At 37.3% G+C, this 144179-nt stretch overlaps 4 protein-coding genes and 1 long non-coding RNA gene across 23 annotated transcripts; 3 read left to right on the top strand and 2 right to left on the bottom strand.

The window, feature by feature from the left end:
- Positions 1-5326: 5326 nt before the first annotated feature.
- On the top strand, positions 5327-7797 carry LOC114281519 (uncharacterized). Of its 11 annotated transcripts, none has more exons than XM_028224012.2 (4): positions 5327-5586; positions 5791-5938; positions 6021-7041; positions 7465-7797. In XM_028224012.2, exon 3 carries the CDS (start codon positions 6103-6105, stop codon positions 6997-6999), a length of 897 nt encoding a protein of 298 aa, XP_028079813.2. In that variant the 5' UTR covers positions 5327-5586; positions 5791-5938; positions 6021-6102; the 3' UTR covers positions 7000-7041; positions 7465-7797. The 11 variants fall into 11 exon arrangements, with proteins under 11 accessions (XP_028079813.2, XP_082726079.1, XP_082726077.1 ...); XM_082869953.1 differs by having other exon boundaries at positions 5343-5586; positions 6021-6823; XM_082869948.1 differs by having other exon boundaries at positions 5345-5586; positions 5759-5938.
- Positions 7798-68772: 60975 nt separating this feature from the next.
- Positions 68773-103152, top strand: LOC114281517 (protein tesmin/TSO1-like CXC 2). Of its 5 annotated transcripts, XR_014330271.1 has the most exons (13): positions 68803-69049; positions 70041-70201; positions 70303-71062; positions 75387-75862; positions 75976-76050; positions 97109-97289; positions 97402-97497; positions 97589-97655; positions 98429-98576; positions 98669-99056; positions 99165-99208; positions 99498-99600; positions 102892-103152. XR_014330271.1 is itself a non-coding variant. In XM_028224005.2 (11 exons), exons 1-10 carry the CDS (start codon positions 68996-68998, stop codon positions 99024-99026), a joined length of 2376 nt encoding a protein of 791 aa, XP_028079806.2. In that variant the 5' UTR covers positions 68803-68995; the 3' UTR covers positions 99027-99056; positions 99165-99447. The 5 variants fall into 5 exon arrangements, 2 of the variants coding, with proteins under 2 accessions (XP_082726086.1, XP_028079806.2); XR_003635937.2 differs by having other exon boundaries at positions 98669-99208; XR_003635938.2 differs by lacking the exon at positions 102892-103152 and having other exon boundaries at positions 99498-99763.
- Positions 90710-95808, bottom strand: LOC145790905 (uncharacterized). Its single transcript, XR_014330272.1, has 2 exons — positions 95646-95808; positions 90710-92431 (listed from the first exon to the last, which is right to left on the bottom strand). It is a non-coding gene; the product is annotated as an uncharacterized LOC145790905 (long non-coding RNA).
- A 412-nt stretch (positions 103153-103564) lies between the features above and the next one.
- LOC114281518 (uncharacterized) lies at positions 103565-109172 on the bottom strand. The gene is made up of 9 exons (XM_028224008.2): positions 108529-109172; positions 107963-108027; positions 107390-107438; positions 105785-105879; positions 105214-105299; positions 105050-105109; positions 104821-104902; positions 104099-104212; positions 103565-103976 (listed from the first exon to the last, which is right to left on the bottom strand). Exons 1-9 carry the CDS (start codon positions 108713-108715, stop codon positions 103806-103808), a joined length of 909 nt encoding a protein of 302 aa, XP_028079809.1. The 5' UTR covers positions 108716-109172; the 3' UTR covers positions 103565-103805.
- An 8993-nt stretch (positions 109173-118165) lies between these two features.
- LOC114291924 (Pseudouridine synthase family protein) lies at positions 118166-140969 on the top strand. Of its 5 annotated transcripts, none has more exons than XM_082869961.1 (21): positions 118166-118419; positions 119784-119862; positions 119957-120154; positions 120302-120546; positions 121301-121373; positions 121704-121760; positions 122806-122885; positions 122978-123040; positions 123161-123248; positions 127488-127591; positions 127729-127831; positions 127978-128051; positions 129562-129626; positions 129787-129965; positions 131289-131356; positions 131438-131498; positions 138837-138874; positions 139001-139069; positions 139166-139517; positions 139748-139862; positions 140653-140969. In XM_082869961.1, the coding sequence occupies exons 1-20, from the start codon at positions 118337-118339 to the stop codon at positions 139775-139777; spliced, it is 2109 nt and encodes a 702-aa protein (XP_082726087.1). In that variant the 5' UTR covers positions 118166-118336; the 3' UTR covers positions 139778-139862; positions 140653-140969. The 5 variants fall into 5 exon arrangements, with proteins under 5 accessions (XP_082726087.1, XP_082726090.1, XP_082726088.1 ...); XM_082869964.1 differs by having other exon boundaries at positions 139138-139517; XM_082869962.1 differs by lacking the exon at positions 127488-127591 and having other exon boundaries at positions 127730-127831.
- The last annotated feature ends 3210 nt before the right edge of the window (positions 140970-144179 follow it).

The following is a 144179-nucleotide window of genomic DNA, read 5'->3' as shown; positions in this document are numbered from 1 at the left end:
AAAATATAGAGCGTGTGATCCACGCTCTTTCAAGTGTGCTGTGCATGTGATGATATACAGTTAGGAAATGAAAAGCAAAATAAAGCAAATTACAGTTAGGGAAAAAGAAACCAAAAACCTACCCTTTAGAATTAGAATCAAATCAAACATCATTAACAACCTTTTTTCTTTATTTATTTATTTTATGTAATTCTGTTTTTAAAAAGAGAAAAAAGAGAGTTTTAGATAGAGAAAGAGAGAGAGAGAGAGAGAGAGAGGAGGGAGGGAATGGTTGATGGGTTGGAAATGAGTTGAGGCTCTTTGGTGACTTTTGTGCAAGAATAATGTTTGGGATCACTAAAATAGCAATTTTAAAGTTATAGTAATGAGATGACATTATTGTGGGTCTCATCTTAATGTGCTAGTTTGGCTTCTTCTTTTTTTTTCTTCTTGCATTGCTAGCTCATTAAAGTTGGTATTAGTGTTCCAAAATTAGAGCACTGATTCAGTGTTGTTTGTGCAAAAAGAGAAATGTTCTCTTGTTTTGTTTTTAGATATATAACGAAGGGAGTTGATAGTAAAGGGATTGATAATAAGAATATTAATAAAATTATATTTATTTTGATTATAGTTGTTAGTGTGGAAATTGTTAAATTATTTGTTATATAAAATAATAAAATAAATAAAAAAAATTTACTTTACAAAAAATACAAAAAAATTAAACATTAATGTTCAAAAAAATACCCAGCAAGTATTAAAAAAAAAAATATGCAGTTGATCGGTTGATTGGCCAAATGTCCAACCGGATGTCCTCCCAGATGACCAGTCACCCCTAAGCCGAACGGATTGTTTTCCTAGTACCATCTCTCAGCCCAAACTCGAATCCATTCGTGTGAGGCATTTCATAGTCCGTTGAGACTATTGAGTTCGAAGACCAAAGAGGAAAACAAACATGAACTTAGTGAGGGAGAGTTCACTGTTAGTCGAGTCCGGAACCATAACTCGAAAAACAAATGGGGGCCTTAGTATCTTGTTTTTAAATTTGTTTAAAAAAAATAGAAATTTATTTGATAAAAATAAAATTTTCAAGTTTTTAAAAATATTTTTCTAAAAAAATTGTATAAAGATAATAAGTCATTCTCCTTTTTTTTTTATCAAATTAGTTTTAAATTATTATTTTTTAAGGAAAACATGTTTTAAAAATAAACCCCCTCCCCCCAAAAAAAATATATTTATTTTAACATATAACATAATTTTAAATTTGATGTCACGTAAAACACATTCAAATAAAATTTGGTAGACCTGGTCAATTGAATTTAGTAGTATGTGATATTTCCTCCATGGTATGTAGTTTGAAAACTTTATAATTGAAACAATATTAATCTACCTTTGTTTGGTAGTTGAGTAAATGATGACGTATGATGAATTATTAAATATTTTTTTGAGTACCATATGACATTTTTAATGTGTTACTTTTAATTAATAATATGTTAAAAACTTTACGAGTGACATAATGTTAATTAATTTTTGTTAAGTAGCTAAAAAATAATAAATAATTATGATGTGATTTCTCAGTTGTTTAACACACCATATCATATGATGTTACATAACTATCAAATAATTTTTTAAAGGCTCAATTAACTTATTTTACAATTTCTCATTTATCAAAAAACCACAGACTAATGTTACATAATACCTCACAATTGCCTAATAATGTTTTGGGTAAATTATACTCATCTTCTCTAAAATAAAATATATATATATATATATATATATAATTAATTTAACACTTTTAACCTAAATATATATATATATATATATATATATATTTTTATGGAAAGGGTGAAGTTTGCATTTCTTGGCCAATTAAAACGTGACATCGTGATTGCAATTTAAATGTTTCGTGGACCTACTCTCACAGTCGCTATCCTCCCTTTAATTACATGCAAAAAGAAGCCAAATCACCTTTTCTTCACCCACACACCATATGTATATGAGTTCATCACTAATGATCTAAGTTAAAAGGTTTGTTAAAATGAAAAGATAGTTAGATTTTATAAAAAATTATATTCAATGTGAGCTAAAGTTTATTGTTAAAAAATAAATTCAAATTTGTGTTAAATTTGATTTGATAAAATTATTTTTGCCACATCAAACTTTTTTTTATATACTAAAAACTCAATTGCTTTTACTATTTCGACAAACCAAAAGTCATAACTAAAAATTAAAAAAATAAAATAAAAATTATACAAATTATAAAAATTAAAAACACCTTATTCCAAAAGCTAAATTATTCAAAAAATCACAATTTATCTATTTAAAAAAAATCAAAGATCAAAAATGAAAGGGAGATTTATACCGAATAGTGGACCGAGCTAAACCAACACGGAATATGGTGTTGGGCTAAGTCGAACCAACACGAAGTATGGTGTTGGGCCGTGCCAGACCAACATGGAGTTTGGTGTTGGGATGAGCTATCTTGGCCCCAACATGGAACGCGATGTTGGCCAAGCTACATTGGCACAAACTTTGGTTTTGGGCAAGGTTATCTTTAAATGTCACGGTTGTAGAAGTTGTGTCAAGGCTATGAGATCGACCGGATTAGGTGTGGCGTAGGACGGACATGGAGAATGGGCAGTGCACTATGGCCACACTATATGGTCAAGATAACGGTCTGCGCACCATAGTTAACCAGCTTGAGAGAATGCCACCAATGTATTGAATGAGCGTGGCTCTGACTCGAAGGCCAGCATGGCTTAGCTCGGCATTGGAATGTTAAAAGTCAATACCTTTAGTGCAACCCAAGTAATAGCACGGTTAGGTATTCCATGTGGACCAATTGAGATGGATCCGCTATTGGCATGCGTCAATACCTTTTGGTGGTTTCGCCAATACTGTTTGGAAGAATTCTCATACACACGTGTGAGGAATAGAGATGGCAGTACAACCATGTGTCCAACAAAGGACAACAAAGGTAGTGTGCACACAATCTGGGGTTACATGGCCAGCCTAGAAAAAGAGACGCAAGCAAATTCATAAGGGTAAGCAACCTTTATCCACACTCTCTCTACAGTGCTCTATATTCTCTTTTCTTCTTTGGAAAAGCTAACTAGGCCGTCGGAGGGATTTTTCGGCAAACCACTCGCCGGATAGCTCACCCTTGTTTGTTTGTAGTAAGGCAAAGCTCCATTGGAGCAAAATGAGCTTGGTAGTAAAGAGTACAGAAGGCTATGAATATTTTCGACCGTACAAAAAACATAATACTCATATAAAGCAATGACAGAGAAAAAATTTAGATAATCTATAATAAAATATACAAAATTAAGTTAAATAGCAGTTATGTCAAAATTACAAGTCACGAATATAATTTTTTGCACTATAACAAAGTAAAAAAAATATTTTAACAAAATCATTTTTGACTTCAACTATTAGAGGTAAGCATGGATCGGATTAATTCTGTTTATGAGTAAATCAAAAACAAACCCAATTCCATAAAATTTGAAACCAAACCAAACCAAACTATGGAAATGTTGGAACCAAACTAGACCGAATCACTAAATCATGGTTCAATTCGATTTGGAATCACAATTTTTAAAAATATTGTTATCATTCGTAACTTGATACCAAAATAATGTACACCAACTTAATAAATTGTTTATAATTAGTTCTCCCACTATATAAGAACAAACTAAGAAATGTTACAAACTTATGTATATAAGTATTTGATACATAAAAGATTTGAGTTTTTATTGTATGTAATAAATTATATATATATATATATATATATGTATGTATATATATATCTAGACAATTCAGTTCGATTCAATTCCAATCGAATAGGGATGGCAACCGATTGAATTTTTCAAGTTTTGGCAGCAAATTCTTGTTTTAAAACTTACGCTCCGTTAGTTTGGGTAGAAAAAATTTTATGAAATATATTTTTCGTATCTTCTAATGTTTGGTACAATAAAAAATGAAAGTCAATGAAAAATATTTTTCATGGTCAATAGAAATACAAACTTATTTAGGTAAAAAATATTTTCCACTCTCAAAAGGGAGAAAACTTTTCTGGATTAAAATTTTACTAATGTCACCACCACCTCCACTACACTTCCACCAAACATTAGTAAAAAAAATTAAGAAAATTTTCAGAAATAAAAAATTTGTAAAAAATATTTTTTACCTAAATAAATGGAACATTAATTATTTTAATGATACAATTGCATACTTTAATATAAACTTGACACTTTTGACCTACTATATTTTACCATATCCAATTAATATTCTCTCAAATCATTTATATTAAAATTGAATTAGAATAAATACAATTGAGTGGAAGAATTTTGTCATCCTTATAACTGAATTTATAATTATAAAACACCGGGCCAAACAGTAAAATATGATTCACAACAAAGACCAAAAACCAAACCAATTCACACTGTTTAATCCGGATGGAATTGATTTATAATTTTTTCAATTTATTCGTTCACTCTATTAATTATTAGAATTGCTACGATAATCTATCTTAAAAAGTAAGTTGAAAGTTAATTTTTTTTAAAAATATGCGCACACAAAAAAAAGAAGGAAAAGTACTGTGATAAAAAAAGAAAAAAAAATCAAAAAGTTATCTGTATTAGGGCTGAGCAAAAAATCTGTAAAATCCGTAATTCGATTCAGTTCAGTCTAATTTGATAGGTTTGGATTGGTTTTTTGAATCTGTGGTTCAGTTCCGGGTTAAAGAATTAAAAATCCGTAGTCCACAGATTAGTTCCGGATTGAACCCCACCGGTTCCGGATTGAAACCATTCCAGACCGTATATAAATAGTCTATTTTTTATTATACATCCTCCACATAGTATCTTCTCTTATTCTATATAAAACATAAACTCAAGCCTTAACCCAGTATAATATCTTCTTTTATTACTTTTATTTGTTAATTTTTAGTTTTAATTTGTAATGGTCTAAATATTTATGGTGAAACCAATTTTCTTATGATTGTTTAAATTCTAGAATATTATGTCGCTATTATAGAAAAACATGTTGTTATTATGGAACTAATATAGTGCTATATTTATATTTTTATAAAATTAAAGTGTTATATATATATATATATATATATATTTGTTATTTAATTATGTAAATCCGTGATCTTAAACCGATCCAATTCGTATTTAAATGAATTGATTTGGATTAATTTCTAAATTTAAACGGATTAGATTAATTCTGATTTTTTAAAAACTATGAATAATAAAAATTAATTTTGATTTTATTCCAATTCAATTCAATTCCAACCATCCTCACCGCTCATCCGTATTGCCAAAATAGGCCGGGTGCTAAATTCCAAAATTTCAAATTGTTTTCTTGCAAGAAAGAGAGAGAGAGAGAGCATCTTGCCGAGAATTTTGACGTTTCTAAAAATTGGCAATGACTGCTTTGGTTGTTAGCTAGAGAAAAATACAGTACAGTATATATATACATATATATTCTTTAGTGTATAGTAGTATTCAAATCCCAGCCTTTCCAGCAATACCCAGTTGCTGATTTCTGCATTTTTTTTGGCCTTTTCCTCCATCTTCATTGGATTATTCAAGCTGTCTCCATCTTAAGGTATCTCTCTCTACTTTTTTTTTTCTTTTCTTTTCTTTTCTTTTCATGTCAAGAGGTTTATTTATATACATATATACATAGATACATGTGTATCAATATTGACAGTGAAATTAGAGTAACAAGCAGTCTCCTTTTTGTCCTGTTCTCTCTCTCTCTGATTTATTTTATACAGAGTGACATTCCCCAATTTTGTCTCTAATCTAGGGGTCCCCTCGTTCTTTCAATGAACTTAGATTTCTGGGTTCGTATCAAAATTGCATCTGAAGCTCTACCCAGATCAAACCAAGCCTTTCCAGGAGGTTTTTGGAGCATTTCTGAGATGGGTCTTTCAGCTCATCTCTGATTGATTGAGGTATGTGCCTCTTCCCTTTGGTTAACTCTCTGTGATTGTTCTGTTTTCTCCATTATCTGAGCCCCTTTTCAATTGTTTGTAGAAGTGTGCACCAACTGTTTGTGGATAAACCTGAGAGAGGAATAGAATTGGGGAATCTATAGCTCTTTCTTTTTTGTGTCAGTATGAGGGATTTTCCTTCTTGTTTTGGTGAAAATGGGGTTCAAGTTGCTGATTTCTCGTCATCAAATAGTAGCAACAAAACTGCTCAGAATTTGGTTTCTTGTGTCTATCAATGTCGAATCCGTGGACGTTCTTGCTCGATTACTGTTTCGTGGAGTAAGAATTTGATGGGTCAAGGCCTTAGTGTTGGAATTGATGATAACACCAGTCAATGCCTCTGCAAAGTTGATGTAAAACCCTGGTTGTTCTCGAAGAAGAAAGGATCAAAAACTTTGGAAGCAAATTATAGTAAAATTGATATCTATTGGGACCTTTCCTCGGCTAAATTTGGATCTGGGCCTGAGCCGTCAGAGGGATTCTACGTGGGAGTAGTCTCCAATCGACAAATGATTCTCCTTCTTGGGGACATGAGAAAAGAAGCTTTCAAGAAAACCGGTGCAACCCTTGTTCCCTCCAATGCTGTTTTCATTGGCAAGAGAGAGCACATCTTTGGTAAGAAGATATTCGGTACGAAGGCTCAATTTTGCGATAATGGCCAACTCCATGACCTCAGGATTGAATGCGACACCAGTAATGCCAATGACCCGTGCCTCACGATCCGCATAGACACTAAGACTGTGATGCAGGTGAAGCGGCTCCAGTGGAAGTTCCGGGGTAACGATTCCATCTTGGTTGATGGCCTTGCAGTAGAAGTATTTTGGGATGTTCATAACTGGCTCTTTGGTACGTCACTTGGAAATGCTGTTTTTATGTTCAAGACCAGCCTTTCAGAAGAGAAGTTGTGGGCCAGCCAACCCCTCTCAAATCCACATACATTGCCTTGGTCTTGGTCGCACAGATTCGAAGATTCTCAATCACAATGTTTCTCGCTTATTTTGTATGCTTGGAAAAATGAATAGAGAACTCATGGATTCTTCATTAAGTGCTAACAATACTTTTTAGTGAGTTGTGATTTTTGTTAATTATGTGATTGGATTATACTTTATTATAAATCAGTCAATTTGTTTTTTCTTATATATTTTCCTCTTAAGTAACTCGAGCAATTGAAGAGATTAGAGATGATTTTGTTGTTCTTAGTTGTATATCCTCTATTTAAGTCTTTTGCTACCTTAATTGCTTAATATATTTAGAATTCTATGCTAAAATTGGATTGCTCATTAGTCTAAGTCATCTGATTCTCTTTCTGGTTGCTCTTGGGCTTACTTTACACAAATGTGATGTATTAAGAATTTTAGATGCCATTACTCTCTCAGATCCCAGCTCATGTGTGGGCATGCTACCCTAACTGTCCGTTAAAGTTTGAGATGGATGCCACTGTCAATTTATTTTTGCTGAATAATCACTTGCTCTTGTTTATCTTGCAGGAGCTCAAGTTATTCAGCTGATGGAAAGCATAATGACATTGAGGTACATGCTCATCATTCACAAAGGGTGTCCAGTACCAGATACTCCTTGGGATGGACTATGTTGCATGCATACCAAATTCTCAATAAGTAAAGAACCCATTTTAAGCATGTAAAATCTATGTATTTAAGTATTAGATTCTACTTAGTTTTAATTTCATACATATCTAACTTATTAGATGTACTGAGGCCTATGAATAGTGACATGTTTACCAACTTTAAGCCATTGGCTTAGGCGCATTTGATGCCTTTCTACCATATCATCACAATATAACTCCATTCTTACGAACCCTAGATTTTGAGTTTCCCTAATTAAAGTTCTGTATTTGTTGTATGTGAACTTTTGGTTTTTTCCATTTCATAATTTAAGCCCTGGCCTGTGCACATTTGATGCACCTTGACAATGTTGTTAACGTAAATTTGCACAACAAAAAAACTCTGTTTTTGAATTCGACTTATCTAACTTCTTACCTGTGTTAGGCTGGATGGTAACCCAAATCTATTTTATGGAATGATGCATCGTTAATAATCAAGTTTGTATCATACACACTTATTTATTGAACAATACAAGCTTAGTTTATGATCACATGGAGCCATGTTGGTGACTCTAATGTGGCTGATGATGCTGCACCTTTTCCTTCTGTGTCTTAGCTAGGTTTTGGGGATTTCATTGTTTAAAAATTTTGAGGAAGAGACTAATATCTTTTGTCTTTTAAGTTCCACCATTTCTTCATTTAATAAATTACATTTTTCCTTTTTAGTTATTTAGTTTGCTCATAGACTGTGAAGGAAGAAAAGTTTGCAACATTTTGAATGTGGAAAATTGTGAGAGGAAGTAAAAGCAGTGTCTCGAAGCTAGTAGTGTAAGCTAACATCTTTGAATGATTTTGAATTTCATTTAATTTTCACAAGACATGATGTCAAGATGACACAACCGGAGTATTGTTCTCATCAGGGAAGACAGAATGAATTCTTTACCTAGTGGGATTGCTATTATTGCTTGGAAACAGGTACGAGATACAGTGACAACATGATATGAATATGCTATTAGGGTGGGCTGGTTGGCTGCTAAGCCTTGTTAAGTAGATGATTGTAATTATGATTTCAAGTCAAGTGAACTTGTTGAGGGTGGCAGAAGGGAAGTACGGGAGTGTTAGGGACCTTAGTGTTAGGTGAAAAGTAAGCAGGGTTAGCAAATTTCATGGAATTATGGATTTGTGAATTATGTTAGTGTTTTAAACGGTTGTTTGGCTGTTTAGTAGGCCTTTGCTTGGAGATGTTGGATGCATTTTGTGATTCGCTATTCCAGTCCCCGGAGGATAGAGAGGATGTTTTCTGGTGAAACACCTGGAAAGTTTGGGGTGAGAACATTTTATGAGTTGGTTTGGTGCAAAGGAAAGGACCAACTTTTATTAGAAGGGTGTCTAGATAATTAGATTGCCATTCAAGATTACTATTTGATAGGACATCAGAGAAAATATTGACCGTTGATAATATACCACGTTGAGGAAAAATGTTTTATAATTGGTTTGTAAGATGTACAAGGAGCAGATGTAACTGTTAGTCAATAGTTTGCTGCATTTTTGGTTGTTTGAGAGCTATGGATTGTCACTGTAAGGAGTGCTTATTGGGGTTGGGGATTATGCTAGTAAGAGAATTAGGATGATTTTTCTATAGCAACACCCTTTTGCCCTTCAGTTTTGTGTGAACAGAGCAAAGCAGGAAATCATTTGACATTGGAAATGTGTTTGATTAAGTCATTTAATTTGAGCGTCTGTGTCATTGGCTCCTCAGAAAATCCTCTTTTTCTTTACCATTTGTTGATTTCTTATAAAACCCGAGTCTTGAGATTTCCACTGATTTGCCTTGCACATATTTTGGGTGCACTTGGGTGGATTGATTTGATACAACCTAGGGGGGGCGAGGGGTGGAAAGACTGAGGAAATTGATAATCACTTTTTTAATTATAGTTGCTCATTTTGTCGGAAATCTTATTAAGTGAAGTTTATTGCTGGTGCAACTTTTCTCAAGTTGAAAGTTGATAGTTAGAAAGTAGAAACTAAAAAGCACCCCTCCCTCAAATTTTAAATAATCAGTTTTTTTCATCTTATTTAAATTATTCTGTCTCATAAGCTATAACCAGACGTTACACCTAAACACATTGGAGAAAAAATAGATACATTCGTGTGTGTATATATATAACAGGGAATCAAACAGCTTTGTTCACTTCTTATAGAGTTCTCCAGGATTTCTGACCAGACAATAATCCAAGTAACATACCAGACCAGTACAACTGGAGAAATCACAAAAGTTTGGTTGAAAGTTTAGGTCTGCCAAAACCATCTACTTCTAGCAGAGAAGTCAGCTTTTGGAGTTGGCCAAACACCCTTTACAGTTAAGTTGTATTCTTTTTCTTTCCTCTCTCACTCTGAATTTATGCGGCTATGTAGAAATCTAATTCGCTGTGGTTGACTATGCCTCTGTTGAGTTCCTTTAAATTTCTGCATTTGAATTATGTTGCTTAGAAAACATAAAGATAAAATAAGAACCACATAAAATGATGTCATTGATTCACTCAGCAGTGTGGAAGTACTTAGTTCATACAACAATTTGTACTGGATATGAAATGTGATAATTTTGGAACTAGGAATTGAACTGTTTAATTACACAGGTGCCATTCGCAGCTCAGTATATCCCTCTATGCTCATCATGAAATGTATTTCCCTGTTGCGTGTGTTTCAATCATTGTGGAAACCTGTGTCTTCGAGCATGGTTTGCATGGTGATTTTGAATAATTCTACCTTCTTGCAGGTTATGTGTTGGTAAAAATTAAGGTATTTGAAGAGCCTCTTCAAATACAATGGGTATGTTTGTTGTAGTTGTTGGGGTGCTTAGAAATATATATATATATATATATATATTTAATTTATTTTGCAAGTCTGTATGTGTCTTGCAGTTTTTGCTTAGTTCTTATGACTAAAAAATGACTTAATTAAGGTTGAAATTATTCAAAAGGTAAGGAAGGGTTATTTTTAGCTTTTTTCTATGAATTATTGACTTTCAACTTAATAAAAAGGTATTTGAAGAGCTTTTTTAAATGTGATAGCTATGTTTGTTGCGGATTTTGCAATACTTTTTGGGGTGTGTATCTTTGTGCCTTGCAGGTTTTGCTTATATCTTCCGACTAAAAAATGGCTTTAATAAGTTGAAATTATTTGATTGGTAAATTACATTGCTAGTCTCTCTAGTTTAAGTGAAATTTTACTTTAATACATCATCTGGCACATCCTTGCACATGGATGAAAAACATTATGTTGCAAGCAACATTGTATACCTTTTGATCCATTCTCTGGCATTAAAATCCTCTCTCATCATGTGACAGTCACCTGGTGATGAAGACTTGGGAAGTGTATACTTTCATTGAACCTTGCCCTAGTACTAAACAATTAGGTTTTTTTAAAAAGAAATTAAATGCAGTTACTAATTTATGATCTGATATGTATAGAATGAAAGCTTCATTGTGATTTTACGATAATTTTTATGAATGTCTTTTATGTGTTCTTTGTTTTTTGGCTTAATTCTTCTTTTGATGATCACAACCTCCGATCAAAAAATATATCCTCACTTCAACAAATTTAATATTTAGCATAACAGTCTTAGGGGAGTTACGGGCTGGTCCTTTAAACTCGATTTAATTTTCATGAGGTCCTGACTCAAAATAATTTAGCACATCTTTCCATTTTACCCTTGACATTCAACCCACGTGTAGAAATCACTCAATCGTTCCACACATACTCTCTCTCTCAACCGACCACCAAAGACCACTTCTGACCTTTGAAAATATTTTTTTTTTGGCCATTTTCTATTTCCACCATGTCAATACCGCCATGCTGGCAATAAGAGAAAAGGAAAAGAATAAGGATGAAGAAAATGTCAATATCACCTTGCTGGCAATAAGAGAAAAGGAAAAGAATAAGGATGAAGAAAATGAAGAGTGGGGATAATGAGTCCTTATTAGAAAATAATTCTTCACATTTGCAAATCAACATAAAGATTCAAAGACAAATCCACTAAAAAAAATTATGATTGACACATTCAATAGTAAATTTATCACCATCTGTTTGTTAAAAATTAAAAAAAGGAAATCTTGTCTTCATAATCACAAATCGACATAAGATTCAAAGACATAGTTAGTGATAAATTTATTAATGATAGACACATTCAATGATAAATTTATCACTGACTGTTTGTTAAAAAATTACAAAAAGAAAATCTCATCATCATCGTCAAAAATTAACACAAGATTCAAAAACATATTCAGTAATAAATTTAGCAGTGATAAACACATGCACTGATAAATTTCTCACTAGTTGTTTGTTAAAAAATTACAAAAAAAAAAATTAAAAAATCTCGTCATCATCGTCACAAATCAACACAAGATTCAAAGAAATATATTAGTGATACATTTATCACTGATACAACAGATTTGGTTTAAGAGAAATAAAAAGAAAGAAAGGGGGTGAGTGAGGAAGAGAGAGGTGATAAATATAACATGAACAAAAATCAGTGATAAATTTATCATTGTATTAATATCAAAATTCCAGCAGCAGCAGTCCATAACATATTAAACAAATTAGTGATAAGTGATAAATTTCATCAGATTAGTTCAACATGTTTTACAAATGTAGATTTTCACCAACACACTGCAGAAAGAGTCTCGATCTCATCAGCAACTATGTAAAGTACCAAATTAGCGCCGAAGATGGTAAATCGGCATTGAAAACAACTAGATTTGAACCCATTAGTGAAGTTCGACGTTGAAGATGGTGGATCAATGATTGAAGAAGAACAACGATGATGGCAGCTGGAGGATGGAGGAAAAGCAACGGTAATGGCAAAGAGGAAGAAAGATGACAATGTTAAGCGAGCAAGTCAAATGGTTGAGAGATTGTAAAGTATAGATCGGTGACGGTAGAGATGGTTGGTGAACAATAGTGGTGGTAGTGGCCGGCGAAGGTGGTGGCGGCCAGTGGAGGTGGCGGTGGTTAATGATGGACGATGATGATGGTTACGGGTGGATGGCCATAGCCATGGCTACAATGGTGGTATTTTTTAGAGAGAGAGAGAGATGAGAAAGAATACGAGTTTTGAAAAAATGATCAAGAGAGAAGTTAATACAAATTGAAAAAATTAATAAGTAATAAATATTGTAAACAATTAAAGATTTAAAAAGTGTTTGAAATGATTTAAATAAAGATTTTTACCAGTTGGTAACAGGGGCAAAATCAAAATAAAAAATATATATAACAAAATTTCTTAGTGCATAAAATAGAAACTTAAAACCTAATTAGTAATAAATTCAATTATTGGGACCGGCCGATAAAAATCCCTATTAATTACACCTCACTAGGGGTCATATTGAAAGTTATGATTAGCCATGTTATGGGCTGGTTTGAAGCATTCTTCGTAAGCCCATTTCACATTACAATTGAGCCTAAAACAATTGTTCGCCCATTTTATGGAAATAAATTATACTCTCAAACTCTACAAATTAGAAAGGGAATATGCCCACCCATACTTTAAATTGGGCTAGAAAAGCAAAACTCCAATCTCAAAAAGATTAAAATTAAAATGGAAAAAAAACAATTTCAAATAAAATTATAGCTCAGAAATTTAATACTTTATACTGGCAATTAATTTGTACTGATTGCACGATAACCATATAATTATTATTTTTTCATTATAATAATCAAGTTCACCATGCATATCAATCACACTAGCTTCACTCACTTCTTCAACCCCCTTCATTTTTTGTCTTTTTTTTTTTTGGTCTCTCTTCCTAAAACAATATTCCTAAAGCTAGATAAAACATCCTCTGTCAATATATTCAATTATTTGGACAATTCCAAAGTTTTTTTTTCCCCAACTTTATAATTACATGATGGATTTAAAGTTTAAATGAAATTCTCTATAAGTCAAGATTTCATGATCAGATGAATGTTTTGGAACAGGGATAGAAAATCTTTGACCACCGCATATCTTGCACAGCTATGATACAGACCCCAACACCCCCACACATTTGTGTGAAAGAGGGAGGAAAGAGAGATGAGAGAAAAAAAATACATAATATGTGGTCACAAATTAATTGGGGGTTGTGGGGGTCAAAAATTGTGGGGGGGGGTCCCAAGTATTTTTCATATCTTGCACGGCAAGACAGGTGGACTTTGAGTCAGTGGCGTAGCCAGGAATTTGATGGAGAGGGGGCACAAATTAATGATAATATCAGTGTGTTTGGTTTAAGTTTTTTGAATTAAGTTTTTTAAAAATTGAGTTTTTTGGTTTTTGTGTTTTTTTGTTTTTAGTATATATTTTTTAAATTTTAAAAATATTTTTTTTTACTTTTTTAGCTGAATTTTACTTAGATGTATTTAAAAAATTTGTGAAAAAATATTTTAAAAAATTAATAAATACATAAAAATACAAATAATGTATAGAACTTTCATATATATATATTTTTTTTGTATTTTTGGTATTTAGTGAATTTTTAAAAAGTTTTTTTCACAATTTTTTATTTTTTAGGTATATTTATGTTAGATATGTCTAAAAATTAAAAAAATTCAGTGAAAAAAAATAAAAAAAACCTGAAAAACAAGAAAGTAGAATTTTCTGAAAAGTATTTTTGAAAAATTCTAACCAAACAAATATATATATATATTTTTTATAATAAACAACAATGAGATATTACTAAACTTAAATATTAAGAGTCCATTTGGATAAATGTGAATTTTAAATTATAGGATTTGAGATTAAATTTTATATAAATATTGGGGAGTAACTATTTATAGGTAGATTGAAAAATTAAAAAAGAAGATAAGTTGAGATAGAAATAATATATTTTAGTAGAGAAATTTTATAAAACACAACATAAAAAAAAGTGTCTATTATATGTCGTAATTATGATTTTCGTGGGTTTTAATTATGACACATTATAGTGTTAGATATAATTTAGTTATAACTTCTTGTGGTTGTTATTTTGGCTATTACTATATATTAAGTAATAGTTAGTTATGACTCATTTTTATGTTAGTTATGACCTATTGTAATTTTTTACTTTTTTTTTATAATTGAAGATGTGTTATTTGATTATAATTTATATAGTGATTATTTTAGTTATGAGTGGAAAAAAACATATGGAGGACAAACTCTACATGTCAAATGTACGTAACAATCCAACAAATTTCATATATCTTCATTGAGGTCAATTATATTTGCATATCAATAATTATAGACATCACCATTATATTGAAATTTTTATAAATAATAATATAATTTATTGTAGTCTCTTTACTTTCAATCAAAATAACCATTATTGTTCTCATAATTTTAAAAATATCATTGACATTTTACTTTAAATAATATTTTTATAAATTTTTTTATTTAAAATATTTTCTTTATATTTTAAAAAAAAAAATCCAAAATCCCAGGGGGCACGTGACCCCTGGGCCTTGAGTGCCTCCGCCCCTGCTTTGAGTGCATGGATCATGCATGAATATGATCATCATTGGAGAAGAGAAAAGAGTAGTCTCTAGAGTACTTGATTCTTGCTATTTTCTCCTCCAGCTCTTCGGGGCTAAGCTTCGGCCTTGGCCGCCACAAAAACACATAACGATGTCGCTTTGTCTTCGCCTGCTTACGTACACTTCTTGATTTGGTTGGCACATATAGAACTCTCATGTTTTTATGGCGGTGATGGTGAGAACTCATCACAATGCCCATCTTTATCATGGCTTCTATCTATTCTATACAGAGAGAGAGAGAGAGAGAGAGAGAGAGAGAGAGAGAGAGAGAGAGAGAGAGAGAGAGAGAGAGAGAGAGAGAGTAGGGATTAAGGGTAACTAGGGTTTAGGGTTTTGGGGATCTAGGGTTTTGGGGATCTAGGGTTTATTTATATGGGATTTTTGGCTGAGCTATTTGACATATATATGCATGATTCACAAACTAGGCGCTTCTAATTCTAGTAGAAATAAATTTCTCTCAAAAGCTTAATTCTATTAGGACTTGTATTATATATAGATACCATAAACACTTCTTAAAAGAGACTTACCATATGTATCTTTAGTTATGTTATTTTTTTCTTTAGTTATAATTAATTTTTTTTAATTATGATAATATTTTAATTATGACTCATGAGATCTTTGATTATGACTTATGTGGCATTTGATTATGACGTTTTTTTTAATTTATTTTAGTTATGACTCAGAAAATATAGAGTTGTGCTATTTTCTTCATTAGTTATATAATATAAGTAAAAATGTTGTGATATCTTTGAGGTTGTAAATCTCAATCTAATTTTCTCATATATTTTGAATTTTTTAACATTGAAAATACACGTCATTTTGTGATTAATATAAAATCTAATTTATATAAATTAAGTTAATTTTTAAATCCTCTTAATCATATTCAGTGTGTTTGATTTCAATTTTCTGTATTCAATTTCCTGAAAACTGAGTTTTTCTATTTATTTTTATTTTTAGTGAATATTTTTAAAATTTTAAGCAATTTTTTACTTTTTTAGATGCACCTTACTTAGATATATTTAAAAAGTAAAACATTTATAAAAAAATATTTTAAAAAATCAATAAATATACAAGAATATGAAAAATGTATTAAATTCTCAAAAAAAAAAAAAGGGTATTGAGTGAGTTTTTTTAAAGACTTTTTCCACAAATATTATACTTTTGAAGTTTATTTATATTAGGTGTATCTAAAAATTAAAAAAAAATTACTTAGAATATTAAAAAAAAAATTAGTGAAATCAAAAAAATATGAAAAAAAAAAATCTGAAAAGTGAATCCGGAAAATCCAAACAAAACAAACTAGTATTATTTCCTTAAATTTTGTGATTTCAAAACATGCAATGATATGATTACTATTTTTAATTTCAATGGTTATGTTATGAAATCTATATTTACATCTATACTTCTATCTATATTATTATATAAAAATATTATTGTGTCAACAAATTTAAAACTTCTAATACAAAAATACACATGTCATAAATTCATTGTTTATTTCAATTAATTATAATTATTGATATTTTTAATTATTATGGTAATATATTTCAAATTTCATAATTATCATCTTTCAAATTGTTAACTGTATGGTTCTTTTATGATATTAATATGAAAAATAAATCAAAATTTTAAATTACAATAACAATGGAACACTACTTTGCCAAATTGGTTATGGTATAATAGTAAACATGAATCTGTACAATACATATTAATCATGACTTATCAATGTTAATTTTTAAATTTTATTATGCAGAGTTCTTTTTCTTTGTTTTTTTTTGTTCAACTTTTACATTTATTTTTTTAAAAAAAAATTCTTACAAATGTTTTTTTTTCTTAAAATTTTAAAAGCTAAGAAATATATTTAACAATTATCGGTGCATCAAGCTATATATCTAATTTTAAATTTTTTAAATGGAAAATCCAAAACAAAATTTTGTTCATAATTGAGTCACATATCATTTGAAAATTGAAAATATTTAAAATTTAAAATTTGAAATTTAGAAATACTATGGTGATCATATTTAGTAGTATCTGATGTAACGCCATAAAGACAATTTGCTTGGTTCCATTTTTCTAAAAACAGTTTTTAGGAAATTATACTTTTTTATTTTCCTTATTTTTTTTGTTTTTACTGATTTTTTTTAATATTTTATGCAAATTTTTTACTTTTTAGACACACCTAACATAAATACACCTAAAAAGTAAAAAAATTGTAAAAAAAAATCTTTTAAAAATTCACTAAATGCAAAAAATACAAGAATTCTGTACATTTTTTGTATTTTTATGTATTTCTTAATTTTGTAAAATATTTTTTTAATATTTTTTTACTTTTTAGATACATCTAAGTAAGGTGTATCTAAAAAAGTAAAAAAAAAAATTTAAAATTTTAAAAATATTCACTAAAAACAAAAAATACGAAAACAAAAAAACTCAGTTTTCAAAAAACTTAATCCAGAAAACTCAAACCAAACACACTAATTAGAAAAACTACACCACAATGATGTCAGCCAAAGTTAATTATATATAAATGAAATATATTATAAATATTAATAACTAAAAATATAAACTTTAACATGAATTTGTAATAATTTTTGCTGTCCGCATTGACTAGTGATTTCCTCATAATTATGTGTCATGTGACGTCCATCGAATGATATGAAGTGTTACGATATGATGTCAAAATCCGATATTAAAATATGGTCACATAATATTACTCATTTTAAAAATTTACGTATCAAGTGTGAAAACTATCTTTTAAGTAAATCATAATATACTCCATCATCTAATGTTATCCACAATTGAATAACCTATGCAGTCTAAGCCTTCGTTTGAGAAGTGGGTTGACTTTTTAACTTTTTTGACTATTTTAGCCTGGGCTAAAAAGTTTAGTTTGGGAAGAACTTTTTGATTTTTTTGATTTTTTTTGTGAGAGAAGAATGTAATGATTATGGGTTGGATGTGATGTTTTATTTGTTATGACTAAAATAACCTATTTTATTTTTTGTAGCTATTTTAGTCCCAAAATCACTTGCCAAACACCACCTTTGGTCCTAAAAAAAAAAAAAAACAAAAACAAAAATTTAAACTAGAGTTTTTATCAATAGGCTAGGTTTTAAACACTAAAATGGTTCAATTATAAAAGGCAAAAAAGTAAGTTAGTGGGCTAACTCATTTGTATTATTTTATATATAAATATGTTTTATTTATTTATTTAATATATTAATTTTAAAAGGGTCATTTATTTATAAATTTCACTTCACCTATTTATGTTTTATTTAGTCTAAATTATTTTTTTATGTTCTAATAAGTTCTATGAATGACATGATTATCAAAATACTCCTAATAATAATATTGTGAACATTCACGTTGTCAATATAAATGTTCACATTATTAAGTTGCTAAATTCAAAAAATATTTGTAAGGCTAAAACTATCTATAAAATATCTTAAATACGATAATTATGATTTGATAGATTAAAATATCCAAATAATATAACTTATTGGAATATAAAAATGTGTTATGAATTAATTGGGATACAAGTACTTAAAAAATAATTTCTTAATAAATCCCAATTAATGTGACATATAATTGTTTTAGTGGGTCTACATCAAGAAAAGGTTATTTTATGGGATAAGTTGATAATATAAAAACGGGATATTATGGGTGGGCGCGGGTCGGTTGCAGCCACGAAATTTTCAATCCGCCATCCGTCCGCTAGATTGGCAGATTGAAAAAAATCAATCCGCATCCGTCCGCCAATTCAGCGGGTGTGGATTGAGCGGATTGGCGGTTTGGCGGATGGATACGAATCGGTTTAGCGGTTTGGAATTTTATAAATTTTTAACATAGTTCAACTTGTGCACTTCCTCAAAAAAAAAAAAAAGAGAAAATATTACAGTTAATGACTTAAAAAAGTATTACAATTATTGCATGCCTCATCTAACGAAAGAAAGTTTGAAACTTTAAAATATCACAATCATTGCATGCCTCATTCATATATTACAATCACAGCATGCCTCATCCACATAAAATATTACAATCTGTGGTTCTTAAAATATAAAAACAATTCAAACCACCAAAACCATGAATAGAGCAATAGTAGAGATTATGTCTCTGTATTGTTATATTTATATATGTTTTTGAAAATAAAAACCAATCAACATATATCATATTTTCTATTTATTACTTTTAGAGTTAGATTTAAAAACCAAAAAATATAGATAAATAATACGTTTATTTTTTTCAATTCAAAAAATATATTCAAGTTAAAAAAAAAATTTCAATAGAATATTTGAACTCTTTTACAATTGAAAACACAAACAAAATATTTAAACAAATTGAAAACGCAAAGTTTTATAAATTACCAAGGGTGCTCGCAGTTTGGCGGTTCGGTTGTAGCCAAAGGAACCTTAAATCCGCCATTCGTCTGCCAAATTGGTGGATTGAAGAAAATCAATCCGCAACCATCCACTCGTTATCACGCATCCGTCCAAACTGCAGCGGATCGGTTCGGTTCGGTCGATTTTGGCGAATCGATATATCCGCTGCTCACCCTACTGGATATATATACACATTAATTTTAATTTAAGAAAATATTGGTCTTACCGATGGAATTAGACCAAAAGAATGGCTTGGAGGTGAGCTAAGTGCTAGACTCACCTAGCTCAAGTTTTAACTTTAATTTATATTTTGAATGGTTGATTTAATTAATCTATTTGAAAGGAAATCTTGTGATTATATTTAACAAGATAAAGATTAATTTGAGTGGTAACTGAGAAAACGACTATTTTCTTTGTTTTTTTTGGTATTTTATTCTATAAATTAATTTAAACGTTAACTATTTTTATTGAGTTTTACAAAGAAGATAAAGGGTCAAAAGTTAATTGACGCATTTGATTTATTATATTATTGGATGAACATAAGATAAGTTATAATTATAAAATTTCATGACATAATCATAAGTGCAATCTTGATAATTTATTTTATTTTTTGCCTTTATGTTTTACTATTTATATTATAATACATTTTTATTTTTAATATGTAGAATACGCCATTGATGACGAGACTAAAATAATAATAATTGCAAATATTATGAAAATAATTAAAAGTTATTTGATTTTAAACCTCTTTTATCTCTATATTTAAAAAAAAAATTAATTACTATTTTGCAGGGGCCGGATAATTGGAAGAATCAGAAGCGTATTCTAGAAGACAGATATTACTCGGCTCTTTCCTGCACGATCAGGAAGCCGAATAAAGCAGATAAGCCGAGTAGATACTGAACTATGAAGCCGAGTAAATAAAAGGATAATGAGTGAAAAGTGGACCTGGCCCCGAGGCCCAGAAAACGAGTATAAATAAAGGAACAACAGACTAAGAAAGGTATCTGAGAATTGTTGTGCTTAATTTAGAATATAAGTAATCTTGAGTGTTGAGACTGATTTGTCCGTCGGAGTGCTAATTCCAGCACCCCCGACCGGAGTGTTTATTCCTTTTCAGGTGACTATCAGCGGATCACGAGCGTCCCCCAAGATCAGAAGAGTATTTAAAAACCATTTCTCCACAACTGGCGCCATCTGTGGGAATACTCAACATATTCATGGCGGGCGCGATGGAGTACCCTCCAATAGTCACTGATGAAACCACGCAGATAGACGATTTCACTCCAACAAACATGCATGGACCGAAGATTATCCCAGTAAGACGCGCTTTGCACTCCGCCTCACCTTCGACTCCAGAGCATGAGGCAATGTAAGCGATCATGGAACAGGCAAAGCAAAATGAGCAAAGGTTGGAGAATATGATCGCTGAGAACGAGCGTCTCCGTCAGGATTTGGCTTTGGAAGTGGCAAAGTCCAAACAAGCCGTGCGCCAAGATCCGAAACGACCTCTGAAAGCAGGTGCTCAACGATCTTGAGCCCGGCAACAAGACGCTGATAGGGACTCCGACTCATTACCCGGAGCCTAGAAAGAGGGGCGAACCAATCAGCTCAGTCATGTCCAAAGTTCAACACCTTTCGTCCTTCAAATGGCCGTCCAAAGTGGTGGGACCTCCCGATACGAGAAGACGAGATAGGCGGTGTGAATATCAAAACGATCACAGTCATGACACCGACAGTTGCTATGCTTTGAAAGACCACCTCGAGGAGTTTGTGCAAGATGGTCAGCTCCAGCAACATGTCCGAAAGAGCGCAACCAAAACAGTTGCACTGCGGCAGGATTCGCCCCCGCCGACGTCATTCATATGATATACAGCTCGCCAACGCCTCCAACCGTGCATGCAATTCAGTCACACCCAGTACCCCAAAAGCAACTAACGCCAGCAAAAAGGCCACGTGAAGCTCCGAGTATTACCTTCGACGATTTTGATCTTATCGACATAACAGTCCCCCACATTGATCCACTGGCCATTGAACTACGCATAAATCGATTTATCGTTGAGCGTGTTCTCATGGACCAGGGGAGTACTTCAGAGGTTATGTATTACAAGACCTTCATCAAACTCGGCTTCAACAAATTAGACTTGCCCCTGGCTCCTTATCCACTATTCTACTTCAACGCAAATCCAGAGTATCCGTTGGGAAAAATCACACTACCCGTTCGAGCAAGCTCCCGAATAGTGGATGTGGAATTCTTGGTCGTCAAGCTTCCTTCGCCGTATAATCTCATCATGGGGCGAACTTGGTTGCATACAATGCACACCGTTCCAAGAACCTATCATCAACTGCTACGCTTCCCGACAGAACACGACATTGAGCAAATCCGTAGTTCCTAGCAATCGGCACAGGCATGTTATCTCCTTTCCGGAAAGACGCCAAAGGAGTTGCAAGTTAATTCCATTAAGGTGCCGGATCGAGACAGCCTCGACGATGTCGAACGACTCCCAAATGAGAAAGCCACGGAAGACCTAGACCGAGTTGAGATTGACAGCAATCCAAAGAGGTTCTTCATGGTCGGCACCTCCCTGAGTCAAGCCGACCGACAGCAGCTAGTATCCTTCCTACTTGGCAATCTTGATGTATTCGCGTGGACTCCATATGAAATGTTGGGCGTAGACCCATCTGTTTCGGAGCACCGTTTGAATGTTGACCCCAAGTACAAGCCGATCATTCAGAAAAGTCGACGATCAGCCGCAGAGCACACTACTGCCGTCGTTGAAGAGGTAGACCGGTTGCTTGATACCGGAGCAATCAGGGAAGTGACTTACCCCACATGGCTCTCTAATACTGTGGTTGTGAAGAAGAAAAATGGGACTTGGCGAGTCTGCGTCGATTTTACGGATCTAAACAAAGCCTGCCCCAAAGACTGTTTTTCTCTTCCTAGGATAGACCAACTTGTAGATGCTACGGCGCATCATCATCGTATAAGCTTCCTTGATGCCTACAGAAGTTATCATCAAATCACTATGCATCCAGAGGACCAAGAGAAAACTGCATTCCTCACCCCAAGAGGTACCTATTGCGATAAGGTTATGTCTTTTGGGCTGAAGAATGCAGGGGCAACCTACCAGAGACTGGTCACCACCATGTTCAAGGAGCAACTCAGCAACACTATGGAAGTGTACATTGACGATATGGTGGTCAAGTCCAAGGAAGAGCATAATCATATAGCCGATCTGGAAGAGACATTCGACATCCTACGCAAATATAGAATGAAGTTGAACACTTCCAAATGTGCGTTTGGTATCGGCTCTGGCAAATTCTTGGGTTACATTGTCAACCACAGAGGAATCGAAGCCAACCCAAGACAAATCACAGGAATCCTGGAGCTCAGCTCCCCTCGTTCAGTAAAAGAGGTTCAAAAGTTTATGGGGATGGCCGCCGCACTCAACAGGTTCATCAGTCAGTCCACAGATCGATGTCGGTAATTCTTTCATACACTACGGCAGGGCAAGGCTTTTGAATGGTCCGCCGAATGTGAAGCCGCTTTCAGCGGTGTCACGACCCAAACCCGGCCCTATGGGTTTAGCACCGTAACCGGCCAGTAATCCGAGATTACCGAAGGCCTGCTGAACAGTAATACAGTGAAACAGAGTACAGGGCCTGGCGGAAGCCAATACAGTAAATAAATAGTGTCCATTGAGCTGTGACAGTCTGTATGCAAAAAGGCTTTTCATACATTATACAAAAACAGTACAGAACAGTATACACAATATTCACATCCACTTAACTAGGGACTCAACCCCACATAACAGTACAGAAAACATTCCGTCTGTACAACACAGTATACAAAATTAACAGTCACACAGTACAGGGACCTAATCCCTGTATAACAGTACAGTAAACAGTCAGTCTATACAAAACAGTGAAACAGTACAAAAAGGGGGAAAATCTAAAACACCCCTAAGCCTTAACAGTAGGCTCGGAACCTCGCAGTGAGGCACAAAGGCTGGCTTGACAAAACTGGAGTAACCCTGACGCCTCTAGCTGCGGTCTGGTGCCTGTACACCTACATATATATATGAGCAGTGAGCTAAAGCCCAGTGAATAACATAAAGCGTAAAGGGGTTTAGAATGAATGTCCTTACAGTAATGAAAACAGTTCATTTCAATCAGTAATTCAGTTGCTCAGTACAGTAAACAGTCATATGTGGTACATCCATTAGCATAACAGTAACAGTAGGTCTTAAAAGACCGAACAGTAATGATGGCCATCAGTCAGTAAACAGTAGTGGTTCCACAAGGAAACCGACAGAGAATTCTGTCGCAGTAACAGTAATAGTAAACAGTAAGTACTAAGGATGCCACAGTACAGTTCAGAAATAAAGGACATACATTCATTCAGTAAATAATACCAGTTCAGTAAACAGTTCAGTTCAGTATTCAGAAGATAATCAGTTGAACATATCTTTACACAATTGTTACTCACAGAGTTCTGGGCTACAGTATGCTAGAGCGTGTCTCCCCAGTTGCCAACCCTACACTGTTCACAGGTTGAACACACTAAGCTACACAGTTGGGAAATCTCATAACTTAATCCCTAATTTGCCTTGGTGTGTTCTACAATGATATCCTCATCAAGGTGCCTTAAACTAGGCCTAAGAATGCCTAGGATGGGATGAGGATGCAAAAATACACTTAGAAAACATTTCGCAAAGTTTGCTGAAAATAGGAGCCTCGCTCGAGCGAAACTTTCTACGCTCGAGCGTAAGTCCAAAATCAAAGGCTTCGCTCGAGCGAGGAATCCTTCGCTCGAGCGGTCTGCAAAACAGTAAAAGTACTGGATGCTGAAATTTTACGCGCGATGGTCGCTCGATGGTCGCTCGAGCGGAGCCCTGGACAAAGGTGCTCGCTCGAGCGGGGAATCCTTCGCTCGAGCGAGGAAGCCAAATCTGGAATTTCCAGATTTGCCTCTCAAGCTCAAACCAAGCATTCAACCACTCCAAACTCGACCTCTTGGGCCCAAATTCTGGAAAACATCATTAAATTCAATGTATAACAAGTTTCAAAGCTCAATTTATGAATTCAAGCCCCAAAGGTGAGTCAATTAGAACCATATTCAAACCCATTTTCAAGAATATGAAGAACATGCAAACATGCAAGGATTTAAACCAAATCAAAGCTTCAAAGCTTGTTCAAATGAGCTCATTCTTTTCAAAACAAGATGAAAACATGGTCTACTCTTACAACATGGACATGCATGTAACCATTTACCATGAATTCAACTCAAAACTCATTAATTCAACCATGCATGCAAGAAATGAGCTTCAATTCACCATTAATGACCCAAATCATGACTTAGTTCTACAATGAAGCATGAACCATGCAAGAACTAGTTCAATAGCATCAATAAGAAGATAAGATCCTTACCTAGAGCTTGAATTAGAAGACTAGGAGCTCAAATATGCAATCTATACTTCAATTCCTTCAATTCTCCAAGCAAAACCCAAGGTAGAATTCAATTCCTCTCACTCTCTCTCCTCTCTTCCCTCTTGGTCGGCAATGAGAAGGAAAATGGCTGAGGAAATGTTGTTCTTGGCTCAAGTATGTGTGTGAGATAGTGGCCCACTCAATGGCAAAACGGTAATTAAGTCCAACTCTTCAATTGGCTTATTTTAATCTAATTTAATCATACCTAATCAATTTTCAGATACTTATACCATAAAATCACATTAAATATGAGGGTCACGTAACATCAATCGGTTTCTAGTTCGGCCGCCGATAAGGCCTTCAAATAGCAGTTTAAACATATAAACATGAACAGATAATCAGACAATCAAACAGATAGAATGCAATTAACTAACATATACTCAGTCAATTCAGTTTCAACTTCAGTCAGTCGGTTCAGTATTTCATTCAGTTCGATTATCAGTTAGTTATCAGTCATTATCAGCTTCGTTTAACAGTAATCGGTGATTAACGGTAATCAATCGGTCATAAATCAGTAAACAGTACGAGGGTTGTTACAGTCTCCCCTCCTTATAAAGAGTTTAGTCCTCTAAACTCGAGTTACCTTCATTCTGGAAGAAAACAGGATTCAGTGGAAACAGTTCAGGATATCGTTTAGCCATGTCATCTTCCCTTTCCCAAGTGGCATACACGCCACCATGGTTCTGCCAGTCAACTTTCACTAACGGGATCTCTTTGTTCCTCAGTTTCTTGATCCGTCGGTTTACAATCTGTATAGGCCGTTCCTCGTAAGTGTAGTCATCACTCAACACTACGTGGGTAGGCTCTATTACATGGAAGGGATCCCGGAGATAGTCTCTCAACATAGAAATGTGGAAGACGTTATGCATGTGTTCCATTTCAGGAGGGAGCGCAACTTGATACGCCACCGGATTAATTTTCTCAATAATCTCATAAGGTCCGACGTATCTCGGTGCTAACTTGCCTTTGACTCCAAAACGAGTCTGGCCTTTCATTGGTGTCACTTTCACAAAAACGTGATCACCCACTTCATACTCTCTGTCCCGTCTTCTGACATCTGCATAACTTTTCTGTCTACTCTGTGCAGTTTTCAATCTTTGCTGTATCAGTTTCACTTTTTCAGTTGTTTCATATACAATCTCGGGCCCAAGCAAAGGCCCATCTCCAACTTCTGCCCAGCAAATTGGAGATCTACATTTTCTGCCATACAATGCCTCAAAAGGCGCCATACCAATACTCGAATGGTAACTGTTGTTGTAGGCGAATTCAGCTAAGGGCAAGTGACTTTCCCAGTTTCCCTGAAAATCAAGGACACACATTCTCAGTAGATCCTCCAGAGTTTGGATGGTCCTTTCAGATTGGCCATCTGTCTGAGGATGATAGGCACTACTCAGCCTCAATTCAGTACCCAATGCAGTCTGTAGGCTTTGCCAAAACCTCGATGTAAACTTCGAATCCCTGTCAGAAACAATAGACACAGGCACTCCATGCAGTCTAACGATTTCATCAATATAGATAACAGCCAATTTGTCCGCATTATAAATCGTCTTGACAGGTAAGAAGTGAGCAGATTTGGTTAGTCTATCAACAATAACCCAAATTGAATCCATACCTTTTCTGGAGCGAGGTAACCCAACGATAAAATCCATCGTGATGTGCTCCCATTTCCATTCCGGTATGGGTAAGGGTTGCAGTAATCCGACAGGTCGTTGATGTTCAGCTTTGACCTGTTGGCAATGAAGACATTTGGATACAAAATCAGCAATTTCTTTCTTCATTCCCGGCCACCAGAAATTCTGTTTCAGATCTTGGTACATTTTCGTATTCCCCGGATGGATAGACAATTTCGAATTGTGGCCTTCTTGCAGAACTTTTCTTTTCAGTTCAGTATCATTTGGTACACACAGTCTTTCTTGAAATTTCAGTACGTTGTTCTCAAATTTGAATCCCGGTCTCGGTTTGGATTCTCTTTCCTCGATGATCTTCTTCAAGAAATCATCCAGTTGCTGTTTTTCTTTAACCTCTTCAATCAGTGCCGGTTGAGCAGAAATAGCAGCTAAGATTCCACCTTGTTCTCTCAAAACAATTTCGATTTCAGATTTTTCAAGGTCACAAAGCAACTCTTTCTGTCCTGTAAGCAAATAGGCTAAGTTTCCAATCGATTTCCGGCTCAATGCATCGGCAACGGTATTGGCTTTTCCCGGATGGTACAATATCTGTAGGTCATAATCTTTAATCAGTTCTAGCCATCTCCGCTGTCTCATGTTCAGTTCTTTCTGTGTGAAGAAATATTTCAAACTCTTGTGGTCGGTGTACACTTCACATGTCACCCCATACAGATAGTGACGCCAGATTTTCAGTGCAAATACTACTGCAGCAAGTTCCAGATCATGGGTTGGGTAGTTCTTTTCATGCGGTCTCAGTTGTCGGGAAGCATAAGCAATGACTCTCCCATTCTGCATTAAAACACACCCCAGACCCTTATGAGAAGCATCACTAAATACAGTATAACCATCCGTACCTGAGGGTAAGGTAAGAACTGGTGCAGTCACTAATCGAGTTTTCAACTCCTGGAAAGCAGATTTTCTTTGGTCAGTCCAGTCAAATGATGTCCCCTTTTGAGTTAACTGAGTCAATGGTAGGGCAATTTTGGAGAAATCTTTGACAAATCTTCTGTAATATCCAGCCAATCCCAAAAAGCTTCGGACTTCAGTCACATTTGTTGGTCTAGGCCAGTTCACCACAGCTTCAATTTTCTGCGGATCAACAGAAATTCCATCTTTGCTAACAACATGCCCCAAAAACATAACATGGTCAAGCCAAAATTCACATTTAGACAGTTTAGCATACAGTTTCTGTTCCCTTAAGGTTTGTAGGGCAAGTCTCAGATGATGTTCATGCTGTCCTATGCTTTTGGAGTAAATCAATATGTCATCGATAAATACAACAATAAAGTCATCAAGGTACGGTTTAAAAATTCTGTTCATGAGGTCCATAAAAGCAGCTGGTGCGTTCGTGACTCCAAAAGGCATAACTAGAAATTCATAATGTCCATACCTTGTTCTAAAAGCAGTTTTATCAATGTCTTCCGGTTTAACCTTCAGTTGATGATACCCCGATCTGAGATCAATCTTAGAAAACACTTGTGCACCCTGTAACTGATCAAATAAATCATCAATGCGTGGCAAAGGGTATTTGTTCTTTACAGTTACCTTATTCAGTTCACGGTAGTCAATGCACAGTCTCAGTGAGCCATCTTTCTTCTTGACAAACAAAACAGGAGCACCCCATGGCGAAGTGCTAGGTCTGATGAACTTTTTATCTAACAGTTCTTGCAATTGCACTTTCAGTTCCTTCAGTTCAGTTGGAGCCATTCTGTAAGGAGCTTTAGAAACTGGTTGTGTTCCGGGAATCACATCAACGGTAAATTCAATCTCCCTATCAGTCAAATCTCCTGGAAGATTATCTGGAAAAACATCTGGAAATTCCCTGACTATAGGAATACAATTCACATCAGTTTTAACACTATCATCAGTAGACACAGTCAGTACAGAACACAGATATCCTTTACACCCCTTTCTAATTAATTTAACAGCTTTTACTGACGAAATCAAATACGGAGGAGGTACTACTCCACTCCCATTAAACACAAATTCAGGCAAACCAGGTGGACGGAAAACAACTTGCTTGGTCACACAGTCAATAGTGGCATGATATTTTTGTAACCAATCCATCCCCAATATTACGTCAAAATGATCAATGTTCAATGGCAGTAAATCAATAAACAGATGCATATCCCCAACAATAATTTCACATGCGGGGTACATATAAGCACATGTCATGGATCCCCCTACGGGTGATGATACGGCTAGCAGATAGTTCATGGGTTCTAAGGGTCTATCCAATTTCCGTGAAAAAGCATATGATACATAAGAATGCGTAGACCCCGAATCAATCAGTACATATGCATTTTGAGTACAGATAGAGAGAATACCTGACACAACGGTCTCGGTATTCTGCACATCTCCCGGTACTAGTGCGAACACTCGGCCTTGCCTCATAGGCTCTTTCCCGGTAGCTTTAGGGTTAGGCTTTGGTGGAGCATTTGATACTGCTGCGCTTGGTGCAGCTTTACCACTGGCTTGTGGAGCAGAGGGGCAGTCTTTAACCATGTGGCCCACCTTGCCACACCTGTAACAGGCTCCAGATATTCTGTAGCAAACTCCCTTGTGCTTCTTGCCACATTCAGAACAGGGTGGTATGAAACCACTCCCTTGGCTGGGGCTAGTTGTCAACCCCGTATTCTGTTTCTTGTTGGCTGGGTTGTGCTTGCCTTTCTTAAATTTGAAACTCTGCCTTTTTCCATGCCATTCAGTCGTTGGTGTTTCAGATTGTTTCACTGCTGCAATGTTCGACTCGGCCATCAATGCCCGGTCGAGAACACCCACAAAAGTCGGTAATTTCAAAACATTTATCCGGTCAAGTATTGCCACATTAAGGCCGCCTTCAAATTTTCTGGCCTTCTTATATTCAGTATCCACCATGTGCGGTGCATAACGGGCAAGTTCAGTAAATTTGGTTTCATATTCTGCAACGGACATTGTGCCCTGCTTCAGCTGTTCAAATTCGGTCACTTTTCTATCCCTGACACACTGAGGGAAGTACTTTTCAAAGAAGGACTCCTTGAACTGAGCCCAAGTCATAACAGTGTTTGTTTCACGGATTAACATCCACCACCTTCTAGCTTCTTCTTGTAAGGTGAAGGTAGCTAACAGTACTTTGTTCGCTTCTGAGCACGGAAACACTTCAAATAATTTCTCTGTTTCCAGAACCCAAGCTTCAGCTTTTAGCGGTTCAAGGCCTCCCTGAAAGGATGGCGGTTTCATCTTACTAAATTTATGGGTGAGAGCAATAATATCCCCATCATCCGCATTCGCATTAGGTTCCGGCTGTACCGGAGGAGGAGGAGGAGGAGGTGGGGGCTGTTGGTTCTGTTGTTGTTCCAGTCTAGCAGTTATCAGTTCTATCATTCTTTCCATTCTTTCCATTCTTGCCTCAGTAGATGAGGACTCAGGTTCATTTGCATTGTCCATTTCACTATAAGCAGTTATAACAGTTTTAAACATAAGCAGTCATTTGCTTACCAGTTTAACACATTAGCAGATATTCAGTCATAACGTAATCACACACTTAACATGCTCATGAGATGCCCTAATCACTTTTCTAGGACACCCTATAGCTCATTTGGACACGTGTGTGCGGTATAACTCGTGGTAAGTATCGCTCTGATACTACTCTGTCACGACCCAAACCCGGCCCTATGGGTTTAGCACCGTAACCGGCCAGTAATCCGAGATTACCGAAGGCCTGCTGAACAGTAATACAGTGAAACAGAGTACAGGGCCTGGCGGAAGCCAATACAGTAAATAAATAGTGTCCATTGAGCTGTGACAGTCTGTATGCAAAAAGGCTTTTCATACATTATACAAAAACAGTACAGAACAGTATACACAATATTCACATCCACTTAACTAGGGACTCAACCCCACATAACAGTACAGAAAACATTCCGTCTGTACAACACAGTATACAAAATTAACAGTCACACAGTACAGGGACCTAATCCCTGTATAACAGTACAGTAAACAGTCAGTCTATACAAAACAGTGAAACAGTACAAAAAGGGGGAAAATCTAAAACACCCCTAAGCCTTAACAGTAGGCTCGGAACCTCGCAGTGAGGCACAAAGGCTGGCTTGACAAAACTGGAGTAACCCTGACGCCTCTAGCTGCGGTCTGGTGCCTGTACACCTACATATATATATGAGCAGTGAGCTAAAGCCCAGTGAATAACATAAAGCGTAAAGGGGTTTAGAATGAATGTCCTTACAGTAATGAAAACAGTTCATTTCAATCAGTAATTCAGTTGCTCAGTACAGTAAACAGTCATATGTGGTACATCCATTAGCATAACAGTAACAGTAGGTCTTAAAAGACCGAACAGTAATGATGGCCATCAGTCAGTAAACAGTAGTGGTTCCACAAGGAAACCGACAGAGAATTCTGTCGCAGTAACAGTAATAGTAAACAGTAAGTACTAAGGATGCCACAGTACAGTTCAGAAATAAAGGACATACATTCATTCAGTAAATAATACCAGTTCAGTAAACAGTTCAGTTCAGTATTCAGAAGATAATCAGTTGAACATATCTTTACACAATTGTTACTCACAGAGTTCTGGGCTACAGTATGCTAGAGCGTGTCTCCCCAGTTGCCAACCCTACACTGTTCACAGGTTGAACACACTAAGCTACACAGTTGGGAAATCTCATAACTTAATCCCTAATTTGCCTTGGTGTGTTCTACAATGATATCCTCATCAAGGTGCCTTAAACTAGGCCTAAGAATGCCTAGGATGGGATGAGGATGCAAAAATACACTTAGAAAACATTTCGCAAAGTTTGCTGAAAATAGGAGCCTCGCTCGAGCGAAACTTTCTACGCTCGAGCGTAAGTCCAAAATCAAAGGCTTCGCTCGAGCGAGGAATCCTTCGCTCGAGCGGTCTGCAAAACAGTAAAAGTACTGGATGCTGAAATTTTACGCGCGATGGTCGCTCGATGGTCGCTCGAGCGGAGCCCTGGACAAAGGTGCTCGCTCGAGCGGGGAATCCTTCGCTCGAGCGAGGAAGCCAAATCTGGAATTTCCAGATTTGCCTCTCAAGCTCAAACCAAGCATTCAACCACTCCAAACTCGACCTCTTGGGCCCAAATTCTGGAAAACATCATTAAATTCAATGTATAACAAGTTTCAAAGCTCAATTTATGAATTCAAGCCCCAAAGGTGAGTCAATTAGAACCATATTCAAACCCATTTTCAAGAATATGAAGAACATGCAAACATGCAAGGATTTAAACCAAATCAAAGCTTCAAAGCTTGTTCAAATGAGCTCATTCTTTTCAAAACAAGATGAAAACATGGTCTACTCTTACAACATGGACATGCATGTAACCATTTACCATGAATTCAACTCAAAACTCATTAATTCAACCATGCATGCAAGAAATGAGCTTCAATTCACCATTAATGACCCAAATCATGACTTAGTTCTACAATGAAGCATGAACCATGCAAGAACTAGTTCAATAGCATCAATAAGAAGATAAGATCCTTACATAGAGCTTGAATTAGAAGACTAGGAGCTCAAATATGCAATCTATACTTCAATTCCTTCAATTCTCCAAGCAAAACCCAAGGTAGAATTCAATTCCTCTCACTCTCTCTCCTCTCTTCCCTCTTGGTCGGCAATGAGAAGGAAAATGGCTGAGGAAATGTTGTTCTTGGCTCAAGTATGTGTGTGAGATAGTGGCCCACTCAATGGCAAAACGGTAATTAAGTCCAACTCTTCAATTGGCTTATTTTAATCTAATTTAATCATACCTAATCAATTTTCAGATACTTATACCATAAAATCACATTAAATATGAGGGTCACGTAACATCAATCGGTTTCTAGTTCGGCCGCCGATAAGGCCTTCAAATAGCAGTTTAAACATATAAACATGAACAGATAATCAGACAATCAAACAGATAGAATGCAATTAACTAACATATACTCAGTCAATTCAGTTTCAACTTCAGTCAGTCGGTTCAGTATTTCATTCAGTTCGATTATCAGTTAGTTATCAGTCATTATCAGCTTCGTTTAACAGTAATCGGTGATTAACGGTAATCAATCGGTCATAAATCAGTAAACAGTACGAGGGTTGTTACAAGCGGCCTAAAGACCTACCTCCACTCAGTACCACTCCTGACAACACCCTCTGCTGGCGACCCGCTCATTTTGTATCTGGCAGTTTCTGACCGAGCCGTCAGCGCTGTACTAATAAAGGAAGAGCTGGAGGAGCAACGGCCAGTGTATTATGTAAGCAAGGCAATGGTTGACGCCAAAACACGCTACCTTCCGCTGGAAAAGCTCATCTTAGCCCTAGTCATGGCGACAAGGAAGCTAATGCATTACTTCCAGGGGCATAGCATTAGGGTGCTAACAGATTATCCCCTCCGATCAGTACTACGCAGTGCAGAAGCATCTAGACGTGTTTCAAAGTGGGCTCTGGAACTCGGCCAGTACAATATTCAGTTTCTACCCAGAACCTCAATCAAGGGACATGTGCTTGCCGAATTTGTCGCCGAATTCACTGGGGGCCTTGCCGACTTCAAGTCTAATGAAATTCGATCGAAACCGAACTGGAGAATTTATGTTGGGGACATTTGGCAGTTGAATTGTGATGGACCGTCCAACCTGCGGGGCAGTGGAGCTGGAGTTGTAATCATGGCCCCCGACGGCGCAACAATTGAGCAGGCCGTCAAGCTCGGCTTCAAAGCATCAAATAATGAAACCGAATACGAAGCCCTTCTAGCCGGTTTGCGAAATGCGCATATCCTGGGTGCTCGACGTTTGCTTGTGTTTTGCGACTCAAAACTAGTGATCAATCAGCTAAAGAGGGAGTACGCGGCAAGAAACGACCGTATGGCGACCTACATGAAAACGACCAATTCTTTGTTGGCAAAATTTGACCATCATGAGTTGAACCAGATAACACATGATCAAAACACCCATGCAGATACCTTGGCTTGCCTAGCCTTCGCAATCAACTTAGAGATTAAACGGACCATCGAAGTAGGTTCATCTCGAAGCCAAGCATTGGCCCTTCGGAGGAAGTCCAGATCAACGTTATAGAATCTACACCAAGTTGGATGGATCCCATTGTTGCATTCCTATCTTCTGAACAACTACCAGAGGACAAGAGAGAAGCGCACAAGCTGCGAAACAAAGCCATGGGATAGTGCTTGGATCCGCAAGGAAGGCTTTATAAAAAATCCCTCTCTGGCCCATATTTGGAATGTGTGCACCCGGACAAAGTCGAGGAGCTTCTGACTGAGATACACGAAGGCAGTTGTGGTGCCCATTCTGGCAGACGCTCTTTGGCCTATTGAGCTATAACGCAGGGGTATTATTGGCCGACAATGAGAGCGGATGCCGAATGTTACGCAAAAAAGTGTGAACAGTGCCACAAGTTCTCCCTGTTAAACCATTTGCTTGCTGAAGAGTTGAACTCTATCACCAGTCCCTGGCCGTTCGCCCAGTGGGGGCTTGATATCGTAGGACCATTGCCGAGGGCCCCAGGGAACAAGCGATACCTGATCGTCGCAACAGATTACTTCACGAAATGGGTCGAAGCGGAAGCATTAACACACATTCGGGATACTGATGTCAAGCCCTTTATGTGGAGAAGCATCATAACACGATTCGACATTCTAAGAGCTCTTATCTCAAACAACGGCACCCAGTTTGATTGTGGCATGTACCGAGAGCTGTGCAACAAATATGGTATCCGGCCTTACTTTTCTACGCCGGCTTACCCCCAAAGCAATGGTCAAGCCGAAGCCTCTAACAAATCCATCTTGGACGGCATCAAGAAGAAGCTGGAGAAAGCCAAAGGCAAATGGGTCGAAGAATTACCGAGTGTATTGTGGGCCCATCGAACTACGCCGAGAAAATCAACCGGAGAAACGCTGTTTGCCCTATGCTTTGGAACCCAAGTGATCTTACCCCTGGAGATCGGCCACCCGACCCTCAAGTCGCAAGTTTTTGATACGGGCCGAAACGACATGATGCTGGTTTTGGATTTGATTCTAATCGAAGAACGAAGAGATCGAGCCTTTGCATCCATGGCACGGTACCAACAACAGCTGGCAAAGTCGTATAACCAACGCGTTCAGTTGTGTCGCTACACACCAGAAGAGTTGGTCCTGAAGAAGGTGCTTCCAACCGACAGGAAACCGACCGATGGAAAACTGGGTCCAAACTGGGACGGCCCCTACCAAATTGATTCTATTGCGGGAGCAAGGGCGTACCAACTAAAAGATATGTCAGGAAGGAATCTCCCATGGCCTTCGAATTTAACGCATTTATGTAAATTCTATCATTGACCCGACTTGTGAGACTTGATATTTGTACAAATTTCACTTTTGCAATGCGAAGTTTCTTATTTCTTAATCACGCGATTCAATTTACGAGCTCTTTTTACCGATAAAACCTCTGGATTCGGAGCGCCCTTCGTGGATATCACGATTGGCCGATTAAGCCTCCGGATTCGAAACGCCCTTCGTGGATATCACGATTGGCCGATTAAAGCCTCCGAATTCGGAGCGCCCTTCGTGGATATCACGATTGGCCGATTAAGCCTCCGGATTCGGAGCCCCATTGGCGCACGACGTCTTTGGGCCGACAAAGCCTCCGAATTCGGAGCGCCCTTCGTGGATATCACGATTGGCCGATTAAGCCTCCAGATTCGAAGCCCCATTGGCGCACGACGTCTTTGGGCCGACAAAGCTTCCGGATTCGGAGCGCCCTTCGTGGATATCACAATTGGACGATTAAGCCTCCGGATTCGAAGCGCCCTTCGTGGATATCACGATTGGTTGATTAAGCCTCCGGATCCGGAGCGTCCTTCGTAGATATCACGATTGGTCAATGCAAGTCTCTGGATTCGGAGCCCCTCTGGTGCATGACACCTTTGGGCCGGTTAAGCCTTTCTATTTGGATCCTTATCAGCGCGTGACGCTTTAGAGCCGATAAGGTCTCTCTATACGGAGCCTCGTCGGCGCATTACGACTTTGAACTGATAAAATGTCCCGAATTCAGAACCATGTTTGATGAAGAACTCATGACAAGCCGGAAAAATTCGTTTACACATTAAAACATTTAAACGTTCAGAATGAAATGCTTATACAATGAAACACGAAATACGTGTATGTCGAATAAATATTCAATGTTTATACATTTATTCAAAAATTTATGCAATGAACACAAAACATACAAACACGGGAGTGCTGAATGAAAATTACAATAAAACATTTTATTCAATCAGGCAATAATTGCATAGTTTTGAACGCACTCTGCGTTCGAACGTTACAATGTGTTTTTATACGGCGTCGCCCTCATCCTTACTCTGCTCAACTTCAAAGGCGGAAAATGGAAAATGGTTACGTTGGTAGAGTGGCAATGCCGAATCGACACCCGCTACTCGGAGAGCTTCCTCGACCTGAAGCGCCTTGATCCAACCGTGCTTAAATCCACGATTTTCACATCGGCAAACTTCCTCGGTAAGCTTCTCCTTGGTTTTCTGTATCCCTACTTTCCGGCCCTCATGGAAGCCTTTTTCATAAGCCCTTCCCTTCGCAGACTCAATTGCGAACATGCTCACCGTATCGCGGTCAGCAAGCGCGATATCGATGAGCCGCTGGGTAACCCTTTTCTTCCACGATTTGGTTAGCCTGTTCGGCGGGTTGTGTCTGAATGGCCTTGACCTTTCTTAGCTCACACTCAGCCGCTTCCGCGCGAGCCTTCAAGCTTCGAATGCGTTCATCCTTCTTCTCTATTTCTCAGCGGGTAGCACGGAGACGCATATTGATTTCGTAGGCGGTGTAGAGCCTCTTCACCACACTGTGAATGCCTTCACGAAAACACTTCGAAGTCTTGCCAACCTACCATCGACTGCTGGACCTCGGGTGGAAAAATCTATCGAGCAAACACGACTCGAATGATCGAGTCCGCCTATGTCATAGGTCTATTCCCTACAAATACTGCAAAACTCAATGGGCGTGGGTTCGTGTCGAGCTCCCTTCCAGAACGGGGTTGCGGGAATTTGCCATATGGCTTCTTGTCCTTTTCAGGCGACCTACTTCGACGACGAGGAGATTAGCGTCTCTCCCGATCTCTCGAAATCCTACCTCCCGCGCGCGAAGGTTCGCCACTTCGATCCATGTCTCCTCCTAGCTCAGCTAGCGTCTTCGCTTCTCCTTTGCTGTTAAAAAAGAGTTTATTCGACATTCGCACTTGTTTAAATCTTCCTTAAAGAGCTGGACTGAGTTGTTCACTGAGCACATAAATAGGACGTCCATTCATTTATTCCCTACGAGGGCAGCACCTCCGAAGCAATCTCATTAATAGTGAAAACCTCAACAGCCCGTTGCTGATAGAGTCATGTGCACCCATCAAACATTGTTATTCGGCAGTTTCAACGTCCGCAAGGGCAGATTCATTAATCTATTCGGCTTGAGTGCCCCAACCGTTCCACAAATCGATTCATCAGTACAATATTCAGCACCTCATGAATTCATTTTGATTAGATCAGATCCATAAATTTAATTGATTTTTAAGTTTGCCGTCTCACAAGGGGCAAGGGCAGATTCATCAATCTATTCGGCCTGAGTGCCCCAGCCGCCTCGTGAAGCGACTCAATATTCATAAGCTTGTGTTATTCGGCGTTTAATGTTCATGAACCAACTGAGGCAAGTACAGATTCATCAATCTATTCGGCCTGAGTGCTCTAGCCGCCTCATGAAGCGACTCAATATTCATAAGCTCGTGTTATTCGGCGTTTAATGTTCATGAACCAACTAGGGCAAGAGCAAATTCATCAATCTATTCAGCCTGAGTGCCCCAGCTGCCTCATGAAGCGACTCAATATTCATAAGCTCGTGTTATTCAGCGTTTAATGTTCATGAACCAGCTGGGGCAAGGACAGATTCATCAATCTATTTGGCTTGAGTGCCCCAGTCGCCCCATGAAGCAATTTACTAATAGAATGCCCACGACCGAGTGCCCCAGCCGCCCAGCCGCCTCACAAAGCGACTCAATATTCATAAGCTCGTGTTATTCGGCGTTTAATGTTCATGAACTAACTAGGGCAAGAGCAGATTCATCAATCTACTCGTCTTGAGTCGATTTACTATTCATTAATATCAAAAACTGCGTACAAGTAATAGTGAAATGGAAAGGAAATTTTCATTAATAAACTAAGCGCAGAAGTAACTAATTTATACATGAAAATTACCTTGTACCAACATAAATCCACTAAACAAAAATATACATTGAAATTGAAAATAATTAATAAAACTAGAGTGTCTCCTAGATCAATCCTCAGGATCAGACTCAAGTGGCTCAACGTCCACTTGCTCGTATGGAATTGGCAAGGCCAATGTAACTCCACCGACAGCAAGAGCCTTGAGCCACCCATTTTTGAATCCCCGATTCTCGAATTTGGGGACTTCTTCTACGTAATCTTTAAAGGTGGCGCTCTTTCTAGCCTCGAACGCTACAGAAGCCTCAGAGTCGGCTCTTTCCTTGGCATTCTTCAACTCTTCTAACTCGGCCTCCACCTTGGCAAGCGCCTCCTTGACTAACTTGAGCGATTCCTCGCTCGCGTTCGCTCTACCCTCGACTTCGGATCTGAGTTGGTTAGCAGTCCGAGCCCTCTCCTTCTTAGCTTCGACTCGAGCACTTTCCATTGTGGCCCTCATCACCTCGAACTTGGCCCTACTCCTCTTACCTTCAGCTTCAGACTTCAAGCTGCCAATTCTTTCAATGGCATCGTGATGTCGGTGGCCTAGTTCGGCTATCCTTCCAACCGTCTGCAAAACGAGGAGCTGGGATCAGCACATACCAAGAAATATCGTACGAAAACCAAACCAAACAAGAAAAAGAGTCACATACCAGAAGGGCCGACTGGGCAGCTAACGCTATAGCTATCAAATTTGGCTCTCCTCGAAAGGTGGCCTTGTCAACCGGCAGCGAAACTGAGGCGGCCAAGCTCAACGCTACGGCTGGATCCTTCATGGCAGATGCGTCAGAGGAGATCGGCGTATTTTTGATCTTTGGATAAACAACGAAAGGAGCCACATCCGATACCTCTAATCGAGGCCGTTTACCAGCAGGGCTATCCTCCGAGCCGACTTCTCCCTCGGCAGTACGTTTTTCGCCCCGCCCTTCTGGAATCAGTCTTTCTTCTGTAAACTGCTGGTCGACGTCTTTCTCTATCTCGGCCACAATAACTTGAGCCGTCTCTCCTCCAATAATGGTTTGCGAAGACTCAATCGGGGCAGGTTCAGAACGGGCGACCTCGTCTTTCTTTCGGGCGACCATTCGTTCGGCATTTCTCTTTCACACTATCTGTGTAAGATTTTCCCCAGCCATGCCTTCAGAAAAAGAGCCGGGTAGGTCTTCCAAATTTATAAAAATATCTCTGAAGGAAAACTCCGCCCAACTCGAAGTGGACGGCGAGTTAGGTTGGTTAAGACCGGCTGCCTCGAACGCTGAGTTTAGAGCTTCGCCGACCTCTTCGGCCTCCACAGCAAACTCCTTCGTTGGTTCAGCAACTACCTCGACCACCGGCGCTACGTCTTGCTCTGAATCGAAAGCTTCGAGACCAATTTGCCTAAGGGTCTTGAAGCTGGGGAAGATTAGAGCCGTAAGGTGATGTTCGCCGGTCGGGATCAGAACGTTGTCCGCAGTTGAGAACGTAGTATAAGTAGGCTCGTAGCGCAAGAGTATATGGGCGGATCTCCCTTGCTTCTGTATGTTTGGACGGCCAAAATACTTTAGTACAGTCCTAATTTCCCCAAGGACTGCGTCGTCAGCCGAGGTCAAAATCCTCTTCAACTTATTGCTTGCAAAAACAAAGAACTAGACTTAAAGAAAAAGCCGAATAAAAGAAAGATCAATAGACACAAGGGATTACACGGCAACCTGGTTCGCCCCTCTTTCTAGGAATAGAGTCTAGGCGATCTTCCGAATTCCCAGTTGCCACGGACATTGACCATTACATAGTCAACTTGTTTGCCAGAGCTGGCAAGCATGGTTACCAAGTGATGGTCGGTGTCCTTAGCCTTGAGAAAATAGCACCCGAGCCAACCGGAGGATTTGGCTAAGGCGTAGCAGTACCGAATCACCGAAATTTGTCACGACTCAAACCCATCCCTATGCGTTTAGCACCGTAACCGGCCAGTAATCCATGATTACCAAAGACCTGCTTAACAGTAAAGACAGTAATACAGAGTAAGGAGCTGGCGGAAGCCAAAACAGTAAATAAAATGTGTCCAATGAGCTGTGACATTCTGAATGCAAAAAGACTTTTCTGAACATATTCACATTCAAAATCAAAACAGTATATACATACATCATATACAGACATTCAGGTTAGGGACCGAATTCCTAACATAATAGTACAGTGCAAGTCTCAACATTCATTACAGAACAGAGGCAAAACGGGAAATCTAAAACACCCCAAACCAGCCGTGGCTTTGACGCACTCGGAACCTCGAAGTGAGGCACAACGGTTGGCTTTGACAAAATGGGAGCTTAGCCTGACGCTCCTAGCATCGGTCCGGTGCCTGGACACCTACATATATATATAAACAGTGAGCTAAAGCCCAGTGAATAACAGTTATGTAAAGAGGTTAAGAATGAATGTCCTTTCAGTAATTAAACAGTCATATCAGTCGTATAGAAACCATAGCAGTCATATGTGGTACATCCCATAGCAAAACAGTACAATAGGTCTTAACAGACCGAATAGTCAGTTGATGGCCATCATAACAGTAACAGTAGTGGTTCCAAACTTGGGAACCGACAGAGATCTTTGTGACAGTAGCAGTAACAGTACAGTAACAGTAAGTTGCTAAGGATGCCAAGAATACAGTTTACAAATAGGACAAACATTCTTTCATTAAACAATAACGTTTCAGTAAACAGAACAGTTGATCATTTAGAAAATATTCATAATTGAACATATCTTTACAACATTGTTACTGACAGAGCACTGGGCTATCAGCAACTAATGAGCGTCCTCGGATGCTAACCCTACACAGTTACAGAACGAACACACACTAAGTTACACACTTGGGAATCAACAACTTAGACCCTATCTTGACTTGGTGTGATTCTTCATCAATATCCTCATTAAGATGCCTTAAACATGGCCTAGGAATGCCTAGGATGGAAAGAGGATGCAAAGATGCACTTTAAAACACTTTTCAAAATATTAAAAAAACAAGGGTCTCGCTCGAGCGTGGCTTTCTACGCTCGAGCGGACATGCAGACAAAGGATCTCCGCTCGAGTTTGACTTCCTTCGCTCGAGCGGACTGTAAACTTCATGAAAAGTACTAGATGCATGCAATTCATGCTCGACGGACGCTCGACCTCCGCTTGAGCATGAGACTCAGGTCCTCGCTCGAGCGTGAACTCTCTCGTTCGAACGTGAACTCTCTCGCTCGAGCGGACTGTAAAACACAAGAACTTCTGGGTACATGCATTTCACGCTCAAGCGCAACTTTCCACGCTCGAGCAGAAGTGCACGACTTAGAGGGTACGCTCGAGCGTGAAGTCCTACGCTCGAGCGTGGGTCCAAAATCTGGAATTTCCAGATTCATCCCCAAGCACAAAACTCAAGCATTTAAGCCTCAAACTCGATCCTTTTGGGCTAATTTTATGGAAAACACTTAAAAGTCCATAATATAACATGTTCCAAAGATCAATTTGAGAAATCAAAGCCCAAAGATGAGTCAATTGAACACCAATTTCAAAGAAACTCTCATGAACCATGTAAAAACATAACATGCAAGGACTCTTACGAATTAAGTGCTCTAAAACTTGGCCAAATGCAAGATTAAGCTTAAGAACATGGTGAATTCATGGACTATATTCAAAATATACACATGCATGGAATAAATTCATACAAAACAACCTCAAAATGCAAGAATATGAACATCCATGCATGGATTAAGCCTCAATTCAACACTTCAAACCATAATTTGACTCTAACCTCCAATAATCCCATGAACCATGCAAGAACAACTCAAATGTACAAATGAGAGGATGAAATCTCTACCTGAGGTCTTGAATTCAAGGTATACAAGCTCAAATATGCAATCTCTCTTCAAGTCTCCAAGCAATTCTCAAATGAAAACAAGCTTTCTCCTAACTCTCTCTCTCTCTCTCTCTCTCTCTCTCTCTCTCTCTCTCTCTCTCTGTTATGGTCTAGGAAGATGAACAGAATGATGCATCAAAATGATATAAAGTGGAGGAGAGGTGGTCTTGAATAAAGCCACTTAGTGGCAAAAGGGTAATAACTCAAGTTGATGTAATTTAACATTGTACAATCTAATTTAATCATTCCAAATCAAATTTAAATTAAATCTATCATAAAATCACATAAGTTCTAATTAACGTAAATACCAATCAATTTCAGATTCGGCTGCCGATAAGGCGTTCAATTTGCAGTTCAAACTTAAAACATGAACAGATCAATCAATTGATAAACAGATAGAAATGCAATCAAGCAACATACTCATGCAATCAGTTTAGGATTTCATTCTAATTAGTTACTTATCATATTCAGTCACAGTTTAGCAGTAATCAGAGGTGAGGGTTGTCACAAAATGCCAAGGTTGATCCTAAGGCGTCGGTTCAACTCTACGATTCCCATTATGATTCGAAAGAAATTCACATTGGGTTGGGAAGGAATCAGACCCCAATGGCGGAGGACGGCCCTAAGAAATGGGTGAAGGGGAAAACGAACCCCGCCCTCCGCAATGGATAAGAGAGGAAAAATGATGATATTTTGGTCTTCCCTCTCCATATCAAGGGTATTGTCCGTTACTAAAGATAGATGGACATCGTCAGGGATAGAGAAATGTCGTCGGAACCTAGAAATTCGACCCTCGGAAAGGAGGTCTTTCAAATGTTTGGCCATTCTTGTAAGGACCCAAGGATATTCTAAATAAAAATAAATACGGAAAGGAGGATTACAAACAAAAGAGAAGAAAACTTACGAAAATCAAAGGAGACAAGAAGAGACGGAGAGGAGTGCAGAAAACGCGAGTTAAAGAAGAGATACCGACTGGCAATCCATGAGGCTCAAATATTCGAAAAAGCGTGCATTCGAAGGGACTGAAGTTTCAAATCGTAATAAATGCGAGAGAAGCACGAATGAGACGGGAGAGCGTTACAATGACCAAAAAAGCATATACGAGTTCTGACGTATATCGGGGAGAGGATTAATCGCCGAATTTTTGACTTCCCAGACTAGAAGCCAAACACGCCGACTAACTGGTGCTAGTAGGGGTGTTTGGGGGGCAATTGTGGGGGCTGGATAATTGGAAGAATCAGAAGCGTACTCTAGAAAATAGATATTACTCGGCTCTTTCCTGCACAATCAGGAAGCCGAATAAAGCAGATAAGCCGAGTAGATACTGAACTATGAAGCCGAGTAAATAAAAGGATAATGAGTGAAAAGTGAACCTGGCCCTGAGGCCCAGAAAACGAGTATAAATAAAGGAACAACAGACTAAGAAAGGTATGTGAGAATTATTGTGCTTAATTTAGAATATAAGTAATCTTGAGTGTTGAGACTGATTTGTCTGTCAGAGTGCTAATTTTGACACCCCCGACCGGAGTGTTTATTCTTTTTCAGGTGACTATCAGCGGATCACGAGCGTCCCCTAGGATCAGAAGAGTATTTCCAAATCACTTCTCCACATATTTAATAGTAATATCATTTTTAATTATTTGTGTGATACCGTGCATAGTACGGGTGTAATGCTAGTATATATATATATAGTAGTACAAAAGTACTTATCAAATGGGGTTTTCTAATTCTATCTTGGACGAATTACACTAACGGTCCTTATAGTTTGAAACTTGTATTATTTTGATCCCTAACTTTTTAATTGTGATACATTTGACCCTAAATTTTCAATTTCGTTTCAAATAAGGACAATTAAAGACATCGTTGCTCAATTTCAAAGGCAAAGTTGTTAATTTGATAAAATATAAACTAGTTTGACAAAAATAAATGTCAACAAATTGTTTTTGAATTTTAAAAAAATTATTTTTATTTATCAAAGTTAAAATTATATAAAAATGATAAATTTAAAAAAAAAATTTACAAAATTAATTTTTAGCATGTGTTTGGATAATGATCATGTAATGTGTGGTTATTATTGTTGATATTTTTGTACAGTTATCATGTAATAGATGGTTGTATTTGTTATTAACATATATTTTTTTATGGTTATTATGTAATGGATGATTATTAGGCTTTTAATGTGTAATCGATATATTTAATATGTGAAATGTTTTTAATTTTGAATTTTTTGATTTAATGAATTGGTTTAATAATGATATCAAAGTTATCCCCATATTTGAATTTTGAAAAAATAGAAACTAATTTAACAAAAATAAATATCAAAAAAAAAAATTTAAAAATTATTTCTACCCTTCCAAAAGATAAAATTACATAAAAATGATGTGTTTTTAATTTTTTTCACCAATTTAATTTTTAGTTTCTTAGAAAAAATTCTAGAAAATAGATTTTGAAAACCAAATCAAATATAACTTTACAACTAAGAAAGTTTCAATATTATTCATTAAAAAAGGTTATTACATTTCAAACAACAATATAAAAATAAGTTGTATGACGACTTTACCCTTAAAATAGACCGTTTGTAAAGAACATCTTTTAATTATTTTTATTTGAAATAAGATTTAAAATTTATAATCAAATATACATTTTAGCTTAACTTAGAATGCAAAGATACATTTTAGCTTAGAATGCAAAGATACATTTTATACCTGATCTTCTGGTGGTGATGTATATGGATTCTCGTCTTCTACAGATTCCCTAAATGCCCGGTGGCCACTCGATGCATCAGGAACCTATGTTAGTCAATGCATAATGTCTTAATCATATTCGAATTTTATACATAATCTTCAGTGAAAATTGAACTATCAAACAATTTAATTTATATGGAATCTGTCTGTTGGGATCCACACTCGCCCTCTGTGACACAAGGGCCATCATCTCAGCTCTCATCTACTGTAAATGTGTAGAGAACTCTGCTCACAGCTCCTCCCTCAACTCATCCCTTAGCTCTGCACGAACCTGCTGCGTGATCTGATCAATAGTCGATGGCTGGAGTGTTGACTGTGATGGCCCAGCACCATCTTTATACACCGCTCTCCGAGGCACAATTCTCCCGTATGTGCGACAATATCCATGTCCGTCATGACCTATCAACTCATGGAAAATGGCATTCCTAGCCTCCAAAGTCCGACCATCCTCAGGTAGCATAGAGAGTTGACGATTAAACTCATCCTGTATTGAATAAGACATACAAGTATATGCCAAATTAAGATGGTTGACACACAAAAAATAAACTTTAAATACAATCAAAGGTGTTTGGAAACTACCAAGGTCTGGATAACCTCTGGGTTATCTACTCTACGTGTCATAAGCCAAACATTCATCTTATCAGTAGACTCCCCTTTACTGGTCATCTACATTTTTTTAGAAATATGAAAATTAGAATCCAAATAATTTGTAAATATACAATGTTTATTTATATACAAAAATAAAACAATAAAATGTAAACCTCATGCCGTATCTGAGAGAAAGTAGTACGCCTTGTGGTATGAGCTATGCCGTGAGCTCGTCGATTTTTAGCATTCCTACTTGCAATTTTCTATAACAGGTTCAACAAATGTAAATATGTAAATATGATTTGTATGTTTACATATCATAAATATAACTTATTTGTATACCTCAGCATCGGAAGTACGCCAATACTCCGCAAGTTGTTCCCACTGGCTTGGCACAATGTGCACAGGAACATCATCCTTCAGATTAGGATCAGAATTTCTAGGCTTGAAATACTTAGCCTTAATCTTGTTCTTGTGATCCTTCCATATGTTGTTGCAGTTTTTCATGCAAATTGGCTTGTACTCCTCTGGACATATATTCAAATTGTCCTAATTTCAAAGTTTAAGGCTAAGTATAACACAAATTTAGAATTCGAATTTGTGGACAAAAATATACTTTTACCTTCACATCCTTCCAGATAGCATCAACAATATCATCAGGCACATTGTTCCAGTCAAGAAAAGTAAGAGGAACAATGTTACCATTCCGCACAATAATGCCAAGTTGAGTAGTTAACTTGGCCACGTTATCCCCTATTGGGCAGTAATTTGCATCAAATTGTATGTCCAGCTTTTTACCAGTACCCCACTCTTTAATGCCCTTGGCACATCCTCTACCATGCCTAGTCGAGGTTGATGAAGAACTAACATGACGTGCGAGATACAATAACAATAAACAATATGCAATGGTAATAAACAAATGCAAATTTAAATAATGTGAATACAAATCATATCAAATAAACCTAAGGTGAGCTGTGAAGAAGCCGAAGGGTCTGCAAAATACAATGAGAATAAACAAATTATATATAATGAGCATAAATAAATGTATGTTTAAATAATTTTCATACAAATCAAAGCAAATTTATATACCTGCGGATGACTCATAAGCTAATGATGATAGCTGCTGTGGTGCCACTGACGGTGGACGCACCGATGGTAGGCGTGGAGGCTGAGTACATGGTAGCTGCTGTGGTGCCACTGATGGTGGTCGATGCGGTGGTACTAATGGCCCCTCAAATGGTGGTGGCACTAATGGCCCCTCCGATGGTGGCCGATGTGATTCCTCCTCTGATGGTGATGCTACTGATGTTCTGTTATGTAGCACATCAAACATCATGCGCCGGGGATGATCAGGCTTCCTCTTCCTTCCCATAATAATCTGCAAGCAATATAACATTAATTAACATTAGAAATATAGACAATGGTTTGTCATCAACTATAATATGACATTAATTGCACTATTACAATTACAAAGACAAAGTAAAGTAAGAAATTGATTATTAACTACAACATTGGCCTTAATTGAATTACTAATGTTGATTAAATATCAGCCTATTTGAACATCAACTGTTTCCCCTTCTGCGACTTCCCTCACCCAACCAACTTCTTCATCACGAAGCATTATATTTTCTTCCAATTGTTGGCTCATGTATGGCTCGATTTGTGGATCAGTCGAACTCATATCAAATAAACCTCTTTGAGACATCTTCACCACGACTTGCCAGTCTGGTTGTAACGGGTCTGCAACATACCAAACTTGCTGTGCTTGAGATGCCAAGATGAAAGGTTCATTGGTAATTCGATCATCTCGGTACAACAAATGATTGAAGTTCACCAACGTGAAATTGAAGACATCTTCTTTCTTTCCGTGAATGTTGTCAATCCAATCACACTTAAACAACGCATGTTTCTTCTCATTGGAATATCGAATCTCAATAATATCTGTCAATTGTCCATAATAGTACACAGACCCCACACGAGGATTCTTGTCTTTTCGACTAGCATAACTTATGGTATCTGCCTTCAAAGCTACACCACAATTTTGTGTGGCTCGACAATCATCCATGGCCTTTACTCGATACCGAAACCCATTCAGTAGATACCCGTTGAACCTCCTTGCCAGGTTATGAGGACCATTTGCCAATAGAATAATCTCTTCAGAAAAGATGACATCAGTAGTCCTTCGCAAAGTTTGGACCTATTTAACACGAAAATGTAAAATTTAAAATGTAGTTCGACTTAAGTAACTAGAATCTATAGAGTTAAATACATACACGTTCCTTGAACCAAATGTGAAAAGTTTCAAAATGTTCATGCCGAAGCTGATGATCGTCCACACGAGGCATTTTGAGCTTAAGTACTTCAAGGTGTTTGCTGTGTAGATTAAAATTTTAGCAATACAAAAAATTTTGTTGAAAATTCAATAAAATATAATAAAATATTGAGTGAGTGACTTAACCTACTTTATGAATGGTTGAACCGCGCTTGTATTGAATAAGATGTACCGATGAGCTTGTACCTAAGAAGTATTATCAAGATAAAAGCTTGTGTTTTCACCAATAGCATAACCTAAATTATCAGCACCACTATAGTTCCTCACGGGTCGACTAGATTTGGTTTCCACATCATTGAGATATTGTGCACAAAAATTCATGCATTCTTCCATAAGATATCCTTTAGCAATTAATCCTTCAGGATGAGCTCTATTACGCACGTATTGCTTCAAAGTAAGAAGATACCTCTCAATTGGATACATCCAGCGAAACTGAATCACTCCACCTAATAAGGCTTCATCAGCTAGATGTATAGGCAAGTGTTCCATTATATCAAAAAAACTCAGAGGAAATATTTTCTCTAGATGACAAAGTGTTATAGCGATACGATCTTGAATATATTGCAAATCCGTCGCACGATTAACTTTTGAACACAATTGTCTAAAGAAATTGCTCAATTCAATCAAGGGTTCAATTACATTCTTCGGTAACGATCTTCGAATAGCCAATGGAATAAGTTGTTGCATCAGAATATGACTATCGTGGCTCTTAAGACCCCCAATACTTCTATCATGTGAGCGTACACGACGTGATATATTGGATGAATACCCGTCGGGAACTCTTACTTCCTTCAACACTTTCAAGAACAAATCTTTCTCATCCTTGGTCATCGTGAATTGTAAATCATATCTTGTAAATCACGCCGAGCATTAACACCATCCTTCAATTTTCCTGCAACCCCTAATATTGTCCACAACACATTGTCACAAACATTCTTCTCTATATGCATCACATCGAGGTTGTGTCTTATTAGATTGTGCTCCCAATATGGCAATTCATAAAAGATACTCTTTTTCTTCCAGCTATGGGTGCGATGTCCAACTCTCTCCTTCTCTACCTGTCTCCTATGCCTCTCCTTAAGGTCATCCCTCTTATATTGGGTTAAAATACCCTCAGATTCTAATTGTAGCAACATCTCAGTTCCAGACAACAATTTTGGTTTGAGTCTGACTTCCCGACTACCATCAAATGACACTTTATCCTTCCGGAATTTATGGCCAGTAGGTAAAAATCTGCGATGACCCAAGTATGATTGTTTCCTACTATGCTTCAACCAACACGATGTATTTTCCTTATTACAACAAGGACATGCATATTCGCCTTTAGCGCTCCATCCTGACAAGTTTGCGTATGCAGGAAAATCACTAATTGTCCACAGTAAAGCTGCATGCATTTGAAACATTTGATTTGTTGATGCATCAAATGTTGACACACCCTCATTCCACAGTTCTTTCAACTCCTCAATCAACGGTTGCATATACACATCAATCTTGTCACCAGGTCCTTTCGGGCCGTCAATAAGCACGGATAAAATTAGAAATGGTTGCTTCATGCACATCCATGGCGGCAAGTTGTATGGAATGAGCACAACAGGCCAAGTGCTATGAACTATGTTCATCGTCCTGAATGAGTTAAAACCATCAGATGCTAAGCCAAGCCTTACACTTCGGCAATCATTACTAAAGTCAATATTCCGACGGTCAAAATCTTTCCATGCAAGGGAGTTAGCAGGATGCCTAAAGACACCATCATCAGTTCGTTCCTCTGCATGCCATCTCATTAACTTGGCCGTCTTGGATGACATAAACAACCTCTGCAACCTTGACTTTAAAGGAAAATACCTCATCTGTTTTGCAGCTATTTGTTTGCCACCTGTGTTAGGACCATTTGAACCACCATCACCATTTGATTTCCATCTAGAACTGTTGCATATGACACATTTATCAAGATTGGCGTCCTCGTTTCGAAACAACATGCAACTATTGGGACATGCATCCCACGTCTCATATGTGAAGCCCAAATCTGTTGTGACCTTTTGAGCTTTATAATATGAGTCAGGGAGTTTCACACCCAACGGGAACGCCTCATTCAATAACTCAAGCAACATGTCAACAGACTTGTCTGTCCACTGATCAAGCACCTTCAAATGTAGAAGTTGAACAATGAATGACAAAGATGTAAACTTCTGACAACCCGGATACAATTCACTTTGTGCATCTTGAAGAAGTTTAAAATACTTTGCAATCTCTGCATTTGGACCGAGCTGGGGTTCAGATGCATGGGGATCAGGCCCCTGTGGTTCATCACCCTCAACACTTGTACCGGCATGTGGATTTCCCATAGCCCCTTGTATCATTCCAATCATATCATCCCCAATGTCTAAATTAGCTAATGTTTCATTCTCTCGATTACCATGCAGAGATATGTAAGATTCCCCATGATTAATCCAATGTTTGTATTTTTTAAAAAATCCATTCAAAATCAGATGCTCCCGTACACCATTTCGTACAAAATAGTATCGATTCTCACACTTCCTACACGGACAACTGATCATCGAACCTTCAACCCTATTGGTGTAGGCAAACACAAGGAATTCATCAATCCCATTAATGTATTCACTCGACATCCTATTTGGCAAATCAATCCAACTCTTATCCATCATCTGTACACATTCACAAAAATATCTCACCAAAGTAACTCTAAATATAATACCTACGCAAACCAAGTAAATGATAGCATTCCTCTCCGCAAATAAATAAATTGTCATATTAAACGTCAAAAAATACAAAAAAAAAAAAACCTAATAAACAGAATAAATAAGTGAAAATATTTTCAAAGTCTAACCACATCTCCATAACTAAAATTTTAATTAATCGCTTACATTTACAATTTGTTCGGCTTTTCTTATGCATAGAAATATTTGTAAGATTTTAAATTTTTTTAAAAAAAAACTTGATTTTCACCTTTAAAGTGAAAAATGGGCGGAAAAATATTTTATATTCAAATTAACTTAATTTCTATTAACAACAAATCGAACTTTTTTTTCCAATCATACCAAATGTAGAAAATAGCAAAAACATTTCCACTAAAACAAACAGCGTGGAGCATAGCATAGCATACAACTATACAAATTAGTTTTTGAATTGATCAATGACTAAAAAGCTTACCCTTTTATATATGTATATCAGATTTGGCATGGAAGTTCTTATCATTTTCTGTTTTCATTTTTTGAAAAATACAAAACTTGTTTAATGAACTGTTTTTAAAATAAATTTCTGTTAACAAACCACTTTCTAAGAAAACCTCCAAAAAATTGCTTTCAAATTTTCAAACACATTTATTTATTCGAGTTTATTTATTTGTCGTTTACTTTTTAGGTCTCTATAAAAAAATTATCTACAGATTTTTATTATTTTTTTTTGATAAAAAATAAATAAATTATGTAGATAAAAAATTCATCTACAGATTTATTTGCAAATTATATACAGATTTATCTACAGGGAGTTATCTACAGATTTATGTATATATATATAAAAATTATACACATTTATTTGCATATATACATACAGATTTATTAATTCCATACAGATTATAACTTCATCCCCAAATTATACACATTTATTTATATATATATATATATACAGATTTATAAAAAAAAATTGCATATATATACAGATTTATTAATCAATAGACATTCATCTATATATATATATACAGAGAGAGAGAGAGAGAGAGCATACGCAGAGAGAGAGAGAGTCGTCACCGGAGCATCGCTACCTGTCGTCGTCGCCGCCGCACCACCGCTGGCTTGCTCGCCGCACCACCGCTGGCTTGCTCGCCGCACCACCGCTACCTGTAGCTCGTTTGAGAAATTTGGGGGATGAAGTTAGGGATTTGGATTTGGATGAAGTTAGGGATTAGAGGAAAGGATCGAGCGGCAAGATGAAAGGGAAGAGCGAGGGAATTTTTATTTTTACTTTTTGCGACGGTATGTTTTAGACCGTCACAAATGGTAGTCAGTAGTTCGTAAAACGGCGCCGTTTCAATAATCTTTTTTTGCAACGGAACTTTGCCGTCGCAAATGGGCCATTGTTTGCGACAACAAACATATGCCGTCTCAAAAAAAGTTGTTTTTTGCGACGGGACAAAAAACCGTCGCTAATACTTCCGCATTTCCGACCCCTCCGCGTATTTTTATTACCGACGGGACAGTGTCGTCGCTAAAGGTTTTATTTGCGACGGTTGAAGTTGCCGTCGCAAAAAAACTTTTTTTTGCGATGGGAGACGTGCCGTCGTAATTCTTCCGTGTTTTTTATTATGTTTTCTTGTAGTGTTAAGTTAAGAAACAAGTCGCAAACTACAATAATTGTTAGTGTAATTTGCCTTTCTATCTAAAGATAGTTTGGTAATTTGGTTTGTTATTGAGAGGATAAAGTCGGAATTTTGAGAAGCTCAAAAAAATTTTGCAACTTGTTTCTGCACAAGTCTCCAAAAAAAAATGGTTGAATGTGTATTTTCTTAAATAGTGATATACAAATATAAATTTTACACAGAAAACTCATGCTATAAAATGCTTTGGATATATTTTGGACTTATCATTTTAAAGCAGTTACAAACACTCATGCTCAGGCTATGTTCAAATTTAATTTGGATTGACAAATTTTATCTTAGACCTCGATCAAATTTGAAATTTTACTATTTAACAAGTTATAAACAATTTTAGAATAAACTTGAGTTGTTTGAATTTGGGTTGACTGGGCTACTCGAGTTGTGAAAACTCAAGCTTAAGCCTGTTCAAATTTCATTTGGATTTTGACAACTTTTATCGTAAACCCCGATCAAGTACTAAAAATGTTCATATTGAATTCGAGTTGTTCAGATTAAAATTGTTCAAATTGCAGAGTTTTGCGTATGGTAAAATTTTGTAGGCAGTGAGAATAGTGGTGCTCGTGGGACAGGTGGCGAGTTTTTCAGGCAGTAGAGGCGGAAAAGTTATCAATACCACAAACAATAATGCAAGAGATTCCAAAAAAAAAAAACACAATCCCACAAACTCTACTTATCTGTGATTGGTCCAGAAAAGAAAGAAAGAAAAAATACATGATTGATCCATATAGGATCCCTAACTTTGGGGGGTGTCAAGCATTTTTAATACCCTAAAATTGTCCCTAAACTAAATATTTGGTAAGGAGACTTGAAAATAGAAAATTTATCTATAAATTTAATCTCGAGAAATGGTGATTTATTTAGTCTCAATTTTTTTTTTATAGATCAATTAATTCCATTGATTTTGAAAAGATAGATTTAATATATTATTTGAAAATTAAATTTACAGTTATATCCTTATTTCTATTATGTTTCATTCTTCATTTTTTTTTTCTTTTCTACTAGAAAGGTAAGATACGTAACATATGTAAATTAAATTTTGGATGAATTTTTATATAGGAATCTTTTATATTTTGAATGACTTAAAATGTGAGATTTTTCATACATTTCGCATTTCAAAATAAGTACAAAAATGACTTGAAATATAAGATTTTTCAAACATTTCAAAAGAATATGGGATTCTTCAAACATTTCAAAAGGAGTATAAAAACTTCTTAGTCAGATTTGGGTAAACGTAAATGTATAATTTCAAACTACAATACTCTAATACAACATTTCAAAAAAACTCTCTAGTGTATATTTTTTCAAATGTATCACTCTAATATTTCACTCTGAAAAAGCTCTTTATTGTAACACTCCAAAAAAAACTATACTTTTTTCAAACGTAATACTCCAATATAACATTCCCAAAAAAGTTCTTAGCGTAACACTCCAATATAATACACAAAAAAATTCTCGGTGTACTTTTCCCATGTAATATTTCAATATAACACTAAAAAAAAAAATCTTAATGTAACGCTCAAAAAAAAAATATTTAGTATACTTTTCTCAAACGTAACACTCTAATATAATATTCTAAAGGAGTACAAAAATTTCTTAATAAGTTTTGAACAAATGTATAATTTCAAATTGTGAGGGTTACGTTTGGAAAAGTATACTAAATAGTTTTTTAGTATTTTTTTTTTTGTGTTATATTGGAGTGTCATGTTTAGGATTACGTTGATTAGGGTGATACGTTTGAAAAAAAAGGTATACTAAGGAGTTTTTTTTTTGGTGTTACGTTTGAGTGTTAAGTTTGGAAGAAGTTTTTTTTTAGTGTTACATTGTTACGTTTGAAAAAAGTAAACTATGGAGTTTTTTAATGTGTTATGTTACAGTGTTACATTATTTGAGTGTTAAATTAGAGTGTTTTGTTCTTATTCGTGATGTGTGATTTGTTCCAGAAGAAGGGAAGATCCAAAACCTCTGTAGTGCGGATTGTCCAAATGTGTAATTTCACATTTAGAGACTCATTTTTATTTCTAAAAAATCAAACCAAAATGAGTAAGTAATTACCTTTTTATGTAATTTTTACTTTAATGAGACATTTGGGTTCATAAGAAAAAATAGATGATTAAACAGTTCATAAGATTACATTTTTAGGATTTATTGATAGTTCATCCATTTGAAGATAGCATTCAGGAAACATTTTTGAAAAAAATGAAGTTTAGGCCTTGTTTGGGAAGGAGTTGGCCTAAAATAGCTTACCAAAGGACAAAATAGACGAATCTTCTATTTGGGAAGTCAGTTTGAAGGCTATTTTGGCTAAAATAGTCACAAAAAACAAAATAAGTTTTTTAGCCTAATAAGACAAAATATCACATCTAACCCATAATTATTACATTCTTTCTCTCACAAAAAAGTCAAAAAAACTAAAAGCCCTTCCCAAACTAGGCTTTTTAGCCCCAAGTTAAAATAACCAAAATAGTCAAAAAGTCAACCCACTTCTAAAATAGTCAATAAGATAAAATGTCACATCTAATCCATAATCATTCTATTTTTCTCTCACAACCATCAAATCAACCAAAAAAATAGCCAACTAACTTACCAAACACAACTTTTGTAGTTAGGTTAAAATAGTTAAAAAGTCAAATAGCTAACTAATGTAGTTAACTTCCCAAACAAAGCCTTAATAACCACAAATTTAAAAATATTATACTAAAACCATTTGTAATACTATTTAACAAGTAAATCTTAACATGAATAAATTATTTCGTGGTTTAGAAATATAGCTTGATTATATTTTTGATTAATCACAAATTATTATATCCTTATTATTCTCTAATCATCTAATATAAAATCACAAGTCTTATTCTCCCCACTAATTATTATACTTTATTTTTTTATTTTTTTATCGGCACACTAATTATTATACTTGAGGCACCACGACCACCAAATAAATTATCCTTTAACATGTGTGATAGTCCCCTCATAATGGACACATATGAGACTCTCAACAAAATTTAAAAGATTTGGTTCAAAAAAAAAAAAAAATTAAAAGATTAATTTAAAAGCTGATGATTTTAAAAGACATATTTCACTTTTACTTTAGCAAAGTTTATTTTTATTTTTTTTATTATCACTTAATTACCATATTTCTTCCTGTGAGAATGGTTATGAATTTCACTTTTTGGAGTAGAATGTGTTGAGGCTATGTTTGGATACATGAGTTTTTAGTCCCAAAAAAAACAAAAAAAAAATCAATTTTTTTTTTTTTACAATTTTTTTACATGTCTTTTTATAAAAAAAAATTTATTATGACCAACTTATACGGATAGGTACAAGAATTTCTCAGAATGAATCATAAATTCATACGTTTTAGAAATAATTTGGATTGTGATCTTTTCAATTTCAAAATTGTAATGGATCCAAATATTTGTAATATTTTTTTTCAAATTAACAATAATAAAAAATTATCATGATTACTTCACATAGAGATTTATTTATAACTTAAATAAGTCCACAAAATATTATTGTGTTCAATAATCCCATACATTTGAATTTATATTTTAATAGGCCATTTTTCCCATATTAGAAGTGTTGTGGGTGAATTACAAATATATCCCCTGATATTTAATTAAAATACAAGTCATCCCTGTGACTTTAGAAATTACATTTCACTTCCTAAGGTTTCTAATTTTATAACAAATCGTTCATTTTATTAATAAATCATGAAATCAATTAATAGTTTTTAATGATATTATAAATATGTTTCAATTGATAATTTAAGTAATTTTATTATTGTATAGGAGAATAATGATGAAATTTATTTTTTTTAGTTAATTCTGTTAAATAAATTTTTTTTACAAAGGGATATTTGTAATTTTTCAAATCATATGGAGCAATTTGTACTTTAAACAAATCTTAGGCATGTATTTGTAATTTATCCTAATATTATATTATATCATATATCTAGGAGACAAAAAATTATATTAAATATATTTCATTTATGATATATATAAAAAATTGTATATAAATATATAATATTATTATTTTTAGTATTTTCTTAATTTCAATGTGAGGATTTCACTTAATCAAAGATATTTTTTTACCATTATTTTACAATAATGTCCTGTTATGGAAGAATATTTGAAAGATCATCTTTCATCATTGTTTTACAATAATGTCCTACCATGGAATAACATCTGGAAGAATGTTAGTTGTACATATAGACTAATGATAGAAATGATGATGGGCACAGAGATGATGGTAAACGGGCAATGAACAATTATTTTTTATCATTATTATACATAAACCATAATCTATTTGTTAGTTTGTGTAGTTATTGATATTGTGTAGTTTGTTCGCCTGTATTATATCGGAGTTGATTATATACAGATTTTTCAAAAAAGGTGCATCATCATATATGAACTATTTGATATTTTTATATATTATTTGATGATTTATTGTATATTGATTGTTACTATATTTTTTTTGTTGAGCATTCAATTTTATTACTATTGAACAATCAAAATAGTCGATTTTCACTTTTTAAATTTTGTTTCGTATTTTCACGTTGCAGTGTGAATGTTTATATTGATATGAGTTTAGTTTTTTTTTTTTAGCTAATAATATATATTAATTGTAAACTATGAACATTCATATTGTATTTTGATATAAATTTTATTTTTTCGAAAGTTAGTTATATATCTGTTATTTCTTTTTATACTTGTTAGTTGAACAATCATTTTTTTTTTATTACTGTTGAATAATTGAAATAGTTAATTTTTACTTTTTTTTAATTTTGTTTTATGTTTTTACATTACAGTGTAAATGTCCACATCGGTATAAATGTAACTTTTTAAGGACAGCTGTATGTTAATTGAGAGGGTAATTTTTAGAGAAAATTGGACCGAGCTGTAAGATGGACTTTATGGCCCAAAGTATGAAGAAACTCAGTAAAAGGCCGTAATAACATTCCGGCCCAGAAGAAACATAGTTACTCCGGCCCGGAAGAGGTATAGTTACTTCGGTTAGGAGAGGTGTAATTACTTCGGCCCAAGATGGTGTAAAGCTACTCCGGTCTGAAGGTAACTTGGTGTTAGTCCGGTCACACAGTTAGTCCGGTTGCGGTGTATTATTGTTAGATCGGTCGGAGCTTGCTACTCAGAAGCTTGGTCGCAGCACACCATGGTTGAACGGGAGAAAATCGAACTAAGGATAGTTCGGCCTACTCTGTGGCTCAGCATAGCCAGTGTTATTTCGGTCACATAGAAGTTCGGCCGTGATAAAAACCATCCCACTTGGTTTAAGCAGTGGGGGAGGGTGTAAAAGGATAAGAATTATCCTTAGGAATATGAATCCTAGGAGGACTCTGCATGGAGGAATAAAATTCCTACTAGGATTAGGCCACTCGAAACCTATAAAAGCTCACAAGCACCACCTTGGAGGAGGTAATTGAACATAATTCTTTCTGAGAGCATAAAACTTTGTCTATTTGTCAAGCTTACTGACTTAGGCATCGGAGAGGTTTCCGGCACACACCCGCCGGCTAGCTTACGTTTGTGTTTTCAGGTGATAAAGCGACGTCGTACGGAGGAGCGTGGACTTGGTCAACAGGATTATACGAGGAGAATTATTTCCTCCCCGTACAATTGGCGCCGTCTGTGGGAAGAACAGACAAGAACAAAAACCTCTTGACTAAGCTTCTCCTTTCTCTCAAATCAATGGCACACATTGAAGAACTACCGCAGTCCGCCGTCGACGGGCTAACTCCTGACGGGGGCGCAAGGCGAGAAGGATTACCCTCTGTCCCTCCTATGGCGGATCTGGAGCCCTAACAACATAGCTCCAGGAGGAGTAGCAGGGGAAGGCGAAATAGCAGCCCTCGTCACTCTCAAAGTCCTGACAGACAACGGAGGAGGATTGATCCGCAAGCCTTGGAAGATCGCGTGAAGGAACAAGATGAACTAATTCGGAAGATGGCGGCGGACATGGAAGCATTAAAACGCCAGATGAAGACTAAAGAGGTGGCGACAGGAGAGGGGCGCAAGCACAAGACGCCCCCTCGCCACTCAGAGAATCGTAGTAGGAATACTACACCCTCCCAAGGAGAGAGCAGAAGCCTCAGGACAGGCGACACTCATTCCTTATCTTCAAGGACTCGTCACTCCAGGTCTGAGAGGACGAGATCCGAAAGATCATACACTGAAGGAAGCACGTATTGGCCTTCACATTCACACCAAACCAGATCTAGACAAACGGAGCTGCCCAGGTCATCCGACTTACGAACCGTGCTCGAAGAAAAAGCACGATGCAAGGAGGACGCCAGGGCAAGGGATCCACACCGAGTTTCGGCCTTACAACGGTTGGCTCCTCGAACGCATGGAAGCGTCGAGATTGGAATGCCAATACCGCGACCGGCCTACGAACCAACAGACAAGGCATTGGCAAGACTACAGACTTCGCCATTCGTTCCAGCAATCGAAAACGCGCCCCTACCATCAGGCTTCCTTCAGCCGAAATTCACTACCTATGAAGGGAAGACGGACCCATATTCACACCTGAGCCACTTTCGCCAAGTCATGGCTGTGTACAGGCGAAACGAGGCCTTAATGTGCATACTCTTCCCGTCAAGTCTTGGCGATCTAGGCTTGACTTGGTTCGAAAAGCTCCCAGAGGGCAGCATAGCCTCCTGGGCCCAATTAGCAGAAGCGTTCGTAACGAGGTTTCGAACAAACACTAAAACACCGGTGGAGATAGACCAGTTACTCTCCATCGACATGGGTGAAAAAGAGACCCTCAGATCTTACAACAGTCGCTATTGGGAGACTTTCAACCAGATTGGAGACTGCACCACCAATCTAGCCATTGCGCAATATAAAAGAGGCCTACCAGTAGGGAACAGACTAAGGGATTCGATTACCATGACGCCACCCCTCACCATGGAGGCCCTGATGGAAAGAGTGCATCAGCACATCAGGGTAGGAGAGGATGGCGCACGGGCAAAAGCAAAATCTAGTGCAAACACGGTACCAGAAAAGAAGGCCTCAGCAAAGGTCAATACAGTAGATAGGCAGAATAAGAACGGGCGTGGCAGACGAGATAACGGAGAAGACCTAGACAAAAGATGGTTGAGAATCCGCACTGCCATAACAACGGTGTTCAAAAAACCAATATATCGGATTCTGAGCAAAATAAAAGACGAGCCTTTTGTCAAGTGGCCAGCCAAGCTAGGGGAAGCTCAGAAAAATTACGACGACAGATCACGGTGCACCTTCCACAAAGAAAAGGGGCACCGAACTGAGAATTGCACGCCACTGAGACAACACTTGGAAGAATTGGTGGCAGCAGGCCACTTGGACAAATACATTGAAGGAGGGACGCAACCGGCCCCCCAAGATCATAATGACCATCCCAACAGAATGCCAATCGATGCCGCACCACAAGGCATCATCAATGTAATACATGGAGTCTTTGAACCTGAGCGTGTATGCGAGCTCAGGGGATCAATCAAGAAGGCTGAGCACTTTAGGGAAGTGTTAAGTGCCCAACCTGCCGCCAAGAAGGGGAAGACAGAGGCAACAAATGTCATGTCCTTTTCAGATAAGGACTTGGATCGAATATACTGCCCCCATAATGATGCCTTGGTCGTCACTCTCCGAGTCAAGGATTTTGACGTCAAGCGGATTCTGATTGACCAAGGTAGTTCATGCGAGATCATGTACTACGACACATTCAAACAACTGAAGCTGCAAGACAAAGACTTGGCACCTGCAGTTTCTCCCCTGATTGGATTCAACTCCATGCCAGAGTGGCCTGTCGGCAAAATAATCCTTCCAGTCAGAGCAGGGAGTGTAACAAAACAAGTGGAGTTCTGGATATTAAAAGTCCCCTCCACATACAACATCATCCTGGGCAGAACATGGCTGCATGCCATGCGGTCGGTAGCGTCGTCATACCATCAGGTAATGCGGTTCCCCAACGACACCGGCATAATTGAAGAAGTCTATGGCGATTAGATCATGTCAAAACAATGCTTCGCCACAGCGAATGGAAGCCGAGCTGCCAAGGGATACGTTCATTCGGTGGAAGAACCAGAAAGTAATGAACTATTCGCAGACGTCGGCAAAGAGGCCGATCAGAAAGCGGTGGAGGATTTGGTGGAGGTAAAAATAGATGAGAAGAACCCGGATAAGTTCTTCTTGCTTGGCTCATCGTTGTCCAGCACTGAGAGATTAGAGGTCTTGGAATTCTTGACCTCTAATATCGAAGTGTTTGCCTGGACACCCTACGACATGCCAGGTATTGACCCAAACTTCATCAGTCACTAGCTCAATGTCCACCCAACCGCCAGACCAGTCATTCAACGCACACGCAGGTCGGCACTCCACCACGCCGAAATAGTGGCAAAAGAGGTAGACAACCTGCTGGAGGCAGGAGCAATAAGAGAAGTGCACTACCCAAGATGGATCTCCAACACAGTTGTAGTGCCAAAAAAGAATGGTAAATGGCGTGTGTGCGTCGACTACAAAACAGTCAACAAGGCATGCCCAAAAGATAGCTTTCCTCTACCAAGGATAGATCAACTGGTGGACCTAACGGCAGGACATAACCGACTTAGCTTTCTGGATGCGTACAGAGGCTACCACCAGATCGCCATGCATGAACCAGACCAGGAGGTCACATCCTTCACAACTCCAAGGGGGTTATATTGCTACAAGGTCATGCCGTTTGGCCTAAAGAACGCAGGGGCGACATTCCAAAGGATGGTCACTAAGATGTTTGAACCATTGTTAGGCAGAACAATGGAGGCTTACATCGACGATATGGTGGTCAAAAGCAAGGATGAGAATGACCATCTTAAAGATCTAGGCGAGATGTTCCAGATCCTGAAGAAACACAAGTTGCACCTCAATGCGTCCAAATGCGCATTCGGAGTTGGATCTGGCAAATTCTTGGGCTTCCTGGTGACCAACCGAGGTATAGAAGCAGACCCCTCTCAGATTAAAGCAATCCAGGAGTTGGAGAGACCAAACTCAGTCAAAGAAGTGCAACATCTCACTGGCATGGCGGCTGCACTCAACCGGTTCATAAGCAGGTCATCAGACAGACTACGACCATTCTTCCAAGCTTTAAAGGCCAAGTTTGAGTGGGATGAGGAATGCGACCGAGCTCTGGAAAGCTTGAAGGAGTACATGTCTTCCCCACCACTACTTGTTACTCCAGTACCTGGTGAAGAACTCTTTTTGTACCTGGCAGTCTCTCAGCACGCAGTCAGCGCAGTGTTGGTTCGTGCAGAAGGAATACAACACTTGCCTATCTTTTATGTCAGCAAGACATTGTTGGGAGCCGAAACGAGGTACTTGCCCTTGGAGAAACTAGCATTAGCATTAATGATGGCATCCAGAAAATTGGCGCATTACTTTCACGCCCACACCATAGTCGTCCTCACAGCCTTTCCATTAAAAGCTCTGTTTGAAAGGGCGAACTTTAGTGGGCGAATTTTGAAGTGGGCAGTAGAGTTGGGACAATTCGACATCAAATTCCAACCTAAAACCGCAATAAAAGCCCAATCCTTGGCAGACTTCGTCGCAGAATTTACTCCTGGAAGTCATCATATCTGCCCAGTCGACCTAACTGACACAACCGAACTAGGGACGGAAGTTGACGCCGGAATAGCGCAACCCCTAGTAGAAGGTAGTCAATCAAGCACCAAGGCAGACCACACTAAGGACAACAAGGAAGAGACAAACAAAGGTTCACCAACAGTTCAAACAGAGGACGAAGGACAGATAGCCAACATGGACCTTGAAGAAAACACCATTCTAGACCTCACGGCATCATCTGATCCTTCCACTTGCTGGAAATTATTCGTTGGAGAGATGTGGAAGCTCTTTGTGGATGGAGCATCCAACCGACATGGCGCAGGGCTTGGCATAGTCCTCATCTCACCAGACGGCCTGGTTGTGGAGCAAGCAATCAACCTTGGCTTCCCAGCATCCAACAATGAAGCAGAGTATGAGGCACTTCTCGCAGGACTCAAGTCAGCACACTTCATGAAAGCAACCGAACTAATGGTATACAGTGACTCTCTGCTGGTGGTAAACCAAATTTCTGGCGAATACAAAGCAAAGGACGACAGAATGGCCAAGTACCAAGAGTTAGTCAGAACATAAATCAAGAAGTTTGATGTGGTAAGGATAGAACAAATTGGCAGGGAGGAAAACAGCCGAGCGGACGAGCTAGCAGGCCTTGCCTCAATGGCAGATACATCAATCCCTCATCCATTACTCGTCGACTTCTTACCAAGACCAAGCATAGAAGACCCCGAAGCAGAAGAAGTATGTTGCACAGAATTAGGCCCTTCTTGGATGGATCCCATCATCCTATTCCTAAAAGACGGCATCCTACCAGAAGAGAAAAAAGAAGCCAACAGAATAAGGGCAAAGTCGCAGCGATTTTGGCTATCTCCATCTTTGGCATTATACAAGAAGTCGTTCTCTGGGCCTTACCTCAAGTGCGTTCATCCCAGCAAAGTAGAAGCATTCCTGTTTGAAATACACGAAGGGGTGTGTGGAAGTCATCAAGGGTTACAGGGCTATTTCGCAAGGATATTGGTGGCCATATATGCAAGCAGACTCAGAGAAATATGTGAAGAAGTGTGAAAAATGCCAGAAATTCGCACACCAAATACATCAACCAGCAAGAGAACTCCTACCCTTAACTAGCCCATGGCCTTTCGCAATGTGGGGCTTGGACATAGTAGGACCACTTCCAACAGTGCCCGGGGGCAGAAAATTCTTTCTCGCAGCAACAGACTACTTCACAAAGTGGGTGGAAGCAGAAGCATTGGCGTCAATCAAAGAAAATGATGTAAAGAAGTTTGTTTGGCAGAATATCATCACTCGGTTTGGCATACCAAAAGCACTGATCTCAGACAATGGAACTCAGTTCGACGGCAGAATCTTTAGAAGCTTTTGTGAAGAATACAAGATAGAGTTCTACAATTCTACACCGGCATATCCTCAAGCAAATGGGCAAGCTGAAGCATCAAATAAAGTCGTCTTGGATGGACTAAAGAAAAGGCTAGAGAAAGCAAAAGGCAAATGGGCAGATGAACTTCCTCACGTCTTATGGGCTTACCGCACCACACCTCGGCGATCAACTGGAGAAACACCATTCTCCTTAGCCTATGGAATGGAAGCAGTGATCCCACTAGAAGTTGGCCTCCCCACAATTCGAAGCGAAAATTTTGATCCAAACTTAAATGGAGAAGCCATAGCCTTACAACTCGACCTTGCAGAAGAAAGAAGAGAAAGAGCACTAGTCCACATCGCCTCATACCAACGAGAGTTAATCAGAAAATACAGCAAAAAGGTGCATCCAAGACAATTCAAGATTGGGGATTGGGTACTATGCAAAGTAATGGGAAATACCTTGATCCCAGGAGACGGCAAGTTAGGCCCAAATTGGGAAGGTCCTTATAAGGTGGTTGGGTTAGCAGGCAAAGGGGCATACCACCTAGAAGACAAGGATGGCAAGGCAATCCCTAGGCCATGGAATACGGCCAATCTCAAGTTATTTTACTTTTAGCCTTTCTTTTTCAAAACATATGTAATTCCTTTTTCCTTCAATAAAACAAGCAATTCTTTTTTAGCTCAAGTTATTCTTTGTAAGAGTTTGCCTCAGTATAGACTAAGTATATTGCAAACATTTTATTCTAAGTTAGCTGGAAAAACTAACTTAGAGGTTGGCTGGAATAAACCAACACTTGTTACTCTTCAGCCGAAGTAAGTGCATGGCTGAAGAATGGTTGGCTGGAATAAACCAACACTTGTTACTCTTCAGCCGAAGTAAGTGCAAGGCTGAAGAGTGGTTGGCTGGAATAAACCAACACTTGTTACTCTTCAGCCGAAGTAAGTGCAAGGCTGAAGAGTGGTTGGCTGGAATAAACCAACACTTGTTACTCTTCAGCCGAAGTAAGTGCAAGGCTAAAGAGTGGTTGGCTGGAATAAACCAACACTTGTTACTCTTCAGCCGAAGTAAGTGCAAGGCTGAAGAGTGGTTGGCTGGAATAAACCAACATTTGTTACTCTTCAGCCGAAGTAAGTGCATGGCTGAAGAGTGGTTGGCTGGAATAAACCAACACTTGTTACTCTTCAGCCGAAGTAAGGGTATGGCTGAAGAGTGGTTGGCTGGAATAAACCAACACTTGTTACTCTTCAGCCGAAGTAAGTACATGGCTGAAGAGTGGTTGGCCGGAATAAACCAACACTTTGTACTCCTCAGCCGAAGTAAGCATATCGGCTATGGAGTGGTTGGCTGACAAGTATAGTTTAACCATCTAAAACCGAAATAACAGTTGGAGTAATAGAAGACATTACAAAGCACAGACATACATATCAAAACCGAAGTTAGAGTTCAAGCAAATTTCCATTTAATTAAAGATCAAAATAAGTACAAAACAAGGATCGAAGCCTAGTTACAAAGACGAAATAAGAAAAGAAAAAAAGTACAAAGTCAAGAAAAGAGTTCTTGTATTTCAGCGTCAAAGGCCGCATCACCATCAACTTGAAAACCGGTTTCAAGGGGAAGATCACGCTCGGTCGCCGGGTTAGTTTCGGTTGGAACCACGGTGTCACTTGGTTGTTCAATAGGTGGGTCCTCTACCATGGGCTTCAACCGAAGTGATGGGCTTACACCAACAACCGGAATGTCTTCAGGAGCAGAGGAGTCATCAGTGTCTGAGTCCTCCAGAAACTCTTGTTGCAAGGCGTCTGCATACGCCGCAAGGGACTTCGGTATAAAGTAAGCTGGAGGGTCGAAGACCTCGGTCTGTTGATCATGACCGAGCTTCTCCACAGCCGCCCTCCAGCCGCACTTGAAGAAAAGCTCCTTGGCGGCGTCGCATTGTTTGACATAGGCATCTTCTGCCTCCTTGTAACCTCGCTTGTACCCCTCCTTTTCGGCCGCCTCCACCCTCTCTTTTAGTTCGCTTATTTCGGTATCTTTTCTCTTCTCAAGCTTCAACAACTCCCGCAGATACTTGTCCTTCATAACGATGGCTGCTTTCTGCTTCTCCGCTTCAGCCGAGCTAACCAGATCGGCAAGTCGACCGTTCTCTGCTTGAAGCTCGGTCATTTTCCTTTCGGCCTCCTCTAGTTCGGCCGCCTTTGCTTCGGCTTCCGCCATCGCCTGCCTTGTGGTTTTGCGGAGTTCTTGGACTTTCTTATAAGTGATGTTGTTCTTCTGCAAGGCCTGACAAAACGAAGACTTATCTTAAGCCGAAGTAAAAGTTGGAAACTTCAAACAAGAAAAATGGACAGAGCTACTTACCAAAATCATGGACTTGGATGCAGACCGAATTGACTTCATTTCGTTGTTCAATTGCTTTAAGTGGTGCTCCATATCCTTGGGGAGGCACACACTTTTGGCCAGGTTGAAGGCCAATTGGTGATCTTTATCAGCCACGACCGAGTCAGTAGCTTTGATGTCTCGGTCGTTAAAGGTCAGCGGCGGAGCCCACTTCGGAGATTCGGCTCGATCAGTTTGCTCCGGTTGGGGGGATGGTTGAGGACTTTGGGGGATGGATTCAACCTCATCGACAAGTTGCTGTTCGGTCGATGTAGATCGGGCGCGCTTGGAAGGGCGAGATGTAGAAGGCCGTTGAGAGGGGAGGGCCACAACGGCAGGCTGCGCCTCAATGGTTGGTGGTACTTCAGCTCTGGTGGTTGCGGTCAGAAGGGCCCTAACTCTGCTTTTCTTTGCCATCTCCTCTTCAGCAGTTAATGGGACAAGTCGTATTTCGGGCAAGGTTGGGTCCGGTTCTGGTGCTTCCTCAAGAAGGAAATCGGTTACCCTTGCTTTTCGGCGACCGCTATACCGATAGGTCGGCTCAAAGTTTAGAAGCTTAGCTCAACTCCTTTCTTGGCACCGTAGTGCGGCTCGCAAAATTGCAAGGTTGGGGTAGCTATATAGGGAACGGAGGTGGGCAAAATCTGCAAAAAAGAGGAGTGTTAGTTCGGTCAATAGACTAAAAACCGAGATAACATACAAGGTAGAAGACCGAAGTAAAAATTACCAGGCTCTCCCTTTTTCCAATTTATAGGTCGACCAGGAATTTGGGCTTGAAAATCCTCAAAGTTCCCAGAAACCCAGAAGAAATCATCATCGTTAAGATCTTTGTCCGGTGTGTGTTTAACTATCTTCTCTCGGCGGCGGCGAATCCTAAGGTAATAGACCCACCCAGCATCTTTTGAGCCGATGGAGTATTGGTGGAAAATTTCGGCCAGGCCAAGGTTCAGTCCGGTTTGGTGGTTCAGTGCGACTATCCCCATTATAATACGGTATGTATTGGTGGACAGTTGGGTGGGGCATAATCTAGTCTGCCTAAGGAATTCGCAGATCAACGGTTGGACCGGAAACCGTAGTCCGGTTTCTATTATGGATTGAAGGGTAAAAGGGACGAAGCCTTCATTTTCCCAAGGAATAACATCTTTTTTGGCCAACGTCAGGTGGACGTCATCAGGAATTTGGTAATCTTTCCTAAATTCGGCCAGGCCACCAGGGGTCTCAACTAGATACCTATACTTACCCATCTGATGAATAATTTACCTATAACTTATATCGGTGCAAAAATCGTGCTCAGTAGCTCGGTTGAGTGCACGCAGGAGTGCCTGGGTAACCTAAGCCTGCAAAGTAAAAAACAGAGGGGGTTAAAGCACTGATCAATGGACCGTGCTACAAGTTAAAAGCAAGGTATAAGAGCCCTACTTCGGCCTAAAAAAGCTGGTTCTATCTCGGTTCATCGAAAGGTTTGGTAGCTCGGTTTGGGCAGGTTGCTCGGTAAACCGGTTTAACGTCTAGGGGCAGCTTTCTGAGTTCGGTCTAAAAAACTAAGAAAGCTGGTTTAGCCCCAAGGCCTAAATCGGTTGCAGTATAAATCAAGTTACTTCGGTTAAGCCTCTAGGGGCGGCTTTCTGAGTTCGGTTTAGGAACTAAGAAAGCTTGCTTGGTCCCAGAAGCTTAGTTCGGTTGAAAACCGAGGTTCCTAGTTTGGTATATTCAGACTTCGTTCGGTGATCTTATTTCGGCTAAAAGTAAAATCAGAAGGTTATTTTTTGAAGCTACTGATTGTCTCTACAAGTTCTAGTTCGGCTATTGACTGAAGTGATCTACCAATATTGGACAAACAGTATCCTAGTTCGGTTGCTATATAATTTTGGATCTAAGACTGGTTTTTCTACATAATAGTTCATACACACATGAAGTTCTACTGGTTTTTTCATAAAAATACGGAAGCAAAAGCAGCAAATGGAAGAAAGTGTTGGCAAAAAACATACAAAACAAGATATACAGTTGCACAAAACGAATGAAAAAGCAAAAACATGAAGGGAAAGTGGATTTGCTTACCAGAATTGAATAAGGGGGGACTGGAGATGAAGACTGTCGCAGTAAAGAAAGAGCACGAACAGCAAGAACACAGAGAGAGAAGATGAAGAAATGACAAAGGTGAAGGGACCTAGCCTCAAAGGCGTGTTTTTGTTAGAAAGCCCAAAATTTGGGCGGGACTGTTCAAAATTCACGAAGTACGAAAGACGGCGTGACAGCCGTCCTCAGCCTATCAGAATCTGCCACGTGACATTGGAATGGGAAGCGTTACAGTCGCTGTGATTGAAGAGACGTTTTGACCGAACAGAGTGAAGCCCGACGTAAAATTAGCTCGACTGGAAAAGCTAAGGGGTTTTTTAGTTCGGCTGGAGAGGCTTAATCTTCAGCTCGGTTGGTAGACTGGTAATCCCAATCACGCTGTGCAGATGGAATTAAGGGGCAATTGAGAGGGTAATTTTTGGAGAAAATTGGACCGGGCTGTAAGATGGACTTTATGGCCCAAAGTATGAAGAAACTCAGTAAAAGGCCGTAATAACATTCCGGCCCAGAAGAAACATAGTTACTCCGGCCCGGAAGAGGTATAGTTACTTCGGTTAGGAGAGGTGTAATTACTTCGGCCCAAGATGGTGTAAAGCTACTCCGGTCTGAAGGTAACTTGGTGTTAGTCCGGTCACACAGTTAGTCCGGTTGCGGTGTATTATTGTTAGATCGGTCGAAGCTTGCTACTCAGAAGCTTGGTCGCAGCACACCATGGTTGAACGGGAGAAAATCGAACTAAGGATAGTTCGGCCTACTCTGTGGCTCAGCATAGCCAGTGTTATTTCGGTCACATAGAAGTTCGGCCGTGATAAAAACCATCCCACTTGGTTTAAGCAGTGGGGGAGGGTGTAAAAGGATAAGCATTATCCTTAGGAATATGAATCCTAGGAGGACTCTGCATGGAGGAATAAAAGTCCTACTAGGATTAGGCCACTCGAAACCTATAAAAGCTCACAAGCACCACCTTGGAGGAGGTAATTGAACATAATTCTTTCTGAGAGCATAAAACTTTGTCTATTTGTCAAGCTTACTGACTTAGGCATCGGAGAGGTTTCCGGCACACACCCGCTGGCTAGCTTACGTTTGTGTTTTCAGGTGATAAAGCGACGTCGTACGGAGGAGCGTGGACTTGGTCAACAGGATTATACGAGGAGAATTATTTCCTCCCCGTACATTAATTGTAAATTATGAATATTCACATTATATTTTAATATGAATTTTATTTTTTTGAAGATTAATTGTATGTTTCTTGTTTATTGAACATTCACACTGTACCTTGTTATGTGTCTTATTTTTTCAAAAATTAATTATACATTGATAGTCGTACTAGCACAAACATAATATGCATATAAAGATGTGAGTGTTCACATTAATTCTATAATATAAATTGGTAGTCACACGCAATATTAATTTTTACACACTCATGTAACATTGAGCGTGCATATAATTGCATGAGAAAATATTATTTATCAGTATATATTTATAATGTAAAAATTTATATCAATATTTAATGAGATATTTTTAAAAAATACTAGATTTAAAATTTAAAAAATGTGAGAGATTTTTTCCAACATCCATTTTCAATTCTTCCCCTTCAACATAAAATTCTCCAAAAATACTTTCCGTACTTTTCCCGCCCTCCCGCCCCGCAGTTGAAATTCTTGAGAGAGAGAGAGAAAACAGATAATAATATACAAAAGTCTTTGTAGTAGACACTAGACAGGACAGTAGTGAGAGAGAGAGGGAGTGAGAGAGAGAAAGAGATGTGAGGAGCTCATTGAGCTCACCTCGTCTTCTTCGAGCTTCTCTGGACACAATAATGGACACACCAGAGAAGACCCAGATCGCCACTCCAATCTCTTCTAAATTCGAGGTCTGTCTCTTGAAAAAAACCCCTAGTTTTCCTCTCTTCTCTTGAGTCTGAGCATTTTGCTACTTCCCTTTGTTTTAACCCTATTACTTTGTTGTTGCTTTCGTACATGTTTGAATTCATCAATTCTTCGCAGAAAGATTGGTTGTGTTGTTGACTTGTCTCTTGAATGTATGTTGTTAACGCTCTCTTTATGCCTATTTTCGGTTAATTTTAGTAGTTCCATGAATTCTAATGGGCAAATTATACCCGTAGTTCAATTTGGTTACTTTAGTTCTGGTTGCATCAATTTTAGCTTGAATTTTTGATATTGTGTCAGATTTAATCTAATTGATAATGTCACTTTAGAAATTGGACTGAAATCAAAGGGTAATTTAAACTTTTTAAAGTGGTTGACGTCCAATTTGAAATGGTTCATATGTTGAATTTCTTAACTTGTGTGTTATCAATTGGACTGAATTGACATAATGTGAAGGGATATAATTGGATCTACAATGACCAAATTGACACAATAAACCAATTACAGGGATTGCAAGTATGAATTACCCAATTTTTAATTGACTTGCTTAGCATCCACATTTTGCCCATTGTATGAGAAACTGAAGTTCAAACTTTAGTAGTGATATTTGAAAATTATCCTGTACCTTTCTTTTTGCCAGTGTTTGTTTATTTTTGGTTGATTTGCATGATGTGGGAAAATGCTATCCGAATTGGTTAAATTGTCTTGATTCATCATTCAGACTGGTTTGGGAAAGGGATTTTTTTTTAATTGACAGGACAAGAATGGGCATTTTCCTTCGAAACGAATTGTGGTTAACCTCATAATTTGAAATAGAAGGGATGGGCCCCCACAAAATTTGGGGTATGAGTTCAAGATGCATAGCAGATAATTTTGATAATCATTTATGTTGGTGTTTGTGAAAATTTGGCTTTCATTGCTCAAGATGATTTTTTCTCTTTTGATGCCATATAAATAATCCTCATTGACATCCAGGATTCACCCGTTTTTAGTTACATCAACAGTCTTTCGCCCATTAAGCCAGTGAAGTCCATACACACCACACAGACGTTCAACTCCCCCATTTTTGCGTCTCCTCCATCGGTGTTTGCTTCTCCACACATTAGTTCTCACAAGGAAACTAGATCTTTTAAAAGGTAAAATTCATTATCTCAATTTGCCATTTAATCAAATTAGGAGTTGCACCAATTATAATTCATGAATGTCTTGTTTTGTGTTTCGTGCTTTTCATTGCCAGGAATTGCTTAACAGATCCATCAAGACCTGAATTCTCTAACTGTGAAAATGAGGACAATCCAAGTGAAGGTATTTTGGGTGCAGATAAACAATCTGATCTGTGCACTAAACAACTGAGATATCTTAGTCCTGGGAGTTCATCCGGAGAGATTCCAATTGGAGCATACAATGAAAGCTCAAAATTAGCTATAGCATTGCCAAAATCATTAAAATATGTTTGTGGGACCTCTGATGTTAACACCTTGCCAGACAACAATTCTAAAGCAGAAAATGTGCCTGAGATGGCTAGCACACCGTCATCACTTAATAAATTTGCTACAGATGGCTCGAAAGAGAGATTCTGTTCAATTGAAAGTGAAATAAAATTGGGAAAGATTGGTCAGATTGAGCAAAACAAAGAAAAATTGGGATGTGATTGGGAGAAACTGGTTTCAGATGCTGCTGATCTGTTAATCTTTGATTCGTTCATCATCGAGGAGACTTCTGATGGGCAGGTTGTCAAAACACTGAATTCTGAGACAACTTCTTGTGCCTCAACTGTTCTCGAGCTCCCACAAGATAACAATGATAGTTTGCAGAAAACACATGCTGTGGGTTCTTGCAAAGAGCATGACATGGAATCACATGTGTCCCTATCAGGAGAAGCTGCAAAGCTGAAGGAAACAAATCAAGCTCCAGAAAATTTTTCTAGCACTCTTCTCAATGCCTCAAATCCTGAAGTGAATGATGACAAGGATAAGTGCATTCATTCTGGCTGCAAAGTAAAGTATTAAGATTACTTTTTCTCTTGAACTGTGGGAACTTTTGCCTCATGAATCACATGAATCTTTGAGTTTGTTTATTCTTCAATTCTTGTTTCAGAATTTTCGTCTGTTCCTGAAAATTCATCGTGCATTATTTAATGCAGGTAGATGATATTTGCATTCCATGACCACTTCTAAAAGATGAATGTGTTTTGATGTGCATAGTATCATACACGAGGATCCTCCAACATGCCAGACATGTAAATCATGTTTGTGAAATGTGTCCATGAACTTAAAATTTGAATACATAGACAATAGAAGACATTTAATGGACATGTCATGTACATTTAATTTTTTCGATACTGAAATGAGAATGTAATTCTGAAGAATATGTTAGAATGATATATGATTATTTGGGTTATTATTTTGTAATTATTTTATACCTTAGGGCTTCCTTGTAATTATTAATCTTCATTAATATAAATAGGGGATGATATCCTAATCATTCCCTAATCTTGTATTCTCTAAAAACATCATAGTATCAGAGCCTAACCCTAAACCCATTTACCTATACTGTTCCTATTACCCACCGGAGTCACTAGTCACCAGCCACCAGCCGGAGACAGGTCCTCTCTGTCAGTTAGCTCAAGCCAACTCATCCGTAAGGGACTTCGGCTCAACCCAACTCAAGCCGACTTATCCTTGAGGGGTTTCAGCTCCACCCAAGTGTTTTTGGGTGGGTTGATGACAGTCTAGGGTTTCGGCTCACCCTTGTTGGTCGAACACAGCGACGACGATCATTGCCTAGGGCTCGAAACTTACCTGAGCGGGCAAAAACGACGAGGAAGATGTACTGAGAGCAGTAGAAGACTGGCGGTCCAGTAATTGACGCAGAACATTCTCAAGCTCATGAGTAGTCATGCCAGAGAGACTATCAAAAGCCTGGCCAACCGAAGCAGAAGTAGAATCAAGTGTATCAACGGCACTAGACTAATGAGCCTGGGGATAGGAGCCATGTCCTCTAGACTGGCCTGACCGACCTCCTTTAGAACTGGACTTGTCACCTCGACCCCCGGATGGAGTCCCATGAAGCTTCCAATACGTCTTACGAGTATGCGGCGGCTTCTTACAGTAATCACAGAATACAGACTCCTTGGCAGTAGACGGAGAGATGGGAGTCAGGTTGAGGCCATCGCTAGAGGTAGATAGTAATGCTGAGCGGTTAGTATATACAGGGGACATCATAGCAGACCGGCGACTCCCCTCATTCTGTACATAGGCAAATGCCTCCTGAAGTGAAGGAAGAGTGTCCATACTCAGAACCCTACTTCGAACCGGATCATACTCCACATTGAGACCGGCCAGAAACTTGAAGACCCTTTCCTGTGCAATGAACTTCTTGTACCCGATGGAATCAGCAATGCAAACAAGCTTATAGTCCTGGAGGTGATCAAGGCATTTCTAGCTGTTGGTGAGGAAGGTGAAGTATTAAAGAATCGTCTGCTCTCCCTGAACAGAGCTTTTAATAAAGCAGCGTAACTTAAATGCCTGGGAGAAATTCCCTTTGTGGGAATAGGTGGTAGCCACAGCATCCTAAACATCTTGGGCAGTCTTCATAGATAAGTAGCCCTCGCTAATGTCTAGTACCATCGAATGAATAAGCCAACCCATAATCAAAGAGTTGGTAATCTCCCATTGGTCATAACTCGGGTCAGTTGTGTTGGGTGCCTATATCCTGCCATCCACATATCTCATCTTTTCTCTGCTCTTCAAAAAACATAGTCACACTCTGCGATCACGTGAGATAGTTCTGACCATTAAATAGAGAAGTGGTGATTTTAAGACTAGGGTTGGGGTTATCAGTCATAATAGTAGGTATAGGGAAACTCTCACTCCTAGGTGTCGGAAGAGGTAGTGGACACACCGGTGGAATTTGCCATAGATTCTGTACTACCGAACCCGCAATAAAACTAGTGCCAATCACAAACCTAAAAGGTGGTGGTGGGGGGGAAAAACAAACAACTGCCACTACGAAAACATAAAGTACACTACGAAAACATAAAGAATTAAAGACTTATTTTTCTTTTTTTATTTTGTTAATTTTTTTTAAAGAGAAACGAAGAAACAGAGGCGGTGGGTCAAGTTGACAAAACAACGATAGCAGAGGGAGTGAGAGAGAACGAGCCATTGTTTATCTTTAGAATAATCGAACGACAGCCTTTCGTCTTCTCCAAAACAACGAATCACAGCAGATGGAGACAGAGCAAAGGTTGTTGCATAGAGGCTGTCGACTATCATAAACAATGAGTGCTGGTGTGAAGTGATTCCTATGGTGGAGCCAGTTGTTCTTGCACCACCACCTCCTGTTGGGACTGCAGAACCCAATGTCACCAAGGATAAGGAAGGGCAAGTTTATGTCAAGGACAAGGACAGACAAAAAGTTAACTGGATACAAGAGACCACTTCTGCTCCTCCACTGCCATCTCTTGCTTTGGATGAGAGTCTGGGTAACTTTGAATCTCTTGGGTCCATTGATCTTGATGTTCTTATTGCTGAGAGAAAGGGTGTGAGGTCTTGTACTTAACATCTTATCTCAAATTTTGTGTCCTACTCTTATTTGTCGTTCTCATATAGAGCGTTTGTGTCCAATATTTCCTCTGTTAGCATTCTTAACCATTTTTAGAATGCTCTTGCTACCTCTGAGTGGATATTTGCCATGATTGAGGAAATGAAAGCCCTTAGGAAGAATGGTACTTGGGAATTGACTGAGTTACTTAAGGGTAAATGACCTGTGAGATGTAAATAGGTGTATACTGTGAAACACAAAGCGGATGGTTCTATTGAGCGTTACAAGGCTAGACTTGCGGCAAAAGGGTTCACTTAGACGTGTGGCATTAACTATCAGGAGACCTTTGCACCCGTGGCTAAGATGAATTCAATCAGAGTGCTTCTCTTTTTAGCAACTCATCTACATTGGCATCTTCATCAGTTTGATGTAAAGAATGTCTTTCTCCATGGTAACTTTGAAGAAGAGGTATATATGGACATTCCTTCTGATTTTGAGAATCATCAGACAAAAGGCAAAGTATGTAGGCTTCGAAAGTCATTATATGATCTTAAGCAGTCTCTGAGAACTTAGTTTGAGAGATTCACTCAGGCTATGCTTAAATATGGCTTCAAACAAAGTCAGGTAGATCACACCTTGTTTGTGAAACATTCCTCACTTGGTAAGACTACAGCACTCATTGTTTATGTAGATGACATAGTTCTTATGGGTGATGATAGTGAGGAAATTCCTCCGTTGAAGAAATATTTAGCCAGTGAGTTTGAAATCAAAGACTTGGGGTGCTTGAAGTATTTTTTGGGAATTGAAGTTGCTCACTCCAAGGATGGGATATTTATCTCACAAAGGAAGTCTGTGCTTTATCTGTTGAAGGAAATTGGGATGCTTGGCTGCAAGGCCTGCGACATTCCACTGGAGCCCAATCAAAAATTGGGGGATGATGAAGGAGTAGTTGTTGACAGGGGGAGCTATCAGCGATTAGTGGGTAAACTCATTTACCTATCTCACTCTTGTCTTGCTATTGCTGTTGCTGTCAGTGTGGTTTGCCAATTTATGCATGTTCCTCATCACATTCATTTCGAGGCTGTCATGAGAATTTTGAGATACTTAAAGTTTGCTCCTGGTAAGGGTTTTTATTTTTGAAGGTATGATCATCTTCGTGTGGAAGCCTATATAGATACTGATTGGGCTGGATCAGTGACTGATAGGAGATCGACTTTAGGATATTGCACCTTTGTTGGAGGCAACCTAGTTACTTGGAATAGCAAGAAACAGAATGAGGTTGCCAAGCATGAATAATTTCTGTTGAGTTATTTAGATATAGAACAGATTCTTGACACCACAGATAAAACTTTAACGGCTGCTTACTTCATATGTAATTTCAAGTCAAGGTTGGTTAGGGAACCAAGCTCTTGGTCACCTTTTACATGATTTCATGGTTTTGAATGCGGCACATAAGAACTCCACCAACCAATACTAATGATTTGAAAGCTTAAAAAGCCAAAGAGTCTTTTACCTGTAAGTATATTTGTTAAACACTACATGAAGCTCCTCTGTTATACTTTAGTTCATTGCCAGTTAATTGCAAGGTATTCTGTCTTATTTGTATCCACCTTGTTAATCATGATTGTTTGTGTGTGTGTTTTTGTGCTTTCTTGCATGCAAATTGTCCTAACTTTTATTATTCAATATACATCCATTGTGGTAGCAATTGAATTCTTTTAAAAAACGTAAATACATAATTACTAACATGCCACTCCTCTTTTTTGTTGTGTTTAGCCTGGTTTCCCACAGCAGCGTAGTATACGAAGACTAGTTTTTGAGATATCAGGAGTGAATAAAAGGAGATCAATGTACAATTATAATTGTGGCTCTTCAATCTCATTACAAACTGAATCTAACTTTGCCTTAAATGAAATGCAAGTGGTTTCCCCTAGGCCTGAAAAAGGTTATTCATCACCTATGATACCTGGAATTGGTTTGCACTTGAATGCATTTGCGTCCACTTCAAGCAATATTAACCCTGTAAAGCTTGAAACTCTGGCCAGTGGAAGGCAACTGAGAAGAATGCCAAGCTCCAGCTATTCTTCGGATCCTTCAGTATCTGGTCAGGAAGGTCCAAATATGTCCTTGAATCATAACTCTGCAGAAGGAAATTTGAGTTCCTGTGTTAATGAAGTGCAGGTTATGGAAGATGCTGCATCTGCTTTTGGAGTGATTGAAGAGTTTAACCAGAGTAGTCCCAAGAAAAAGAGGCATGTATTTGCACTATTATTGGTGGAATTGCTCTTTTTCAGCCAAATGCATTTACCTTTTCTGACTATGATTTATTTTTTGTATTTTTGGGATGACCTGACATACTGTGCAGGAGCAAGTCGGAACAAGCTGCAGAGAGTGATGCCTGCAAGCGTTGCAACTGTAAGAAGTCAAAATGCTTGAAGCTGTAAGTTCATTTTATTCACTCAAATGTTTTAGTTCTTTTAAAAAAAAGGTCACAAATTGATTGTATTTCACTTCTTGACAACTAATGACTAAGATATGGAATTGTCTTCTACTTCTCATAAGTAGGATTTAGATTTTACCAAAAAGGAAAAAAGTATCAGATTTTTACTTATAAAAAAATCATGATTTTAGGTTTGGTTTTGGTTTGGTCTGGTTTGATGGGACTTAAGGTTTGGTTTGGTCTGGTTTGGTTTGATTTAGTATAGTCATGGAGTATTTCACCAATTTGAGGTTTTTGGCAAGCCTAGGTTAAAAGGTTTTTTATATTGAATATAACATGATAGATTGACCTGTAAAGGGTAGATAGATAGAAAGGATGTGTGGGTTGCTGAGTTACCTTTGCTATGTGGCAAGCCTCATGGGTGCCAAATCACATATATGGGGTTGTTAAAATCAGGATCCTAGATAGGACCTTTGGGAGGGACTTGTGGATCTGATCGTAGAATCGAATTGAGGATGTAAATAAAATGATAAATTATTTGTAATGATAATGTACGTTAAATAATTGGAAAATCACTAAAGAAAAATGATTAATTTGATATAATGCATATTTTATGTTATCATAAATTAGAATAGATGTTTATAGAAAGAATTTATAGTCAAATTTCTTATATAGATATACATATATACATACATATATAAGAAATCAAGGTTGTTAAAATCGGGATCCTAAGTAGGATCGGTGAGAGGGTCTAGTGGATCGGATCGTAGGATCGGATCGAGGATCGTAAGATCCTACTTTCTATTAAAAAAAAAGATAAAAATTAAAATTAAAATGATACATATTAAAAATAAGGTGAAAAATCATAAAATCTACGATCCTACTTGCGATCCTATCTACGATCCTACCTACGATCCTACTTGCGATCCTACCTATGATCCTATACGATCCTACACGATCCTACTTGCGATCCTATTATAACATCGATTCTACAACAATCTGGATCGTTTTGGCAAAGTAGGATCGTACGATCCGGATCGCGATTTTAACAACCATGTAAGAAATAAACTTTGTTATTAGAATTTTACAATTTGCGATTCGATTCATGATTTGATTTGCAATTTTTGCAAAATCTATACAAATCTATGGGTGAATCTATTTTGGAAATGAATCTCTAGTGAATTGCACAATTCATAATTGATTCACGATTCGATTCACTTTTTACAATTCATGCAATTCTTGAAACTATCGAGTCCTATATATTTTTTGCTTTTTATTTCTCAATCTTTTTATTAAAAATGACATAATACAACTTTTAATAGCATTTAGTACCAAAATAACCAATATATGTACATGATTTGTTGTTATTTTAGCGATTGTGGAGTTTTTAATACGATTTAATCAAATTCAATCAGACCCAACATGCTTTTAACCTTTATTCTTATTTTTTTTTCCTTAAATAATCATAATATATCTTCTAAATATGTTTAAGATTAAAGTAACTTACACGATGAATTATCTACTACTATTTTATTAAATTAATTATAGGTGCATATTACATGGGTGAGGTCAATTATACATTTGAAAATGTTTTAGACTTTAAAATAAAAGATCTTAAATAATGGTTTCTTATTATTTGGTCATTGTTACTTGGAAAAAGTATATATGCTTATTGTCTAAATAAATATTAATATCGTTGTCAAATTATTCACTATGCTTGGTTCCATTTTTTTAAAAACAGTTTTCAGAAAATTTTACTTTTTTATTTTTCGTGTTTTTTTGTTTTTACTGAATTTTTAAAATATTTTAAGAATTTTTTTTTTACTTTTTAGACATGCCTAACATAATTATACCTAAAAAATAAAAAATTTGTAAAAAAAATCTATTAAAAATTCACTAAATGCTAAAAATACAAAAAAAATACGAAAATTATGTATATTTTTTGCATTTTTATGTATTTATTAATTTTTTAAAATATTTTTTCACAATTTTTTTACTTTTTAGATACATCTACGTAAGGTGCATCTAAAAAAGTAAAAAAAATGTTTAAAATGTTAAAAATATTCACTAAAAACAAAAAAATACAAAAACCAAAAAACTTAATTTTCAAAAAACTTAATCCAAAAAACTCAAACCAAACACACTGATTGTTATTTTGGGAAATTGAATGTCTTTGTTTACTGTCTTTATTAAGAATGGTTGATAAGAAATATCTAAAAAAGAGAAAAGGTAAGATGATAATCTAACATAGGAACCTTTGTTAATGTCTTATCTATTAAACTACATGATCATCATTCAAAACAACATTTTCATTGATTGAAGTCTAAATATTTCATATTCATAAAATATATTTAACATCCAAGTGTGTAGATATATTTTTTCAAGTAATTTAGAAAAAGTGACCGAATCCTTACGATTCGCGATTCAATTCAATTCACGATTCGGTATGAAACCATTTCGATTTACGATTCAAATTCCAATTTGACAACTATGGAAATAAATAATAAGATTTTTTTTTGATAGATTAGGATCGTAGTAGAATTGGGATTGTAGTGCGATTTTACACGATTTTATGACTAGGATCGTAGTCACATAAGATCCTACTAAATTTAAAATCCTAGTGCAATTCAGATCGTTTAGCCTAACTAGAGTCGTAGGATCTTAAGATCCTACTATCCGGATTGGGATTTTGACATGCATATACCTCAAGCTTATTACGCTTTACATGGCAGACCTTCATGGTGAGTGAATCAAGTAAAAAATATAAGGAGCCTAGAGGCATGGCCCACAGCACCACTCGGTAGTGTCATGGCTCAGCACTATACAGCTTGATTGGACAAATTCTTGCCAGACCATGACCCCTCATACGGTTATAAGGTATATTGAGAAATGGCCAGGAGTAGCACCTTGCTAAACCAGTGCACCTTTGCTCGGCCACTCCCATTCGACAATAGCATAGCTTGGCTCCTAATTCAGCTATGTCACTCATATGTCATTTCCATCTAGTTGGGACTGATACATATTACTATCACTATTGCCACCACTTTGGCATCCTAGGTTGGGACTAAGGCCTCCACTACTTGGGATCAATGGAAGATTGTGACTTAGAGGCTACGATTAAGAGCTCACCAAGGTTGCTTGGTTCATCCCTCCTGAGAGAACAACCTGCTCTTGACCGGTCTTAGAGAGTGGTATTGACCCAAACACCAAACACCTTAGAAGAGGTATCATATCTAACACTGCAACTCCCATAATATGACTCCTAAGGTCTAAATCATGGGACACAGATACCTCCACTTTGTCGGGCCAAGGGAAGTCAACAATCGGTCATCTACTATCTACTACTATTATAAAAGTGTGAAGAGCTTGCCATGTTTTCTACTTTTTTAAATCCCAATTTTACCCTCTCAAATTTATTTTATTTTTTAAAAGTCATGAAGAGTCCTATATAAACCAACTATCTCTTAATTTTTAGAGTTAAACACTGAAAAACAATATATTTGCTTCTAAGAGTCTTATATAAATATAAACAAACAGTCTCCCCTTTTATAAAAAAAAGAAGCCATCTTCTTATTTTTTACATTGATGATGATTGAAAAATAAAAAATAATTACTCTTTCCTATTTCCTGTGTCTTCTTCTATACTAATATACATAATATTTACAATTGTCCATCATGGATCAAATCATTGTGAATAATTTTTGTTTAATCTTAAAGTTGTATGCATTCGTTCGAATCTAGATAGAGGAAAGCGCATGCGTTTTTAAAACAAAGATTTGTGTTGCATCTAAAATTCTTAGGTTATCTTCATACACTTCCTTTTTGTTTAAATTATATTTTATGAATTATAATATTTTACTTGTACTTTAATAACAAATGTATGATGCCAAAATTCTAAATAAGAACCACTTTCGTTGGTTTTATTTTTTAAATCTGTTTTTCAGTTTTTCATATTTTCTCAGTTTTGGTGATTAAAGATACTGGAATTTCTTCGTATTTTATATTTAAATTGTACTTTTATATGAAAATCTAATATCTAATAATCTAAATAGAATTTAAAAGTAAAATATTGGTAAGAAAATTTATAAATTCAAATATGTACTAATTTTTTATTATATATATTTTTTGTCTTTATTATTATTATTATTAGGAAAAATTATTTATAAGTCTTATTTGGAAGACTTATGCCACACGATCCTGGGAAACAACTTGTGTTCCTATAAGTCTTGTGAGAAACTTGTTGACATAGTTACCCACGATATTGTTAGTTAATAACCTAAATAATGGCAGTACCATATATGAGAAATTGAATGTTACTATAAATTATAATCATATCTATATGGTTGTGAATTTGAATTTTAAAATTCACGTTCTATTTGGTGATTACACCTTTGATTAGGCTATTTTCTAAGAAACAAAATATAGGTGATATGTTGTGTCTCATTAGGCTAATGAAAATGGAAGCTTCATTACACTGAATTCATAAGGCCACCATCGAAAGAAAACACTAGTGCGATTCGACGGCCAGGTGTGATGGAACGGTGGGCTTTAGATTGCGTCTCTAGTGAACCGACAACGACTGATGGCCTCGAAACGTAAAAGTGACTTTTTCCCTGTTTTGCAATGTTGATTCGTTTGATTTTGGTAGGCAACCCATAACTAAGGTTTTTGTGAATATGGGATTCTTGACATTTTCCGTTTGCTTTGGTCAAAAGCTCAAACGTGAGTTGTATAATTTGTGTGTTTTATGACCATTTGAGTTTTTGATAGTTTTGGTTTGAAGTCGTCAATATATGTGTGTGGGTTGTCTATTTGGTGTGTTTTATGAGTTATTTGTTGGTGTTTTCGAATTGGGGTTACGTGGATTGTCAATTTTGTGTGTTTTGTGTGTGATTTGTTGATGTGTGCTCGAATATGGGGTTTATGTCGTGATGTTTAGGTTTGAATGGGGTCCGTAACATGGTTGTCAGACGTGGTTATTTCTTACCCACGCAAACAATGGTAGTTGAATGTTTGATTTTGGGGGTCCACGTTGTGCTACGATGTTGTTTGGTTGTTTGTGTTCAGTAAGAAAAGTAAGTTGCCAAATGTGACTGGTGCCACGTCCCTATTTTGTTTAATTTAAGAATTTTGAATGTGAATTTCTGAAACTGTTTGTTAATTGTCACATTGAGTCGAAAACAATTCACACGTGTGAAATGTGGACGAAATCATAATTTCACGAAATGGCACGATTGAGTATTTTAGTGTCACATTTGTAAATGTGTGGGAATGTGGGTACATTGTAATGTGTTTGTTTTGTGAAATATGCGGTCATGTAAATTTTGTTGTAACGTCAATTATATTATGCATGACGAATAAGACAACTTCAGGTTGTGGTTTGCGTTAGGTAGATTTGTTTTGTGTTTCAATTGTCCTATGTCATATTGTCTTTCATGTTGTCACATTCGTAAAGTGTCACATCCTCATTTTATGTTGTTACATTCGTGTTCGTAGTGTGTTATACATCAATCTTCACATGTCACATTCTCGTTTATATTGTCACATTATTTGATAACTCGGCACGTGCCATGTTATCATATATGTTGTGAACCAACCTCAACGTCAATATGGTTAATGGCAAAGGATTTTGCAAGGGAAAACATGTTTTCCATGTCGATGTCATTACTCATCATGAATTGGTTTTTGTGCCCCGGTAATTTGTAAGATATGGAAACCGATAATGCTGTCACATCTGCCCACCTCCCACATAAATCATGCACCAATTGGGTGTATGTCAATCCATGAACACCCCTGACAACAATGGTGGATGAACCGTACATGCACAATAGCATAATGTCCATAGTCTGTGCATTAATATGAATGAAACAATAAGCGTATCACTACATTCCATAACCGAACAAAGAAGGCATGCGACATATGTGTTTTACAATCAAATGTGAGCACAGTATTGATATGGATGTACTGTTGTAAGGGAATAACGTGACACCGTAAATGTCCCATGTATTAAATCACCATCACCCCCAACCCAGTGTAACTTCAACATCCAACGATAGGATTCAATCCACATTCAATTACAAACCCAATTCCCCAGTAATTTTGCGGAATGTAATGCGACATGTAAACACTGATTACAACAAAGACTCGATATATATTCAAACACATATACAACCGAACAAACACACAAATGTTATCTACTACATGGTGTATGTGGATTAATGTTACACACTAAATGTAATATGCAACATAACACGATCATCCAGGTTCCAATGTACAATTTCCATCCTACGACGTGGTTCACATTTGACATCCAATTAACAATTGGAAAATCCAAAAACCAAATACCGCCAACCCAACCCTTGAACCCATACACACCACCCCACACATCGAACATATCAAAACGCATCAACCATCACAATGTCAAATACACACATTCAATCAGAACATTAGCCAAAGTGTGCCTATCAATGAGTGTAATAGATAGTCAATGTCCTATTAGTTAAGATGAAGGTGAAAGATGAACAAACAGAAACACACTTCAACAAAAAATAAATAAATAAATAAAATACCTTTTCCCCTCAATCGATTGGAGTCAAAATTTGACGAAGGAATCAATTCACAACCCTCAAACTTCATCATATCATCGATCATATCTACATCATTTTGAAAATGCACTGGAATTCTGCGATCAAAGCGAAAAAAACTCTCACGGTTGTTGCCTCTAGACTTTCCTAAAAGCCTTCCCAAATGTGATATGGTGAATGAGAAAACAAAGTACAATATGAAAACAAATTAGGGGTATAATAGTACACTAATATCATTAATTTACAACTCATAGGACCTTATGAAAGATATTGCTATTTAAATAGGCTTTCAAACTCTATAAGAATTTTCATTGGATTTCACATTAAATAAGTCTTCCAAATAGGACTTATAAATAATTTTCCCTTATTATTATTATTATTTAATATTAATAATTTTTTTTTTTCAAAAAAGAATACACAAAAAATTATTTTCCAAGTGTATTTAGATCAAGTGAATTTAAATTTAAAAGTAAAATTACAAAATAAAAAATTATTAAATTAAGTGAATCTAAAAAGAAATTAAAAAGGTTATTAAAAAAAAGAACAATGTCAAAGACAAAAAACATGAAAACCAAAAAATTCAAAACAACGCAAACCAAACACTATAATAAACTTCTCTTTTTTCAAATTTTTCTTCACTAATCTTTAATTTTACACATTATTTACAAATTCCTTTCAATTTTTATGTGAATTTAATAATTTAATTAAAAAATGGTGCATACACACAAAAATGTAATACTAAACATCTATATTATGACTAACTATTTAATTGTGAATAATTAACTTCTTATCGTTACTTGTATTATATTGTTACAAAAGATTTCACATATTATTTATGTGATATTTTATATATGTCATATATAAATATATAAATGTAAATTTATGTGTTACTATATTCATACATTGTCAATCTGTAATGCTATATTATTATTGAATATTTTAATTTTCTAACATGTATCGCTTTAGCAAAATAGTTATATTTGATAGGAAAAAATTGTAGTTGTTCTCCTATCAATTTATGTTTAATACATATATACATACATGTCATACAAACAAGTGTCCACGACAAACGCTTTCAATAACAAATTAAGACTTTACAAAACTCCTCTATCACGACAATAATTGTACTTTTTTTCCCCTCATAGAAAAAATCACATTATTGTGGAAAAATGGATTTTGAAATTCATAACAATATGATATTGTCTCGAACTCTTACTCATCAAAATATTTTTATTACAATGAGTTACAATGATGAGCAAGAAGAAAAACAAGAAGATGGCGAAACAAAAATTATAGAAGATCTATTGTAACATTGCTCTCCAAGAAAAGTTAGACGAGCTAAAGCAAGAATTGTTCTATCTGTTGTGAAGTTTAAGAAAAACAATGTATCTCATGCACATATTTTAGTTAAATTACAAGGAAAAAATAAATGATGCCTAAACATCATCGGAGCAACTCAATGATGTAGAAAGTAAGTATATCAAATAAAAAGGTTTCGATAAATTTTTGTCATATATTGATTATTTATAGATGACATAATAAATCATGTAACTTGACAATTTTATGAAAGTGACCCTTGAAGCACTTATAAGCATGGATCTATAAACATTATGAAAACAATTATGAAATTCTTATATCGATCGAAATATTAAGCTAAAATATTATTTCATTTTTTTTAAAAACTATTTCACATTTTCTACATAAATGAATATATACTAATAACTAATGTTATATTTTTCATCATGCAAGATATTTGTGGCACAGGAAACGAGACTCAACAGCTCTTGATATATAAAAATATATTATATATTGATATTAATGCATTCTTACACCAATAGTATGCAAATAGCGGCATACGCCTATTTTTGGAGGGTTCCTTCCCGATAAAGGGTTGGTATTTTTTTAATATACATCATTTTTAACATGGTATCAGAGCAAGTTTAGAACCTAATATTTTCGCTTCCCTGGCGGGCGGCAACCTCACCTTAGCTGCCCGTCGAACCTCAACCTAGTCTGCTAAAATTTTCTACACATACCTTCCACAGCCGTACCTCTGCAAGAAGAGAAGCTTCGCTCCATCATTTCCTTCCACGAATCTTCTTCGTGGCTTTCGCACTCTTTCCACCACTCCCTCACTGTTGACTACCGACTGGCAGAGCTCGTGCGCCATTTTAGCGAGCAAGGTGGTGTCGCAGCAGCAAGACACCACCGTGCAAAGCGGGAACGCCGACAACATCACCGCCGTTAAACGGCCACCAAACCCTAGATCTCGTCACCAGTCGAGAACTCCCTCGGCGGTAGCATCCACTGGAACTACGATCTCCTCCTCCGCCACCGACTCCACTGTGAGAATATGTGTTCTTCTCGGATTAGGAATAAGTGTCCTATGTCTATTAGACTTCTATATATCTCAGTAATGTATTCATGTAGGGTTAGGAATTAGTGGTACTCTATATAAATGATGTATGTATTCTTTGTTCAAATTAATTTCAAGACTAATATACAGTTTTGTTCAGAAAACTTACATGGTATCAGAGCTTGGTTCGAAACCCTAATCTGAAGGATTCGAAACCCTAGCAACCATCTCTGTTCGTTTTCGTCTGGTTCGAAATCAACCCAACCATCGTGATTCGTCTGTCCATCGCGATCCATCTGGGTTCAGGTCAAGACCCATTGTCACAACCTGCTGGTTGTCTGTTTCTGCCTCTTCCGTGCCTTCTTGCAAAGTCGAAACCCTAACAGCCGTAGCCTCTCTGTTCAGTCGCAACCCATCGACTGTAAATCACGATCAATTATCGCCCTTGCATCATCGTATCTCTCTCAGTCCTCGTCGGCTTCATCTCGGTTCATCATCGCAACTCCCTCTTGCGATTTTCTGACTTTGGTTCTCTCTCTCTCTGTGGCTTCATCTCGATTGCCGATTCATCATTGCGACTCTCTCTCGCAACCCTGGTTCTCATCTCTCTATCTCTGTCTCCGTGATTTGTTATCAACAGTATTAAAACCCTTATTCCTCTTTGACCCATTTGTCTTTAGTTTATTACAATAATGGACCCTAAAATTCAAGCTATTAAATGTAAACTCAATGGTGGCAATTATGCCTATTGGGCCAGTGTTATGAAAAATTTTCTTCTTGGTCAAAAAAAATGGGGCTATGTTTCTGGTTCTGCTCCTCGTCCATCGGACCCAAAAGTAGAAGGGTATCTGTCTTCCTGTGACACTTGGGATTGTGATAATGCCCAAGTTCTTACCTGGTTTCATGACTCTGTGGATGACCGTATTGGAATGATGTTTTCCAAGTACAGTACTGCCAAGGAAGTATGGGATTATTTACTCGGTGTTTATCAGCAGTCCAATTTTGCCAAGCGGTATGAGTTGGAAACAACTATTCAGGGTGCTCGTCAGCGGGATCAAACTATTCAGGACTTTTATATTGAGATGACAGGTCTCTGGGATCAGTTGGCTCTTATGGAACCACCTAGTCTCAAGATACTAGACGCTTATATTGAGTTTCGGGAACAGGGTCGTTTAGTCCAGTTCTTAACAGCTCTCTCCCCTCAGTATGAGGCTATTCGAGGTGGCATCCTTCACCGATCTCCTCTTCCCTCTGTGGATGCTATTGTTCGTGAACTCCTCTTCGAGGAAACTCGTCTTAAGACGGCCAGTCAGACTTTGCCTCCTTCTGTATTCTTGGCTCCTGCCAAGCCGCCCTTGTTATCGACCCCTCCTTCTCATCAACTTCAGGCCACTGCAAAACCCAAGAGAGGACCATTAGGGCTAGATGAGTGTGCTTTCTGCCATCAGAGGGGTCATTGGAAGAACAATTGTCCTAAAAAGGGACGTCAGCCTGCTCCGTCTTCTCAGACACAGTTCCGCGGTACTACTTCGAGTACTTTCCGACCTCCTGCTGCTTACACTGCATCTACTCCGGCTCCCGATCCTGACTTGGCTTCCCTGAGTGCTCAGGTTGCACAACTTCAGCATATCTTGTCCACCTCTCAGTCATCCCCATCTGCCTCCGCTCTTACCTCTCTTCATTCAGGTTTGCTTGGGTCTTCTTCAGGTATCCCTTCTTCTGTTTGGATTTTTGATTCTGGTGCCTCACATCATATGACTCCTTACCTTTCCTTACTTCAAAATTGTATTCCCCCACCCGTTCCTATTACTATTAATACTGCTAATGGATCTGGTATGTCTGTTTTATCTGTTGGGTCTGTCTTACCCTCTGCCATGTCTGCTGTTACTATTTCTTCTGTCTTTTATGTTCCTCAGTTATCTGTCAGTTTGTTATCTATCAGTCAACTTGATGCGTCTGGTTTTGATGTTATCTTTTCCTCTTCTGTCTGTTGTGTGCAGGATCGGGTGTCCAAGAAGCAGATTGGGATCGGTCGTAGAATTGGAGATCTCTATGTGGTTGAAAGCTTGCATCTCCCCTTATCTACCTCTCCAGCTGCACTTTCCTCGTTTCAATTAGATTCTCAGTCGAGTCAGTTTTACTTATGGCATTCTCGTCTTGGTCATTTGTCTGTTGACCGCTTACGGTCGTTAGCTCAGTCAGGATTATTGGGTAAAGTTTCTCCTAGTCAAATTGATGAATGTCGGGGGTGTAAACTTGCTAAAATGTCGGCTTTACCTTTTAATAAAAGTACGTCTATTTCTGTTTCTCCTTTCTCTCTTGTGCATACTGATGTCTGGGGACCCTCTCCTGTTCTTACTAAAGGGGGTTCAGTTTATTATGTGTCTTTTGTAGATGATTGCACCCGTTACACGTGGGTTTATCTTATGACTCATAAGTCTGACTTCTACCAAATATATCGTACTTTCCAGTCTATGGTCACTACACAGTTTGGATCTACTATTAAATTGTTGCGGTCTGACTTGGGTGGGGAATACTTTAAAACTGAATTCTGTGAATATTTGGCCAACTTGGGTACCATTCACCAAACTTCTTGTACTGATACACCTGCCCAAAATGGCCGAGCTGAGCGTAAACACCGTCATCTTCTTGAGACAGCTAGATCTCTTCTTCTCTCTGCCTCCGTTCCAGCTCCGTTTTGGGGTGAGGCAGTTCTTACTGCTGCTTTTCTTCTCAATCGTATGCCTACCCCCCTTCTTTCGGGTCGGTCTCCTTATGAGGCTCTCTTTTCTCAACCTCCTAATTACTCCCTCCTTCGTGTATTTGGGTCTGCGTGTTTTGTCCTTTTACCCCGTAAAGATAGGACTAAACTTAGTGCCCGATCTGTCCTATGTGTTTTTTTGGGATATAGTCTCACTCAGAAAGGTTATCGTTGTTATGACCCTGTTTCTCGTCGCCTTTATGTCTCCCGCCATGTTGCCTTTCTCGAACGTCTATCTTACTTTCAGCTTCCTCCTCTCACCGCCCCAGTTTCCAAAGAGGATTTGGTTCATATTGATCCATTTCCTTCTGAGGTCCCATCTGATGAGTACATCTCCACAGTTCCTCCTGAGCTTATTCCATCTTCTCCTTTTGCTTCACCTCTGACTACTTCTCCTCCTTCGCCTCCTCCTTCGTCTCCTCCTTCGCCTTCTCCTTCTCTTTCTTCTTCTCCTCCGTTGTTAGTTTATTCTCGTCGTAAGGCTCCTCCTCTACTAGTTGTCTCTACCCCTGCTGCTGATCCTCCTGCTTCTGACGACTCTGATCCTGCTGCACACCGATATCCTCCTCGAGCGCGTCATCCTCCAAAAAGGTTGGGTTGGTCTAATACTTGTTTTTCTGCTTCCTATCGTACCTTTTTGTCTGCTATTCACTCTTTTGCAGAACCTCAGTCTTACAAGGAGGCCTGTCAGGATCCTCATTGGGTTCAAGCTATGGAGGATGAGTTGTTTGCTCTACAGAAAACGAGTACTTGGGAGTTGGTTCCTTTACCTGTTGGTAAGAATCTAGTTGGTTACAAATGGGTCTACAAAGTCAAGACTCATTCTGATGGTTCTCTTGAGCGCTACAAAGCTCGTCTGGTGGCCAAAGGTTTCTCCCAGGAGTATGGTATTGATTATGAGGAAACATTTGCTCCTGTTGCCAAGATGACTACTGTCCGTACTTTGATTTCTGTCGCTGCTGTTCGTTCTTGGCCCCTTTATCAGATGGATGTTAAGAATGCTTTTCTTAATGGTACTCTCACTAAGGAGGTTTACATGCGTCCTCCCCCTGGTCTTCACCATTCCTCTGGCCAAGTCTGTCGTCTTCGGCGTGCTCTATATGGTCTGAAGCAGTCTCCTCGTGCTTGGTATGATCGCTTTCAGACTGCTGTTACCGAGCTTGGGTTTCATCCTTCTGCTTCCGACTCTGCTTTATTTCTAAGACATACCTCGGCTGGTTTTGTTGCCCTCTTACTATATGTAGATGATATGATCATCACTGGCTCTGACTCTTCTGCTATCTCTGAGGTCAAGCAGCATCTCTTTCGCACCTTCGAAATGAAGGATCTGGGACCATTGCCGTATTTTCTTGGCATTGAGGTGGCTTCTTCTCCTAAGGGTTATTTTCTGTCCCAGGCTAAGTATGCTAACGAGGTTATCCATCGTGCCAGACTTACTGACACTAAGCTGTCTGATACCCCCATTGAACTTAATGTAAAGCTCAACACTACTGATGGGGTTCCTCTAGATGATCCTACGTTGTATCGCGAGCTTGTGGGTTGCTTAGTCTATCTGACAGTTACTCGCCCTGATCTTGCCTATGCTGTCCATGTAATTAGTCAGTTTGTTTCTGCCCCTCGCTCTACACATTGGGCTGCTTTGCTTCGGATTCTTCGTTATCTTCGCAGTACTATCTTTCAGGGCTTGCTGTTCTCTTCTACTTCTTCCTTAGACTTGGTGGCTTATGCTGATGCTGATTGGGCTGGTGATGTTAATGATCGTAAATCTACTTCTGGTTTCTGTATGTTTCTTGGCGATTCCCTAATTTCTTGGAAAAGCAAGAAACAGCCTGTTGTTGCCCGTTCTACTGCCGAAGCTGAGTATCGTGCTATGGCTCATGCTACTGCTGAAATTGTCTGGCTTCGTCAGCTCTTATCTGAGTTGGGCGTCCCTCAATCTTCCCCAACCTCTCTCTATTGTGACAACCGAAGTGCTATTCAAATTGCTCATAACACAGTCTTCCATGAACGGACAAAACATATTGAGATTGATTGTCACTTCGTCCGTCAGCATCTGCAGTCTGGCTTTATCTCGCTTCCTTTTGTCTCTTCGGCTCTGCAACTTGCTGACTTCTTCACTAAGACTCACACCACTGCTCGGTTTCGGTTTTTTCTTGACAAACTCTCAGTGTTTTCTGCTAAAACACCTTGAGTTTGAGCGGGGGTGTGAGAATATGTGTTCTTCTCGAATTAGGAATAAGTGTCCTATGTCTATTAGACTTCTATATATCTCAGTAATGTATTCATGTAGGGTTAGGAATTAGTGGTACTCTATATAAATGATGTATGTATTCTTTGTTCAAATTAATTTCAAGACTAATATACAGTTTTGTTCAGAAAACTTACATCCACATCGTCGGCGAAGTCCAGTTCCCCGTCCACCACTGCCTTCTGGCCCTCCCGGGCGTCCGAAATGAGTACCTCACTCGCGTCATTAGCCATCCTCAGGCCTTAGCTCCTTGAGCAGACGAAGAGAAATGGCGGATGACTTGGTGATGGACTTGGAGGCACTTCGTCAACTTCAAAGCATTGCAAAGAGGCCCCGTGTTGTCTCTCTCATTTCCTCTGAAATTCGCAACTTGGAAAAGCTGTCAAAAGAGGCTGCCTCTACAGTGACCTCTCAAGCACAAACTCCAAGCCCAGCTGTTGCACCCTTCCACAAACAAATATAATATATTATATAACTATTATGTTAACTATTATATCATATAATATATTATATTTTGATATATTATATAACTATTATGTTAACTATTATATAATATAATATATTATATTTTGATAGCCAACACCGGCCCACGGGAAAATCAAACTTGAATCTTCCTTTATAATGCACCACACTCTCTCTCTCCACTTTATCACATGGGCTTGTCCCTTCTCTCACCTCCGTTTGATTTTCAAATCAATTTCTTTTATTTATTTATTTTTTTTTATTTTTTTTTTCTCCAAATCACTTTTCATCTTTTTTTTCGATACCCACTCTCCAATAATCTCTCTTTTGTAGGGGCCCTCACCCCCACTTTATTTTGAAACCATCCCACTGATGTTTTTCATATAATCCATCTCCAAATATTTTTATCTCTTTTCTTTATCCCTTGTTTTCTTTCATTTTATTTTTATTTTTAACCAAACCAAACCAAAAAAAAAAAAAAACCTTAACAAAACAAAACAACCTTTTACAAACTTGTCATTTCTTCATGCCGGGGATCAACCCCAATCCGCATTTTACACCAAAAAAAAAAAAAAACAAAAACAAAAAACAAAAAACAAAAAAAAAACAAAAGCAAACAAACAAAAAAAACCAAAAAAAAAAAACACCAAACACACATCACAGGCGGGATTTTTCTTCTCTACTCTGCCGTCGGTCTCTTCTTCTTGCCTCCGTACTGAGCGGCCCTTGCCGGTGTTGCCTCCGTGCTTCCTAGATCACCCAGCAAGTTGCCTCCTCCCTGCTCCTCCACTGCAGCATATGGCGGCCCTCCAAATCGGAACATCACGGTGGCCTTCCGCTTCAGCTCCTTGTTTTCCACCTTTAGTACACTTATCTCTGCTCGCACATCCTTATACATGCGTTGGAGCAGAGCCAGTTGGGCGTTTAACTGCTGCACCTCATTTGTCCTACTCTGCAGCCGGTTCGACAAATTTGTAACCGCAGTCATGGTTTCCACACATGACTTCAATGTATACTGATTGGCCTCCACATCCGACTGCACTGCCATTCTTTGCTCCGCAGACCGCATAGGAAAGTTCAACGGAGCAAACTCCGGGGCGCTTGGTTGAGGTTCCAGTGCCACCGCACCAGTTATCTCTCTTGTTGACTCGTTGAGGTCGGGAAAGAGAGTGAGCAGACCGCGGGAAGACGAAGCCATTTTTCTGGGCAACAGAGTGTTACAGAGTATCTTTCTCAGCAAAACGAAGAATTTTTCAGAGGTTTCTCTCAGTTTTTCTATCTCAGCTTCTGCCTCTGCCTCAGCCTCCGTCTTGGTTAAATAGCCGAGGCAGCCACGCGTATCGCGCGCCACTTGACGCCAGACGACAAACGGGCGCGCCAGCCAAGGCACTCACGTGCCTCGCCATCATATCTGGCACGCCTTTTATGGATTGGGCACGCCTTTTGATGGCACGCCTTTTGAAAGATTGGGCACACCTTTTGAGGGTGCGACTTTTTAGGGGTCCGACAAGACTCTGTAAACTGTCCCGACATTGATTCCGGTTAGCTCCTTTATGGGTCCGACAAGACTCTGTAAACTGTCCCGACATTGATTCCGGTTAGCTCCTGTATGGGTCCGACAAGACTCTGTAAACTGTCCCGACATTGATTCCGGTTAGTTTCTACAAGGGTCCAGCAAGACTCTGTAAACTGTCACAACAACTGTCACAACATTGTCTGCTACAACGGTCCGACATGACCCCATAAACTGTCTTCTACATCGGTCTGACACCGCCATCCAGTGTCCTCTACAACGTTATGACACCACCATCCAGTGTCTTCACCAATGGTCTGACACGACCATACAGTGTCTCCTATCCTCTTTTATTTTTATGTATTTTCTTGTTTTGTTACTCTCTCCAAACTCAAGTTGGTTAGTTCCTATCCCCCTTGAGTTTGCGGGGGGCTGTTAAAATCCACCTACTACACACCTGTAGAAATTTAATGTATAAAGAGAAATAGAGAATTGTATTATTAATTGATTTATATTGATATCTATTACAATGATTCATGATTCCTATATATAGAAGAGGGTGAGTGTGTAGTAGGTAAGGAGTAGGTGAAGTGGAGGTGGTAGTGGTGTAGTGGGTTAGGTTTAGTGGAGTAGGTTTAAGTGGGTGAAGTAGGTGGATTTTAACAGCCCTCCACAAACTCAAGGGGGATAGGAACTAACCAACTTGAGTTTGGAGAGAGTAACAAAACAAGAAAATACATAAAAATAAAAGAGGATATGAGACACTGTATGGTCGTGTCAGACCATTGGTGAAGACACTGGATGGTGGTGTCATAACGTTGTAGAGGACACTGTATGGTGGTATCATAACGTTGTAGAGGACACTGTATGGGGGTGTCATAACGTTGTAGATGACACTGTATGGTGGTGTCATAACGTTGTAGAAGACAGTTTATGGGGTCATGTCGGACCGTTGTAGAAGACAATTTATGGGGTCATGTCGGACCGTTGTAGCAGACAATGTTGTGACAGTTTACGGAGTCTTGCTGGACCCTTGTAGAAACTAACCGGAATCAATGTCGGGACAGTTTACAGAGTCTTGTCGGACCCTTGTAGAAACTAACCGGAATCTATGTCGGGACAGTTTACAGAGTCTTGTCGGACCCTTGAAGGAGCTAACCGGAATTAATGTCGGGACAGTTTACAGAGTCTTGTCGGACCCATAAAGGAGCTAACCGGAATCAATGTCGGGACAGTTTACAGAGTCTTGTCGGACCCTTGTAAAAGTTGCACCCTCAAAAGGTGTGCCCAATTTTGTCAAAAGGCGTGCCATCAAAAGGCGTGCCCCAATCCATAAAAAGGCGTGCCATCAAAAGGCGAGCCCAAGTCATAAAAAAATGTGCCGGACATGATGGCGAGGCACGTGGGCGCCTTGGCTTGCGCGCCCGTTTGTCGTCTGTCGGTAAGAGGCTCGCGATGCGCGTGGCTGCCTCGGCTATAAGACAGAGGCTGAGGCTGAGGCAAAAAACCTGCGAGAGATATTCTGAGAGAGATTTCTGAGAGAGATTCTGTAACACTCTGTTTTCTGAGAGATTGCTGAGAGAGATACTGTGTAACACTCTGTTGGCTTCATCGTCTTCCCGCAGGCTGCTCACCCTCTTTCCCGACCTCAACGAGTCAACAAGAGAGAGAACTGGTGCGGTGGCACTGGAAACTCAACCAAGCGCCCCGGAGTTTGCTCTGTTGAACTTTCCGATGCGGTCTGTGGAGCAAAGAATGGCAGTGCAGTCAGATGTGGAAGCCAATCAGTATACTTTGAAGTCTTGTGTGGAAACCATGACGGCGGTTACAAATTTGTCGAACCGGCTGCAGAGTAGGACAAATGAGGTGCAGCATTTAAACTCCCAGCTGGCTCTGCTCCAACGCATGTATAAGGATGCGCGAGCAGAGATAAGTGTGCTAAAGGCAGAAAATAAGAAACTGAAGCGGAAGGCCACTGTGATGTTCCGATTCGGAGGTCCGCCATATGCTGCAGTGGAGGAGTATGGGGGAGTGAACGTGCTCGGTGGACAAGGAAACACGGAGACCGGACTGGCACGGGACACCCAAGATAAAAGTAAGAAGAAGAGACCTGCAGTAGAATAGAGAAGGGAAAAGAAAAATTCCACTGTGGGTGTGGTTGTTTTTTTTTTTTTTTTTTGTTATAATTGTGATCGGGGTTGATCCCTGAGATGAATAAAAGATGGTTTGGTGTGCAAAGCTATATGGTATGAATGGAATTTAAAAAAGATTAAAAAATAATGTGAAAGAAAAATAAAGAAAGAAATAATAAAAATATATTTGAAATCAAAATGAAAGATGGGAGAAATAAGGAAAGTGGTTTGGAGAAAATAAATAAAAATAATGGATTTTGAAATCAAACGGAGGAGAGAGAGGGGACAAGCCCATGTGAGAGAAAGAGGGGAAAAATGATAGCCAATGCACCCAAAAATAATCTAGCTGCTATCCACAGGCGCTTAGGGGAAGGAAATGGTAGCAAGAGACGGCCAACACCATATATGGCTATAGCAAAGAAATGGAGTATCAAGCTCAATGGGCTAGGGTTTAGACCAGAGAGTAAAGCCACTGGTCCTGTTGAACACACACCTCCAAGGCTCAAATAATCAAAACATGCTTCACGCATTTCCTTCCTTGCTTGATCAGGAGATGCACAAAACACCTTATACAGGCTCCAGTCATTCCTCCACCAGTTAAAGGATGACGCATGTTGAAAGCATCACCTATTAATAGTGCTCCAGGAGTAGGGTAAGGAGCAGCTGGCATACTTCTATTGGGCATTGTTCTAATACTTCCCTTATCAATTGCAGCTATAAATGAATCATGCAGCTCAGGTGGAACCTGGGGAGCCACCAGAGGGAAGCAAAGCCGAAGGCTGCTGCAAAGCCGAAGGCTGTAAAAGCGAAAAAGGAAAAGAAGGCTCCGGCTAAGACAAAAGCTGTTGCGCCAAAAGCTAAAGCCGCTGTGAAGCCCAAGCCAGCGGCAAAGTCCAAGCCAGCTGCGAAGCCAAAAGCTGCTGTGAAACCGAAGGCTGCCGTGATGCTGAAAGCTGCAGTGAAGCTCAAGGCTGTGGCGAAGCCCAAACCAAAGCCGAAGGCGAAGGATCCTAACAAGAGGCAAATGAGCATGGAGGAGAAGCATAGATTGAGTGTTGGGTTGCAGAGTTTGCCCCAGGAAAAGATGCCACAGTTAGTGCAGATTATGAAGAAGAGGAATTCACATTGGCCTCAAGAGAGAGGATTTAGGCAGTGATGGGAAGGTATGTGTAGAAAATAAGCGGAATAGGTTGAGGTCCGGCGGGCGGCCAAGGCGAGGTTGCCGCCTGCCGGTGAAACGAAAAATACTAAGTGCTTAACCTTGCTCTGATACCATGTAGAAATTTAATGTATAAAGAGAAATAGAGAATTGTATTATTGATTGATTTATATTGATATCTATTACAATGATTCATGATTCCTATATATAGAAGAGGGTGAGTGTGTAGTAGGTAAGGAGTAGGTGAAGTGGATGTGGTAGTGGTGTAGTGGGTTAGGTTTAGTGGAGTAGGTGAGGTGGTAGTGGTGTAGTGGGTTAGGTTTAGTGGAGTAGGTTTAAGTGGGTGAAGTAGGTGGAGAGTAGGTGGATTTTAACAACACCTACCACTACCACCTACTACACACTCACCTACCTCACCTACTCTCCACCTACTCCTCACCTACTCCTCACCTACTACACACTCACCCTCTTCTATATATAGGAATCATGAATCATTGTAATATATATCAATACATCAATCAATAATATACATCATTTTTAACATATACAATAGTTGGTTCAATGAATTTGTATTATGAGATGAACTATTCAACAAAATTGTGTAATTGTGCAATTAATTTCATACCTTCAAGTGTATTACAGGTACGGATTATTAAAAATTGAAGTAAGAAGTTGATAGAAAAAGATTTGTGTAATACTATATATTTAAAGGACATGTTTATTATTTAAGATAAGATTGTGATCTTAATAATTTAGCTATAAATTAATGTATATGTTTATAAAATTTCTCATTTATCATTTAAATTCTTCAACCGAGCATATTCATTTCTTGCTTAGTTGTATTTTGGATACATATCAATTTATCTATACAAGTCTTCATATTTTGTATACATATCACATACCAATTTAAGAGACACACATAATTACAGTATTAATAGTTGATAAAAAATCACATGTCATGTGCAATGTACGTGCCCAACCACTAGTCTTCCCAAAAGTCCAAACTGATCACCTCACTTACCTTTTCCCACAATAAGAATGCAGCTTGAAATGGATGGATGTTTATGCTTTCAGTTTAGGTGACTTCTGATAAATTGAAATGACATATCGGTATTCATGTTTCTTGACTTTGCAAATGGAGGTTTTTGTACTTCTCTTCGAATTATCATGCACAAGAAGTGTATAAATCCAAACCAAACCAAGCCTTAAGTCCCATCAAATGGGGTTGGCTACATGAATCTTTCTTCTACACGCAGCCCTATCAAAGGCCATTTCATTAGTCAAATTAAGTAGATTCATATCTCTATTTACAACGTTAGCCAACGTTAATCTAGGCCTACCCCGTCCCCTAATACTTCCATCTACTGTTACAACATCGCATCTCTTTACTACTGCCTCTGTTGGTCTCCGTTGAATATGACCAAACCATCTCAATCAATTCTCTCTCAACTTATCTTCTATCAGTGCTACTCCTACCCATTTCTGAATACACTCATTTCTAATTCTATCTTGTCTAGTCTTATCACACATCCACCTTAGCATCTTCATACAAGAAGTGTATAAATATTCTTTGAAAGTGTCATATTCTTTCAGATTTTTATTATGGCATAGAAAACCAATTCTCTATAAGATTAGTACCGACACTCGCATCATATAGGATTGTGTTGGCATTTAAATAGGTTGTTATTGGATTACATTATTTTATCTTTGTATTAACTTTGCTGCTAGTTCTTCATCATATAAAAGTTTGTGATTTATTTGCTACTTCTATCAATTTCAACTGTGTTACTTGTATTTAGGCTTCTTTTATTTTATTTTTATACTAGTTACATTTCTGATATAGTTACTGCGAATGCTTTGCTGCTGGTCTCTATTGTGTTGAGCCTTGTTCATGTCAAGATTGCTTTAACAAGCCAACTTATGAAGACACTGTTCTGGAAACGCGCAAACAGATTGAATCTCGCAATCCACTTGCATTTGCTCCTAAAGTGATTATGAGCTCTGAACCATTTCCGGAGTTTGGGGTAACAATTTATCAAGATCTAAGAATGAAGACAATTTTTAAGTATTTTAAATCATGTGCACATTTACGAGGATAAAACAAATTTCATGCTCACACTGTTTTTTTCAATCCAGGATGAAACTAACAAAACTCCATCTTCGGCTCGACATAAAAGAGGATGCAACTGTAAAAAATCCAGTTGCCTGAAAAAATACTGTGAATGCTTTCAGGTTTTCTTCCTTTTTGCTCATTTTGTATTCTTCATATATTCTTCTAAGTTTCTGTAAACTGATGTGGACATTGTCATTTGTGTTGAAAAAGGGTGGTGTTGGATGCTCTATTGGCTGCAGATGTGAAGGATGTAAAAATCCTTTTGGTTGCAAGTATGGTGAGTATTTACTAGATGCTTCCAAGGGTCCATTGACGATATTAGAAAAGTATAAAATTTATATTTATCTTACCATTTTCAAGTATGAAATTCCTTAAACTAGTTTCTTGCAAATATGTTATTATCATATGTTACATGGACTTGGGTACGAGTATCAGTGTGGGTGCAAGTCCAAGTGTCAAACCTTCCTAAACATAAATTTTAGGATATTGAGATGTGTTAAAAAAAAATGGGAATGGATATGTGGACATGTCCTCAAAATTTGTATCTATTGCATATTTTATAATATTCTTAGATAATATGATGCAAATTATTTAGGAATGTATACAAAATTAAATAAGATTTAGAAAATTTATGAAACTTCTCATCCTTGTCAGAGGCAGAAATATGACTTCACTACCAAATATGAGTTTCTTTCTCTTCAACCATCATATTAAATTAGAGGATGCAAGTGTTTAAATTAGGTACAGGTGTTGGATACATATCTCATATCCTTATTCTTGTTATATCCGGTGGACAAGGGTACTACACTATTCATGATGGTATTAGCAACAACATTTAGACATTTTTCCATGCTAAGTTATTTCTTTACCCATATATGTTATGTGTCTCATTGTTCGGACGAGCATCTTTATTTGCATATGGGGACAAACTTTTTGATTATTTTTTTATTAAATAGTTCTCTTTTTCCCTTGCATCTTCTTTCTCTTTACCTCATTTAGTAGTGCATGCACTTTCGTTGTCCTTGATTTTGCGTTCTTCTGATCCTTTAGGAACTGAAGAAACTGAACTTGAAATGGAAGAAACAGATACTTCTGAAGTTAATGCATCAGATATAAGTTTACAGAACACTGTAGTCCAGAAGGCTGAAGAGAAGTTAGATCGTGTTCTTCCGTTACCACATTCATATGAGATTAGCAGGTGTTCTATTTCACTAATTTTTGGTATGAAACGAATACCGTGCTTTATGTTTAGAAACGTCTTTAAATCTTGATGTTTATTTCATTTCTTAGATCCCTTGTTCGACTGCCCTCTTTCTTTAGTGGCAAGCTTCCACAATCTTCTCTATTTGGTGTTCAATCATCTCCTCACATTTGCACCAGCAAAAAGCCTGAAAAACCAGAGTTTCTACATGGCCTGCCCAAGTTTGAAAAGCGTCTTCAGATGATACCGGAAGATGAAATTCCCGAGATTTTGCAAGACAATTGCTCACCTACTAGGGGTGTAAAATCTACATCTCCAAATTCTAAGAGGGTCTCTCCTCATCTCAAGCTCGGAAGTGGCAGGAAGTTGATTCTAAGATCTATCCCAGCGTTCCCATCTCTCACTCCTCAAAATGAAAACATTAAATTTTCAGGACAATCAAGTTGAAATGCTCCAAATTTTCACCAGGGTGTTAAGGTAAGTTCTTTAGTTCAAGCCTATCCAGAGAAGTGGCTGAAGTTGATTCTAAGATCTATCCCCATCATTCCCATCTCACTCCTCAATGTGATAACATCAATTTTCCAGGACAACTGAGTTGAAATGTCCCAAATTTTCATCACGTTGTTAAGGTATGTTGTTCAGTAGCATTTGTAGTTTTAGCCTATCCGAAATAAATTGTGTTAACAATTCTATCACCTGTGAAGACTTTCTATCACCTTTCTGTTTTTGAATAGTTGAGTAGTGAGTTCTGTTCTGTTGTACAAGTAAATTGAGTTGGGAATTCGAGTAGTGTTGTGTTTTTCAATCAATTGTAGTTGGCAACTACCTGGTAAAACAAATAATGTATTATATTGCAAATCTTTTTTCATGCCTGTTATATATTTTTAACTTGTGCTCATGGGTTCAACATCTAAACAGCCAGACATTACAGATTCGGCTGACTCTTTTAAGCGTCAAATTCCTCAGAGGAGATGTTTGCTTCATTTGTGCATCTATTGAGGTATTGCGCGGACTACACATGGTGAGTGGCTTTACTAAGGGGCTGTTTGGTATAACTGCAAATGTTAAATTTCAAATGTTTAAACATTGAGTTAGAAGTCAATACACCAACAAAACAAGTTGAGGATTAGTTTATAAAACATGTTTCTTTGAATTAAAATTGTGTTCCTGTTGATTGTGCATCATTGAACATACTTCATGGAAAATCTACTGAAATTATTTTAATGTAAGTACTTAAAAGGGTTAGCAAATGATGAATGTTTATGATTTTTCCAAAATTTTTTACCAAATTAATTTTAATTTTAAAATTTTTTCTTTCAAAAAATTTATTTTAAAAACCAGCCCAAACATATCCGTATGAAATATAATTTTAAAATTTTGATTACCACTCTTTGGTGTATTCTAAAAGGCGACTTCTTTCAAAAGAACCATTCCATTTTTTATTTTTTTTCCCCAGTAAGTCTACCAAACAAATTTCAGAAAACAAAAACAATAAATAGAAAAATGAAATACATCAATCAGGCTTTTCAATAGCTGTTATTGTATTTCTGTTCTTTTTCCTTTCCCGTTTTCTTCACAATGATAAGAATTGACCAAAGTTTCTTTTTACCTATGCCGTTTAAAATGCAGTAAATAATTAAGGGTTATTTATACTAGAACTTCTTCAACTATTAACAAATATTACTTTATTATCACTTCATCTATGAATTTTGTACATTTGACCCTCTCAATTATAAAAATATATCAATTTTACCTCTTGCAAACCACCTTCAAAAGGGATGCATTTGTATATTTTCATAGTTGGGATCAATATGTACAGATTATAGATGCGAGATAAAATGATATTTGTTAATAGTTAGTGAAGTCTTAGTGTAATTAACCCAATAATTAAATGAGACTGTAAGGCTCTTGAAAATTTTAATTTCTTAAAAGTCCCTTACTTTTAAATTATTTTCTTGAAGTCTCTCAGTTTCTTAATTAATTGCAACCCTAGGATCAAAATACATGTGCCAACAAAAAACTGCAAACCCTAATCGATTTCAGAAACTTAGAAATAATTTTTAATACTTTAATTGACTCCTTAAATATGAAATTACCACTTGGAAACCCTAGGCTTTCCGGTCTTTATCATGTTCGTCGGTTGATCGCGTTTTTTTTCAAAACAAGAAATCCAAACTGAATTAGACTCTTTAACTCCAATTTGATTTAATTTAATTCTACATTAAAATAAATGTTCCAATTCATAAATTAAACCCAATGCCCTCATTTTTTTTAAATCACATTTTGACCCCAAACTAGTACCATTACACACATATAAACATACATATATATATATATATATATTTGTACTTTTCTTAAATAAATAATTTTATACACAAATATCTTCATATTTATATATAAAATCAACAAAAATCTCTCCAAGCATATGGCCAGCCATCACCCTCTCTAAGCTACAATCATAGGTACTTTAGAGACAAATTCCTTAAATCATGGAAAACGTATCATTGGTACCTTCAAATTAAGGAAAGTTGCCTTGTACTTGTAACTATCTTAGTTTTATTTAAGCTTAACCCTAATTAGATCATGCCTTAATACATGATTAGGCTCTCTAATGATCCTTCATTCCATTACATTCAACTAAATACATCTCAATTTCATTCCATTCCATTCCAACCAATGGGCATTTTGGACCTTTTACACCAATTTTATTATAAAAATACCACCACCCTCCACATGTTACACATCTCATACACTCACACACTTACACATTCAGTTGAGAGAAAGAAAGAAGAGGAAGAGAGTGAATTTTAGTAGTAGAGGAGAGGAAAAGAGGAGACAATTGTGCAAACACTTCACTAGGCAATCAAGTAAGCCACAACACAATTTTCTTTTTTATTTTCCTTTTTCAAATACATGCTCTTAAAAGTTTTAAACATTCATTTCAGATGTGTTTTGATGGTATTCTTGTGTTAAAAATGAAAGGAGTTGAGCCTTGATTCTACTTTTCTTGTATTCCTCGTAATCAGTATAAGACTACCTTTTTCCATATCAAACTCTCAAAATTTCCAAAGGCACACCTTCACCTTAAATTTCTAAGTTTAATACATATTATTTAGCAAGTTTTCATCACAAGATAAGTAAAAAATTTCCCTAGTTGATCTCTTTTCTCACCAACTTTCTTGTTGTAAGAATTGTGCTAGAAAAATCTATTTTACAGCCAACTTTCAAAAATTCTAGAAAAATGTATAAAAATCTTCTGGACCTCAATTTTATGTCAACATCTTTCTTAAAGAGTTATCTTTCAAGTAAAATTGGTTTCATTTAAAAAGAGTGAGCGGTTTGAAAAAAAATTCGATTTTCGTAACGGTTAACGAATCTGGACAGCGTTGGAGTGTTTCTTAAATAACTAAAAATCTAGAAAAGTTATTCCATTTTCGAAACATGTTCTGAAAACTAGATTAAATTCTCTACGAACCATAGGAATGCTAGGTTCGGGAAATATCTGAAATAACCCTTTTGATTTTAAATCTTTAAATGATATTAAATCTAGAAATTTAGTTTTGCATAGGTGTTTTATGCTCTTGTGTACATGAATATGCTTATTAGTTTATGATCATGTCTTGGTATGGTATTTCATGTGTTATGGTAATGTTCCTTATCTTATTCATTTTAATGATGCTCATGCTTATGTGGATATTACTATCTTGTTGAGTTTATTCTAACTTGACTTAAAACATTGATCTAAATGGAAAACTTAATTGGGATGGTATTGGGTTTTCGATCACTTGAATAATGAAGAGATGATGATGTGTTATGTATGGATTGATGGGATGTGCTCCCTAATTGGAAGTTAAGTCTTGCGCAAGCAGTTGTCGAGTAAACCCTAGAATGGAACAAACGTATTTGGACTCTTTGTGATGGTTTGATTAGTGAGATAAGGTTGGGTCCGGATGGCACATTTAGGAAGATAAAACTTTTTTGGAAAGATTAGGTTAGATTTAGGAGATAAAACTTTTTTTTTTTGCTGTCCCTTTTGAGGCCCTGCGGTTGGCGCTACGCGATATATAACTGTTGGTAGGAATCCGAGGTTAGTTCTGCAACAAAGTAGCAAAATGGGGAGTTCCAAATAGTCCGGTGTCCAATTCTTGTGATTGGAAGGGTGAAATCTCTTTGAGGGATTTCTAGAATACTAATCACTAACATTATAACCTTTGTTATCTGTTTGAATGACATATTCCTTTCCTCTATTATTGAAATTGCTGTTATTAACTTAAATATCATGCTTTATTACTTGCTTGCTGTAAATGTGAAGGTGCATTAGATTGGGAAAAAGGAATGAGGTGTGTGCGTTTACTGGCATTCAAAGCTCATGACGTTTCATGCCAAGTATTGAAGACTATTAGACCGTCGAAGGCAAAGCTGAAACATTTGAGGACGTACGGCTACCCATGAGGATTAAAAACTAGTTTGTAAATGTGTTTTGAGATTGTAAGTGATAGATCTCATGTTGTATTTAAGACATGATTTTGTAATTTGTATATATATAACATTTATAACCTATCCTTATACCCTCTCAACTCATGTAAACCTTGTATTAATACCTTGTCAAAATCTGTCAAAAATATAACTTTACTATCTAAGGTGGTTGGACTTTGAATGGAGGCTATTTGACTCTTTTGACCTTCCTGGGATCTTGATTGGTTATTATCCAAAGGACTCATTAGTGACATTTCCTACTCTTATAACCTTAAATAAACCCTGTATTTAATGGTTACTATATTATCTGATGTTTCTGACTTTTGGGGTGTCAGAGAGACTATTGAAAGATGAATTCCCATCTCTATCAAAAAGCAAATAATATCTGGAATTTGCACAGGCAAACAAAAATAAAATAAAATTCATGGTCAATTGCTACATCAAACAAAGGCACACAAGAACCCAAAAAAAAAAAACTGAAAAAAAGAGAGGAACCACCGAAGCCAAAGTGAGCACAAACAACATGAAAATTAAAACACCTTTATGAATGCATAATGAAATACATTCATAATGAAATATGCCACATCCTCGTACTAGAACAAGAACTCAAAACGACACACGAAAGAAAAAGTAAGAAAATAGTTCAAAATTCAACAAAAATGGGAAATTTTACTAAACAATAGCCCTGACCCCTTTTGATTTGGAGTGGGAGGCAATAATTAGAACTACCATTCAATAATAGGGAAATAGTTATGATGAAAGTTTTAAGCTTCTCAAGGTTGAACTGAGCAAAGAAAGCTTGTTGGGAGCGGTCTGCTTGTAGTCTTTTTCCAAGGCTGTAGCTGCTAGAGATTGCAAGTTTGAACTATCTTTCTCCTCCTTGTTACGCCCTTTTGTCAGTTGTCCGATGGCAAATGTACACTAAATAACAGGAATAAGACTTTCTTTCAGTTATACAACTTGGTAATGTGTAACAAAGGCAATGAGAGAGAGAGAGAGAGAGAAACCAATGAAAGGCTTTCACAAAGAGAGCGAGAGCTCACCAAGCAAATACCGAAAAGTGCTCTGGTGTTCTTGCCACCAGTCAAGTCTGTGACAGACGCATAATATTTCTTAGCTGATTGAAGGTTTTCCAGACCGCCAAGTGTGTAAAGCACCTGTTGAGCCAAAAGAAAGCAAAAAAAGAATAAGTTTAATTCGTATTGTTGCAAGGATGCGAAGTAATGGACAATTATTAAAATTAAACATGTTCATTGAATTATATCCAACAAGTCTTAATGGTTTAAGTACTATTTTTTTTTCTCAAGGTTTAGATGAAATAACAAGATGCCTTAAAGGAGGGGTGTAATCGGTTTGATTTGGTTAGGTTGAGTGAAAAATTTAACACTGAATCAAATCATTCGGTTTTATTGGTGGATGAATTGAAATGACCGCATGACATTGGTTGGTTTTCCTTTTAGTTTAAAAGACGGATTCACACGAGGCTTTAAGGTTTTATAGAAACTTGTACAATACTGTATAAGGAATAAATGAAGAGAGAGTGGAAGCTGCTCTATAAATGCCTTCCTCCCTAACTTTTATTGCAAAACATGTAGCATGATGTCCCATAGGAAAAGATCTCCCTAGGGCTCACATTGGATAGTGTTTGTGGCTTTGTGCTTTTACCCCTCGGAAAAATAAGAATTACTTTCCTAGCAAACCAAATGAATTCAACAAAAAAAAAAAACAAAAAAAAAATGTTCCAACCCTTGGAAATAAAACTTACATCGGCATAGGCTAGGTGATACACTGGATTTGTTGGTTGAGATAAGATTAGCTCCTCGTAGCAGAAAGCTGCTTGCTTGTACCTAATTAAAAACCATAAAATGAAATGGCAAAAACAGAAGATACATAGCTAAAGCTTAAAAAATTATAGAAATTCAAAACAACAAATACAATACTTCATATTTAAGTAACTTATTTCCTATAAGAAAAAGTAAACTACAATATCTCACATTTGTAGAGAGACGTATATTTCAGCAAGTTCCCTCCAGACATCAAGATCGGCCATAAATCTGAAAATAAATAGTAAAACAAAATAAAAGAAGAACAGCTAAGTAGCCATCAAGTTGGAACATTGTTAAAATTGAAAAAGATGTGCTTTTGAGATCCTCCTCACATTTCAAGATATTTATTTAGCCCTTCAATGGCCCCTGAAAGATTGCCTTGTGCCTTTGCCATAGCTGCCCTCCTCTTATGAATTACCTGAATTAGAAGAATAAAAACGGTAGAATAAGATATCTATGTTTTGTTTTTCAATCTCCATTAGCAAGGACCATCCTATTTGTTGCATGGAAAGAAATTGAGCCATTCCACCAAAAAATAGCATTGGGTAGACCTCATCCAATAACCGTCCTAGCTCTACCCTATCTGTTGTTCATTTCTTTTGGAACAAGCACAAACACTTTTTCAATTATGAATCTACTACCAAAAATTCAATGCAAAATCTCAATATTCAATGTGTATTCTTGAATAATCTCATTTTTAAATTATTCAACCATTTCATTTTACCAAGTTCAAGTTTAGCTAAATTTATCAACATTTATATGTTTTGATGCAACAAGATGTTATTTGTAACAAGTAGTTTTGTGATCCTCATCAGTTCATGCATAGATTGGTCATTGGGGCTTTCTACGAAGTCTTTTGTGAAATTTTTTGAATGCACTTCATGAACCTGAAAACGAACTTACTTGATCCATTGAATTATCCTCCAAAAGGCTTGAATATGCTATTTCTGCCTCGGCCCAGGATCCTTTTGCTTCAAGCAACATTGCTTCTAACCTACCTGTGATATGCCAAACTTAGTATCTACAAACCATCTAAATTTAAAAGACAACAAAAAAAAATTCAATCCAGGTTATCACACTTCTTGACACCTCAAAAGCAACAAAATGAGTGAGGGATAAGCAAGAATTTATGTCAAGAATCTCGAAAACATTCAATACTCAACATCCTTCATCACAGATAAGTCACAAAGAATTTAAAGGATTGGTAAACCATGGTCCATCTTTGCTTCTCTCTCTCTCTCTATATATACATAAATATATAGACATATGCAAATATAGATATAGTAGTCTCACAGATTAAATTATTTATTTCATTAATTTTTTGCCATTCCTTGATACAAGGGCCAAGAGACTAGGTACAAACGTAGTCTACAAGCTACAACGACTGACAAAAATTATGGCTTTGAGATTGACACTATCATACCAATGATAGTCATATGCAAAAGCTTAAGTTAATGTGCAACATGTAAATATTTTTGTATGGTTGGAATAAGAACCATTAAAGTATAAGTTGCAAAACTTTGGGTTTCCATGCATAACTCCAATTCTTGTATGGATTCAATTACAACTTCCAAAATACCGCCATTATATAAGAAACAGTAAAATGATGTTATATCATGAATTTCATATGGAAGTATTACTTTCATTTCATGTGTAAACAACAAGTGAGCCAAAGAAAGGGCTTGAACTATTTTCATGCTAATCAAATACAATGGGGAAGTGGAGGTCTACCCACAAGAAACGGAGAAAAGGACAACTAAAGGGGCAAGATCAACAAATATTAGACTAAAAAGCAGAAGCGCCAATCAAAACCCAGAGAACGGAAAACATATAGGTAGCGTTTGGTAGAGTTTTAGAATTATGATTTGAGAATAGAGTTGTATTTTGAGTTTGTGAGTTTTGAAATTATGATTTGAGTGTGGAAAATTTGTTTGGTTATGAGTTTTGAATTGAGTTTAAAATTTTTCATGTGACATATGATATTTGATTCAAAAACTTATAACTCATTACCAAACACACAACCTAAAATTCTATTCAAAACTCATAAAAAAAAATTAAAAAACTTTGAAAATATTTTTTTATTTAAAATATAAAAAATTGCAGGTGCCAATTTTGCCACAAAAAAAAAAAGGAAAAAAAAAAAGAGAGCACTGTTTCGGTCAACCAGCCGGTTGACCGGCTGGACGTTGGGGAGGACGACCGGTTAGGCCAAATTTCAAAATTCAAAACTCCGCCTGAAGCAAGTTTGCAAAAATGGGTGTGGAATTAATTTTTGAAAGTTGTATCCAAACACCACACTCAAGGAGGGGTGTGGAATCATGATTAAAAATGCATACCAAACACAACCATACTTTTTTTCCATGTATAATTAACTTTTAAGAAATAAATATGAACCACAAACTCACGTCATGTCCTCAACAATGACCAACATGAGTGAGTTTGAAGAGGCTGCCTTCCCCATAAATAAATGCTCGTGTCATTATATAGCAACAAACTAGTTGAACTCACCAACCCTTTTGCTCCCGGGAAATTTTTTTTGCAAGACCTTTATGCAGTCCTGCAAAAGAATTAATATCATAAATTGCATCAGCTTCAAGTTCAAACTGATGATTGAATCCCATACATAATTGCCAGTCCAAACAAGACTAGGAAGGATAGAATTCTCAATTAATATGTGTGAAAGGTAGAGTTAACATTAATTGAAGATCAATTGAGATATAACAAGTTAAGATGGTTAGATCATATACAATAAAGATCTGTAAATACAAGGATAAGGAAGAGTGACGTGATCACCACAACTAGAAGTGTTACGGAAAGGAGAAGACCTAAACTAACAAAGGATGCAGTTAAAAAGGATGTGAACTTAATTAATTTAAGTGAGCACACAACCCTCTAAAAGAATGACAAAATAATTATTTATGTAGTTGACCCTATTTGATTGGGACACAATGTTTTGTTTGGTTTGTTACATGTATAAACCACCCTGGATACAATGCTTTGCTTGGTTTGTTACAGATCATTCAAATGGATAAACCGAAAGCAATTTCAGAAGGCATACAAGAAAGAAACAAAAATTCCTACCTTCGCAACATCAAGGCATTGGCAGTCCATTGCTGCAATAGCAACCTGCTCGTACAAAGTCCATTCTACACAAATAAATCAAATAAGTAATTTTTATTTTTATTTTAAAAAAAAAAGGACAAGTAAAAAACACCCATTAATATGAAGTTCTGGGTAATTAAAGAAGGGCCTTTAGCATCTAAAGAAAACCATAGCAAACTTTAGCAACTAATCACCATTTGACTAAAACCAATCACATAGTAATTTACACAATTCCAAAGCAAACAAGAGATTACATACAATTCAATCAAATATCTAAAGTACCCAATTACAGAATCCAGACCCAAATTCAAGTCAGAAGCTTTAGGTATTGGGGAGAGAGAGAGAGAGAGAGACCCAAATACAGAATCCAAATTAAAGACACAAATTAAAGTCAGAAGCTTTAGGTATTGGAGAGAGAGACAGAGAGAGAGACCCAATTACAGAATCCAAATTTAAGACCCAAATTAAAGTCAGAAGCTTTAGGTATTACCAATTACCCATTCCATGAATTGAAACAGAGGGAGAGACAAGTGGTGAATTTGTACCTTCAGAGCCTAGGGTAGATCGCTTGGTAGGGTCGTTCAAGATGGACAATCCGTGCTTCAAAACCTTGTCAGATCGTCGAAGCTTGAGCTTCCGCACAAGACACAGGTACTCCCAAGCCCCTCCCCCTCCATTGTCCACCTGGTTCTCCAGTCTGTTCACTTGGGTTTCCTCTGTTTTGCTCACCATCTTCACCAATTCCACAATATTCAATCTCTCTCCCCCTCTCCCCCTCCCTATTTATATACTTTGTTCTGGGTGTGTGTTCTCTCTCTGTGCGGCCGGTTTTTGGATCTGTTGTTCGAGAGAGAGCCCTATATATATACTGTTGTTCTGGGTGTGTGTTCTCTCTCTGTGCGGCCGGTTTATGGATCTGTTGTTGGAGAGAGAGAGAGAGAGTAGCACTTTGTTGTCTTGTCTGTCAACGATGGAGTGGAGGCCTCAAAGCAGACCATTCGGTAACGGGCCGGTTTGTAATCTCGACCCGGACCTGGTTTCTTTTTCTTTTTTCTTCTTCTTCTTAAGATGGGATTAGTTGATTTTGAGATAATTAATAATAACAAAATATCAGAGATCATCCGGTACTGAGGGTTGCTGCTGAGCAGCCCTTCTGTGAGGTCTCGTAGAGGCAATTTTTTTACTGTATTTCGATAATGGTAGTAGCTTTGGTTCAGTGTAAAATCAGATTAGATTGTGCTGTTGGGTCTGTGGAGGTCCACCATAGATTTCGTTTTGATAATTCGAACCGTTCAATGTGTAGAACTTGTCGAGTACTATATGCCTGTAAAAAATCACGTTGATTGGATATCGATAGCTATGTGAACAAAACAGTTTTTTATCAACCGTTAATTTTTTCACCGTCTATTTTTTTTTATACAAAACTGATTTGATCACATAGCTATTGATATTCGATCAACGTGATTTTTTACAGGCATGTAGTACTCGACGAGTTCTACACATTGAACAGTTCGGATTATCAAAATTGACTCAAAAATGAGCCCCATAGGCCGAACTGGACGGGTCCAGTCTTGATCTCAACTTGAGACAAGCTGGACCCTTTGATAATCTAAATTATATATATTGTAAGATTTGTCGAGTATATCACTCATATAAAACATTAAATTATTCGGACACCTGTAACCCTATATTAAAAAAATATTAAAATTGTGTTAACCGTTTATTTTTTGAAAAACAAATGTGCTCTTATTATAAAGCTATAAATGTTCAATTTATTTGATTTTTTGCATGAATGATCTATTCGACGAACCTTATAATATGAACGGTTCGGATCATCAAAAAAGACTTTTCCCCCCTTGAATGAGTCTCACAACAGCGTGCCGTGCCAAGAATCCCAACTCCAATAATATAGTTTTAAATAGTTGATAAGTAATTGAAGTTAAAAATATATTAGATAATAGATCAAAAAAATTGAATGAGAATTTTAATGAGAGAATTACATATTAGTGGAGATAACAAAAAATATTTACGAAAGTAATGATAAACTTTAATAATTAAAAATTATAAATATTTTGGCATTTTAAAATTATTTTTGCTGAACTCACTGATGTGTGATTCTCTCATTCTTAATCTTACAATATTTAAGAAAATTAATAGATATTTGATAAATATGTGTATCAATTTCTGACCACACTGCCAATCAAGTACTCAGCTGGAGAACACCGACAGAATAGATTAAGTCAGAACGACCTGTCACAAAAAGAAGAGATTCTGACGGTGGTTCGTCCACCCGGGGGCACTCCGACGATTAAGTCAATTATCTCTCAAAAATAGCAAAAGTGCTTAACTCACTATTCAGAGCATAAAAACATACCTTAGACCCATGGGGGTACCTCTCTTTTATAGCCAACACTTACCTAATACCAATAGAAGCCTAGTTTCAATGGATTTAGGATTACTGCTAATCTTGTACTCCCAGTAGGATTGGGATAAACTCTTTAAGAGTCTTATTTTTATCCAAACTAAAGTCCTCTCCTATTCTAAGACTCTTGTTCCTTATCCGCTTATCCCGGATTCTGGTTTCTTCGCAAATAATCTTGGCTTAGTCGAGATCATCTCGGTGTCATGACCAAGACACGTGACACCTCGGCTGACACTTCGGTGTCACCTCGGTCACGTATTGTCATTCAAAAATTATATCCCCACAACTGTCCCCTAGGTTCTATTACCTCGGCATCCTGAGGTGATGGAACCTATATCATTTCTTTCATTTAGTACATTGGCTAAGTTCGCTTTATTCTTCATTACCGATGTCATCATTCGTCGGTTCAAATATTGTAACAACCCTCGTTACTATTTACCGATAAACACTGATTACCGTTAAACTGAATTGATTATGACTGATAATTGGACTGGTAAAAGTACTGAACTGACTGACTGAAATTGGAAACCGAATTGATTGAATATATGTTAGTTAAATTGCATTCTATCTGTTTGACTGTATGATTATCTGTTCATGCTTATATGTTTAAACTGCTAATTGAAGGCCTTATCGGCGGCCGAATCCGGAATTGATTAGTGTTTTATGATCCTCATAATTAATGTGATTTTATGGTATAATTATTTGAAAACTGATTAGGTATGATTAAATTAGATTAAAATAAGCCAATTAAAGAGTTGGACTTAATTACCGTTTTGCCCTTGAGTGGGCCACTACCTCTATACCTTGAGCTCATTATACTTGAGCCAAAAACATTTTCCTCAGCCCATTCCTTGTGCTCTAGCCGACCTTAGAGAGAGAGAGGAGCTAGAAGAGTTGAGTTCAACTTGCTTCATTGTGAATTGGCTAGAATTACTTGAAGAATTGAAGGTTGATTACTAATTTGAGCTCCCTCACTTCTAATCCTACACCTAAGGTAGATCATTCATCATCTTAATGATGTCATTAAGCTAGTTCTTGCATGATTCATGCTTCATTGTAGAACTAAGTCATGAATTGGTTCATTGTTGTTAAATTGAAGCTTAATTGTTGCATGCATGTACATATATTGAAGTTTTGAGGTTGTAAGTCCATGTTTCCTCACATGCATGTCCATCTTTTGGTCATACTCCATGAATTCATCATGTTCTTGAAGAAATGAGTCCATTTGAACAAGCTTTGAAGGTTGAATTTGGTTTGAATCCATGCATGTTTGCATGTTCTTCATATTCTTGAAAATGGGTTTGAATATGGTTTTAATTGACTCACCTTTGGGGCTTGAATTCATAAATTGAGCTTTGAAACTTGTCATACATTGAATTTAGTTATGTTTTCCAGAATTTGGGCCCAAGAGGTCGAGTTTGGAGTGGTTGAATGCTTGGTTTGAGCTTGGGAGGCAAATCTGGAAATTCCAGATTTGGCTTCCTCGCTCGAGCGAATGGTTCCCCGCTTGAGCGAGCACCTTTGTCCAGGGCTCCGCTCGAGCGACCATCGAGCGACCATCGCGCGTAAAATCACAGCATCCAGTATTTTTACTGTTTCGACAGACTGCTCGAGCGAAGGATTCCTCGCTCGAGCGAAGCCTTTGATTTTGGAAGCCCGCTCGAGCGAAGAAAGTCTCGCTCGAGCGAGGTTCCTATTTTCAGCAAACTTTGCAAAATGTTTTCTAAGTGTATTTTTGCATCCTCATCCCATCCTAGGCATTCTTAGGCCTAGTTTAAGGCATCTTAATGAGGATAAAGATGTAGAACACACCAAGGCAAATTAGGGATTAAGTTATTATCTTTCCCAACTGTGTAGCTTAGTGTGTGTTCGATCTGTTGACTGTGTAGGGTTGACTTCCGAGGAGACGCTCTAGCTTACTATAGCCCAGAACTCTGTGAGTAACATTTGTGTAAAAATATGTTCAAAATGATTATCTTCTAAACAATTAAACTGAACTGCTTCTGAACTGTTATTGTTAACTGAATGAATGAATGTATGACCTATATTCTGAACTGTATTGTGGCATCCTTAGCAACTACTGCTTACTGTTACTGTTACAGAGATCTCTGTCGGTTCCCATGTTGGAACCACTACTGTTTACTGATATGATGGCCATCATTCACTGTTTGGTCTATTAAGACCTGGTCTGTTAAGACCTACTGTACTGTTTAGCTATTGGATGTACCACATATGACTGTTATAATCTATGAAACTTGGAGCAAAGTGCTGCACGGAACTAAGTGCTACAGAGTGAGCCACCTCTAGAGTCTGTGCGAGACACCTCTTGAATCCATAAGAACTGTACTGTTTTCTGAAATGCTACTGCACTGTTACTGTTACTGTACTGCTACTGCACTGTTACTGTTACTGTACTGCTACTATACTGTTACTGTTACTGTACTGCTTGTACTGTTACTGTTACTGCTACCGCACTGTTACTGTTACTGTACTGCTACTGCACTGTTACTGTTACTGTACTGCTACTGCACTGTTACTGTTACTGTACTGCTACTGTACTGTTACTGTTACTGTACTGCTTGTACTGTTACTGTTACTGTTACTGCTACTGCTACTGCTACTGTACTGTTACTGTTACTGCTGCTGTACTGACACTGCTACTAGTACTGTTAACGGATGTGCCACGTACGATTACTATGATTTCTAAATGATTGTTACGGCATCAATATGAGCCACAAACTGACTGACCGATATACTGAATCAATGAACTGTTTAAATTTTGAAAAGACATTCATCCTAAACCTCTTTACGCATTATGTTATTCACTGGGCTTTAGCTCACTGCTCATATATATATGTAGGTGTTCAGGCACTGGACCGTTGCTAGGAGCGTCAGGCAAGCTTTTGTTTTGTCAGCCAACCACTGTGCCTCACTGTGAGGTTCTAAGCCGTTCAAGCTTCGGCTTTGGGGTGTTTTAATATTCCCCGTCTGTCCCTGTAACTGTTTTGTTTACTGTATAGACTATTACTGTACCGTTTATTAGGGATTAGATCCCTATTCTGAATGATTGTACTTGTATGTGTAGACTGTCACAGCTCATTGGACATTGTTTATTTACTGTATTGGCTTCCGCCAGGCCCTGTACTCTGTTTTACTGGATTACTGTTAGGCAGGCCTTCGGTAATCTCGAATTACTGGCCGGTTACGGTGCTAAACCCATAGGGCCGGGTTTGGGTCGTGACAAATATGACCAAGACTTAGTCTGTTTTCATCAATGCCTTAGAACCAAAAAACCAAGTTTTGTTCAAGTTTTACAACCGAGATCGTCCTCCTAGCCGAGGTCCTGCTCCATTAAATTAAGAACTCCAAGAGTTTCTTCACGCGTATGAGCTGTCACGCACAGTATTTCAACCGTTTCTGCCACGCGTCTTTCCCCCACTGGACCGTACCCGACACGCGCCATTAAGTCGTATCACTCGTGCATGCGCCGTCTGACAAGCACGTCGCCCTAGACACCATAATTGCCATTTTGCCGCCATTTTGTGGTTTTGATCAAAATCACTTCTCTTGATTCTGAATCACATTCTTGTTTCTTCTTTCAATGTGATTGCAAGTTTTGCCTTCTTTTTACTCTTGTATGATTCTTTGCTCAAAATAATTTGTATGTCTTTAAAATACACCTTAACTGTGCAATGTTTTCATGATGAAATACCTCGATTATATCCATCAACGGTTTATCTCGGCCTTGACTTAACACTTGAAAATATTATAAAAAATATTTTCACAAGTGTTATTCATAACTTGCCACTTTACTTTTAACAAGACTTCTGTCTTCAAATTTCTTAAAAGTCTTGGCAACATGGTAATCTCGGCAAGTACATAAGTACTTCTTTCAATACAATCTTGGCTTGGCTTGACTTGTAAACTTTTCTTAAAATTTCAACAAGTGTTAAATTAATCTTTCTTTAATCATGACCTCAATTTAATTTCAACTTGTAAATTTTTTAAAATTTCAACAAGTGTTAAGCATGACCTCGGTTTAATTTCAATTTATAAATTTTTCTTAAAATTTCAACAAGTGTTAAACATGATCTCAGATTAATTTCAACTTGTAAATTTTTCTTAAAATTTCAATGAATGTTAAACATGACATCGGTTTAACTTCAACTTGCAATTTTAAATTTCAATAAGTGTTAAACACATCATTGGTTTAACTTCAACTTGTAAATTTAAATTTCAACAAGTGTTAAACTAATCTTAGCTTTGTAAATTCCAACTCCTAAACATCATTCTCCTGCCTTCTGCCCCCCCTAGTGTGAACCTAAGTTCCACTTGAGTTTTCATTAAGTGTGTGGCATTGACCTTGTCGCCGAGGTCAGATTTAAACAAAGACTGGCTGAGGTTACCAACCTTGGTCTCTTTGTTAATTTGACCGGCATGTATTGAGTTCCAGTCTGTGTTTGACTCTGCCGATATGCAAATTCAGGTTAATTCAACTTAGTTCAACTCTATTATATGCAAGTATAATTCAACTCTATCATATAATAAGTTTAAGTTATTTGTCATGTTTCAATCAGAAACATCACCCAAGGATTGTTCAACTCGTCCTCGCTTCGGCGAGCCGTTTTCTTTCTCTTGTTTTGTCGCCTTTCGTACCTGGCATGTCTTCCTCGGCTCTAGTATATTTCTTAATTCTGGCCATGAGTTCCTCCATACTTTTTGGCAATGTCTTTGCCAATAACTTTTGAAGCAGACAATCATCTTTTAGGCCATTCTTGAAAGACACGATCGCCACCTCTTGGTTACACTCGGGTATTTTGTTGAATACCTCATAATACCTTTTGGCATAAGCCTTAAGGCTTTCATCCTCATTGATTCTTAGAGCCATCAGGGAGTCCACCCTTAACGGTTGTAGTTTGTTCGTCACAAACCTGGCCACAAATATCTCGGCCAGACCCTCCCAGGTTTTCACTGTTCCTTTCGGCAACTTGTGAAACCAGTCCGATGCTATTTTCCCGAAGAATGAGGGAAATACCTTGCAAAGCAACGGCTCGTTCCCAGTGTATAGTGACATCGAGTTCAGGTATAAGCCGACGTGAAAATTCGGGTCCGACTTACCATTGTATATCTAGAACCTTGGCATATGAAACCTCTTCGGGGCTTCAAATTTGTCAAATTCTACCAAAAATGGTGTTTTCGGCTTAACCGGAGAAGTCACCTCAGCATCTTGTCGCTTCCTCTAGAGGTAATCCCTCAGATCCTCCTTGGTCCGTCCAAGAGCTCGGCTATCTCCCGATTTCAGCCTTTTTGGTGCACTACTTCCAGTGTCAATGTGAGTCATTTTGGACTTCCCTCCATTGGTCATATCGAAACTGAGTGCCTTCCCTTGAACATCCCGATGTTCTTTGGTGCAGTCTTCTTTGGTTCGACGTGTCTTTTGTGATTCCTATTTCCTCGATTCTCCATGCCCGACCTCCCGCAAAGGCTTGTGAGAATATCCCTTGGTTCCATCGTGCTGAGGGACTGCAGGAATCGTTTTCTGCCTCCTTTTCTAGGCACCTTTCTTGGCTATTGGAATCGACGTATCTTGTAATGGGAACGGTGGCTGTATGGCGTTGTTCTGCATCATGAAATTGACCACTATTTATAGGTCCGCCAATTTGTTTGCCATTCCTTTCTCCTCATCGTCCATCCGCAGGCATCTTTCTTTCCATACCTGGAGGTCGTCCTCGTTATAATACCCGCTTCGGTCCGTTTTCATTGGTACGTCGCCCTCCTAGCCGACGTCCTTTCCTCCTTGATTCATATCATGAGTCACGAGTCTCTTCGTTACAATTATCCTCCTCTGCGTTAAGGTCAACATGTTTCCCACTCCCAGTAGGGAAGTCGTCTCCAACCTTTTCTTTCTGTTCGTCGTTGGCCATCTATTCTCTTTCGTTCCCACAGACGGCGCCAAATTGTGTGTGTCAATTTCCGACCACACTGCCAATCAAGCATTCAGCTGGATAATACTGGCAGAATAGATTAAGCCCGAACGACCTGTCACAAAAAGAAGAGATTCCGGCGGTGGTTCGTCCACCCGGGGGCACTCCGATGATCAAGTCAGTTATCTCTCAAAGATAGCAAAAGTGCTTAACTCACTATTCAGAGCATAAAAGCATACATTAGACCCATAAGGGTGCCTCTCTTTTATAGCCAGTACTTACCTAATCCCAATAGAAGCCTAGCTTCAATGAATTTAGGATTACTACTAATCTTGGACTCCTAGTAAGATTGGGATAAACTCTCTAAGAGTCTTATTTTTATCTAAACTGAAATCCTCTCCCATTCTAAGACTCTTGTCCCTTATCCGCTTATCCCGTATTCCGGTTTCTTCGTAGATAACCTCAGCCTAACCGAGATTATCTCGGTGTCATGACCAAGACACGTGATACCTCGGCTGACACTTCGGTATTACCTCGGCCATGTATTGTCATTCAAAAATTATGTCCCCACAATAAATATAATCAAAGTGAGAGAATGGTGATTTGTCTCCATATCACTTTTTTTTTTTTATCAAGTTGGAAAAAATTAGTGCCCAATAATTAAGCGTTGTAGTAGGATGGATTGTTATTCTATATTTGCTTGTCAAATCTGTAAATTAAAATAAAATGTAACCCATAAATTTAACAATCCAAACAATAGAGGATTGCAACTTTCCGATGCACCAAAAAAATAAAAAAAAACAATAGAGGATTGAAGCTTGATAAACTTTTGGGAGCAATTAAAAAAAACTATGTTTGGTGGAGCTTTGTAATTATAATTTCACCCCTCCGCTTGCATGTATTGTTTGGATAGAGTTTTGAAAATGTAATTTCATCACATATTTCAAAACTCATTTCTCTTTTACGTTTGATAGATTCGTATATATTCTCTCTTTCATCTTCTCCATTATGAAAAGTAGAGGAGTTTTTTAATTTTAGATCTACTCGATTATCCTTCTGAATGTCCGGCCGGTTGATCGGAATAATTTTTTATTTTATTAATTTTTTTTGCAATTGTCAATAGCCAATCGGCACTGTTATTTGGAAAAAAAATTATATTTGTTTTTAATTTTTTTAAAATATAGAAATTATTTTTTTAGACCAAAATGAGAAATTATTTTTTTGAATTGAATGTTAAAAAGAGTTTGATTATGAATTTTGAATAGAATTTTCAATAGAGTTTTTGAGTTGTGTATTTAGTTATGAGTCATAAGTTTTTAAATTAAGTTTTGAAAACTTTTTTCAAAACTCATAACTAAACAATTTTTCTCATTTCATATGTCACATAAAAAATTCAAAACTTAATTCAATTTTTTTTTTAAAATTCATAACCAAACAAATTTTTTCTTTTCAAATTATAATTTCAAAACTCACAAACTTAAAATACAACTTTATTCTCAAATCATAATTCTAAAATTTTACCAAACACTACCTAAATTTTGCTTTTGTAATAAAATAAATTTTTAATTTTATAAATTTAAATTCTAAATTGAGTTATTTTATCCTAAATCATAAACTATTATTATTAAGTAAAATTGATGAAAAAAAAATTTAATCACTAAACTCAATATAAATGATCATAAAATGTCTAACATATTTTTTTAAATAAAATACCATTTTTTCTATTAATTTTATTTTTTAAAATAAACAATAATTTAAAATAAAAAATAAAAATTTCAAGATTTATTGTTACCGGAGTGAACGGAGTTTTTTCTTATAAATTTTCATAAACTTTTTTATTTTTATTTTTTTGTAGGCCCGACCCAAACCCGTTGGCGCCCGGTCGATGCCGAACCCTTGTACGATGATGTGTGCCCTCTCAAGTTCATAAGAACTCTGCAACAAGAAAGGGCCGATCTTTGGCTTGAAAACACAACCAAACAGAATCATAAAACCTTAGAAACGGCCATGCAAGCCCCAGACGAAGCACACGTTGGCATTTCATGCTACATCTCTCAGCTTCCCGGTTTTCGCGGAGTTCTTAAGCAAAGGTATATATGTAGTGTGTGTATATGAGCATGTCTGTGTTTTTTCGAGTCATTTGTAGCTTTATGTATCGCTTAATGATTCAATTACTCTTCCAATTCATGAGACTTTTTTAAAAATTTTTTGAAAGGAAGTTAATATGCAAATTTTAGAGTTTTTCATTGAATAAAAACGAGAAAAATTGTAGCCAATGTTTAATCTTTTAATATATCTTTCAGTTTGTTAGAAATTGAACTCAGGGGCTTGTGTTACAGTTGAATGATTCAGTTGGTAGTTCCAATTCATGGAAAATGTGTTCGTTTTGTTTATTTATTTAATTACACTTCATTTTATATTTCAGCTTAAACTTTGTTTTGCTTTCAGTGTATAAAATTGAGATCTTTTTTTATAGTCTAGGCGGGGAAAACTAGTAGGCAATGTGGGGTCTAGTCATCCATTTTTATCGAAACCGAACCAAAAACTACTATCACTAAGGGTTCATTTGCGAAGCGGCTTTTTGGCTAAAATATAAGATGAAAAAAATTAAATGTTTGAGAATGCCTTTTTGACTTTTTATAAAAGTACGTGTTAAAAAAATAGAGAGAAGGGAATGAATCTGACTTTTTTGTATAGGGTTTTGGCCCTTTTAATGACTTTTTGATTAAATTAGCCTATTGCCAAACGAGCCTTGAGCTCAGTTTTTGGTTTCTTTTTGATGTGTTGTAGTTCGTAAGTAAATGAAGTATTTAACATTGGCATTCAATTAATAGTTTCAAATCATGGAAATTCTGTATTTTTTTTTTTTTTTTTTTACAAATTATTATCTTATTTTTTTTTTCAGCTTATGCTCTGTTTGGATTCCCCATGAAAAAGTCTGAAATGAAAAGAAATTAATGCCTAAATTTGAGATTTTTGTATAGTACAGGCATGAGAAAATTGATAGGTCCAATAAACAAATCTTGATATGAGTAGTAGGTGATGTTGAGTTTAGTCTCTCCTTTTTCTATTTTTTGGGGAAACCAAACTGAAATATACATATTGGATCACAGAAATTGTGTTTGGTTTGTTTTCTTAGCTTCTAGTTTGTCAGCTGTTATACACAGGCAATTATAATTTTGTTTTGGTGTTTTTTGCAATCAATAGCATTACTTTCAACTGAAAAGATCAAATCAGTAGCTTTAAACTATTTATATATTTTATCGAATACGCTTCTTATATGTTACATCATTTTTTTCCCCTCCTAATTTTGTTCTTTATTCATGGAGTTTCATGTTTGTATTTGTAAATGATGTGCGTTCCAATGTACATGTTGTTTGTTTCAGTTTTGATTTTAGTATTTCAATTGGAATATTTGAAGACATTTGTTTTTTTGGGTTTAATTTTTGTGTAGGTATTCTGATTTCATTGTGAATGAAGTAGATTTGGATGGAAATGTTGTTCATTTAACTGACTTACAAGCTCTGCCAGAAGTAATTTCACTTCACTTAACAAATTTTCTCCTTGTGTCATCAATATTCACATACCCTATTATCATAATAATCTGACTCTTATTTGACAACTCAGATTGTGGAGGAAAAGGAAATAAAGATGCCTGATCAACTGAATAAAAGTTATGATACTGAACTTGAAGCATTTAAATCTCTTGCTGGTGATTCTGATGCTGATAGTCTCAAAGCTTTTATACATCAAATTAGTTCTGGTGTTAAAGATAGTCTCTCACCTATTGTCCTTTCTGCATGTTCTGATAAATCCCACAGGACGGTTAGTTTCTGAGTTTAAGTCAATTGGTTTATTTACTCTCATGTAAAGCTTATTTATTTATTTATTAGGGGCAAGGCTTTGTATTGTCAATCATTCATATTTATGTTTTTAGGTAATAAGTCAATCATTCATATTTATGTCTTTCAGGCAGTGCATACTTTTTTCAAGGATCATTTGAAATTCCTTGTTACCGACACAATAGATGGGCCAGACACCTCATCAAAATGCATTCGTGTGTGGTTCAATGCCGGAGGGAATAATGGAACAGGCAGAAACTCAGGAGGGAATAATGGCACAGGCAGAAACTCAAAGAAACGGAAAGATAGGGGCAGTAGGCCTTACGACAATAGAGGTTCAGATAATTGGGCTGACCATCTTGATAAGTTTCTTAGGTAATATTTACGTCGTGTTTGTGTTTTTGTTTTTTTTGGTCATAGTTGTTCTAATCATCTGTTGGACATAGATGTCTTTTCTGCTCACTGATCTGTTTGAAATATCAAGGAATCAAAGTAATTAGCTTTGCAATGACACAGTCTATGTATTACATAAATGCATCATCAACAGTGAGAATCATTTGATCAAAAAAGGAGAAGCCCGGTTAAGAAGAAAATGGTAGTAGCAAATTATATTGAAGTAAACAGAAAATGAGCATGCAACTGGAGTTGATAGTTCTTTGGCGCCCTCTCTTTCTGAGCAGTCCACATATTATTATTACTTAGTTAATGCAATCAACTTTATTCTGAATCTTTTGCTGCATGCTGCTTATTTTACGCACTTAAATGTGTCTTACATGGAGTATTATTGAGCCGTAATCCATGGAATAGTAGAATCTAAATTACAATAACATAATTAAGCTTATTTTAATAAGTTTTCCTTCTCAACATCTAGATTGATTCACATTTGGCCTGGATTAAAAGTCTGAAAGAAGGTTACTTATTACCTTTGGAGTGACTTGAGCATGTAATAGAGAAGCAGTTGTTAAACCTCTCAACAATTTTTGTCAATGGTGTGACATCTAATAGAATCATTCTTTTTCTTTTTCCCCATGAAAGCTTCTATAGATGACTTCCAATTATTACTTATAGTTATGGGTTAAGTGGTGTTGGTTACTCTTGGTCACATCTGAGAAAGCATCTGCCATTTCAGGTTCCATCTTTACAAGGAGAATAAGGATACCCAAGAGGCATTAGGACTGATTGGAAAGATGCTAGGCATTCAGGTATATTTGATTTAGCTATGCTGAAGTGAAGTGTCTTATATTCTGTTCACTCGCTGACGTGCAATGAAATAAAAGAGAATATATATATTTCCTTTTTTTCCCCTTTCTTTTTCATTTTTTCTTCTCAATGGGTTGTAGTCTTGTAATCATATTCTGTAACTAGAGATGATGCAGGGGTAGTGCTTTTTTTTTCTTTTTATATCTTTGCTTTTTTGAATTATGTATTTGTTGTGTAGAGCTAGCTATACATGTGGTGATAAGGGTTCTTAGATGCTATTGTGCTTGTCCACTATCTTGTTGTTAAGTTTTTTTAGTATCTTTGTCTGGCAGCCAAGGTCATTTGGATTTTCTGGTACAAAAGATAAGCGTGCTGTATCGACTCAAAGGGTAAATTGTTTTCATTTTTTTTTTAGTCTAGCTTACATGGTTCATTATTGTTAATTTATTTGTCAGCTACAACCTATTTATGGTTCAAATTGGAGTTGCTTCTGTTAGGAGTTCAGATGGAATTTTATTTTGGTTTTAATATAACTTACCTGACCAATATCGTTGACAAAATTACTGACCAACATTGTTGACAAAATTATGATGGACCACACGGTTAGGGGTTAGTCTTTTATTGGAACTTGAAGTTGAAAAAGTTACTGGGTTCCATAAAACCGTCAATCACAGCAATATCTATTGCTGTGTTGGCAAGAAGCCTCTACATGCCTACTACTTGACTTTGTATTGTGCAATGCAACGAATTGTTCTGTAAGTTAGTGATCTCTCTTTTGCTTATTAAGATGCTACCAGTGTTGAAAGAAATTCTCTTTCTTCTTTCTTTTTTTTTTTTGAAGAAAATGTGCAGAGTATATTGAAAAGTAGGTAAAGTAACAATTGGTTCAAGGAACAGCGACACCAAACTGAATGCTACATCTCATGGTAAAATTGCATGGTTTAATTCTTGGTATTTACAAAGTGGAAGCATTGTAACTATTCCTTTCTAGGCAAGTTTTCAGAGAAGCTAAACATCCAAATCATACTCAACATCAACTCATCTGCCACAAATTTCTTTTCATTCTTTTAGTAAAATTTGTCTCTTCAAGGTGCTGCATAGATATGATTTTGTTGTAAAGAGTTGTGATGATAGTTACCAGTCAAAGGTTGTAAAAGGATGAGTTACACTAGCATAGGTAGGAGGGAAAGAGATTTGAGAAGGTAGCGAAAGTGCTTTAGCTAGTTGGTTGACAAATGATTATCAGAATTCTGAATATGCAAGATGGGTTTTTTTGACCTATCATTAGGAAGTGCTTTATAGACTTTTTCAGGAAGTGAAGAAATTTAGCTGGGTACTCAGTTAAATTGATTTGAAGATAAACTACAGTATTTCATTTGTGTGCATATTTAAAGTTGCTGACTTTGGGTACACTATTTTGTGCTAAAATAACAGGTAACTGTTTTCAAGCAGCGTTCAAGTAGATTAGCTGCTCTTAATGAAAGGTTGATTGGTATCAAAGTTGGTGACTTTTGGTAAGTTATAGGAGTATAAAATTTCAATTCTTACTTTACCCGCCATTAAAACTTCTTGATGCATACGGATGTAATACTGTGTTGTTGTCCAGCCATGTCAAAGAAGGACTTCTTCTCGGGCAGCTCTATGGAAACCGATTTACAGTTACATTAAGGTAAGCGCATATGCCTTCACTTCTTTATGTCAAAAATTACTCGCTCAATACAACTTTTATTTTTTCTTTCATTGTTTAATATCTCATGGCATGTACTGACAGACTTGCATAACTTTGCAGGGGTGTTGAAGCAGATTCTGAAGACACCATCAAAGCATCTGCGGTTGCTTTAGGAAAGCATGGATTTATAAACTACTTTGGTTTACAAGTACTTTCCTGATCAATGTTATCTTGTTCTTTTTGTCTCAAAACCTTCCCCTGTTTACTCTCTCTCTCTCTCACGTTGTCTTTCAGTTAAAATATTTTATTTGCTAGAATGAATGTTTAAACCAACATTTCTAAGATAGAAAAGCAATTCCTTAAGATTTCCTAAACTATTTTAAGACTAAACTAATGGATGATTCTTGTATTTGCAAGTTTTATTCAGAGTAACTTTGGATGCGATCAATATCCTAGTCAAACCTAGTACCAGTTCAGAATATCTGTACATTGGTATGGGTGGAATCCCATTCTATCAAGCCAACTCCTGTTTCCACTCAATTTTCATTACAAAGATATATCATGTCAGGATCTGTTGTGCAAACCGAATCATGCCAACATTATAGAATCAAGAAAATCTTTTTCCTGGAAGTAAGGAGGATTTAATCTGTCTCTGGTCGTCTCGGCTGGGGGACATGTGTCCTGTTTATTTAAAGCAATGCCTGGCAACTTCTTGAGCTTTTTGATCTCTTTTTTTGAGTGAAAACTTCTTGATCTCTGAGTCATGAGCATCTATAGTTTCTAATGATATGAGACACTGTTTTAATAAGCTTTTAACTAGATTCTATATTCAGCTTTTGACTTTTTTACTAGCTGTAAGAAATAATGTATAGAGAAAGAGAGAGAATAAATTGTATGTATTATTATTGATTGATATATTGTTATATTAATTACAATGATTCATGATTCCTATATATAGAAGAGGGTGAGTGTGTAGTAGGTAAGGAGTAGGTGAAGTGGAGGTGGTAGTGGTGTAGTGGGTTAGGTTTAGTGGAGTAGGTGAGGTGGTAGTGGTGTAGTGGGTTAGGTTTAAGTGGAGGTGGTAGTGGTGTAGTGGGTTAGGTTTAGTGGAGTAGGTGAGGTGGTAGTGGTGTAGTGGGTTAGGTTTAGTGGAGTAGGTTTAAGTGGGTGAAGTAGGTGGAGAGTAGGTGGATTTTAACAGCCCCCCGCAAACTCAAGGGGGATAGGAACTAACCAACTTGAGTTTGGAGAGAGTAACAAAATAAGAAAATACATAAAAATAAAAGAGGATAGGTGACACTGTATGGTCGTGTCAGACCATTGGTGAAGACACTGGATGGTGGTGTCATAACGTTGTAGAGGACACTGTATGGGGGTGTCATAACGTTGTAGAGGACACTGTATGGTGGTGTCATAACGGTGTAGAGGACACTGGATGGCGGTGTCAGACCGATGTAGAAGACAGTTTATGGGGTCATGTCGGACCGTTGTAGCAGATAATGCTGTGACAGTTGTTGTGACAGTTTACGGAATCTTGCTGGACCCTTGTAGAAACTAACCGGAATCAATGTCGGGACAGTTTACAGAGTCTTGTCGGACCCATAAAGGAGCTAACCGGAATCAATATCGGGACAGTTTTACAGAGTCTTGTCGGACCCATAAAGGAGCTAACCGGAATCAATGTCAGGACAGTTTACAGAGTCTTGTCGGACCCATGAAGGAGCTAACCGGAATCAATGTCGGGACAGTTTACAGAGTCTTGTCGGACCCTTAAAAAGTCGCACCCTCAAAAGGTGTGCCCAATCTTTCAAAAAGGCGTGCCATCAAAAGGCGCGCCCACTTCATCAAAAGACGTGCCCGACAGAAAGCGTCGAGCCATCAAAAGGGGCGCCGGACACGCGGCGATGCACGTGATTGACAGAGCGCGTGTCAGCCTCGTCGTCTCTGTCTTTATAAACCAAAGCGAAGTCTGAGGCTTGGAAGCATAACAAACCAGTTGAAACCTCTTCGTTCTCTGTAACATTCTGTAACCAACCCTTCTCTGAAACACTCAGCAACCCAAAAACATGGCTTCTTCTTCCCGTTCAGCTACCCAGAACATAGCCTCTTCTTCCCGTGGTCTGCTCACTCTCTTTCCCGACCTCAACGAGTCAACAAGAGAGATAACTGGTGCGGTGGCCTGTGAACCTCAACCAAACACCTCTGGTTTTGCTCCGTTGAACTTTCCGATGCGGTCGGTGGAGCAAAAAATGGCAGTGCAAACGGATATTGAAGCTAATCAGTATACATTGAAGTCCTGTGTTGAAACTATGACTGCGGTCACAAACTTGTCGCACCGGCTGCAGAGTAGGACAAATGAGGTGCAGCAGTTAAACACCCAACTGGCTCTGCTCCAACGCATGTATAAGGATGCGCGAGCAGAGATAAGTGTGCTAAAGGCGGAAAACAAGGAGCTGAAGCGGAAGGCCAGTTTTATGTTCCGATTTGGAGGGCCGCCATATGCTGCAGTGGAGGAGCAGGGAGTAGTGATCATGCCCAGTGGAGTGGGAAACACGGAGGCAACACCGGCAAGGGCCGCCCAAGACGGTGGCAAGAAGAAAAGACCGGCGGAATAGGCGAGAAGAAAAATCCCATTGTTCCGATTTGTGTTGGTTGTGTTTTGTTTTGTTTTGTGTTTTTTTTATTTTTATTTTTTTTTATTTTATTTTTTTTATGGTGTAAAATGCTGATCGGGGTTGATCCCCGGCATGAAGAAATGACAAGTTTGTAAAATGTTGTTTTTTTTTTTTTGTTTTTTGTTTTTTTTGTTTTTGTTTTGGGAGTGTTTTGTTGAAAAAATAAAAATAAAATGAAAGAAAACAAGGGAGAAAGAAAATAGATAAAAAATATTTATAGATGGATTATATGAAAAACATCAGTGCGATTGTTTCAAAATAAAGTGGGGTATTTAAAAAAGAGGAAAAGTGACTTGGAAAAAATAAATAAAAATAAGTGATTTTTGAAATCAAATGGAGGAGAGAGAGGGACAAACCCATGTGATAAAGTGGAGAGAGAGTCGGTGAGTGGGGTGTAAAAGGTGAAGGAGAAATGATGGATTGAAAATGGTTTGGGTCAAAAGTGGACACTGTTAGTGGGGAACATGAGTGCATTGATTATTTGATATAATAATAATAATAATAAAAATAAAAAGTTAGAACAGTTGGAGAGAATGAGTGGAGTATGGTAAGGGTTTCATCCAAAGCCAAAATTCTTGCAGCGAATCACTTCGCAAATCCTAGCATGAGCTTTTTCTCTTTCCAGGCTTATTCATGAATTTCCTGGTGATTTCAAGAGCCTCTGGTGGCATTGTGGCAGAGAACACCCCAACCTGGATTTTGGGTGGCAGCAACTGGAAAATATCATAGATCTGATTTTTAAAAACCTCGTGACAGCATTTCATCAGCTTCATCCAAGACAAACATTTTGATGTAAACAGGGCGAAGTGATTGTCTCCGCAACATGTCAAACACACGACCAGGAGTACCAACAACAACATGAACCCCACTGGAGAGAATGCGCTGATCTTCGCGCACACTAGTCCCTCCAACACAAGCATGAACCTTCACACTTTGCTGGGCAAGTTCAAGAGTGGGTGGAAGAACCAAAGCTTGGCACTCAACCAAGCTATAATCTAACTGCTGCAGAATTCCAGAGCAGAATGTTGCAGTGTTTCCAGTTCCAGACTGTCTCGTCATATGAGGTGAAGAATTCTTCTCCATCAGCCTCACACATGACTACAGTTGCACAAATCTTTGTTGATTTTATCAGCGGAATAGGTTGAGGTCCGGCGGGCGGCTAAGGTGAGGTTGCCGCCCGCCGGGGAAGCGAAAATATTAGGTTTTAAACCAGCTCTGATACCATGTAACAAATAATGTATAGAGAAAGAGAGAGAATAAATTGTATGTATTATTATTGATTGATATATTGTTATATTGATTACAATGATTCATGATTCCTATATATAGAAGAGGGTGAGTGTGTAGTAGGTAAGGAGTAGGTGAAGTGGAGGTGGTAGTGGTGTAGTGGGTTAGGTTTAGTGGAGTAGGTGAGGTGGTAGTGGTGTAGTGGGTTAGGTTTAAGTGGAGGTGGTAGTGGTGTAGTGGGTTAGGTTTAGTGGAGTAGGTGAGGTGGTAGTGGTGTAGTGGGTTAGGTTTAGTGGAGTAGGTTTAAGTGGGTGAAGTAGGTGGAGAGTAGGTGGATTTTAACACTAGCTTTTAAAATTTTGATTTTTGGTAAAAAAGTCAAAAACCCACACTAAGTCACAAAAAGCCCCCAAAAAAGGTAAAATTGAATATTGATTGAAAAAATCCTCAAAAAACTAAATCCTCTCCTAAAGCTTATAAAAATCTGGTGATATTGTTTTCTTGTTACAAAAATTAACTTGTCGAGTGTATGCATATGGCTTCAGCGATTTGGAAGTGGTTCAGTGCCAACTCACCTTATTGGCGCTACACTACTTAGAGGAGAGTGGAAAGCTGCAGTGAGCATGATTCTTGATCCAAGAGAAGGGGATATCCTTTTATTGTTTCTATATGCTGTGAAGAGAATCCCTTTTTTAGATCCTTCTAGGGAATGGTCTGTTGCATCTGGGTCTGATGTATCATTAGAATGATGGGATTATGTTTCCTTAACTTAAATCTTGGAATACAGAAGGATTCCGTAAGAATGGTACGTGAATATTATAAAGAAAGTAATGATATTGATGGGACCTTGAAGCAATTGCCTCGTTATATGGTGGCTGAAAGGGCTATAGTAAGTTCCCAACTCTGGATGTCTCAGCATTTATTCTCCTTTTTTCTTTTCCCCTTCTTTTGTTAATGGTATATGCTTCCATATTTCTATCCTTGTCTTATTTTTTTAGGTTACATGCCTAACACTCACTTTTCAATCCATCTCAGCTGCAGTGTTTGAAGAAATGTCCTGGAAACTACTTACAAGCTCTAAAGGCTATACCTAGGACTCTTAGAATGATGTAAGTGGTCAGCTCAGCAATAATGTGAAGGGCTGTTTAATAGCCCTTTTAAGTGCTTAGATTTGAATATTTCAATGGTTTCTCCATTATTTGTTTATGGCATTGGTAACACATATTTTGTTACCACTTAAAATATGAAATTTATTCCAAAATAATCAGAAATTCATGTAAAGAGACTCAATTTTTAGCCTATATTTAAACAGGCGCAGTGGAAAGTATTTTTAGGTTAAATCTGGGTAACGATTTTTTCCTCTAACATGGTTAGCAACTCGAAGTTACCAGTGGGACTAATTACTAAATGTTTAGTTCCTCAAACAGCGCATAATTCAAATTTTGCAAAAGTGCATCTCTGTTAGACTGTTTAATATTTTGTCATAACATATGTTTGTCTAGGTCATATGTCACCCTAAAAGAACCACTATGTTTCATTCATGTGAGCTAGTGTGTGTGTGTGTTTAATGTGTATAGAGCCTGCGATTGAACTATTGGGGGCCATCTACATAAATCTTGATTGGCCATCCTGTTTTATCGAGGAATATGCGTTAGATGAACTAATTTGCAATTATTCTTTCCACAACCCCAACCATGCTCCCTCTGGGTTTTTCCTCTCATACAACTTAATTTTCAATTTTCTTTTTACTACTCTGTTAGCTGTAGTCTTTTGACATCATTTCACTTGCCATCAACAAGTTGGTGAAGTTTAGAGAAAATGATATTTATTTTTTAAAGTTATGAAATTTGAATGCCATTGGTATTTATTATCAAGTTGAGCAGTTCATGTATATGTATTTTGTAAGTATGTAAACTTTTTGAACTTCTTGTTTTCAATGTCGTAAAGAGTTCAAGAATGAATAATTATTTTTAGGTGTATGCACTTTTAAAGTAAAAAACTAAACCATCTTCCGTACAGATATTACGAAATACTTGCAAACATTCTGTGTGTCAAAACTGACCAGCAGATTCAACCTTGGCCCTTGGGTACCTAATTTGTTGTCCCAACTTGGAATTTTGAAACATTTCCAGAATAAAGTGCTATTATCGCTTTGTTCCCATTTTTTAAAGATCTTCAATTTTGTACTCTTTAGAATCTTCTTGATGCTCTTTCTTCAATAAAAATTTATTTATCAAAAAAAAGTGCTATTATGGCTGGTATTGCATACCCGCAAGTAGCCCCTGTGATGTTGTTGATGAGATTAAACTATGAGTAGGTTATATGTGAGAAATAAATTCTTTAGCCTGGTCTTTATAAGACCTTTTCTGAAATTTTTTTGGTATACAAAAGTATGAAAGAAAAAGACTATCTATCCTTATTAAGAACCATGCACGATAATTCCCTGGAATTAAAAATGTTTAGTTGGCTGCTCATGCTCCCTCTAACCAAGAAAGTAAATACTACGGGGGTAGAGAAAGGAGAAGTAATTAGTTGCTGAGAGGAATTAGTGTGATTTGGGAACTTCAATAAGATGTTGGTTTTCAAATTTTACAATGTAGTCAATTTTCTATACTGCAGGTATGTGCATAGTTACCAAAGCTACTTGTGGAACCATGCCGCAAGTATGAGAGTGCAAAAAAATGGTATTTAGACTGCACAGTTTTACTTAGTAAATTTATGGATTATTTCATTTATATGATACATATGTAATTTTGTAAATAGTTATCATTATCAGATCCTTATTTGCATTATTTGAGGTTGCCTGTGCCATTCTGTTTTTACTTCTATACGGCATACTTGCAGGAATTGACCAAGTTGTGTTGGGAGATTTGGTATATTGTAAGGGAGAATCTACTGAAAAAGTAACAGGAATCAGTAGTTCTGAATGTGAAGGTGATAGCTGTAATGATACATATGAGTGTAGCCAACTAGATGAAATCTCTGAAACAGTTCTCCCTGAAGAAAAAAGCAACTCCGTGAAGGTCTGGTACTTTAATTTTCTGAGCTATATATCCTGGGCTCATTCATAAACTCCAACCTAATAATGCTTGCATATTGCTTATCCTAATTGGCTTGCATATTGCTTATCCTAATTGAGTGCAACTTAGATACTTTCTCATTCAGATCAAATATGGTTGAAATTCTTTCAGCAGTCTGTTGCATGATTTATATGAGATGTTTGATTAGGCAAGTTCATGATAATGAGATTTTTTTTTGCTTCTTCATTGTCTACTTAAATTATATCACTTATTGAATAACATATATGCCACAGAGTTGAGGCTTCTTTCAAGTTGAGTGGTGGGAAGGATCATCCCTTCTTTTAAGGGATTTGAATTTGTAAAGGATCTGTATTCCTTCCTTTGTATATGGGAGTTGGTGCCCCTCTTTCGAATTTAATGATATCTTTGCTTATTTGAATCATGCTATACTACTACATAAAGGTTTCATTACCGAATCCAAAACAACTCAGGATAATAGCCTATTATTTTTGTATTCTAAGGCTGTATTATAACCAAATAATGGTGGGTTTAGGGATGTCAAGGGAAGAATGGCGGGTTTAGGGTTTAGGGATGGAAACAAGGGTAAAAACTAGGGTTTGTAAATCAATGGATGTCAAGTCTTTGGTTCAGATTTTAAAGTGCTGCAAACAGATTAAATTAAGAAATTTGTCAAATAGGAGAAGTAAATAGAGAGAAATAAGAACCTATTTGAGATCAATGCCCAAACTTTTAGAAGAGCTCCACACTTGTTTTGAACTAAGAAAAAATAGTGAACTCTAACCAAAACAGACACTAAAGTAAAAACTTCATGCAAACATGACTTTTTTGGCTAATTATAATCAATGATAAGAAATAAAACACTTGCAACCAAACAAGCAGCCCTAATGGATAAAATCACTTAAATACCCCTAGACTAAAAACTAATGACTTGTGAACATGTTTTTTGCCTTGTTCCTGCTTCAGTATGGTTATGCATTGAGACGAGTGATAATTATCTACCTAGCAACTGTTAAGCTGTACAGGCAGCTGTATTCTTGTTTTATATGATAAGTTATATATCTAGGGAATGTTGGGCTATATACCTATTAATGAGTATTCAAATCTAACTCATTCTACTCCACTTAAATTCAATCTCGTTACATCTATTTATCTTCTACTTTGCAAAAGAAATTTAAGTATGATAAGACATCCTTGCTTATACTTCCATCTACCAACCTCTGTCATATATCCTTTTGACAGAAAATGAGAACTATTTGGCTTTTTATAAGTTTGAGAATATTAAGTTAGTCTCTACCTTCTGGGCAGGCTATAGATGAAGATGATTTAGTCGCTGGAAATTATACAACTGAGGATGTTGTCCTTCCTCTGCCTGGGTAAGTTTCAGCACCAGTTTTCTGTAATTTTGTACTGTAGTTTTGTTTTGGTTTCTGCTCTAACATTTAGCTTTACTGCAGTTCAAGGGTAATCTATCCGTCAAATGATATTGGCAAAGTTTATCATGATTTAGCAAAAAAGGTTTAGTATTTCACACCCCCCCCCCCCCCCCCCCCCCCCGCGCGGAAGGTTGCTGAATGCCTCACTGCCTTCCTTTTATTTTATATTTGAATTTCTGTTTTTTTATTTATTTGATTCTTGTGAGGTGATGTGGTATTTGTGGAGCTTTGGGCCAAACCACAACTAGGGAGGGATTAACATTTGTGATATAGGCCTAAGTAGCTTGTCTTGAGGTTGGGCTTTGAAATTAACCTGAGATTTGGCTGTTTAATTTCCTCAATGACCTATGCCCCTGCTGTGTGTGGCCTTGATGGATAAATCAAGTAAAACTAGTATCTGGAGGAGTTTTCAAGTTGGGCTTTCCAACTCCAAGAGTACTTGCCATGAGAGAAGGGTGTTCATAAATTGATGAAGGAGGTAGCCCATTTGTCAGAAGTATGAGAGGGTGATGTAGGACGAGTAGGGATTACTTTCCTACAAGTAGTGAGCCCGGGTTAAGTATACTGGTAGCAACAACAATAGGTCAGTATACTGGCAGCAACAACAATAGACTTATGGGGTGATTTGGTGAGATTTTGTAGCTGCAAAAGTATTTAAAAGAATAGGAGTTTAAGGCTTTGTAAAATGATAGGGTTTTGGGAATGAAAACACAAGTGTTTAGGGGATGTTGGATGGTTGTTTTAAGCACTGTGAACAGTAACCTTACTAAATGGAAGGGGGGAGAGAGAGAGAGATGCTTCACCCTCACAAGAGATAGGCCAATTACACAAACACAATCTCATATTTTCATAATATTTGCTTCTCTCGAATCATTGAGATTACAGATATATTTATAGGTTAAAGACTCCTAATTCTATAAGGACTATAGTTCAAATTTAGAAATTAAAAATATTTAGCAACTACTAATATTCTTGACCAACTATGACTTCCAATTCTACTTCAATCAGAATAAGAAACTTTAATAACTTCTAATTTTACTTCAATATCAAAATAGGAAACTTGGACTTTTGACCACTAAGATTATTTTAAACATAATAAAACCTATGGGCGACCCCTACACCCCATGTCCAACAATTATGGGAATTACCATTATACCCTTAATGACTAAAACCTACTATAATGGCATGAAACTCAAAATTATTCCAAATTTTTAATTTTTGATGTCCTAAATGTGCTTCATGTGAAATTCCAGATTTGCTCTTTTTTTTCTTTCGATGATCTTTCATCAGAGGGTGGATACCTAGATGCTTTAAATTTTAAGTGGCTTGAATTCCATATCTGTTGAGAATTTGATATAACTTCACTATTTTAGGTTTTCAATTTTTTGTTTTTAAATGACCATATTACCTTTTTTTCAAAAAAATAAATAAATATAGTTTTTTGGTACCACATTGATTGGCATGCTGTGTTTGTGCAGCATTTAGATACAGAGAAAAAAGGTGTAAGAAATAATGTATAGAGAAAGAGAGAGAGAATAAATTGTATGTATTATTATTGATTGATATATTTGTAATTGTTGAATTATTGAATGCTACAATGATTCCTATATATAGAAGAGTAGGTGGTAGTAGGTGGTAGATGGAGTAGGTAAAGTGGAGGTGGTAGGTGGAGTAGGTGAAGTGGAGGTGGTAGTGGTGTAGTGGGTTTAGTGGAGTAGGTGAGGTGGTAGTGGTGTAGTGGGTTAGGTTTAGTGGAGTAGGTGAGGTGGTAGTGGTGTAGTGGGTTAGGTTTAGTGGCTGAAGTAGGTGATAGGTTTTAACAGCCCCCCGCAAACTCAAGGGGGATAGGAACTAACCAACTTGAGTTTGGAGAGAGTAACAAAACAAGAAAATACATAAAAAATAAAAGAGGATAGGAGACACTGAATGGTCGTGTCAGACCGTTGTAGAAGACCGATGTAGAAGACACTGGCTCGTGTCGGACCGATGTAGAAGACAGTTTATGGGGTCATGTCGGACCGTTGTAGAAGACAGTTTACGGAGTCTTGCTGGACCCTTGTAGAAACTAACCGGAATCAATGTCGGGACAGTTTACAGAGTCTTGTCGGACCCATAAAGGAGCTAACCGGAATCAATGAAGCTCCAATCCTTTCAAGTGGTTACTTCCATCTTTATCCTACTGCCTATCATTCCCCTGATTATTGGTGACCTGAACTCTGATAGACAGTCCCTTCTGGACTTTGCTTCTGCTGTTCCGCATATCCGAAAACTCAACTGGAATTCTAACATCTCTGTCTGCAGCTCTTGGGTCGGTATCACCTGCAAAGATGATAAAACAAGAGTGATTGCCATCCGTCTACCCGGTGTTGGACTATCAGATCTCATCCCTTTTTTTTTTTTTTTTTTTTTTTGGGTCAAACTCTCCATCGCTCTTCCTCATTTAAGACCGCCCACTGAATTTGGCGGTTTTCGTTTGCCCATTGTCTTGTTTGTCCAGGTAATAAAGTCTATTCTACTCTATATTAAACAGTGCAACTACCTAGAATGTTTTTTATTTTTTATTTTCAAAACACCCTCTCTTAATTGATAGGCAAAAGGTTGGACCTTTCTTTTACTTTCCAGACCTCTCTTTTCCTTTCTTTTTCTTTTAATATTTTTCTCCACTGCCTTTTGTCTTTCCAATACAACCACTCTCTTTACACCACCCACGTGATGCTGAGAGAGAGAAGAGTTTTACTACTTTGTTTATTTATTTATTTATTATTATTTTTTTTATCTCTTTTTTTCAAAAAAAAAAAAAAAAACAAAAAAACATCATCTCTCCCACCAAAACAACTTCTTTCTAACCCACCAGCGCACCTGCTTTTCTTTTTAATATATTCTTATTATTCTTATTCTTATTATTATTATTAAAAAAACAAAAAAATACATAAAAAATAAAAGAGGATAGGAGACACTGTATGGTCGTGTCAGACCGTTGTAGAAGACCGATGTAGAAGACACTGGCTCGTGTCGGACCGATGTAGAAGACAGTTTATGGGGTCATGTCGGACCGTTGTAGAAGACAGTTTACGGAGTCTTGCTGGACCCTTGTAGAAACTAACCGGAATCAATGTCGGGACAGTTTACAGAGTCTTGTCGGACCCATAAAGGAGCTAACCGGAATCAATGAAGCTCCAATCCTTTCAAGTGGTTACTTCCATCTTTATCCTACTGCCTATCATTCCCCTGATTATTGGTGACCTGAACTCTGATAGACAGTCCCTTCTGGACTTTGCTTCTGCTGTTCCGCATATCCGAAAACTCAACTGGAATTCTAACATCTCTGTCTGCAGCTCTTGGGTCGGTATCACCTGCAAAGATGATAAAACAAGAGTGATTGCCATCCGTCTACCCGGTGTTGGACTATCAGATCTCATCCCTTTTTTTTTTTTTTTTTTTTTTTGGGTCAAACTCTCCATCGCTCTTCCTCATTTAAGACCGCCCACTGAATTTGGCGGTTTTCGTTTGCCCATTGTCTTGTTTGTCCAGGTAATAAAGTCTATTCTACTCTATATTAAACAGTGCAACTACCTAGAATGTTTTTTATTTTTTATTTTCAAAACACCCTCTCTTAATTGATAGGCAAAAGGTTGGACCTTTCTTTTACTTTCCAGACCTCTCTTTTCCTTTCTTTTTCTTTTAATATTTTTCTCCACTGCCTTTTGTCTTTCCAATACAACCACTCTCTTTACACCACCCACGTGATGCTGAGAGAGAGAAGAGTTTTACTACTTTGTTTATTTATTTATTTATTATTATTTTTTTTTTATCTCTTTTTTTCAAAAAAAAAAAAAAAAACAAAAAAACATCATCTCTCCCACCAAAACAACTTCTTTCTAACCCACCAGCGCACCTGCTTTTCTTTTTAATATATTCTTATTATTCTTATTCTTATTATTATTATTAAAAAAATAAAAAAATACATAAAAAATAAAAGAGGATAGGAGACACTGTATGGTCGTGTCAGACCGTTGTAGAAGACCGATGTAGAAGACACTGGCTCGTGTCGGACCGATGTAGAAGACAGTTTATGGGGTCATGTCGGACCGTTGTAGAAGACAGTTTACGGAGTCTTGCTGGACCCTTGTAGAAACTAACCGGAATCAATGTCGGGACAGTTTACAGAGTCTTGTCGGACCCATAAAGGAGCTAACCGGAATCAATGTAGGGACAGTTTACAGAGTCTTGTCGGACCCATGAAGGAGCTAACCGGAATCAATGTCGGGACAGTTTACAGAGTCTTGTCGGACCCATGAAGGAGCTAACCGGAATCAATGTCGGGACAGTTTACAGAGTCTTGTCGGACCCTTAAAAAGTCGCACCCTCAAAAGGTGTGCCTAATTTTTCAAAAAAGGCGTGCCATCAAAAGGCGTGCCCAATCCATAAAAAGGCGTGCCATCAAAAGGCGTGCCCAATCCATAAAAAGACGTGCCATCAAAAGGCGAGCCCAAGTCATAAAAAGATGTGCCGGACATGATGGCGAGGCACGTGAGTGCCTTGACTGGCGCGCCCGTTTGTCGTCTGGCGTCAAGTGGCGCGCGATACGCGTGGCTGCCTCGCTATTTAACCAAGGTTGATGCTGAGGCTGAGGCAGACAAAAAAACTTCTGAAAATCCTCTGAAAACAACTCTTCCTTTGCTGAGAAAGAAACTCTGTAATACTCTGTAACCAACCCGTCTCTGAAACACTCAGCAACATGGCCTCTTCTTCCCGTCCAGCTACCCAGAACATGGCCTTCTCTTCCCGTGGTCTGCTCACGCTCTTTCCAGAACTGAACGAGTCCACAAGAGAAATAACTGGTGCGGTGGCCAGTGAACCTCAACCAAACACCACTGGTTTTGCTCCGTTGAACTTTCCGATGCGGTCGGTGGAGCAAAAAATGGCGGTGCAGTCGGATGTGGAGGCCAATCAGTATACCTTGAAGTCATGTGTGGAAACCATGACTGCAGTTACAAATTTGTCGAACCGGCTGCAGAGTAGGACAAATGAGGTGCAGCAGTTAAACGCCCAACTGGCTCTGCTCCAACGCATGTATAAGGATGCGCGAGCAGAGATAAGTGTGCTAAAGACGGAAAACAAGGAGCTGAAGCGGAAGGCCAGTTTTATGTTCCGATTTGGAGGGCCGCCATATGCTGCAGTGGAGGAGCAGGGAGTAGTGATCATGCCCAGTGGAGTGGGAAACACGGAGGCAACACCGGCAAGGGCCGCCCAAGATGGTGGCAAGAAGAAAAGACCGGCGGAATAGGCGAGAAGAAAAATCCCACTGTTCCGATTTGTGTTGGTTGTGTTTTGTTTTGTTTTGTGTTTTTTTATTTTTATTTATTTTTATTTTTATTTTTTTTTTATGGTGTAAAATGCTGATCGGGGTTGATCCCCGGCATGAAGAAATGACAAGTTTGTAAAATGTTGTTGTTGTTTTTTTTTTTTTTTTTTTTTGTTTTTTTTTTTTTTTTTGTTTTTGTTTTGGGAGTGTTTTGTTGAAAAAATAAAAATAAAATGAAAGAAAACAAGGGAGAAAGAAAATAGATAAAAAATATTTATAGATGGATTATATGAAAAACATCAGTGCGATTGTTTCAAAATAAAGTGGGGTATTTAAAAAAGAGGAAAAGTGACTTGGAAAAAATAAATAAAAATAAGTGATTTTTGAAATCAAATGGAGGAGAGAGAGGGACAAACCCATGTGATAAAGTGGAGAGAGAGTCGGTGAGTGGGGTGCAAAAGGTGAAGGAGAAATGATGGATTGAAAATGGTTTGGGTCAAAAGTGGACACTGTTAGTGGGGAACATGAGTGCATTGATTATTTGATATAATAATAATAATAATAAAAATAAAAAGTTAGAACAGTTGGAGAGAATGAGTGGAGTATGGTAAGGGTTTCATCCAAAGCCAAAATTCCTGCAGCGAATCACTTCGCAAATCCTAGCATGAGCTTTTTCTCTTTCCAGGCTTATTCATGAATTTCCTGGTGATTTCAAGAGCCTCTGGTGGCATTGTGGCAGAGAACACCCCAACCTGGATTTTGGGTGGCAGCAACTGAGAACACCCCAACCTGGATTTTGGGTGGCAGCAACTGGAAAATATCATAGATCTGATTTTTAAAAACCTCGTGACAGCATTTCATCAGCTTCATCCAAGACAAACATTTTGATGTAAACAGGCCGAAGTGATTGTCTCCGCAACATGTCAAACACACGACCAGGAGTACCAACAACAACATGAACCCCACTGGAGAGAATGCGCTGATCTTCGCGCACACTAGTCCCTCCAACACAAGCATGAACCTTCACACTTTGCTGGGCAAGTTCAAGAGTGGGTGGAAGAACCAAAGCTTGGCACTCAACCAAGCTATAATCTAGCTGCTGCAGAATTCCAGAGCAGAATGTTGCAGTGTTTCCAGTTCCAGACTGTCTCGTCATATGAGGTGAAGAATTCTTCTCCATCAGCCTCACACATGACTACAGTTGCACAAATCTTTGTTGATTTTATCAGCGGAATAGGTTGAGGTCCGGCGGGCGGCTAAGGTGAGGTTGCCGCCCGCCGGGGAAGCGAAAATACTAGGTTTTAAACCAGCTCTGATACCATGTAAGAAATAATGTATAGAGAAAGAGAGAGAGAATAAATTGTATGTATTATTATTGATTGATATATTTGTAATTGTTGAATTATTGAATGCTACAATGATTCCTATATATAGAAGAGTAGGTGGTAGTAGGTGGTAGATGGAGTAGGTAAAGTGGAGGTGGTAGGTGGAGTAGGTGAAGTGGAGGTGGTAGTGGTGTAGTGGGTTTAGTGGAGTAGGTGAGGTGGTAGTGGTGTAGTGGGTTAGGTTTAGTGGAGTAGGTGAGGTGGTAGTGGTGTAGTGGGTTAGGTTTAGTGGCTGAAGTAGGTGATAGGTTTTAACAAAAGGTGGTCATCATGTTTATAACAATTGAAGGTACAATGTAGTTTGCACCAAAATACTGGGCAAAGCCATGACATAATAGGTCTAAACTTTCAAGCATGATGCTGGGCTAGAAATTAATTATTTCATGAATTATTTATTGCTAGTCCTGACATTATTTGCCTCTAATAGATTAAGATCAAACCTTAAATATAAATTGGAGGAACTGTGCAGGCTCCAGAATGTTGCCATGTTCCATGGAATTTAGTAGACACATACTACAGTAGGGGAACACTATTAGATAGAACTATGGACTGATGATCTATGAAGCACGAACACATCCCTAGGGGGACATACGCATATCCAACATGTGCCAGTTATGTTCTAGGGTTATTTTGCTTCTTTTTTCAAATTAACAAATAAAAAATCTTCCCAAATCCTGCAGCGTCTGATGTTCTTATCCTGTTTCTCTTTTCTCTATTTCTTGTTAATCAGGATGCTATTAGCTTGACAGAGAGTGTACATAGTGTCAAGTGAGTCACTGTAACTTCCTGGGATCTCCTTTGGATCACTTCCCACCTCTCTCTCTCTCTCTCTCTCTCTCTCTCTCCGTGTGGAGTATTAAATTTAGTGGGTTCTCTGCATGTATGTTTTGTTAGGGAATTCTCAATAACCAATATGACTGGAGGTTATAGGCGGGTATTTCAGAAACTGAAGGACTTCGAATGGTATGCTGAATTTCAAATCACATCATCTATCTTATTTGGGACATGTTTGGTCTGAACATAAAATGTAGTTTTGTTATTTTCTTTTTGTTGTGGCAGGGAAATACTCAGGTATACAGATGGAAACATACCACTGGCGGAGACAGATTTGGACATTATTGCCAAGTCAAAACCCGCAACTCTGGTGACAAAAGAGGACTCAACCGATGGAAATGAAGATGTAAAACATCCTTCAAACTGCATGAATCAACGGGGGGGCTCCGAAAATGATACATCTTTTTCAACATATAATAACGAGGCCAAAGATGTCAGAGTAGAGGTGCCACAACAGCTGTCTGCAGATCACTCAAATGCTGAGGAAGTGAAGACAGCTCTCAAGTTGAGCTTTACTCTTCCGGCTTCTTGTTATGCAACTATGGCCATAAGGGAGCTGCTTAAAACGTCAACTTCTGTACGTGTTTACTATGAAAGCTTACTTTGTGGATACTTTTGTTTCATTTCCAAAAAAAGGGCCTATCCAAGTTTCTCAGTCGAATCTGAGAAGATGATCCCAAAAAGCTTTTACTTAAAACGGGATCTTCTATTGACTTGCTGGAGTGTACATTAGGCCTATCAATGGATCAGATTATTGAGTTACTGGAGTGTATACTCATTTTTATTTATTTTTTGAATGCTATGCAGGTTGCATTTCACAAAACCTTGAACCAGTAAAATCAGTGCTTGTAGGAATATGAAGATTTTGTTTCGAGAGAAAGTAGTCTCTTGTAAAACAAGACGGAGTCAATGGGCAAAACAGGTACATTGTTCTCCCTTGAGATCTTTGGGCCTGTTTGATTGTGTTTTCATATATATATATATTTTGTATTTTCATTTTCTAGAAAATACATAAAACTTGTTGGGCTAATTGTTTTTGAAAATTATGTTAGGAAAAGTTTTCTAAAAATAATCCACTTTTTAAGAAACACCAAAAAGTTGTTTTTCTGATTTTTGAAAATTGTTCACACACAAATGAAAATGATATTAAAACAATAGACATTATCAAAAATATTATTTTATTCCCCAAAACAGACCCCCATTTTGTAAGAAACACTTGTGTTCTTCAGATTTTTAAAATTGCTTTTGCACAAAAATGAAAATGATACAAAAAAACACGAAAACCACAAAAAACAAAAATAAATAAATTCACTACATCAATACCAAATGTAAAACCACACCAAACGTGGTGTTAGTTTTTCAAAGCTTAGGTCTCGTTTGGGAACATACTTTTTTAGTAACTTTTTGACTTTTTAGTTAAAATGTGATGTAATAAAACTAGTATGTTTGAAATGATTTTTTGATTTTTTACGAAAAGATGTGCAAAAAGTACAGGGAAAAGAGAATCTTTGACTTTTTTATATGAGTTAGTTTTTTGATTTTTTGATTTTTTTAATGACTTTTTGACTAAAAAATTCACTTGCCAAATGAGGCCTAAGTATTGCATATCTAAAAAGGGAAAATAAACTTTTTGGTTTTTGATTTTTGATTTTGTGAATGAATTGTTGAATATCATTTAGAATGTATGTTAATAGGATTCAATGCATATGCAGGTTGTATTTTAGTGAGACATTAAATCTCAGAGGTGGTTGTTTTTCTTGGAAATTTTGGAGACAACAAACAAATGGCTTTTTGTAGTAATTGATGGGAAGATAGACAGAGGTAGTTGACCCCTTTTTCTATTTTATGACTTTCTGTACACTTGAGATTCTCTTCTCAAAGCATATTTTCCAACTCTTATCCTAAATTTGTTTTAGTTTATTTTGGTATATGATATGTGAAAACATATATATTGGAACTCTATCCTAAATTTAAATATTAGAAACAGAACATTTTAATGCTGCAGAGTATAGAAGAAGATTACAAAACAGTTCTCTAATGTAGCCTATGATGAAACTTTTTTTTAATTTTTTTTTTTTTATTGGTCATTTTAAATTGCAATTCTGGAAGGGTCTTCCTCTGTGGTTTGTTGGTTTGAAGTCTGGTATTGATTGTATTTTCCAAAACCTTAAATTCCTGGGTTCCTAATGTTAATTTGTCACACATTTACAAGGTGGTTGAGAATATTTGCTCATCCCAACATTGATAATAAATTTTTTTTTTGGGTAACTGTTCTAGGGTCATTTAGGCCCACCTCAATGAAGTGGGGTAATTTTATTTACATACCACAAATTCTTTCAGTACACACTACTTACTCTGTTCACACCACACAAATTAAAGCTTTTAATTTTATCTCAATAAACACCATCAATTTTTAAATAATATTAAACTACCTTCATCTTCTCCAACTAACCCTAACCCTAACCCTAACCCTAACCCTTGCTCCCAAAACCCTAACTCTTACCACCATTGTCGTTAGCCGCCACCCCTTTCGATCTTAGCCCCTTTCCAACCTCTCCTCCCTCCCGTCGTTGCCCCTACTCTCTCTAGCTCTCATCTTTTTTTCCTTCTAAACAAATGATATTAAACTCTAAATCTTTAATATGTGGTGGCTCCAATTGCGAGTTACAATGGTGGTGGCATTGATCGTGAGTTGCAGCAATGGCAACAACCTGTGTTGTAGCGGTGGTGCGAGCTTCAAATGAAAAAGAGGCAGAGAGAGAGAGAGACGCGGAGAACAAGAAGAGGAGGCATGAATGGGATTGAGAAGGCAGCGGTTGAAGGTATCGGGGATTGAAGAGGCAACGGTCGCCGAAGTGAAGGGCTAGGGAGGCGGCGCTGCCGGAGTCAGAGATGGGCAACAACATAGGTGGTGCGGTGGTTGGTGTTGGTATGCAAAAAAGTTAGGGTTATGATTTTGTCTAAAAAGTAATTTAATTAAGGGATGAAATTATAATAATAATAAAATTATTGAAAGATGGTGGGTATTGAGTAAATGAGTGGTGTGTAAATAGAATTACCCAACAAAGTGACACTCCCTATTGCATGCGATTATCTAGACTACTCTCACAGGGGTTTCCAAGATTGACATTTTAACAGGAATAATGTTTCTCAACTTGAAAGAAGAATAATGTTTGGACGACTAAATTTTTTGTATTAAATTTTAGTCATCCAAATAAGGTGGTATGCAAAATATGGTATACAAAGACGTTTTATTGTATTGATATTTGATTGAGTAATGTTATTCTTGTCATATTTTTATACCACAATGTGTATATCATATCACGTTAGATCCATTTCATTAATACTTGTGATTGTGTCACCTGAGACAATATATCAAAGAGAACGCATAACAATAATCATATTTTTATATTATAGTTATCACATTTTTATATCATATTATGTTTATCATTTTATTTATCAATATTAGTGTAATGAGTCCTACTAATTAATGTATATCTCTAATGTAACAATGACAATTAGTATGATTGAAGATGGTAGAAATAGATAGTTATTGTAGTATTACTTATTGGGTCTTGTTAACAAGTGCTCTAAAGGCACAAGGTAAAAAATAAAAAAACTGTAGAACTCACATTAGTTTTATAACACTTTTTACTCAATTTAATGCACTTTTTAACTTTTAAACAATTTTCAAAACACTTTTTACTTTAATCTCAATATTAAACAAAGCATGGGGAGACTTGTTAGGTGGGGTCATTGCCTATGGACAAAAAAATTCGATGTTACCCAATTCGTCCAACTTGTCCCATGGTCTGTCTCAGCCCGCTTGATCGCCCAGCCTATCCCCATCCTATAGAAGATGATTTAGGATTTTAGACAAATGTCTGAATCCTAAGTCTATCCATGAACCCAGCCCGTACAAGTCTGCATGGGTAAATCTAATCCAATCATCCCATCAGTTCGACTCAAGCTATCTCGTAAAAAAATAATAATAATAATAATACTATAAAAAAAAAATAACATTGTTAAATTCATTTTGAATCCATTACGATCAATAGTGTTCCATTTTCTTTTTCTTTTTTCTTTTTTTTTTAATATTTAAAGCAATCCATATTATTCTTGTACATTGTACTTTAAAAAAAATACACAAAACATAATTTGTTAAAATTGAATTTGATAGTGATCGGTGATATCTTCCTAATTTTTAATTTTTTACATATAATATCGTCATAATTTGTTAATTTGATGAATTTATACTTTAATTTGACTGTTTTAATAGTATTAATTAATTTAATCATATGAATTATTAAAAATAAAAAAATAAACATGTAGAACTTAATAATATAAATTTAATACAAAATATATAACCTAGTTCAGTTTGATTTTGAATCATAAAATTTAAATATATAAATAAAATGTAATTTTAATTTTTTTAAATAAGTTCAATCTATATTAACTTATTGACTAATTTAAAAAAATTATTATTATTGAAGAAGTGAACACAATAATTACAAGCAGGGTAAACCTTGCCCGTCCCATTGCTTGTTAGCATTTGGCTTGAATGCTTGACCCACAAAAGCTACACATTAGTATAGTATTCTAAATCTAATCAAATATTCTCCTCATTCCCAGTTGCCACAAGTAGGGGTGTGCATAATACCGCCGAAACCGCCAAAACCGCACCAAACCGCACCGCCAAGGCAAATTTGTTATTATTTGTTAATCGAACCGCCGGTTTTTGGTAAGAAAAATGGCAAATTCTAGTGACACTTTTATCAATCCGCCGGTTTCTATTTTTCTTCCAAACCGCACCGACCCGCACCGCTATTAAATCATGTTTTATAAGATTCTAAAAATTCTTTTTTACTTAAGTTTGCTTGTTGTTCTATACCTTATAATATAGTATTATATTACTACTCGAGGGGAATTCAAAATGTCAGGAATACAAAATAAAGTTGGATTCCAATTCACTTTTCAATCTTTTTTTTTTTTCTTTTTTTTTTTTTCTGGCCATGTTGCAAACTTGCATCAGCTCACTTTTTAATCTAAATACTTTTCAACAGTAAACATTTTTAATATATTGTAAATCTTGAATGATATTAATTTTATGTATTGTATTTGATCATTGTAACTTTCACAGATGTTTGTAATGAACTGATGGCATAGTCGTTGATATTATCATGTTGTTGCTACACTTGCTGCATCAGAAGAAAGTTTCGCAAGATGCTTAATATCACGG

Source organism: Camellia sinensis, chromosome 5 (assembly GCF_055761805.1).
Source record: "Camellia sinensis isolate YWXY chromosome 5, ASM5576180v1, whole genome shotgun sequence".
In the NCBI taxonomy this organism is placed as follows: domain Eukaryota; kingdom Viridiplantae; phylum Streptophyta; class Magnoliopsida; order Ericales; family Theaceae; genus Camellia; species Camellia sinensis.
Note: the sequence above shows the minus strand (reverse complement) of the source record. Positions and strands in the feature narration are given on the sequence as shown.

Excerpts from the sequence above, each read along its gene's own strand:
- LOC114281518 (XM_028224008.2), bottom strand. The coding sequence starts at position 108,715 with ATGGTGAGCAAAACAGAGGAAACCCAAGTGAACAGACTGGAGAACCAG. Across the intron at positions 107,439-107,962 it reads AATGCCTTGATGTTGCGAAG|GACTGCATAAAGGTCTTGCA; the intron begins GTAGGAATTTTT and ends ATTCTTTTGCAG. Across the intron at positions 105,110-105,213 it reads CTAAATAAATATCTTGAAAT|ATTTATGGCCGATCTTGATG; the intron begins GTGAGGAGGATC and ends ATTTATTTTCAG.
- LOC114281517 (XM_082869960.1), top strand. The coding sequence starts at position 68,996 with ATGGACACACCAGAGAAGACCCAGATCGCCACTCCAATCTCTTCTAAA. Across the intron at positions 70,202-70,302 it reads GAAACTAGATCTTTTAAAAG|GAATTGCTTAACAGATCCAT; the intron begins GTAAAATTCATT and ends TTTCATTGCCAG. Across the intron at positions 71,063-75,386 it reads GCATTCATTCTGGCTGCAAA|CCTGGTTTCCCACAGCAGCG; the intron begins GTAAAGTATTAA and ends TGTTGTGTTTAG.
- LOC114281519 (XM_028224012.2), top strand. The coding sequence starts at position 6,103 with ATGAGGGATTTTCCTTCTTGTTTTGGTGAAAATGGGGTTCAAGTTGCT.
- LOC114291924 (XM_082869961.1), top strand. The coding sequence starts at position 118,337 with ATGCAAGCCCCAGACGAAGCACACGTTGGCATTTCATGCTACATCTCT. Across the intron at positions 122,886-122,977 it reads ATCAAAGTTGGTGACTTTTG|CCATGTCAAAGAAGGACTTC; the intron begins GTAAGTTATAGG and ends GTTGTTGTCCAG. Across the intron at positions 127,832-127,977 it reads TGGTGGCTGAAAGGGCTATA|CTGCAGTGTTTGAAGAAATG; the intron begins GTAAGTTCCCAA and ends AATCCATCTCAG.